The 144,179-nt window shown below is 36.6% G+C and overlaps 4 protein-coding genes, 1 long non-coding RNA gene, 1 other non-coding gene and 1 pseudogene across 12 annotated transcripts in view; 5 read left to right on the top strand and 2 right to left on the bottom strand.

The window, feature by feature from the left end:
• Positions 1 to 14,500: 14,500 nt before the first annotated feature.
• Positions 14,501 to 50,593, top strand: LOC109109164 (testis-expressed protein 2-like). Of its 5 annotated transcripts, none has more exons than XM_019122301.2 (12): positions 14,501 to 14,697; positions 36,065 to 37,634; positions 41,782 to 41,982; positions 42,430 to 42,748; positions 43,079 to 43,287; positions 43,855 to 43,998; positions 44,086 to 44,185; positions 45,740 to 45,860; positions 46,509 to 46,619; positions 46,796 to 47,005; positions 47,374 to 47,494; positions 48,177 to 50,593. In XM_019122301.2, the coding sequence occupies exons 2-12, from the start codon at positions 36,090 to 36,092 to the stop codon at positions 48,309 to 48,311; spliced, it is 3,216 nt and encodes a 1,071-aa protein (XP_018977846.1). In that variant the 5' UTR covers positions 14,501 to 14,697; positions 36,065 to 36,089; the 3' UTR covers positions 48,312 to 50,593. The 5 variants fall into 5 exon arrangements, with proteins under 5 accessions (XP_018977846.1, XP_018977899.1, XP_018977860.1 ...); XM_019122354.2 differs by having other exon boundaries at positions 46,515 to 46,619; XM_019122315.2 differs by lacking the exon at positions 14,501 to 14,697 and adding an exon at positions 14,779 to 14,963.
• A 260-nt stretch (positions 50,594 to 50,853) lies between these two features.
• On the bottom strand, positions 50,854 to 50,987 carry LOC122136938. The gene has a single exon (XR_006154424.1). It is a non-coding gene; the product is annotated as a small nucleolar RNA SNORA50 (small nucleolar RNA).
• A 41-nt stretch (positions 50,988 to 51,028) lies between these two features.
• LOC109109208 lies at positions 51,029 to 52,091 on the bottom strand. Its single transcript, XR_002021039.2, has 2 exons — positions 51,390 to 52,091; positions 51,029 to 51,196 (listed from the first exon to the last, which is right to left on the bottom strand). It is a non-coding gene; the product is annotated as an uncharacterized LOC109109208 (long non-coding RNA).
• Positions 52,092 to 54,323: 2,232 nt separating this feature from the next.
• On the top strand, positions 54,324 to 85,467 carry LOC109113237 (serine/threonine-protein kinase/endoribonuclease IRE1-like). The gene is made up of 22 exons (XM_042720946.1): positions 54,324 to 54,570; positions 61,275 to 61,395; positions 64,086 to 64,119; positions 64,428 to 64,500; positions 64,709 to 64,781; positions 66,099 to 66,221; positions 67,292 to 67,393; positions 67,474 to 67,735; positions 68,606 to 68,684; positions 70,847 to 71,012; positions 72,270 to 72,385; positions 74,255 to 74,443; positions 75,235 to 75,493; positions 75,601 to 75,691; positions 76,349 to 76,538; positions 79,664 to 79,763; positions 79,898 to 80,097; positions 80,968 to 81,115; positions 81,219 to 81,346; positions 81,830 to 81,953; positions 82,137 to 82,204; positions 83,522 to 85,467. The coding sequence occupies exons 1-22, from the start codon at positions 54,490 to 54,492 to the stop codon at positions 83,912 to 83,914; spliced, it is 3,120 nt and encodes a 1,039-aa protein (XP_042576880.1). The 5' UTR covers positions 54,324 to 54,489; the 3' UTR covers positions 83,915 to 85,467.
• A 1,830-nt stretch (positions 85,468 to 87,297) lies between these two features.
• On the top strand, positions 87,298 to 100,282 carry LOC109047367 (annotated as a pseudogene).
• An 11,919-nt stretch (positions 100,283 to 112,201) lies between these two features.
• LOC109047313 (transcription factor MafG) lies at positions 112,202 to 127,760 on the top strand. Of its 3 annotated transcripts, none has more exons than XM_019065021.2 (3): positions 112,202 to 112,340; positions 122,584 to 122,657; positions 123,352 to 127,760. In XM_019065021.2, exons 2-3 carry the CDS (start codon positions 122,622 to 122,624, stop codon positions 123,802 to 123,804), a joined length of 489 nt encoding a protein of 162 aa, XP_018920566.1. In that variant the 5' UTR covers positions 112,202 to 112,340; positions 122,584 to 122,621; the 3' UTR covers positions 123,805 to 127,760. The 3 variants fall into 3 exon arrangements, with proteins under 3 accessions (XP_018920566.1, XP_018920572.2, XP_042576881.1); XM_019065027.2 differs by lacking the exon at positions 112,202 to 112,340 and adding an exon at positions 112,424 to 112,700; XM_042720947.1 differs by lacking the exon at positions 112,202 to 112,340 and adding an exon at positions 112,677 to 112,804.
• A 10,401-nt stretch (positions 127,761 to 138,161) lies between these two features.
• LOC109109214 (ethanolamine-phosphate cytidylyltransferase-like) overlaps positions 138,162 to 144,179 on the top strand; it is a 19,759-nt gene continuing 13,741 nt past the window's right edge. The window contains exon 1 of the mRNA XM_042720948.1: positions 138,162 to 138,443. Coding sequence (XP_042576882.1) covers positions 138,346 to 138,443 — 98 coding nt within the window. The 5' untranslated portion in view covers positions 138,162 to 138,345. The remainder of the gene's footprint in view (positions 138,444 to 144,179) is intronic.

The raw sequence follows: 144,179 nt of genomic DNA on the forward strand, positions 1-144,179 counted from the left end.
TTTGTAAAAAATTGTATCACAATATATTTATAACTTGGTTCAAACCTTTAATTTTGAAATGTTAATCAAAAATATTTATTTTTGCATAGACAAAAAACATTCATACAAAGTAATTCTTCATTATTATTTAATCTAATAGCTTGCACTTTTAAAGAATTACATTAACTGAAAGCAAAGATATGAAGTTTAGAAGAGAATCTGTTTTTTTTTTTTTCCCAGTGCACCATTGTTAATATATTTTCTAAAGACACAAGCCAAAATGTTACTTAGTGTAGGTCAATATAATTTAACAACTTAACAACAAATCATTAATTTAACCATAAACAAAAGCCATATTAGTTATAGTATGAATGAAGACTTTTTACTTAAAATAAAAATATTTTGTAAATTTTAATTCTGTTTACTTAACTATAAAAAGAAGACAGGAATATTCTCTTCAAAATACCTTAATATTTACTGTGATGTCTTTTTAAAATATGTATCAGCTTTTCTCTTATAGACTAAAAAAAATGAATGAATGAATGAATGAAAAAAAAGCTGACAAAATTAATAAAACACACAATAATTTCTGCAGTCAGTAAAGCTAGTCAGCATGTGTTCTGCACTCTGGCCTCAAATGAAAACACTATTTAAAAAAAATAAAAAAAATGTTTATTTTAGTTCATTCTATATGGGAATTGTTATTTGCTTTAGCAAAATAACCATTATTTTTGATTAGACTTAATTTTGATCTTTTCCTCCCATCTCACTGCTTCTGAAGACTTGAAATAAATCTGATTTAAAGTTATATGGAGTACTGTGCTTTTTTGCCCCTTTATGCTTTTTTAATTCTGTGGCAAAGAACTGCTGGACATCGCTAAACATCTCCTTTTGTTTTGCACCAAGTCATACTGGTTTGACCACTGTACAACACAGATTATTTCCTCATATACTAGTACAGTGAGAGCAAGATGGCCTGCATCTGTTTCTCTTTCTCCTGAGAGAAATGACTGTAGATCCGCCTTCTACTCTGCTTTTTGTTGTCAGAAATGAAGTACCTTCACACCAGCTCCCCTGTATCTGCTTTGATCACTTCTGCAGTGAAATTCCAGCAACGGATGAAAGAGAAACGTTATAGAGGAGAAAGAAAGGAGGTAAATCGAGTGAGTTAGAGGAGAGTGATCATTGTGAAAGTTGTCTGAGGGAGTTCACAGGCAGTGCCGTAATGTGCGGCTCTTTTGCAGTAATTAGGATCAGCATACATTATTTACATTGTTTGTGTCTGTGTCTTCTCGCATCACCTTAATGGCTCTTCAAACCCCTACGTGTGTGTGAAGGAGACAGGCAGCTACACAAATCAGCAAAAGCAACAATCAGTGTCAGGCTTAATTTGAGCCCACACAGGTGATTGTCTCTTGTGACATCAGTCTGAAAGTGACAACAACAAACACTGTCTTTTTCTATGATACTGCGTCGGTGAGACACTAAGTGAGGGATAATTTACAGTCAGACAGTCACTGTCACAAAATAAAGCTTGGGGTTTGCTTCCTTCCATTATATCTTGTTCACAGTTGTGCTTTCTGTGTTTTTTTACCTGACCTGACTGCAGAGGATGAAGCTGTGTCATATTTATACTCTTCAAATTGTACAAATTCAGGTACCTTCTGATTAGTTATGGGCAGGAAAATACTGAGGCAAATCACTACCTACCTCACAATCAACCAGTTGTAAGCACTCCTACTGGATTCCCAGGACAAAAATAAAACATATTGTTGAATAGAATATGAATGAAATTATAATTTATTGTAGTTTAAAATATGTATTGATAAATCAAATCAAATCACATTATTAAATGCAATTAGGTGAACACAAGAGTGATTTGACCTACTTAAGTAGGACATAAATACCTTTTTATATGTAATTTCATAAATACTTCCATTATGTTTCAAATATGTTAAATATGTACTGGCCAATGTACTGACAAGCATTTATGGTAAACTAAAATATAGCTAGAATAAACAATTTCTCTTGAAACTTCTGTATCATAAGTTGCAATTTAGTACAATTAAAACATACTAATTTTAAATGTAATATCAAGTAACACTCCAGATAAAATTATAATCAAGTACTTTACTTGTGCTGTGGTATGATAGTCATCACATCAAAATAAGTGTAGTTCTTTAGTATTATTTAAATAATTGATTTAAAATGTACTTTACAGTAAAAACCTTTAATTTGACATTATTACAAAGTGCACTTTTAAAAGTACTTAATTGTTTTAAAGAAATATTTGCATACATAATTTGCATACAGTTTCTTAAAAATATAATTATAAGATTTGAAGTACACTACAAGTGCTTACTGTGTTACTGTTAATAATGTTTTTATTTACTGTGGTTGCCAAAGGACATACTGTATAGATGAGAAGAGAACATTTCTGAAGAATCTAACTTCTAAAAAATGAATATGCTTGTGTTGTCATTTAAGGAAGATTTTGAATAAATAAATATACACTTACATACCCTTATACTTATAAAAGGGAGTACTAGATAGACAGAAGCCAGCTGTGATGTAATTTAGCTCCTACTCCTATTAGTTACCTTTGGTTTTGTTACTGTAAACCATATAAGCATGAAGATTGTTTTAGAACTGAAGACACTGGATAGGGATGAGGGGAAGAGGTCAGAAACATTATAGTATGAGAGAAAGCTAGAAAGAGAGATTTAAAGGGAGGCCAGGATTTGAGGCCCCCGTGAAGGACAGCTAATCCTGCGCAGGTGTGCTTGCTTGTATGTTACTTTAAGAAGAAAGAGCAAGCATGCGTGTGTGTGTGTGTGTGTTCATGTTTGAATGTGAGCATGTGCTGAACACATCTGTTTATTATTCCTGTGTGCTCTGTATGTGAAGAACACCTCTTGCTAAGCGTCTGTTGTCAGTCAGCTCTCTCAGGGTCCACTGAAGACAGCAAAAGAATCAACATGTCAGTCACTTACAGAACATACCACACTCGAACACAGGTTTCCGATTCACGTGCATTTTTTATTTAAAAGAGAACTGCATGAGAGGGAGAGAGCTTATTTATAAAACCCATCATTTAGTCTTCTCCTAGGTCAGACTCAAAACCAGATACATCTTAAGGCTAATATAAATGCAAACAGGGTAGGGGCATTGAATGCTCAGCAGTAGGTAATTTGATAACAATTTATTTTAAGGACCAATCCTCACTATTAACAAGTTGCTATTTGGCATGCATTTTACTATCATTTTGGCTGTTTTTAGTACTTAAAAAACACATTGACTTGGAGCATTACAATAATACAGCCATGATTATATAAATGCATGAATAACAGTGTCCATGAACGGAGAGCTTCAGTTCTAGCTTTGCAATTAACCTTAAAGTATAAATATTATTTTTGTTTCTCAAAGTTCAGCTCGTGATCAAAAACTCTTTTTGTGTTAACCGGTAGGTTACTCGTTAACGATTTGTTCATTACATCTGTCACCTGACAATGATAGGAAAGACAGATTTGATCTTTGAATTTTGCTAAGCATAATGGACTAATAGTTAAGTTAAAATATTCTATTTTTATTATTTTAATTCTTCAAACACATCCACATATGTCATCTTTAATCATATTCTGAATTAGGAAAGTGTTATAATACAGCCAAATGTAAATTATGAGAAACATGAGGGGGGCAAGCTCACTGAGTATGGATAGTATGCAAATTAGGTTGTAACCATCGAGTGAAATCATGGGAACATTGGTTAAAGTGAATTTCAGTGTAACTCTCAGAGAATTGTTGTAGGCAGGTTTAAAATAGAACACAGAACATGTTCTCAAATTCCTTTCAAGGTACCACATCAGTTGCGCAGATGAACATTATAATTTGGCTTTAACTAGTTCTCTTTTCATCCTAATGCTTTCATCTGATAGTCTGAAGGAAAACAGTCCGTTGTGTGGGCTCTGCAGGAGAGATGAGTTTTAGACTGAAATCTCAATACTCCTCAGGCAGAGTAATGAGATGCTGGTCAAAAAAGTCTTTCAGCTTGTGCCCCCTGTGGGTTCCTTTGAGATCCTCAGGGGTGCCAGTGCGCCGCGACCTAAGTTTTAATGAATCAATCACACTTGTTGATTGGACGCTGGAATTGATCACCTGATCTAGAGTTGTCAATCAAGAGTTGTTTCAAAGACCCCCTGGCAACTTGTTGACCCCCTGGGCTGTATACACTTTCCATTTGCTTCACTTTCTTTCCATCTACAACCTTCATATACCATCTTTTCTTCTCCCACTTGCTTTCTTTTGGTCTCTGTGTGAATAATGATGTAAAGCTGTAAGACGTCAGATACAAAAACATCTCTCATCTGGTTGTAAGATCATAATTAAGTCTTCAAAGGAAGAGATAGCTTTGAATGCGATTACCTTACACTAATATAAGGTATATATTCAAACATTATCTCCACCTCTTCTTTAATCCAATGCTTTTCATCCTAGGATTGTATCACAATGTGACTGTGTTTGTTTTGTCATAATAATTTTATTTGACTGTGCAACTAAGAACATTCTGACCAGAGCATAAAGGGGGCAAAAGAGTGAAATCCTAAAAAACATTCTGTCTGATTCAAACTTTAAGAAACTTTATTCTGCATTGCAAAAGTATTACAATATGGTTCTAATCCAAAATCTATTGTACTGCCAACATGGGCATTAAACTATATAGCATTGCATACTAGGCTCACTCTCAGCATGAAGACTGTTCCAAAATGTAAAAAATGGCAAATTTCTACGAAAGCATCACATGCATCATAGAGAAAGGAATCCCTTAATGCAGACATCACACATTGCAAAAATTCATTTCCGGGAGATGGCAAAATTGAAGCGGCCTCTGGAGGCTCCAGCACTGGAGCTGATTTTGGAATGAATTCTGGAGGCTCATGGACAAAGGGAGTAACATCCATGGCTGTGGCAATGAGAGCTGGCTGCTCAGGAATGGCCTCTGTGGACATAACAGTGAGAGCGGGGGCCCTAGGACAACCAGAGTTGAGACCACTGGATTCCGAAGCACCGGGCCAGGAAAAGGAATAAGAGCTTGCCTTCTTCTCTTCTTCCAAGTGCAAGATGATGTGTTGGGGCTAAGCAAAGACTAGGAGGTGGAACTGACTATTTCAAAATTTGTTCACACTTTATTTTAAGGTCCAATTCTCACTATTATCAAAGCAGAATCTTTTGTGTCAAAAAAAATAAAAATAACAATCTAATTTATGGCTTATTAATAGTTAGGAAGGAAGCTATTGGGTATAGGGATGTAGAATATGGTCATGTAGAATACTTATAAACAGCCTAATATGTGAATATGTGCTTGTAAAGTACTAATAAACAGCCAATATGTTAATAATAGGCATGCTAATAAGCAGCTAGTTAATAGTAAGAATTGGTCCCTATTCCCAAACCTTTTATATTAAGAAACCATCTCTCTGTACTGTGGGATTTAGCAGTGCCTCCATAGAGTCTCCTATATATTTTTGGAAGGCCTGCATGCCCCAAGCTTCGATGGTCACGGAGCTTGTCTCGCCATTGACCACACCTGCCATGACTGACCCAGACCCAGCTTTCCCAAGACAAATGGTCCCAAGTCTAGGGGTCTCAGTGGTACCTAGTTTAGTGGTCCCAGAGGTTCTTCCTCTGTTGGCGGTGGCTCCTATGATGGCTACTGCCATTTTGTGTACAGGCTGCACACGCTAACTTGCCTGAGGCAGCCGTGTCCACTACAGCTCCCCCTGAGGCAGCAGTGACCACTATTAACTCTCTACCAAGACCAGGAAAGCCACACCAGAGTCCACTCCTGCTGCAGAGCCACCACATCTGTCTGCTCATGCTGTCACAGCCATGGAGGCTCCCTGTGGCTTACTGTGTATTTAAGACCTGGTTTCTCTGTGTTTCATTGTCAGTTGTTAGATGTGTTTCTGTTCCCCTGGATTCTGCTTCTCTATAATCTGTTTATGTTTGGTTTTCTTTTATTAAATTGTTTCATTTAGATCCTTGTTTCCTCCTGCTTACCTTGATCTACATGTAACATAGATTAACAATCAAAGTGTAGAAACATCTCAAAGATGATTAAAAAAAACTGAAAAGTACCATAGAACTGCAATGCAATTATTTACTTTTTCAGTTTAATAAAGTTATCACAAACCTTATTTTCTGTAATTATAGGTTATGGACTGTGAATTTTTGTGAAAATAAATAATTGTGAAAAAATTCTAAGGCACTATGTGTATCTCTGAGTATATCAATATCTCTTTCTCTCTCACTACACATGTATTATTGTCGCATTTTGTATTTTTTATTGTAAAATTATTATTTTTTTTTCAATCTTTGTTGCTCTCTCTCTCTTTCTTTTGTACTAGATTTTTACTAAAATAGTGGATGAGAAAAGAGAAGGTTTGTTAGTGAATAGCTGCACTGTGCTGGGTCGCTCATTTCACGTGGAGGAGCCATGCTGAGCATGCAGCTTTCTCCTGAAGCTGAACCAGTCAAACTCAGACCACTCCCTCTCTAAAGACCTCTGGGGGTGTGGGAGGGAGCGTTGTAACCCAGAAATCCCTTCACTCTCCATTTGTTCCATGGGAACTTGCAATGTGCAATCTAATCCCACTTCGGTGGGAGAGCAGCCATTGAAATCATCTTTTACATACTCCACTCCACAAGTGGCTTTTGGCTGCTTCAGTGACTTTGAGTCTGGTCTACTGCACACTGACTGACTCCTGCGTGTGGTAATCAACATGGGAGAATGGAAGTAGTGTCTGAATGTACACAAAACTACAGGGGCTATCATGTTGTTTGAGCTAGTAGTCCTAGGCAGCCAGACTTTTGAATTTCAGTATAAAGTCTAATCCTCACGCTATTCTGGCCTAGAACCACACACAATAAACAAATGTTTTATTGGCATGTTTCAACTAGTTTAAACTGATATGGCCATGGACAGCAGTTAAAATTATGCTAAATGCAAATAATACTTCTAACCATAGATTAATTCATAGTTAAGGTCAGTGCTCAAAGTTAGATTATATATATATATATATATATATATATATATATATATATATATATATATATATTCTTACTCTCATAAACTAGCCTGAATGCTTGAAAATTTAAATCTTGGTATCAGACCCTAGTAACATTACACAGATCCATCTGGGAAGACATTTTTGTGAATTCAATACATTAAAGTTCTAAGTTATTGAAATGCCAGTCTGTAAGTCACGTCCAAAGCAAGATGCAACCCATAGTAACTCATTAAGACAACAATGTCTCAGTATAACTGCAGATAAAAGTAAATACCAAATAATAACTTTCAATTGATTTGTTACTAAAACGTGTGTCAAACACAGAAGACTTCTCTTTACAGACTTCTCTTCCTTTTAATGGTGGTTGGCAAACCTACCGAAAAGTGCAGTTTAAAAAATGCTCAATCAGCTCCAATGCTGATCCTTGATATCAGCTTGGGAGATTCCTAGTTTGTATACAGGCAAAGATGCAAAAAAAAAATTAAAAAATAAAAAAAAAAAATAACCTCAAAATTAAAATATACCTAGATGTATCAATTAACAAATCCAAAAAAAAAAACTCCTTTTGTTCTGCTGCCTTAGTTCTCTTTACCATGTACTCTTGTTTTGCCCTTTGTCTAGTCCTCATTTTGTTAATTGTGTTCACCTGTTCCTTGAATGCTTTCCACCATATTTGTTGCATTTCCTTTGTTCTTGTGTTTGCTGGACTGTTTGGTGCCATAGGCATATCGTACATGCGTTTGTGCAGTGCTCATTGTGCTGTATACGTGTTTTGTGCTCTTTGCCTGGCACTATAGCTCCTGTATATTGATCTTACCCAAGTCTTACCTTGTCCAGTCAAGTCTTGTCCATTCTTGCCCTGCCTTGTCTTTTGTCTTTCTTCGGCCTTACTGACAACTGACCTTCCTGTTGTCTACCTTCTTTGCAAATTCTCCATATTGTTTGCTATATTGTTTACCAGTCTGGATCAGTTCCCTCTGACCTTCTACCTGGCTTTGACTTTGTCATTGTGTTTGGCTGTGCCCTGCATCACCAAGAGTGGAGGTGAGGAGTTTTGCTTCTAACTTTTTTTTTTATCATAGCTGAGGTGCTTAGGTTGAACAAGTTTGTTAAACTATGGACTTGATGAGCCCCATGGTTGGAGTGCAAAGAAAGCTCTGAAGCAAATATTCTTTAATGAGTTTTCCCAGTGCATCACACTCTGGAGAGAGTTGTCAGTTCCTCAACAACAAGAGCCCATCAGCCCTTTGTCAAACATCAGTCTCTCTAACCATGTCTTGACTCCCTGTCATGGGCAAGGAGACTGTCCCTGTCATTCCTGTCATGGCCAAGGAGGCCACCCCAGTCTGCCCAGCCACAGTTCAGGAGGCCAAGTCATTAGAGATTTCTCAGCTGACAGCGCCCCCCATCTTGACCAGGGAGACTGTTCCTCAGATCTCTGCCTCCAAGGCCATTTCCTCAGAATATATGGTAAATGCTACTCTCCCAAAGACAGCGGCAACCATCCACCCACTCCATCCCCCTGTGGCAGCTGTCAATCCTCTCCCATTTATACCAGTGCCCCTTGGTCTGGTCATGTCAGTGTTTCTTTGTGTAGCACATGGCTTTTCTCTGATAGGGCTGGCTATGTGCTCCTTTTTGTAACTGTGTTTACCTGTCCATTGTGTGCTTTCCTCTGTATTTATGGTGTAGGCCTTGTTCTAAAATGCATTTGTGCTGTGCTGTTTGTGTTGAGTGTTTTGTGCCTCTTTGCCTACTACTTAAGCTTCTACATCTTGAACTAAAGCCGGCCATACACTTTGCGATTTTGCAATGTTTTTGCATAATACCAACTCTCGCTATACAAGTAAACTGCATGCAATATATGTGCCTGGAACTGTGTAGCTTCCATAGCTTCCATTCATACCACACACCATGTTGCCGTGGTTTAATTTCTCTTTTCGCAATGTTCAGTGCAGGAAAAATCTTGAGGTTTAGGGCAGTTGGTCCATAGCTCTGCTTCAATATCTATTGGGTAATGACCCCTTTCCCAACCTGCAATCAGATGGTGGGATTACTTTCTGACATGTCAGAACCAAAACCAAAACCTGCGTGCCTGACTCCTGGGAAAGCCTGGGAAAAAAAATTTGCTTGCTATTTGTTGACGAAAGCTGTTGCTGTTTTTGTGTGTACAGTAGTATGCAGTTAATGGTGTGCCGTCTGAAGCAGAGACCGTATTAGCAAGTGTCTACTATATCCTCCCTCTATTTCTTTCTTTTTCAGCTGGGGTCCAAGACAAGACATGGGAAAGTGTCATCTCTTTCTGAAAACACCAAAGTGCCTGTCAAGACATCAGCTCATTAGATAAAACAGCAGACAGAAGCTCGTGATGTGTGGCACAGTGTTGTTGACTAGCATCCAAACTGCTTAAACTTCAAGCTGGTCTGTTTTGGTTGTTCTTGGTGGGATACTGTTGAGTGAGGGTGGTCCTTGACTGAAGACCCCACACTCTGACAGCATACTCTATTTGACCTCTGCAATGCACACAGCAATGCTCACACACTGTGAGCTTTCCAGTGTGCTTGTCAGTTGAACCCACAGCTGAAACAAAGAAAGATGCAAACTCCAGACAACCACAAACAGACGCTTCACTCTCACCTCTCTTTCTCACAATCACTCTCCTTTTCGCAGCCTCACATCCACCCACCTTCAATATAAAACTAATTGAATAAATACAGAAATTGTATCTATGGATGCCTTTTACACCACTCAGAGATAACTTATAGCATAAAACCAACTAAAATGAAACAATTTATTGTTATACTACTAAATATGTTTCAGTCAACGTGCCCCATCTTCTTCCCTCACAGCTCTTGCATTATGAAGTAATATCAGACTGTTTTGATGGTCTGCGGCCAGGATCCAAAATGAACTTTGTTCTGGAGAGTTCTGGAGAAAATTGTAGACATCATAAAAAGTATTGATGGTGAAGCTTCTAACAAATCCATCTAAAAGTTGATAGAAGATGTGTAGTGTCACATAGCCAGACTCCTGACTAAAGTCACATTGGAGCAAGCAGATGTTTTCTTTAGTAGAGGGTTTGAATGTCTTTTATTTCAATAGTGCATGTTGCGTGCATCAGACTTTTGTTTTTGTAATTTAATTTAAACCACTTGCATACTTGATATCCTGAGATAATATTTGATGCACAATGCACACATGTCTTCATTTGAGTCTGTCTCATGGTTTATGTGGCCTCCAAGGTTTGCAATATGCCAATTATTTTAACCATGTATTATGTAGCAGTAACCAGCCAAGTGGCAAGTCTTTCAATATAATAAAGTGGTCAAAGCTGAATTTATTTGAATTTGTCTTTGGGAAGTGTTTATTTTGGGTGAGCCATCTGAGGTTGGGAAGAATGAATCCTCCAGACTATTATTGTTTACTATGGGTGAATAAAACTACTTAGAAAACTAGATTTCATTATCTCAGTTCATTTAGAACTGACAGCATAAAGCTTTCATCGCTAGAAAAACATAGTGTTATACATGCTGCACGTTTTCATTTCCATCTGGAAAACATGAGGAAGAGGCAGAGAAAGAGAGTTAGTGAGAACGTGACCTCATCGGCTAGCAGTTCCTTTTCATATTCATCCTTGCTGTGCACATCAAAGACTTTCAAAGGCAACCAAGAAAAATATTCCTTCACAGCGCACCTGATCTGAGCAGGAAAGATTTGGATTATGATATGCAAATGGGGCTTTGTTATCTGAGCTGACATTCATTATGAAAGCAAGCTTTCTCTCGCGCTGACTTTGTCTCTCTCTTTGCACGTCGGCCACCCCTGTGCTCTTATTTAAGATCAAAAGGTTACAAACAACAAAGCGAGGCCTTGTTGAAAAACCTTGAGCTCTGAAGCGTTCAGCCCCTTGTGTGTGTTTTGCAGGGCTGGCAGTGTTGAGCATTCAGCTGACGACCCGGCCATAAAGGAAACATCAACATACTAAGATTTGCATCCTAAATGCTGTTTTCAAATGTCATTAAGTTGGTAGGGCTTTAGTGGAGATTTTTACAACTCATGTTAGAATGCAAATTCAAAAGTAAAAAATAAGAAATATTTGATCTTATTAAGACCACTATGATTGTTTGCCATGTGAATTTATTTTCATGACACATTTAAACTATGTATATTTGGCTTCTGATTCTTATTACCACACAAACATATTTTTATGATTATTATTTAAATTTGTAATATGTCTAAGTATGTCTTAGTTATAACATCATGGTAAAATTTGTGGTATACATTTAATATACAGTTAGGTTCCATATATAGTTGGACACTGACACAATTTTCCTAATTTTGGCTCTGTATGCCATCAGAATAGAATAAAAATAAAGCAGTTAAGATTAAATTGAAGTGCAGACTTTAAGCTTTAATTCAAGGGGATGAACAAAAATATAACATAAAAAGCTTAGAAATTACAACCATTTTTTATACAAAGTCCCCCCATTTTCAGGGGCTCAAATGTTATTGGACAAATAAATATAATCATAAATAAAATGTTCATTTTTAATATTTTGTTGAAAATGCAGGCAATGACTGCCTTAAGTCTGGAACCCATGTACATCACCAAAGACTGGGTTTCCTCCCTTGTGATGCTTTACCAGGCCTTCGCTGCAGCTGACCTCAGTTGTTGTTAATTTGTGGGTCTTTCTGCCTTTAGTTTTGTCTTCAGCGAGTGAAATGCATGCTCAATCGGGTTGAGATCAGGATACTGACTTGGTTATTGTAGAATATTCCACTTTTTTACCTTCAAAAACTCCTGGGTTACCTTTGCTGTATGTTTTGGGTCATCATACATTTGTACTATGAAACACTGCCCAATCAGCTTTGTTGCATTTGACTGAATCTGACAGTATATCCCTGTACACTTCAGAATTTTTCCAGCTGCTTCTGTCTTCTGTCACATCAAACTAAACACTAGCCATGCATGCTCATGCTATCATACTGCTCCACCATGTTTACATATATCACATCTCATATACAGTAGAAAGAGGCCTTTTATGTGTCCTGTATACACATACAAATTTGGTTGAGTTGAAAGCAGGTAAACAGAGGTGGGTTTTTACTTTTGAGTTATTAATTCACAAAGCCGTTTGTTCTGCGTAGTGTGACTGAGGTGTGCAGTTTATTAACTTCATAAAAGGGCTGCTATTAGGGCGAGAGGAAGGCGACCAGTAGTTCCTCCTTTCAGCACAGCAGCAAGGAGTCTTTGCGGCTTTGATCTCCATCACGGCTAAATGTCTTCTGTGAGACAGAGAGCTGCTGGGAACAGAACCACATCAATTATTAACTCTCTTTCTCTCCTTCCATGCGAGCAAATGACAGCAGGTTTGTTTGCTCTCTCAGTTTTTTTCCCTCCTCTGATCCTTAATGAAAACTCCTATACCATCTATAATAGAGTTCACCTGTCACAGGACTGGAAGAGATGTAGTGAAATATGAAATCTAAACATAATGGATGTAGCTGAAGAGTGAAATTCTGTTTAGAGTAAATATAAAAAGTAAATCAATTATCTGTAAAGTAAATCTGTAAGTAAATTAAGGTATCTTTCACTACAAATAATGTGTATTTTAAATGTAGTTAGTAAGCTAATTAATTTAAAAAAAAATTCCAGTACAAAAATACTGAACACTTAAATGACTGTGAGAAATTAGAAGGTAATGTTAAATATATATATATATATATATATATATATATAACAGATTTACAAAAAACTTTTTATGACGAACAAAAATGTGCTCTTTTTGAGGCTGTAGTTTGAAATAAACATCTGAATTAGGCAATATGCAGTAAGTTCTGTGTAGCATTAACTTGTATGTGCCACATCCTTTGACTGAAGATTGACTACATGTTAATGATTTACATTTACATGAACTCTTTTATTGTTAGGTTAAGTTTATCATTTTGATCTTTACTGTGTTCCTTTCAAGAATTTTGTATCCGTATCAAAAGCATTTCACTGTATCATATTATCAGTGGGCACTAGATGGAGCTACTTTATTTCAAACCTCCCTGAGGGCATTTGATCAACTCCAAAAAATCACTCTTTCACAGAAGCAAACTGATGGATACATGAAAAACTCATCCCATCTTAATCTTATCATTTTAACCTTTAAAATAATAAATGTATGCCTATATGTTGTGATGTGTTCAGCAGATTTTAATAAAATATAATCTTAACAATCCCAATTCTCCAAATACTGCATTCATGAATTGTGTCATTGGCACAAGTATTCAGTCCCTGTGATGCAGACATTTTTTTAGGAGCAATGAAATGTGGATCAGTTAATCAGAAGGCAAAATCTTAGCGTCCAAACATTTAAATTTAAATATTTATCTATTTAAAATAAATAGATTTGTGAGAGTTTTAAAAGACAACATATAATATAATATAATATAATATAATATAATATAATATAAATAATATAATATAATATAATATAATATAATATAATATAATATAATATAAAATAATATAATATAATATAGGCAATATATTGGGGAGTAGTTATATCTAATGGTATTACTTAATTTAATTACAAAATAAATGTAACTGTAATCAGAAAAAAACTGTAATTAAATTACAGTTACCTATGAAAATTTTAAAGATAACAAAGGGGGTTACGTCTGAATATTTCCACACACACCCACAGATTAAAATATGAGGAACCAATGTTTTTGGCTTTTAGGACACAGAATAGGGCACATGCTTGTTTGGTTACTATTTTATTTTCTATTTGGGTATATGTGTATGCTTTAATTTTTATTTATTTTTTTTTAAAGGTTTTTAAGAAGCTGTTAGGTGCCAGTGTTTCCTGTCACAGATATGAAAAGATTTGATTTAAAAAACAGTATCATAGCTATTAAATTATTTCTTGTAATGATTTTAAATCTGTATTCATCCTCAGAACGAGCTCAAAGTGAAAAGAGGTGCTAAAGTCTGATTTTGAGGTGGCTGTGTTTTGACAGTTAACCCTGCCATGTTTCAAAATGATTATCAGTTGAAGACATTTGTTAGAAATGTTTAGAAAAGTAATCAAATGTAATCATTTAAATTACTTTAATAAAGTAATTGAAATAGTTTTGTACTTATTACATTTTAAATAGGGTAACTTGTTATCTTGTAATAGGGTAACTTGTATTACATTTCCAACGTAACCTTCCCAACACTGATATAATATAATATAATATAATATAATATAATATAATATAATATAATATAATATAATATAATATAATATAATATAATATAATACAATATAATAAATACAGAATTAATCCAGAAGGGGTCGCTTTTGTGCTGCAGGTTCGTCCAGCTCACCAAAACAAACACACGCCCTTGCAGCAGACATTTTAATCCATCCAAGAGCGAGTGAACTTAGAAGTGAATCATCATCTCTCTCGGATCGGGGTTTGATTGCTGCAGTCTGACGCGTCTGTATATTGGTTATTTTCGCTCTGCTTCCCTGATGTGCTGCTGTCACTGGATTATAAACACAGACATGATCACATCTACGGACGGGATCGATTGTGGACGCACACGTGAATATATAACGTGCTGGATGAGATTCTGCGTGTAGTTTCGGCGAGATAATGAAGATGTGTAATGGTAAGATTGCGCTCACGCCCATTATCATCATCATCGTCATCATCATCATATCTGTGTGTCGTTGCTATAAACCGCATCACTGTCTCAAGACAGACGAGTATCATAGCAACCGCAAATCTTCTGTCAGTGATGTCCGGAGTCTTTCATCATCCGTGGACGCTTTATAATGTATTTTAATTCCTGGTGCTGTGTCATGAGATTGAGATGCTGTTGATAGTTGACTGACAGCTGTTAAATGAGTTACGAAGAGGTGATGGCATCAGAAGGTAATATCATGGTATTGGATGATTGTCATATTCATTTATTACATGCCACTTAAAAACACTAGGAAGAACAGTAGGTACCCTGCTGTTACCATGTTATTTGTGCTTAAACCGTGGTATTATTAGCATGTTACATGTCTACAATGTTTGATCATCATGGTACCATGTTCCAAGCCACGATACTACTTTTTTTTTTTGTTGTTGTTGTTTTTTGGATTTCGTTTAGATCCATTATTTGTTTAATACTGCCATTTTCATCAAGAAACATATATTGCATTTTAGATGATTAGATTATGGAGTGACCTGTATGGTAACTATACTTGCCGTAGTAACCATAGTTTTCAAATTACCATAGAATCCACAGTGATTGTTACAGTAAAATTGGGTTAACTTGCTCTTAGCCACCTGTTATCATCAAAAACAGCAGTGAAATTAATGACAGAGAGTGTTTGTGAGTTTTTTACATAATATCCGAAGCAATACGCAGATTTCTCACAATCTTTTAGCATAAGGCCTAAGTGATTGATACATTGTGTCTGTTTTGTGTGTGTAGACCTTAGAGAATGTGTTTGCGTCAGTTGTGTTGGATACATTTTCTAGGATTGTAATTCTTAGTGCTCTAAAAATAGTAAAGATCTTGTTTGCATTGCAAACACAGATACAAGGCCAGGGTGATTGGTGATATACTAAATACCTGCTTTCTATGTTTCAAACAATGCAAAGCATTCAATGCCAAGATACGCTTAGTTAAGTTTTAGATAATTTATATGCGTTGATTTTTCTATATGTCATATTCAGCTACTGTTGTTGATTTTGCCATTGCTGATGGAGTATCAAGAACCGTTTTGAACTATAAAATATGTAGCATGAGGTGTGTTTGTGTGGAGACATGATATTGTCTGTGATCTTCAGTAACGATGATATAAACTGTAATGTAGTGTTGTGTGTCTGTGCCTGCTTCTGAAGTGTGATCCATGATGCCATGCTAAGACACTTAATTATATAATAAGAGACTAAATGTGGTCGTGGTCTCAACGTAAGTGCTAAAATTGTGTTTCTGGATTTGTATTGATTCCAGTCATCTTTAGGGAGTTGATCCACTAACTTGCTCTTGTCTTCACATTCATGATATTCAGCTCTGAAGTGCTTTCACACGATACATGAGTGTCAGACAGATTTGTGTTTCACTCTCATCATTCATACATGGTCTCTTAACCTGGCGATCACAGAAGCAACATAATTTTTATGAGAAGTACAGCGAATAAGAAAAATCTGTGGTGACGGCAGTCTCAGTCTCCACTGGGCTAGAGTAAAATAATAACGGGATTACAAAATATATTGCAAGATATGTATACTGCCTTGAAAAATAACTCCCACTCGACCATTAGCTGTTCACTCTTCCCCCTCACACAAGGGCATGCTCTTCTCATAAAAGGTGAAGGGTTGCCAGACATAACTAAAAACCAACCTGATTTAATGAACAAAGGCTACATTCACACGGTCAGTTTTTGGGATTGACAACCACATTTTCTTTACAGGTGTGAGTCTCAAAATGCCCCGTTCACACAGCAGCTTACAGTTGTGTTTAGAATACTGTCTGTATGAACGTGCAACAAGGGTCAAGCCCGTATTCCTTACCAGTTACCATAGCGACAGTGACCAAAGTAAAATCAAAGATGGTGACGTGCATAAAACTGAAAGTTTTATCACTTTATGACATGACAAGAGTCCAATCGAGCTGCAAGTTCTTTCGTCAAATCTTCATTAACCCACAGCCGCTTCTAAATTTGGGTGGAAAGCAGAGGATTTGAATCGCGCACAGAACACAAAACTGACGGGATCTAAAACGTTCAGATGACATGTTGTCCAGTCCTGTTCTTTCACACAGCGCGTGTTCTGAGAATGCGGTTGTGAGTCCTGAAAATTTACGGGTGTGAGTTCGGTTAAAGAATGCGGTTGTCACGCCCGTAAATACCTGAACAGTGTGTGAACGTAACCGTATTAAGGACCCAAAAACAGAACTGACAACCGTATTCAGCTGCTGTGTGAACATGGCCAAACTGACCCCAGTTATTTTGTTTTGTGTTAGAGGAAATGTTTTCAAAACATGTGAAACAACATAATAAGCAGCAGCCAAACAAAAATATATCAGACTACATTGGCACTACAGTTTCAAATGATAAAGGGGCACTAAGTTTTAAACTTTTTAAATCTTCTATGTGCTTTGTTTGATTTTGATAAAATTCTGCTCTGTGTTTGGTCATGTGGCCTGATCACAAAGATGTGGCTATTGTGGGTCACATTCATAGCGCCACCAGCTGGCAACAGGAAGTGTGGCACTTTAAAAAGACTGAGATAATCCTCTTGGATTTACCTGCTTAAATTGCATGTGCCCAGTGTGCACTGTTTTCCTGGAGAGAGCTGGGTAGCAATCGCTGCTTGCACCAATAATGTTTTTTTGGAAGTTTACAGTCCATAGTTACTGTGTATTTTTAACTCTATGGAAAGGAGCATTGTGACAGTTCTGTTAAAATGTACACATGGTATAAATGTTTACAGATTTTTTATTTTTGTTGAACTGCTTTTTTTTAAATGAGCATATGTTACTGATAGAGTAGATGGCATACTGCTGATTTTACTGTGTACACGTTTGAGGTTTTGTGTGTTGAAAACAGAAGCTCATGAATTGCCTCAGTTGTGTTCCTGTTCCTGTTCATTTTAGTTTGCCTTTGTCTTATTACAGTGACAGAGTGATTTATGACAAAATTGCTGTAATGGAGAAACTAATGAGGACGTGATCTAACACAGGAAACTGAGGACAGAGAGCGACTCTGTGATATAAAGCATATCAATATTTGAATGCTCTTCATGTGTGTGAAAGAGAGTGAGCCTTGTGTGTGTTAATGCGGTGTTCAGTTAAAGAAAATCCCAGGTCACATGTAGTGATAAAATAACACTCAATATAGTGCATTGCATTCAAGTCTGAGGGGAAAGACATTCTGTAAGATATGTAAGCAGAAATGTGAAGCTCATATTTTTGCTTATATTCATTTTTCTGTGTGTATTTTGAGCTGTCTAAATTAAAGGCTTTAGTGGTAGAACTAGTGCTCTAGGTGGAGGCTGTTTGTTCTGTGTAAACAGTGATTCACGGATACTGTAGTCACGTCATGTTTCTTTCTGGAAACACTTACATTATCAGAGCATGAGTGAGCAAAACTAACCAGCTGGTCATTACATGAGTTGAAATACTGGATATAACTGTAGATAACAGGGTTTATGTGTGATATTATCACATTAAAATTATGTTAACAGGTGTTATGCTTAAGTGTTAGGGTTATACTTTTAACACAGTGTTATAATTGCGTATTTGTTTATTTACCATCCATTGTAAGTGTTTTTCCATAAACACGATTCTTGGTTCATGTGGCTGTACATGAATCAGGCTCCTTTTAACTAACTGTTAAGGAGTGTTTAAACAAATTTTATAGCAGGTTAGCATGGGATCAGTCTGTGGTTAATTCCTCTTAACCCATGGCCTCATGGGGTTCATCAGGTCTCTAGACATGTACACTTAATGAGCTCATTATATAGAGCAGAGCCTGTGGGACACTGAACTAAATCATCTCTGTATCCATAGTTACTGCTGCTTTTTCCCATCCTCAATTCATAAATAACAAATATTCATTGTCATTCAGATCAGAGAGTTGTTTTTAGTTTTGCAGTATATTTGCACAGTTCTTGTTTAAGTCAAGACATGAATGAAGCTGAACAGTATTATCATGCATCATTATGAAATAAAGTCAAGAAAAAGTCATAAAAATTTGTCAAGTGTGTTAAACTAATTCAAAGATTCTTTTCCTAGTAATACATATATACACAAGAAGTAGTAAAATCAAAATTGATATTCTTTTCTGTATAAATAAATATTCCAGGCCTTTTATTGTGCATATTAGTCTAGAGAAAATGAAATATATTTGTCATATAATCTTTCATCAGAATATAATAATATTCTCTGCCTCTGAAACAACTTTTCTGTTCTGGAACTGTAGACACAGTGTTAGCATACTTTCAGCTGTTGCTTAATCAGGCAAACTGACTTTTTTGAGGTCAAACGTACTTTCCAGTCAATGTCACATGACCTTTTCCCATAATATGTAGACACTGTTTAGCCTATTTTAAGGAGCATTTTCCTCTTGTAACATTATTTTCATGACAACTATTTTTTTCATAAAACTTTTCAGTACTATTACTAAACTCACTTTCATTGTCATTAGAGCATTTACAAGTAAATGATGTGTGAAAATCTTTGGTGTGTGGTCCAGTCATCGCAGCTGTACAAATAACAATAAGCTTAAATACACTTAACACAATACAATATACAGAGGAACAATATATAATACAATAAAAACAAACCAAACTGACAGCAGAATCAAACAGTATACTATACTGTTAGTATATATATACATACATACATATATATATATATATATATATATATATATATATATATATATATATATATATATATATGATATGCATTGGTCAAAGATGAAAAGGAGTTTTCAAGCATCAAAACAATAAAAGTTTAATTAATATGTTGTTTCATTTTTACATGAATTTATATGCTATGCTGAATGATGATGGAACATTATTTCACCTATTTTAGCTTACTTTGTATGTATATAAAAATCACATTTATTGTAAATTTAATGTGATGCGGTCATCAAAATGGGACGTCTTCATAATACACATTATACAAAGACAATTCAACAAAGAACTTAAAAACTTAAAAAAACGAAATAACTCATCAGTATGCAAAAAATACAAAGATACAAGTGAACTAATAAAAAAATATAAATAAATAAATGAATAAATAAATACCACAGCCAACCTAATAGGACTTAAAATATGCTTCATTAAGGTTTTGTCAATTATATAATTCATATTGTTATATAATTCAGTTACTATCGGTAACTTTTCCTGTCTTGACCGAAACCTTCACTGTGTTCATGGCTTTTACCTTACTGAGGGAAGCGGTGGGGGTTTGGCTTTATGGACTAAACTCATTTGCCTTTAGGCCAGAGGACCGGTAGTGTTTGCAGATTTGAGACTGAAAATTTGAGTATATACTGTGCGGTGTCCTCAAAAATGCAAAGTATGTGGTTTTGTCTATAGCACATTGTTTTTGGGTACTTACTTTTGGGTAAGGTGTATATGTGTTTTTGTGCCTATTGTGTGTATGTATTTCTGACACTGTGAAGCAGAGCAGGTGTGTTTTATTACATAATACAATCAGTTATATCAGAGCTAAAGTGGGCAGAAAGCGCTGCTGCACCTGGCCTGCCGCTCTGCATCTGTCTCGCTCTCTGTTTCTGTTCTGCTCTGCTCAGAATAGTCATCTGATTATGTTCACACTTCAAATCCATTTACAGGCCTTTAGATCCCTGCATTTTGTGTTTGTCTGTGTCATATTTTGTGTGATTTCATAGCAGTGATGTGTCTTTGTGCTAGTTCTGATAGCAGAGCAGTTAACCTCTAGCCAAACTCTGCTGATACAAGCCCTTATTTTAGACATTTCTGAGAACCTAACCCAACCCCACCCAAGCAATGACAAATATTCCAAGTCTTCCAAAGACAAACTATGGTTTTGTGTGAGGAACAGACCCAAAGTGATTATTGTTCCATCTGCTGTAATGCTCAAATCACAATCACATTAGGTTTGTTGGACTTTGCCTGGATTTAAGCGATTGGTCAGATTTGCTGCTTGGAAACACAAGAATGTCTGAGTTATGTGGTAAACAGTCTCGTTGGCAGTAACAATGAACATAAAAATGTTTGGAAATGGCCTTTCTGAATGGGCTTGTTGGGGCATTGCACAGCTAATGAGGCTAAAGTCAATGTCGTTGTATTCACACAGACCAGAGTAATGTCGTCATACCCAAAACCGTGTGACCCAGCCTGAACCTTAAACACTCACTCTCTGTATAATTCATAACTGTGCCTTTATTATGCACAATACAGTAAGATGATTGTTCTCCTGTTCTGTTGTTGCAGGAGAATCCAAAGTATAAGCTGTAAAGGCACCACACCTTTTCTGGAAAGGGGGCAGAGGCAGTAGCTCATTTGCATTTAAAGAGACAAACATCAAAATAGCTTGTTTTTTACTTATCTGCAGCCACATCTTTGGTTGTCAATTTATCCACGTGAATTGTAAATCTAAATACTTTTTTGTTTACCCATCTTTATTTGTTTATTAGTAGCATGTTATGAAACTATTGAAAAGGTTCCGTAAGTGCTTTTTCTCACATGTTCTTGAACAAGTCCGCTAAAATGGTTAAAAGTAGTTGTTTCTTTGAAATTGTTTTTGATGTAACCAGCTCTCAAAGTAACACGTACCTCTGTTGGGTAATTTTATAATAATTGTGCTACTCGATCATGCTGATATCTTGCGGACCAAAAACTGAAATCCAATCTCTTTCCAGGAATATTGGATCCAGTTTCCTTAACAAAAACACATCTGAACATACCCATTTTGTCCGGTATCCAAAACGTACAGCAGATTTTTGTCTGTTCCCTAAAACCAGTTAGCAAAACTACATTTTGTCTGGTTCCAAAAACGAAAAGTCTTCAGCCTGAGAGGTTTAAAACAAGCCGTGAAAAAGCAGGAAGCAGTTGACAAAGTCCTAATAAAAAATGAACAGTGTTGAGTAATCTTAGTTGCATATGTTTCAGTGATTACTTCATCCCTACTTTGTCAGGATTTTTTTTTTCTCTACTGGACTTCGTCCTGTAGTCAGTCTAAGCAGCACAAATCAGTCAGTATACTTGCTAATTCATGACATATCAAATACTGTTTCCAGGTCCAAGCATCTAGTCAATTTAAAGTCAGATTGCACTCTTTATACCTGTCTATGAGCACTATTTATTTAGAGCACACTTTTGTGTATACCTTTAAGCTATGCTTATCTAGATTAGAAAAAGTTTAGGATCATATATTTTTTGAGGAATACTAGCACACACTATTAGAACCAATTGTTGTTTGCTTTTTGGGATGTTTTTTGATTTGCTTTTGATATCAGACTTAACCGGCTAAACATATGGATAAATATGTTTATGTCTTTTATATTTTAGGTGTTTTATGTGTTGTCTGTGTTACATGTATGAAGCAGGTTATGTTAGCCACCTGTCAGTTTTTCTATATTTACATTATTATTTATATCAGGTTACTCTAGTTCTCGCTTTCATTTCTCCTTCAGTATCACTTCTGTTATCCAGGAAATTCAAATACTTTTTAAAGTTTTCTCTTCAGATCAATCTTAAGAAAAAAGTTAAGAACATTCTAAAGAAATGTTTTGAGGAATAAAAATGTTTCTTCCCTTCATTCTGAAGTTAGCAAATAAAAAGAAAATAGTAGTAAGAGGAATTTTATTCTTATGTTTTGTGAATCTGGCCTCCTTCGGCGGTCAGACGTGTGATTTACGGATTGATTGAGCTTGAGTTTACATTATGAAGATTGCTTTCAAAATCCCTCACACTTTCATCCTAGGAAACACCAAGAGAAAAAAGGGGCTGGGAGTTTGTGATTAAAATCAGGGTGTTCCCTCTGTAGGGCATAGAAAATTAATAAGACCCCAGTCTATTTCTAGGATAACAATGATATAATAATAATGATAGTGATAACATGATAATTACCTCAGTCACATGTCATCACCGTTCTAGCAAAAATTAGTGCCATTATATAGGTTCTGAACATCTACAGCTACTTGGTTTGAGTCTTTGAGGATGTGGTCTTGACTATTCATTTAGTTCTAACTGGATAGCAAGAAAATCACATCAGTCCCATCAATCCAACAAAATACCTTTTGTGCCAGAAACAAGAAATCTACAAACAATACCCGAAAATATTCAAAAACACTTTAACATAAGGAAAAATTTCTCAGTAACACTTTAGTTTAGGGACAAATTCTCACTATTAACAAGTTGATATTAACATATTGGCTTTTTATTAGTACTTATAAAGCACATATTCTGCATGATCATATATAATTCAACATACACACAAAGCAAACAACATCACCAACCATACCATCATTTTTTTTTCCTCATCTCAAGAAATATCTGCGTCCACACGAAACCACAAAACTGACAAAAAAACGATGTAGTATACATGCCAGACCAGCATATGGCACTGTAATTCTGCCACAGAGATACACTAAAAACGGAGAAAAAGACTTGGACTATGCGCATAAACCTTGGGACATGGAAAAATACATTTATTAATCTGTGTTAATGTTAGTTAATAAAAAGACAATCGTTCAGTGTTTTTTCATGTTTTTGTTGCTGTTACGTGACGTAGCGGTGTCTGACTAGGGCAAGACGTGGGCTGATGACGTCATCATTTCAGAAAATATACGGAGTCACTGTCCAGACGAAAACGCAAGGGCAGCGTTTTAATACATATCCACCCACTTACCCACCCTTCAAAAAAAAACTATCTCACTCACCCAAAAAAAACACCGGATCTGTGTGGACGAAATGTCTTTACGAAACAAAATGTATGCATATACAGGGCCTTAGTTTCCTTAATCCTACCACATACCTAAACTTAACAACTACCATACTAACTATTAATAAGAAGCAAGTAAGAGTTTATTGAGGCAAAAGTCACAGTTAATAGTTAATTAATAGTAAAAAATTTGTCCCCAAACTAAAGTGTGTCATTTTTATCATATTTAAGTCAGTCTTGGTTCACATTATAGCTGTGTGTCCTGTTTCACATTTCCAAAGAGGCGATATTTCACCTGTTAAAACTGCTGTGTGTTCATAATGTTTGGATAACATTTTAACCGTATCTACTCTGTTTTCCACACATGGTTTCATTCCATTTCATCCTTGGGTTTCTTCCTGTCAGTGTTGGCATATGTTGGCATGACAACGATCCACCTCATAGATGGCAGATGCATGTCAGGAGCTGAATCTTTTTGTTCAGGAGAAATGGTGCACTCTTTATTACCTGTGATAATAGTGCGATTGTTTCGTCTCACTGCTTGTCTGATGGAGGACATGCTGTTTTCATTTCCTGAACAGGTGGCTTTATGTGGGTTCACAGGAAATGAATAAGTGATAAGCAGAAAATATTGAAATCAGTAACAGTAATATTAGATTCCCAAACACCCGAGTGCCTGAGTGCCATGGCAGCTGATTTAGCTTATTTGCTTTCATTGTCAAAATTATTCATTGTCATCTTATTTACTCATTTATTATATTTTTTAAATGCTGTATATAGAATTATATGCTGTCTTTAAATGTGTTTGGATCTGATAATGTTATTTGCTTTTATGTGTTCCAATTACTCGATAAACAATGATAACAATATAATTTTCTGCTTATGTGCTTCTCCCCAAATGATGTCTGAAGATCATTTTGTCATTGTGTTTGTTTTAAAAGGGTCATGAACTGAGAAAAATAAAATTCCCTTGATCTTTATTTAACACGTAAGAGGTCAATGTACTATAAAAAACATCCTGTAAGTTTCAGAACTCAAAACTTTCTTGTTAGTCTAAAAACAGCTTATATTGAAGCCAGTCTGCCAAAGCGACAGCTTTTGGACAGGGCTGGTCCGAATACCATTTTTTGAGCTTCGAAGCTTCGGTAGTAATCAACACCGAAAATTCAAAGCTTCGGAGGGAAGGTGCTGAACAAATTCTTCTCTCTTACACCGTGTTTACACCGGACGCAAGCGGCACGACATAATAAAATAGAAACTATCATGCTGTCTACACTGGATGCGGCGCAGCGTGGTGCGACAAATTCCCGACAGTAAACTGCTGCTATGTTCTATTAATGACGTACTGACACAAATTTCAAATGATTTTCAATGGTCGCTTTGTTGCGTTCAGTGTAGACAGACTTAAGCTGTTGCAGCGCAGCGCGACACAACAACTGTCGCGTCCGGTGTAGACACGGTGTAATAAAGGCAGGAATCTCTGTGTGTCTGTCTTTTTGCATTTTTATTATATTGAGAACCGTTCATCCAATTGACTTCATGCCAAAACAAAAATACAAACAAGGCACAATTCCGCGCAGGCAGGATCCAACATTAAAGGGATGCTCCACCCCAAAATTAAAATTTTGTCATTAATCACTTACCCCCATGTTGTTCCAAAGCGTTCCTTTCCGTACCACGTCCCCACATCACACACAGGCCTAATACTACCCGCTTCCTAACAGTCTCCAATACCTAACATCCATCCCAAAAGTTAATTCAACTCATAAAAACTGTATGTTGCTCAAAATCAAAATATATTGTGACCAGCGGGGAAAAAAAATAAAAAGATTTACCCAGTCATGTAAAAATAACACATTGCAAAGCTGTAACAACAATACTATGATAATTTTGCTTAAGATTATCATACCGTCAAAATCTCATACCGGCCCATTCCTACTTGAGACTGTCCCATAGACTGCCAAGTAAAATACACTGTCAAGATCCATAAAAGTATGAAAAGCATCGTCAGAATAGTCCATCTACCCTCCGGGTTCAACCGTAACGTTATAAATCGACGACAAAACTTTTTGTACGTGGATAAAAAAAAGAACGACTTTATTCAACAAATTGTCTCCTCTGTGTCAATCCACATCAACGTACTGTAGGTTGACAAATTTTTGCTGAATCTGAGCAGTAGGCAGGCAGCTTACACTCTTATAAGTCAGCCGCGCCACAAGGTTGTGCCGTTTTCTTTCAAATCAAACCGTAAATATATATACGTAGAAAACGTATGCTTGTGTCATGGCTGACACAGAAGAGCGTATGCTGCCTGTGTACAGCTCAGAGTTGCCAAGATGGTCTATGCTGATGTGGAGTGACACAGAGGAGAAAAATTGTTGGGTGAAGTTGTTATTTTTGTTTTATTCGCGTACAAAAAGTATTGTCGTCACTTCATAACGTTATGGTTGAACCACTGATGGCAGATGGACTATTCTGATGATGCTTTTCATACTTTTCTGGACCTTGACAGTGTAACTTACTTGGCAGTCTATGGGACAGTCACAAGCCTCCCAGTTTTCATCCAAAATATATTACATTATGTTCTGAAGATGAACAAAGCTTTTACGGGTTTGGAACGACATGGGGGTAAGTGATTAATGACAAAATTTTCATTTTGGGGTAGAGTATCCCTTTAATGTCGCAACAAGTGTGAGTAACAGTTTTTAATTCATGGTCACTATTGCTTTGTCTGTCAATATAGATTGTTTGATGCATATTAAGTTATTAATGTGGTTTTGACCTAAATCACAGCACTATTTAGCCAATCATAGCAGTGGGCGTTTACGTAAATATAAAGGCAGTTCATGACCCCTTTAAGGGATCCATGCACTAGTTGAATGAATACATAAATAGCTAAGAATAGATTTTTGCAACAGATAACAGTCAGCCATTGATGTTCTGGTTAGCAAGTGCACATAGATTTATTAAGACAATTTAAAGCCAAAAAAACTTTTTTTTGTTTCTTTCTTTCTTTCTTTCTTTCGTATTCATTATGCATCTTTTTTTCTCTAGAACTCTGTTTCTTCTGTTCTGTGGCATCTTGCTGATATATATTCCGTTCACATATTGTATGAACAGTGTGTGTTCTGTATTAAGATGTATCTATTTTTGATCTGCTCTGTTTGGAGATTGAACGCTCCCTGCAGATCTCAGATATTTTCAGCCCCTTCACAAGCACCTCCTGTGACCTGTGGGCTGAATATGGCCATCTCCCACTGTGCTGCATCCTGTTCTTCACTCTGCAGTGTACAGACTACATTAGTGCTTCCTGACTGCTCCATTAGACAGTCTGAGGAACCCCCTCACACACAGTAACAGTGGGAAGCTCTACCGGGCCGGTGGGCTCCCATGAGGAGTCTCATCGTGCACTGCACGCACCAGTAATTTCATTTATTATGGCATCGTGTCCTGACCAGACTGATAAGAATTTCACAGCAGAATATTTACTGGAGGTGCTGAAATAGTATGGTGTGACTGAAGCTTCTCTAGCCAATGGATTAAAGTCAGCTTTATCTACAATTTACTGTTTTTAGTACACTTTCCTAGTGTAATTGTGCAAAATTGTTTGCTGTTTGCCATACTTTCCTGAGCAGGCTCATAGTTAATAAAAAGTTAAATATATGTTTAGGCTGTTATGGATAATGTCAACTTTCAATATCTTAAATTGAATGGCAATATTTTAATAAAGATTTCAACAATAACAGCAAATAATGATAGTTATGAAGTGAAATGTTACCAGTGTGATACGTGGAGAAGCTCTGGAGGATGAACTTGACCATTAACCTCCAATTTCCTGTCAGAAATCCTCCTCTCAAGTGGTTGGCAGTATGCTCTGCAAACTCACATTCAGCACTGACTCCATTCTAATATGCACTTACCACCATCCAGTCAGATCCTGATAAATAAAATCAAGTTCAGCCCTACATTATTTCATTGCTGAATATCTTGTTTCACATAGAAATGCATCACAGATGTTAAATGGATTGAGTTGAATGCTGTATATCATGTTGCCTTTAAGTGCATGAATCTCAGATTTCTTTGGGTGGAGTTGTTTTTTTGTTTTTACAGTTCTGAACTTTAAAGACAATATCCAATTAGGAGCCATTCTCTTTTCTTCTGGAATAGAATATTCTCTAATCTGTCATTCCAAGTCATGCGGACACAGAATTTTCTCCTTATTCCGATCATTTTCTATCCTTGAACTGTTTTTGCCTTACGTTGTTTTGCCGTGTTAGATCTAATTTAATCAGTGTTATCTAATTAAGCGAAATTACTCCATTCATCTGATATTATGCAAAATTTAGATAATCTCTTTAATTTTAGAGGAGTTGAAAGATAGGCCCAACACTCGACTGTCTGTAGTAAGAAAGAGTCAATTTATATTTTTTATGCAAAAATCTGCTCACCATCTGTATTTGTCATTTAATTGACTTCATGTACTTATTTGGGTAATGACGACAGTCCAATTCAGGGACCAATTCTCATTATTAACTAGTTGCTTATTAGCATGCATATTATTACCATATTGGCTGTTTATTAGTACTTATAAAGCACATATTCTGCATGACCAGATTCTACATCTCTAATCCTACGCAACATCTAAACTTAACTACCTTATTGATAAGCAGCAGATTAGGAGTTTATTGAGACAAAAGTCATCATTAATGGTTTTTTAATAGCTAGAACCTAAAATTAAAATAAAGTTACACCAAATCTAAATATAAGAGTTTTAACTACTCTGCCATATGTATGTCTCTGAATATTCAGCATATAATAAATATATTATATATATATATCAGCTTATTTTAATCAGTGGTGTATAAGATTGTTTATAAATAGTATTATACATTAGAAGCTTGTATTTAAATGTATCCTGTAATTTAGAAAAAAAAAAGAGTGTGGATAGATAAAACAGCAGTCCATGCTTAGCTCATGAAATTAAATGTAACAAATCACGTAAAAAATTTGCATCCGAAAATGAAACAGCATTTTATCAAACTTAGAATTGCTGAGATAGTGATCAAACTACTTTTTCATTTCCTGAATCTATGTTCCAACATAGAAGTATCCTTTTTATTTTATTCTCAGAAAATGAAGTAGTAAAATCATCCAGTAGTGTCAGTTTTTTGCTGCATCCAGTAAAGTTCTGCTCCATCATGTCAGTGTTTATAATGGTGAGTCTTTCTTGTGTCTGGCTGCACTGTTCTGATGTTTCCTGAGATTGGCACTGGACGTTCACATTAATTGAATGCGAGTGCTGAATCTATGCCAGTACTGCAAATCAGCACTGTAATGCTGTGATAGAGTCTTCTCTCTCTCTCTCTCTCTCTCTCTCTCTCTCTCTCTCTCTCTCTCTCTCTCTCTCTCTCTCTGTGCGTGTGTGTGTGTGTGTATGTCTAGCTCTCTCTCAGTGAATTGTCTACAAGACAAGATCTTTTTTCACATCATTCTTTCATTCATGTCAAGCAAATGAAAGAATCCTTCACTAAACACTGTTGTTTTAAAATGTGCTTTGCCATCTGTCAGTAAATTGTACTTTTAAATCTGGAAAACTTTTAAAAAATGTAAAACTAAAATGGATCCCGCTTTGACTTTGATTGACTGTGCAAAGTTCAAAGCCGTTGCAAAGACAAACACACACCTTTCACCTCATTACATCAGTATTATGGCAGCACTGTCCATGTGTTGCTTGGCGAGAAACTAACCTATCAGAAACCTGTAAGATTAATGCTGCAAAACAATTTTCATTTTTTTCAATCAGTTTTAAAACCAGGTTACATAAAACAGCTCAAAACTTCTTAAAATGAACAGCATAGTTTACTGAAAAGACAAAAGCATTATATGGCATAAATGCCAAGAAAAAGAAAATCTAGCATTTTGCACCATAATTAGCATTTTTTTTTTTTTTTATGATTAAGAAAATGTTTTTTGCTGTGTGTATATATAGCACATACCTAAAGCCATACACATTGTAGTGCACACTATAAATTATGTTATTCATAATATTACATAAAACATGATTAAATCGAAAACAGACTCTTTAATACTGTTTTATACACGACTCGGGCTTAAAGGCCAAAGTACAAGTTTGTCCTTGTTTGCTCCGTCTTGTGAACAGTGCATGTGACATACTTTTCGTCATAAGCACAGTCAGCTGACCACATGGACTTTGAGTGTTTTGAGTGCTCAGAAGGTCTACTAGGTAGTGTGCACAACAAACACGTCCATTGAAGCTCACAGTCAATGGAGTATACAGTACTTTGAATGGCTTGCACACTCAACTGTGCGCTAGACGGAGCGGAGTGAGAAATGAAGTATAACCAGACCTTAAATGCTCAATTTTAAGTAAGTTTCATTAACTGCACTAGTGTCATTTCCTCATGTACCCACAGCTACACATTAACTACACAACAGCTTTGACAAACTAAGTGTAAATCATGTGATTTTAATTTTTTCCAATTCAATAAATTTCACTACTACAATATTTAGTAGAATGTATTCAGTAGTAATCAGTGTGTAATTTCACTGACATTCTGTTCTTTTATTGCCCACCCTACGTATATGTTAAAATAATCAGAATTCCTTTACAAATACAGTAAGTTAGTAAGATATTATTCATGAACTGTAGGGGATATTTTTACCAACTGTGATCCTAATGGGATACAATTTTGGTTCAAAATGTTTACTTTGTCAGTTGTTAAAAGCAGTGTTTTGTGTTTTTTGTACAGTATACTAATACAATTTTCTCAGGAAATTCAAACAAAACCTTTTGGCTCTCTTTGATGACAATTTTCTCAGGAACTCGCCGAATAAATACTTAATATACTAATGGACTAATAGATCAGATGCAACAGAACGACTAATAATACTACACACCAGATTAAAAGAAAAAAAATAATATTTTTAATAATTACATTTACCTCAGCCAAGTAATAATTAACAACAGATCCCTAATTCACTATAATAAAAAAGTCATCGGTGTCCACAGCTCGTTAGTTCACTAGAGGAATTAAGTCTAGACAAGAATTTTTGTCGAAAAATTTGACTATATACTCATTATATTTTACTTTACCTCTTAGTGATGTCTTAATTATTTAATATATGTTTAAATAAATCTGTTATGAAACAAGTTATGACAGCCACATGTGTAAGTTAATATATTTCAACAATAAATAGAAATGTTATAATTTAGAAGTTAATAAACTGCATCATGTGCAATTTACATTTTTTAAGTGTTGATTATTATATTATACTATTATACTGAACAAAACTATAAACGCAACACTTTTGTTTTTGCCCACATTTTTCATGAGCTGAACTCAAAGATCTAAGACTTTTTCTATGTACACAAAAGGCCTATTTCTCTCAAATATTGTTCACAAATCTGTCTAAATCTTGGTTAGTGAGGACTTCTCTTTTACCGAGAAAATCCATCCACCTCACAGGTGTGGCATATCAAGATGCTGATTAGACAGCATGATTATTGCACAGGTGTGCCTTAGGCTGGCCACAATAAAAGGCCACTCTAAAATGTGCAAAAGGGGCAAAAACAAAAGTGTTGCATTTATAATTTTGTTCAGTGTATATATACTGTATACACACATATATATATATATATATATATATATATATATATATATATATATATATATATATATATATATATATTTAGTGCTGTCATATGATTAATCGCGATTAATCGCATCCAAAATAAAAGTTTTTGTTTACATACTATATGTATGTGTACTGTGTATATTTATTATGTATATATAAATACATACACATACAGTAAATATTTTGAAAATATTTACATGTATATACATTTATATATTTATATTCTTATATTTTATATTATATATAAATATATTTAATATATAAACATAACATATTTTTCTTAAATGTATACATGCATGTGTTTGTAATTATATATACATAATAAATATACACAGCATACACGCATATAGTATGTAAACAAAAACTTTTATTTTGGATGTGATTAATCGTGATTAATCATTTGACAGCACTAATATATATATATATATATATATATAACCTTATATATATATATATATATATATATATATATATATACCTTATAGTAATGTAAAAGGGCTCCCCATAGTTTAGAGCATAAGCTGAGGCATAACCATGATCATATTTTATGCATGTTTTGCACAGCTTGTCAGTGAACAACGGATTAAATATCACATGCGATTTATCATGCAGCCCTTACCACAACCCACTAAACTTAAAACCCTACTCTTTAGACCCAGTTTATCAACTGAGGTATGTATAATTTGATATCAACAACTGGCATTTCATATTAAATTTTTTTTTTTTTTTGTAAATTAATTATTGGATGAGCATTGAGTGTCTTTCAGAAACATTCTGTGCGCTTCTAACTGTAAAATGTGATTTTAAATAAAAAGGCAATTTTGTTAAAAACCATATTTTTGATTATATATCACTAATATTTTATTAAATAGGGATGTCCTTTGATTTATTCAAAGCAAGGCCAAAAGGCACCAAATTGTTGGAAGGACTTGTAAAGAGCCTACATGGAGTTCATTTGAAATCATAAAAATTATAGCGCTGCTTCTGGCTGTGTGCCCTAGTTGAGCACTCTGTCTCTCAGTTGAGGAAACACATTCGATGTGATGTCTCATCTCTTTGCTGCCGTTGTTTTAGTGATTTACCCTTGACTGCTTTGATCAGCTTTAAATTCAGCATTCTCTTTTGCTCCCTTTCTTTTCTTGTTGTGAGAAACTTCAAACAGCTCTCGTCCCAGCAGTCACTGCCTTCAAAGACTGCCTTTATTATATATTCTTAAGGCAGATTTAGTCAGCTCAGAGAGATCATTGCTATATGTAGAAAAACAGGTTAAATTGCCAAATGTAATCAGTGGAAATATGGGATGATTAATTACTGAGGTTCTTAGATGTTGGGAGATAGACTAAATAATTCTGAAGCATTTCTTGTGTGTGGCCATCCGTGATAGCAGGACATGGTTTGGTTTAGAAGCTGCGTTAGTTATCTTAAATAAGCATTAAGCTCTCCTCCCTGTGGACCGAAGACCAGCTGTCCTTTGGGAAAACTGTTAACAGCAATTTGCCTGTCACTGTTGACTTAACAATAATCTTCTTCCCTCTTGTAGAGAGTAGAAAAGCAGAGTTTGTCTGATGCATGAATCATATGAAATGATTGAAAAAATAAAGAGTAGGATGTTCACAATGCTAAAAAGAGTTAATAGATAATACCCTGTAGTGCACAAATAATAGAAACTGTCCTTACCAGTATAAATTGATGAACATACCATACACAGTACCTGAAACAGAAAACTTTTAAAATAATGTTCTCTCTGCACTTCGGGCTCCCACACACACATTTTTCATGTCAAGGGGGAGGCTGTGACCTCAAAATTAAAGAATGATGTAAACATAACACCAGCAGGGCACTTTATTAAAGGGACAATTCACCCAAAAATTTAAATTCATCCTTATTTACTCAGCCTCAAGTTGTTCCAAACCTTTATGAGGCCCTGTTTTCACTTTGTTTCAGAAACGATCTCCATCCACATTACGCAACCGAAAATGCATGTCACATGACCATTCACGCAGGTACAGCAATGAGAATGATGTTATTGTTTATACAGTCAAGGACACACAGAGCGTATGTGGGCAGCCATGCCATCATTTTCAAAAGTATACGCTTTGGTCTGTTTATACTGAAAGGCAACCCTGGAGTTTTCAAACTAAAAAGTGGTCTGCAGCGTTTCTGAAAATCTCAGTTTTTGACGGTCAAAAACGTCAGAGTAGTGTAAACGACAGGCGTTACCGTAGCAAAAGTAATACGTTTTAAAACTAAAACGCACTAGTGTAAACATAGCCTCAGTTTCTTTCTTCAGTTGAACACAGAAGCTCTGTTTGGTGTAGCGGTCATAGCATTTTTCTTTTATATATATAAAATCAGCTTCAAGAACCAGAACTATCCATTTTATAAATGCATTTTTTTATACAGTCAGATAAGAATGTAAAAAATAAATTAATAAAGAAACTTTACTCTAAACTCTCTAAACTATCAACATGTTTAGAGTGTTTTCCCCCTTAAATGTATTTATATGGTCAGGCATTCAAACATAAATATTTTATTAACTGTACCAAAATATCTAAATACTTTATTATCTTTATGAAATAAGTTTTATCTTTATTCCTGATATCTTTATTATTTATCTGTATAATATCTTTATTTTGTTAAATTCCTTTATCTTTAAAATAACAAATATACATGAAATACACACATATTTTTATAATTTATTTTTCATCATCATCATTTTTCCAAATCCTTCAAAAGCAAACTTTAAATCTTTCTAAAACATGTTTTAGACCTAAAATTTTAACATAATAAACCTATTATTTACCATTCCACTCAAAAAAGTAATATTTTCTGTAGGCTATACTTTAAACATAAATTGAATATAAGTTGTTCATTTGTGCTACTAAAAGGAACAATTTACATATGACTGTTTAGTTGATGGTTTGAATTTCTTAATAAACAGAATAAACAATTCTGAGACAGAACAGCCCTTACATGTCACAACATTCATTTATTTTAATCAGGCTTTAGAATTACTAGTAATTTTGGTTACTTACATGTTGTGGCATTATGGTAGTGTCCATATTTCACAACTAAGAATGGTCTAACAAGGAAGTTTGGAGTTCTGAAACTTACAGTATTATTGCACAGTGACTCTTATGTGTCAATAGAGCAAGGAAAATTTTGTTTCTCAATTCATGACCACTTCAAGTGGTTTCAGATGTGTGCTGTCACGTTTGGTTTGGTTAAGTTTTGTTCTTGTTTTGACTCATGTCTTTTATTATGTCATGTCTTTTAGTTTGAAGCTTATTCATGTTCACATACCAGTCTTGTTCATTGTTTCCTGTCCCTCAAGTTTCCCTTTCCTCCCTTGATTGTGCTCAGGTGTTCCTTGTTTGTGTCATTAGTTCTATTGTGTGTGAATAGCCTACATGTTTCCTTTTGTCTGGTGTCTAGATTTGGCTTTTATGTAACCTTCTTCTTTGGTGAGTGTCTTGTTTTTGGATTTGTCAAGTTAAAGTCAAGTTTAGTTTGTGTCTAGACTTTGCTTTATTTGTTTTTGTATTTGTATATCTTTTAAAACTAAACTAAAATAAAATAAAATAAAGCACTTGAATTCTTAACTTTGACTCACCACAAAGTGGATTGTGCACAAACTGGTTACACTGGTACTTTTGCAGGTAAACTAGCTTGACTTGTGTAGGAATGATAGGTAACCAGCTGAAGCCAGAACAAATGTGTGAAAATTTTCCTTGTATTGGTTACCAGTAATAGTTTTAAATGATCTTTTAAATAGATAGTCCACCTAAAAATACATTCTGTCATCATTTTCTTATACCTCAGATGTATATGACTTTCTTTCTTCAGAGGAGCACAAAGATTTTTAGAAAGGAAAAAAAAAAAAATTATATATTATATAAATAATAATATTCCAAATAAATGTGTTCCCAAATACTGATGCTCCTAAAAGCACACACTTTGTTTATGATGTAAACCATATGATGCCAGTCAATGAATGTATGTATTTTGAAGCAAAACAAGAACTGTCATTTTTGGGTAAACTATCCCTTTATGTTTGTAAACAGCAGCTGTATTTTGTCAGTCCTCAGACCATTTACGGGGGAAATTTGTACACTTAAAATTCATCAATCTGGTTCACTTTAAGAAATCAAGAGCTCCATTCCCTTTTCAGTAACCATTTTGAACATGGTTTTAAAAAAAAATCTTAGCACTTGTACCTGGACCTTAAATTGGAAGCAAACCTCTCTTTAGCTTATAGTGTCTTAGTCCACATTACAGTCACACTGTTATATTCAGGAAGAAAATAAAGACAGAAATGTGTTCCCTTGAAGTCACCCTTGTTAACCTGAGCATTAAGTCCTGTAGACCTGTAAGTTTCTGTGGCAACAGGTCAACAGTCTTTTCTTATTGTGAAATGCTGTAAACCTCTGTCCACAAAAATGTTAGAAACTATGCAAATATGAAAGTAAAGTGAATGGTAAACGTTGCATTTCCAGATGCAGGCTGAACTCACAGCACGTGTAGAGATGAAAGTTTCCTGTATTAACTGAGGCACTAAGAACACTGCATCATGAGCTGCATGTGTGTAAATAAAAACGTTGCTTAGCTTCACTCAGAAACGTTTCAGCGCAACAAACTGTTTAATTCTAAAATTAAATTGAAGATTGCCTTTTGTGTTTTGATAATTGCACTAAGCCATATTTACTTCCATTGACAAATGATTGCCAAAGCAATGACACAAAACACAATGTTAGCGATCTTTTATGTTATTATGAGAATTGTTTTCGGTTCATTGTGAAACTCAGGTGGGCCACCACAGTCTAGGAAACTAATGGGAAACAGTGACCTAAACTAGCTTGTTTTTTTTTTCTCAGTATGGGGATGATGAACTGATATGACGAGTGTGTATTATATCTAACCTTTCTCTTCTCTGCACCCACAGGCTCTGAGCTCTTTTGAGTGGTGCCATGACCAGTCAGGGTGGTGGCCATGCAGACACACCTAGCCCCTCTTCTTCATCCTCTTCCTCCTCTCGGGCCTCAGCAGCACGTAAGCTGCAGGTGCAACGCTCACTGTCCCGAGATACCATCACCATACACTTTTCTGCCAAGGGAAATGAAGAAGAGGAGGAGGAAGAGGAGCTCTACGGGCTAGCTCTTTCCCCTTCTGGCCTTGAATCTGAAGATCAGACCGTTGTCACAGCTCAGGAGGCCAGCGAGGAGCTTCTCTCTGAAGGACTGGAAGCAGACATGGTCACAGGACTGTCATCCCAGACCCAAAGTTCTGCCCTGGCTATACAGCACCCCTCCATCAGCTTGGGTTGCACATCCACTTCTAGTCTAGCTAGCTTCTCATGGCCCTCTGAACAGAAGTCGACTGCCCTGGTACCTTCCACCCATTCAGCTTCCTCCAACTCATCCCCAGCCAAGGCCTCTGGCCTTCCCTCAAAGCCATTTCTCAGCATAGTCAAGTCCCTTTCCACTGAGGTGGAATCCCGTGAGGTCGCTCCCCAGCCAATAAGGCACCGGCATTTGATGAAGACACTGGTTAAGTCTTTGTCTACAGACACGGCTCGATCTGAGCAAGAGGCTTCATCGACTCATCGGCCCCTAGAATCCCGGCTCAATCTGCACCTCTTCAAACCTTTCACCCAGTCTCGCACTCCTGCTGCCAGTGGAGACTCCAAAACTGCTCCCTCATCCCCCCTCACCTCACCCGATAGCCGCTCCTTCTTCAAAGTTCAGGAGATGGAGGCACGTATTGAAGACACAAAGCGCCGTCTGTCAGAGGTCATGTCTGAGCCCCTTCAGCTGCTCAGCAAAATCATTGGCGAGGAACCTGGTGGCGTCAGCGCAAACACTTCCATGTCCACAACTGCAGGAGTCTCTTACCGTTCCAGAAACCTTTCCTCTAGCGCCTCTGAACTCTCCAACCTGTCTGCCCTCAATGGCCACTCAGAAAGCAACAATAACTACTGCATCAAGGAAGAGGAAGACATGGAGGGTGAAAGTCCTCTTGAGGGGCCAACTGTTGAGCTGCCTTTGCACAAGTCACCTTCTCTGGGATTGGACAGGTGTTTTATGTCAACGCTTGCTCGTCAAGAAGACGAAGAGTTTTGCGAGCTCCACACCGAAGACTTTGAGCTCTGTACTGACACAGAGTTAGATGGAGAAGGGCCTCGTTCATCCCAGGTCCGACGAGGGAGCACAGGGGGATGCAGCGAGGAACCAACTGAAGGAGGGGAAGAGGAGGAGGAGGCAGATGAGCCTCCAGGAGTACCCCACAATGCACTGATTCTTCTTATATCTATAGTTTATGGTTGCTTTGTGTTGCCACTTCCTACATATGTGTGTTGGGTGTTGACTGGAGTGGTGGCCGGTTTCATGCTAGCAATTCTGGTGGTGTGGCTGTCCGCAAGAGGCAGATCTTCATGTGTCCGTCATGCCAGCTGGAGCAGAAGAGAGAAATGGAACAGGGTTCCTGTGGATATCAAAGAACCAACCATTTACAAGGTGGGTTCCAACGCTGCTGTCAAAGGCAATTCTTGTGCAGTGGTTAAGGGTGTAGTTTTGAAAAACTAGAAGTTATACAAAATATTTGTATTTATTCGCTATTCATTTCACCATGTTTTTTTTTTTGTGGTGATAATTGATCATGCCAGTTATATAGGTACCTTGCTTGGAAAATATGTCCTCATTGCCTCAATTCTGCAAATGCTAAATTACCTAAAACAACAACAAATGCTGAATAATCGCAATGAAAAGTAAAAGAGAATTAAGTCAATTTTCATAGTATGCCCATCTACTCACAAATTGTTCAAAATTGCTTTTAAAATTGACACAAAATTACTCACCATTCCAGATTTAATTCAGACAGGTTTTATGACAAATCATGTTTTAGCAGTAGGGACCTTCAGTAGGCTCTTATGTTGATAAAAACCAACATGTCTGGCTAATAAAATGTATTTGTTGTTGCTGCTTTCGCCTTCTATGTTGAAATATTGAAAAAAAAAAATTGCATTGACATGTTCAGCAGTTAACCGTTCGCAAAGACAGTTACTCCTTAGTTATTGTTGCTATCCCCAACAAACAATTCTGCTCGCACACTACACTCAAGTGTAAAGCCTCCTTTCCACTATCTCCAAAGAAACGACAAGCGACAGACCGGAAGTCAGTCATTTCGAATGGCTCAACCCTCCGCAGGTTTTTGTATTTAGTTGTATTGAAAAAGTTTAAATTCGGTCGATCTTTTTAAACCCTTTTTAACATGGATTTTTATGGAGATCGGCTGTCAGGCCAAATGGCGGATGGCAGCATCAGCACATAATAGGCAATCTGACCAATTCTGATTGGTCAGATCACCTGTTAATCAAGCTCCCTGCAAATGGTCAATTTGTCTGAACTTGCGACTAATCCATATTTAGCCAACTGTATCTGTTCTTACAGTCTTGTCATGGATGTGATAATTGCTGTGTGTATATATCATCAAGGGTAACACAAGTACATTGCAGTATTGTGAAAGGTTTGCAAGCTAAAGCATCTGGGCAATTCACAAAACATTCTATCTTACTGCTAAGAGTTCTCCTAAATAGCAGTAAAAGTTTTCTTTTAAAACTTAATCACAAAGCTGATATGGGAGTCTCTGTCAGGGATTCATTTATAGAAGTATAGTAGAGTGCAATATTATGTTGCCATATTCAAGTAGACGTTTAAAAATAAAAATGTTAATTGCCACATTCAAATAAAGATTAAAAAATGCAGGCTAAGTGTCACTAATTAAACAATATAATATAGGTATATGTTCAGCTAATTGTCAGCCTGTATGCTTCTCGTAAAAAAAAATAGTGAATATGCATATAAACAGCCTTTTAATTAACAGAGTAGAATAATCATGGCTGATAGTAAGACAAACAAACAAAAAAGAAAACCAAACTGGATGAACAGATGTTACTTCTTGCCCAATTGGTTAATGAAAACAAGCATATAATCAAAGGGAAATTTGGAGTTGGGATAACCTCCAAAACCAAAGGCAATACCTTTTTAAAAGCTCATTATCATAAAATGTTTCTAAAATCTTTACATTCCGAGGCAGATTGCCGACAACCACCATTTTAGGATAGTTTGTGGCTTGGTCTTAGTGACTTAGGAGTCCTCTTCACTACTCCTAACGTTTCACAGATTTAGTAGCTCATTTTAGAGCTAAAGCGCTTTGTGAAGTACTCTTAAAGCAAAAAAAAAAAATTAGGAGTCCTAAATTTAGGACTGACACTGAGTTATGAGCTTCTTTTAGCCTTAAGATATTTTGTAAATATGGCCCCAGATCTCTATAGTCTAGTGTCTCCTTATTAATCCAGTAAGCATTGACCCTGATGCTTCTCTTCTCTTCTCTTCTCTTCTCTTCTCTTCTCTTCTCTTCTCTTCTCTTCTCTCTCTTCTCTTCTACTCTCTTCTCTTCTCTTCTCTTCTCTTCTCTTTCTTCTCTTTCTCTTCTTCTCTTTCTCTTCTCTTCTCTTCTCTTCTCTCTCTCTTCTCTTCTCTTCTCTCTCTTCTCCTTCTCTTCTCTCTCTTCTCTTCTCTCTTTCTCTTCTCTTCTCTTCTCTTCTCTTCTCTTCTCTTCTCTTCTCTTCTCTTCTCTTCTCTTCTCTTCCTTGCACTGTAAAAGTCTGTTGTTGTTGACACTTACTTCATTTTGCTAAACCTAGCTATTATGGTGTGGGTGGACTGCTTCCTGAATTGACAATTGATTAAAGTCATACTAGGGTGAAGAGTGTTAACCAGAGTCTTGAAAGGAGGTTGTTCCACTGCTGAGAATGGCTGAAGGCCTTCACAAAAAAGCTGATGACCAACTTATCTAGTGTGGCCTTGTTTGGCTTCTCCTGATAATGAAATGGTGGATGTTGTTGATGTCATGTTTCAATGCAGGACAAGAGAGCGTTAATGTGAAATTAATATAAACTAAGGTGTCTCCAGGTGACATTTCAACCTTCCGATAATACTGTTTCTGGGTCCAAGCCTCCACTGTATTTCAAGCTACAATATTGTCTCAACAGCCATTTATGAGCACATTATAGCACACCTTTAAGCTAAGCTTTCATAAACTCACTGTAACATTACCATCTTCAGGCTCACATTCTCCCACACAACAATATTTTCATGATTTAGTGAAGATGAACAGTTTGAAAATAAAGGATAGGATAATGATTTTCCAATAGTACTACAGCACACAGTGTGTATATTATTATCATTTATAGTTTGCTTGTTTGGACACAGTGATGTTATGTCAGAATGAACTACTTGATAGCAGCCAGGAATGCTTTAGGGTCATTATCATCATCGTCACCACTTAGTCTGTTGGTCTCTGCTTATATAGCCATTTATCTAAACTTAACTGAAGCAAAGAGTCACCAGATTATGTTTTTTGGTAAAGCTGTTATCCTTATCATTGGCAAGGTCCTTGATTGATTTAAAATCTTACAAATTAAGAGGTTTAGAACATTCAGGGATGTTTTTAATAAAAGTACCACACATTAATTATACTGGTGAATTTTTTTTTTTCCAAGTTTAAGAGCGATAACAGTTAAAATCCAATCAATTTTAAAAAAGCACACGCTGCAGTGATATTAACACAGCACATAACTGCTGTCTGCAGCACATGCTTAGAATAAACAGAAAGTTGTCTATGGTGGATGCTGAAATAGTTATAATAATAAAACTGTTACTTCAGTTAAAATATTTCTATATTTATTATAATTTTTGTTCTTGGGGTGAATGGACTTATATCATCATTTTAGCACAAACAAATAAGTGAAAATGTAATTATTTTCATTTGCACCAGTGGTGGTATTCGCCTTATATCAGTTTAACCTGAGTGACTGAGTGGAAGAGAGTAATGTGTGGTACGTCGTCATTTTGCCTGAGCTGTGTAATATTATCAGGCCTACCTTTGTTCATCTGACTGCCCATCCTTCAGCCAACAAAAGCAGTACTGTCCTTCCTCATACTTGTTTACTTAACAGTGCTGTAATCAATTTGTTCATTTTGGCCTTGTAGTGTGTGGTGTTTTTTTTATTTTTGGCATTTTTGCCTTTTATTTTGATAGGACAGTTAGTTGACAGAAAGTGAAGTGCCAGAAAGAGGGGGGGTGGGTTCAGGAAAGGTTGCCTGAAACACAACGGAGCTAAATATGTCGGCGCGCTACCCAAGAGGCTGTCAGCACCAACTCCTTTTTGTGTTACACGTCCTGGTCAGGCAATGCTTTTCAGGGGTATTTTTCTCCATTTTGTTTTTTGGGGCCAATTACTTAATGTTTGTCGAATTTTCACTGAATTGTGGTCAAGCGGTCTACATAAACGATGTACAATCGTGATAGCAGCTATTGCCTTTTATATTGGAAAAAACAAACAACAAAAACATTTAGAATGGACTGTGTGGGGTTTTTTATGTTCAGAATAATAACTTTGAATGCATTTGTAGAAAAACTGCATTCTCCAATTGCAATGTTTCTCAGAAGGTAGAAGCTGTATTATGACGTGACATAATGGTTAAAGGTCTGGCTTGTAACCCAGCAGTGTAGATTGTGCTTGGCCTCTTATTTACTACTTATATTTCTATTTTGTGGGCCATTTGTTGCATTGTAAAATTTCTGTGCTTATGTTTTCAGGGTTGGATGAATGAGATCCACAGCTATGACCCTGAGACATATCACGCCACACTCACTCACTCCGTGTATGTGCGTCTGGAGGGCTCTGTCCTGCGACTGTCAAAACCTAACCGCAATATTCCCCGCCGGGCAACCTTCAATGAGCTCAAACCTGACGTCACCTATGTTAGCCAGAAAATCTATGATCTCACCAACAGTAAGGTGGGTGGTAGACACGATCTCTCAGTGCACAACCTGTTTTGTTGCTTTGAATTTCTGCAATTAATTTACCCCAGAGCACTTAATGTACAGGCCCTATTCAAACTGTTAGTAGAAAATTTAATTTTTTGTTAATGTAAATTAAGGTTTGAGAATGTCTCTTATTACAGAATGTTTCTTTAATTGAATTATAGAATGTGACATAGAATTTTAGTATTTAAAATGTTACTGAGAAACGGCACTATAGTAATATTTTCCATGAATAATTGTACATTGAAACTTTTTTCTTGCATATACTGTAAGCGTCTGTGATACAGCATCTCATTTGCACAGAGCAAAGTGTGAAATCTGAACTTTTTTAAAACGCTGTTCTGTGAAGCTTTTCAAAAACAAAACTTATTAAACCCTTTACATGCATACTATATGGACATTTGAGTTCTTGGATTACAGATCTACCTGGTGCCTCATAGCCTGGCCAGGAAAAGGGTGTGGAATAAGAAGTATCCCATCTGCATTGAGCTGGCCAAGCAGGATGACTTCCTGGCCAAAGTGCAGGGATATAAGTCTGACGTGGTGGAGGAGAAGACCCCTGCAGCAGGAGACAGGCCTGAGGCTATAGGCACTAGTGAGGAACCAAAGAGAGTGCACACAGAACCTGTGCTGTACCTGTTTGGGAGAACAGGAAGAGACAAAGAGGAATGGTTCAGAAGGATGCTACTTGTGTCCAAGCTGAAATCCGAAGCCAAGAAGCCCTCTGGCCTGCCTACAAGTATGGTCCTTTATTCAGATCATTAGTACTTTCATTAAGAAAAAGTATATTTGCAGTGATAGCACAATAGATACTTTTCACATTTCTGGTTTTCTCAGAAGTGGAAAAAAAATATATATGTATGTATGTATGTATATGGGGGAAAAAAACTACATTTACAGTGTGAATAACTAGACACGCATCTTTGAAGACAGTCTTTGAAAAAAAGTTCCATAGAATATCTTTTTTATTGAATGAGGACCATTGAACGGGCTAAACTTTTATTCATACATCTATTCTCTTGTTTGTTTGTTTTTTTATTATTGATTAAATAATATTATCTCCCGGCAGGCTGTCTGTCTCATAGCCGCAGCAGCAGTCGTGGCAGTCTGGATGAAGTGCTCCAGTCTCATCCCAGACAAAAAGACCTTGATGCCAGTGTCAAACAGAAAGTTCTGGAATACAACGTCTATATGGCCAAATATGTCAGCCAGTCTGCAGGCAGCACAACCACAAGCCCTGTTCAGAGTGCTGGAAGCAGCCCGGGAATCGTGAAAAAAGTACATAATATTTCACAGTGTCCGTTTTCCTAAAAGCAGTAATCTTTCATTTAAAAACAAAACATCAGCTAAACCAACTCTGCCTATCAAATACTGATACTCATACATCCAGACTTTGACTTTGTTTCCATCCACATATTTTTTTATGTGAATTTTGGGATATTGCATTAAAAATGCTGGATGGAAATGGCAATATGGGCATAAAGTCTTAATGTGCTATAAAAACTGTACACTCAGTTGAGCCAGATACATTTTTTAATCCGATAAGACAACATGCATAAACAACAACGTAAACGTTTACTGAATAATTTTGGTGTAGCAAAAGACTCATGTCACACATGTGACTCAACAGATGATGGGACTGGATAAATGTACTAGCCAGTGCATTCATAAATCTTAATCATATAAACATAACCAATATCTGAGATTGTACAAATTGATTTCATATTTCAAAATTTTATGTAACACATTACGTTGTATGGGATGTTTACCAGTAACTGTAAAGTCTGTGACATTACCTTGGTGTCTTCCAATAAAGATCTATTTCCCGTTGTGTTTGTCACACAGTTTCCAGCCAGTCGTGAGCAGGAGTCCGAGTCTGAAGCCTGGGTCAATGCACTTTTAGGTCGCATTTTCTGGGACTTTCTTGGGGAGAAATACTGGGCAGATATGGTGTCCAAAAAGATCCAGAAAAAGCTGAGTAAGATTAGGGTGAGTACAGATAGGTTTACATTTCACACCAGATTGTCTGACTGTGTATACTTTTAAAACAGTAACTTAGTGTCTTGATTATTACAGCTGCCATACTTCATGAATGAACTGACCCTCACCGAGCTGGACATGGGAATATCTATTCCTAAAATTCTCAGCTCATCCAAACCATCTGTGGATCACAGAGGTAAAGCCTGCTCTGTAATCCTGATTTATGCTTACTATTGCTAATAAAGGAAAAATGATTAGCCCGAAAGGGGAAATATTTATAAATAATTATTATTAAATAAAGATAAGAATTACTTGGTCTCAGACATCAGGTATGCATAATTAATCAGCATGATTAGGGGCTTGAATTTATGAGCATACACTACAAACAACAACATGTGTGCATACAAACCAGACTTTACCTAAACCAAACACTTAACCTACAGTATACCAAAGTACAGGTTATAGAGTTTAAATTAATACAAATTATAAAATAATTATATAGGAAAATTGCACACAATAAATTATAGGATTAAAAGGGTGTTTCCGTGTTCTCTAAAATAATTTTGGGTCTTAAACAGTCTTATCTTGCTGGTGTGTCTTTGCTGCTAATTTCAGTTTAGGTAGTTCCACAGACACTCTGGCACCTAGTTTACTTGTTGGATGTGGGATATTGTGGATACGTAAGGAATAATTGACAATGATCCATTAAATTATTAAAAAATAAAGCACAATTCTGCACATCAAGACATTGTTCAGATTATGTATTTCTAACCTTTATAATTTTTTGTCCTTAAAATGTTCTTGTGCTTTGGACTAATTTCTTTGATCTTATCTCAAGCCTCCGTTGCTAATTCCAAAATGTCATTTTGGAGCTAGTAGTGGAGGCTTGAGCCATTAATAATTCAGTTATTAATGCAGTCTAATGTGGTTACTCCATAGTTCATATGAAAATTCAGTCATATATTACTCACTCTGGTGTTGTGGTGGTATCTGTACATACTCAAATCATTTACTGTGGACTCTCCTGCAAAACCATTAGATGTGCCTCGGCCACAGTCAAGCTATATCTGCACTGTACTGATGGAGCAGCACTCCTACAGTGAGTCTGTGTGATTTGGTAAATGACCAGACTCCTGCCAGCTAGTTAAACTTCTCGTTCGTCATCGAGGAAGCAGCCTGCTGAGCTCAGAGCATCAGTGCGTCTCTGAGCCAATAAGAGTGGAGTGAACTCAAGTACTGACCTTTCACTCACTCAGGAGGAAGTGTGCGTCATGACAGCATGGCTTTTAAGATTGCCGGGGGTTCACTAACGACTCCTGAATGAATTTAATCAGTGTAAACCCATGCTGGGTGCAGAATTCCAGACCGCTTGATTTGATGAAGAGTTTTGAAATCAGAGAAATATGAAGGAAAGAAGTGCTTTGCAGGTTTTCAGGGGACAAGCAACTGGTGGCCTGTTGTGTCAATAGTAGAGAATCAAAGCAATCATGTATTTTTGGCTAGTGAAGCTTGATGGTGAAATGATAAAAAAAAGTATCAATATAATTTAGATATATTTGTTTCATAATGTTCAAAATCCGGGAAATGATTATTCTCCAGGAAGAGTTTTCTGTTTTACTAGTGGGACACCGCAAATAACACATTTTTTGTTGTTCTGTAAATGCACTGACATTGTGACATCCATTTGGAGGTGTGACCAAATACATTTTGGGACCGCTGTATAAACTACTGTTTGAATTTCCATTTGTAGGCCTTTGGTTTGACTTGGAGATCTCATACAACGGTTCCTTTCTTATGACTCTTGAAACCAAGATGAACCTGACCAGATTGGGAAAGGAGGGGGAAGGACTTGGAGAACAGGGAAAAGAAGGGTAAGAGTGACATTTCAGAAGACAGAAGTTCCTCATCGCTTGTTCTAAATATCTGGGCTTCTGCCTTTTTGTGTTTATTTGATGGGCTATTTTTTTCTGTTGGATGTAATTATCATTTACAAAATTGTGTTTTTTTTTTTGTTTTTTTTTTACTGTTTCCTCTGGACTGATTTCTTTTTGGATGTGAATTCTTAATGGTGAGTTGAATCAGGGCTTTTCTGAAATCTCTCAATGTATTGCACATTGCAGCTGCTTAGAATTTAGCTCCATGCATTAAACTATAACAGTAAACACTTCACCACTGAAACACCACCACATCCCTGCATGTGCTTGCAGAAGTTCTGTTCCAAGCCCTTGAATGAGCGTCACATTGCATTCTGGGATTGCGACCACAATTTATACCTGTGGTTCTGTCTCTGTGTGTGAAACACGCAAACAATATCTACAAGTGTTACAGCTCACTGGGATTCAGAACAGACCTTTCATCTTTGTTTTTCAAGAAGTGCTTTTTTGATTGTGTATCAGCTGTGGAGTTTGTCGAATTTAGTATTGGTGTGTTGCAGCTTTGCAAATCCCCTTGCTTTCAGAAAGCCAGTTATCATAGAAATATACTGCCTAAGCCTTTGTTTGTCTATGTTCATGGACCAGAACCAGACCACGCACTTACTTCCTGGCCGACAGTGATGAAGAGTCATCGAGTGCAGGATCTTCTGATGAGGAAGATACCGTGGAAGTGCCTGAAATTCCAGGAGTGGAAGGGTGAGATTAAGGAACTTGCCATTTGCTTCTGTGTTTAATTTAGGATATTGTTACCAGTTTAACAGCTTGGACACAGAATCTCTCTATGGGTTAAAGATGGCTGCACACCAGGGGATAAAGGTACTCTTGCAGAACATGCTGTATAATAACTGGCTCGTGGTCTCTTTTCTTCACAGTTATGTTGGGGGACACCGACCCAGCAAAATCATGCGCTTTGTGGACAAGATTGCCAAGTCTAAGTATTTCCAGAAAGCCACGGAAACAGAGTTCATTAAGAAGAAGATAGAGGAGGTGTCCAATACGCCGCTGCTCCTGACAGTGGAGGTTCAAGAGTGTCGAGGAACACTAGCTGTCAATATTCCACCACCTCCAACAGACAGGATATGGTATAGCAATTCCTTCAATATCCTCTTCACATTACCATTGCACAGAAGTAAAGTCTGATAGTATCTCTGGGCATCCTACAAGTTGCTAGCATGCCATCTGCTGGTCATTATTCAGTACACATCAAGATATTTTATGCCACTATCTGTACAACTAAGATTTGATTTTAAAATGCATTTAAAAATGTAATTGCATGCTTGAAACACATGAAGTCATATTTTTGTGTGTCTTTTTGCAATTTTTCTGTAAATTAGACACCCTGCAAATATATACATTTTTAGAACTCAAAAGTAAAACATGTTCCTGAAATTAAAGTGTTCAGAGTAAAGACTTGAATATGGACACATGTGGATGTTTCTGTTTATTTCAGGTATGGTTTCAGAAGTCCTCCTCATCTGGAACTGAAAGCTCGGCCTAAACTGGGTGAAAGAAAGGTTACTTTTGCTCATGTGACCGACTGGATAGAAAATAAACTCAATCAGGAGTTTCAGGTAAGCATATGTGAACTTGACATGAACACTAAAATGTTTTTCCATGGATTTAATTATGAATGCAAAAATAATTGCATTATAAGATCATTAATGCATTTTTGATTTCATTATTTTAATGCACATTTATTTTCATAAAATATTTCTGTAGTTCTTGCAATTTCAGGAGGATTTTAAAGAATTTGGTTGACTATATTACAAATGATAGAATTGTAAAGTTCATAATTTTAATATCAGACTACATTAATAAGCCTTCTCAAAAGTGCGATAGGATAGGAAGGATTGCCATTCATTAGTACAGGGGCCTCGAGGTTCACTTTCCTGCTGAGTTTAGCTCCACCTAATCAAACACCCCTAAAAAAACTAATCAAGGTCTTTAAATTTTAGTTTGATCAAGGTTAGAGCTAAACTCTGGGGGGAAAAGTAAGGGCCAAAACTGAGTTTCCCTGCTCTAGTGGACTTCTCTCAGTAATTAAAAACTGCAAACTCATTCCCAGTTTGGAGTCAAATATTTTATGTATACATACATAAGGAGCTCACAGATGAGATCTCTGAATGTATCAATTGAATAACAATCATGCAAGCACCTTCGGGTACATTTGTTTGCGGTTATTAGACAATGCTTTTATTTTTGTTTTCCTACTTCCTCTTCTTGACCCTCTAACGCTTCCATTACCTTACGCAGAAAATATTTGTAATGCCAAATATGGATGACGTCTGGCTGCCTATCATGCACTCTGCCATGGACACGCGTTCCAATGCCAATGCCTTGAAGAATGAAGAAACCTTGGACCCTGAGGAGTCCCTTGAGGACATGTGAAGATTACTTAATGTATCAAACAAAAGATAAACACTTCAGTCCCATGAGGGCAGGACTATACCTGAGTTAAAAATTACAGGTGCCATTATTGCCCATTGAAAAGAGCTGTGAAAAATCAGAACACATCAGTAACTATAAAAGAAAGGATGATATTGCTTGCTTGCTTGCTTTTGATTTGTTTGGGACAGTATGAATGCACATGCTGCTGGCCCTTAAACAGGATAAACAGGTTTTGGTGACATACTAAAATGCACACAGGTGATGTTGAACAACTCGTAAAGAAACAGTATAGGATATAGAAGACTAGGTAAAGTGTATACACTACCTCTGTTTGATGCACGCTGACTTACCAAACGTCCTAGCGTCGCATGACAGAACCTAAACTCTTTCCTTCAAAAGCCTAACATCTGGTCAGCAGATATGAATAACAACCGGAGGGCTTTTACTGGACTTTTGGTATGACAGGGTGCCTGCAAACCACCAGGAGAGTTCAATATTTGGGGCCGTGCATCCTTGGGATGTATAGAACGTGCTAAAAACACCCGTAATGGATAAATCTGGTCATTTTAACAGAAAATCGAAGCCAAAAGGGGGCATTTCTGAGATTTGCACCCATTTATGATTTTTCTCATGATTGTCATATGCTTCTAGCAGCAAATAATTTATTAGACACAACAGACCTACTAGTTACCACCATTATCCTCTTCCATTCACCGCTGCCTGAGCCCTCTTTGTGGCGTCCGATTATGCAATTATAGATCAATTTCACTGTGCTCAAGAGGGACACCAGCCAATAACCTCTCATCCCTAAGCCATCCCTACTCAAGTGGACCATTCTAGAGGATAGGGTTCTATGTGAGATCTCTCCAATCATTGCCCCTCTGCAATGGCCATAGATCAGTGGTTCTCAAATGGTGAGTCGCAGGTCTATTCTCAGAGAAAAGCAGGGATTAAGGTGCAAAGTTAAGACAGCATGATAAATAGGCCAATCTTTTAAAAGAGAGGGGAAAGACTTTTCATATCTTTGTATAGTTTGAGTTTGTCATCTAATCAGCCCTGCCGTGTTCTGGTACAAATTCATCTCACAGAACTCAAACGAATCTGTCTTGTTTGTAGAGCAACCTGAAAGGGCAAATTCGCTGTGGGTTGTAATTTCTGCTGGTTTTTAGAAAGGTGTTTTATGATCGTACAAGTAAAAAAAGATCTGTGATTAACAGTACTTAAGAGGCTTTCAAATTTTTACATAAATTACACTCAAATGTGAATTTTAAGCCAATGTGTTTTTCATAAATGTATCCAGAACCTAATTTTTTTCTCTTCTGGGTTTTTGAACTGAATATTGAACAGACTGATGCTAATGGACTGAATGTGTGGCCTGCCCTCGCCTTTAAAAACCATTAACAAAACTGCACAAGGTGTATAAAACAAACCTGACTACATATGATCTATATATTTGCGCCGAATACAATGTTTCTTATACAGCCTGTTTTGTAAATAACTTTGTATATTTTGGGGTAGTTCATGGTAATAATAATATATTTCAGTGTTTGATTTGAAGGGTATTTTTGTTTACTTTTTGAATTGTGTTGGGATGTCCCATCTTGAAACTGGGTCCTGAAGCAAAATCAGTTGAGAACCACTGGGCTATACCTCACATTGCATTTCAAATCAAGGCTCAAAATAAGTGCTATTCTATTTCCAACGCAAATTAACTCATGTCTTGTGTACATGTGAAGAAGCTTGTTGAATGTACAAAACAGTTCATCATTTTGTCTGCCTAGTTTGGCATAGTTTGTCAAGTGTTGCTATTTTTGTTGCTGTCGGGTAGACATTTTTTTTTTATTATTTAATATGCTTACAGGCCATTGGTGTATTAAATCATGTAGGTAGTTTCTGTTGAATAACAGTGGCAAGTGAACTTTACCATCTAAAATATCATGAGTTTTGACATTTATCCATTATCAGATACTTAACAGGTATTGAAAGGTCTGAAAAAAGTGTTTAATATCCAACGCCACAAATTCTGTATCTTTGTGAATTATGGCTTTTTCCACCTCCATTTTGCATTCAAGTCTAAGTATCAATACTACATGTAATTTGATTTCGGTGTGTTTATTTTGTATCAATGTTTATGCTTCAATATTGCCATTCTCAATTGATATTTTGTGTGTGCTCTGCCAAGTGCTGTTTCCTTTGCGCAATATTTCATTTGAATATTGTGTTCTGCCATATTGACAACATGATTGTGTGTAGAAATTGATAAACTGCTTTTGCAAAAATAATTCCAGAGGCATTTTTTCAAAGCTTTTGTTGAATGGTTTTAATGTTTTTTTTTTTTTTTTTTCAGTTATAACAAGCCCTTGTTTGACCCATTTGAGCCACGAAGGGGCTCCACAGGTTCAAAGACAGTGCTTGAATATAACATTGCAACAAATGAAATATACCATTATGGGCCCCTTACTCAGATCCACTATTACCCTCTAGTTCAGTGCCCCTTTATGTAGTAGAACAATCGTGGAAAATAATGCATATACATACAAATAGTTGTCGACTGCTTTTAAAAGAGCAACCTGGGGGGAAATCCAAGAGGCTCCAGTTATAACAAGCTTTTAATGTTGCACTGTTGCTTGACCCACTGAGTCATGAAGGGACTCCACAGGTTCAAATACAGTGCTTACATATTTTTACATAACACAGCAACAAATGACACACGCAAAGACGTTTATTTTGTTTATTGTTTACAGACACAAACAGGATTGATCATTTTTGTTACATTCACATAAAATATCACAGTACAGTATAAAGTTATACAAGTACATCTGTAATACACACAGCCATTACAATGAACATACAAACCTCCGCCTCTTCCAATTCACCTTCTCTCCCTGTTGCAAAAGAAAACAACATCTTAAAATCTAAGTTTGAAGCTGGAATTAATGTTTAAGGTGAAATTCGCCAGTCTTGTCAGTTATTTTGACTTGACATCACTGATGTTCAGCAGTCTAACGCAGTAAACACATCATTCAAGACCACACAAAGATAAAATGTATGATGCTGTGAAGTAAGGCCTTGTCTTACCTAAAGTCACTGGCCACAAAGTCCACTACAACAGCAAATAAGCCTAAAAGAGGGACAAAAACAATGTCACTGATGTATTATAATTTAATAAACATGAGGATTTATGAAAAACTCTTGAATATAATTTCACGGTGAATGAGGTAAGCCATGCCGCATACGTGCACAGGAGGACACCACGTGCTCACGTTTCTTTAGTAAGTTAGAGTAAAATACATACATACGAAATATACAAAACGTAAACTTACAATAACGTTCCAGTTCTTTTAAATAAATAAATACAATCAAAAGTCAAATTTAATAATACATACACTTTTGTCAGCAGATAGGTTACATTTACCTGAATTAGTCGACAACAAGAGTTCACTTGTCCGTCAGATTTAATGATGAACAAGTTTTTCCTCAATTTTATCACTCTCGGGCTTACCATTCTAAACTGCTGATGGAGAAGTGAGACGAAAAACAAGTAATCTGACCTTCTGTCCCTCCGTCGTACGAAATGAACTGAACTAATCTCCAGACTAGTTCAGAGAGCTGTTCTTTATATGGGGAGACACCAACCTCCGCGCTCCGCTTGGCTCACGTGTGCCTTGGTAACCAATCACAGCATAGCCCTGACGTCATTGAATTGCTGTCAGAGCTGCATTGGCTGAAAGACAATCAGTCACTCAACACAGTGCGGTCAATGGAGGAAAAATGTGGTTCCAAATACTACAGTAATAAGAGAAAACAATAATAATAATAATAATAATAATAATAATAATAATAATAATAATAATAATAAAAGATGTTTATACAATACAAATACATTTACCTACAAACATGTTGTTGTGCCATGGGCTTGGCACAACACGTGTGTTGTCACGATGTGCAATAGTAGGCTGTGTACAGAAGGATGTGCTGCTGTACTACTGGGGCCACTCACAGGATTGTCTGATTGTCCTCATCCCACCCCATACTACTCTAACAAAAGTTTCCTTGATAAATTGTCCTTATTTTAAATGAATAATAATAATAAAAAAAATATAAATATAATAATAATAAATGACTAAACGTAAATGTATCAGTATCCACCTTCGATATGGAAGTTAAGCTATTTTCTTTGATTCCTGATTCAATGGCATCCATAAAAAAAAAAGATATAAAAAAAACAAACAAAAATAATAAACCAAAAAATGCAAAAAAACATAATCTTCAAAATTCAACAATAATAAAATAATGATAATAAAATAAAAAAAAATATGATAACAAATACCAATTTGAAATTTCAAGCAGCATAATGTTTCGTACAGCAAAATATCTGGAAGTACCACTGGCGTACCTGCTCTTACAATAAAAATGAGACTGATACTGAGATGCTTACTTTAAAAATATGCAACTGGGGATATATATTTGCATATTTTTAAAGTAATATATATTTATTTATTTATTATCTGTATTTATTAATACACAACACAAGCATTTTATTATTTAAAACATTTTAAAGCAGAGTTTATTTATTTATCTTGAACAATGCCAAAAAGTGTAAAGTACAAAAAGAAAGACTAATAGCAAAAGGCTATATTGACAACTTCATATGTAAGAACTGTACTTATTTATTATCACTATCCAGGGGTGTAGATTACGCGGGGGACGGTTTTCAAGAGCTGGTGTGAAAACATATAGATTTAAACTCAAAGAGACAGGATAGTCTGCGCATGACCTGATATTTTATTCGGACCCAGTCACCCAGAATAAGGCGAGATGAACATCGAGGAGCGCTAAACACTCATGCAGTGTGTGTTTCATTCATACTCGAATCACTAACCCTCACTATCGCAAAAACTCTAACCAACAAAATGGACTACTATCACTACTGCCATTACTGTAATTGACAAATTCTACAAAATTCTTACCGTTTCTATTGTTAAATTTTTTGGGACAGATTGTATGAGTGGCTGAAGACAAAATAATAATAATAATAATAATAATAATAATAATAATAATAATAATGTCTGCCTCTGACTATTACATTGTTAAATTTGGTGTCTTCGTGCAAAACAAAGAGATTGATTTTCTGGGCAATAATGTGTTTATTGTAGCCAAGTTTTATATAGCCTACATAAATGTAGATTTGTTAAAGTTTCTCCTTGTTTTAAGGCATTTAAAAATTATTTTAGAATTTTATTTAAATCCATAAAACAATTAAAGTGCCCCTGTTGTGGATTTTTGAACGTCAACATGAAACATTAGCATATTGCCCGCCCACTTGTTGGTCTTTTCTGCTTGGTCTGACTGAAAATGCAAATTCATTCTTTGCCACCAGGTTCCGCTTTTGGAGCGTAAAAATAGCGGTTTCCCCGGTAACGCTGTAAACAAACCAGCACTGCGCTCACAAACGCTGCTTTATCAGGCATTACAGGCTCATGATGAAATGAAAATGAGACCAATCCTCTAATCACCACAGATTAGAGTCACACAAAGGAGGGGTTTGGAAAAATGTTTTGTTGCGCGAATCGTTTGGGAGTCTTTGAGCAAGTAAGGTAAAAATAAATGCCTATTAAAAGACAATGAATGTGTTTTTGTTGTTGTTGTGGTGGTTGTTTTTTACCTTGCGTGCATGTCAACCTGTTGTTGGGGACTCCCAAAACCAAAATATGAACCTTTCATTACCCATAATAGGGGCACTTTAAAAACGAAGAGTACCTTAAAAATCCCTAAACTTCTGGTAGTATACAAAGACTGACCTATATAAAATGTATTTTTTATTTTGTGTTGTATTTTGCTTTTGATATTATTTTAACTTTATTTTATTCTATTTTTATTATCATTGAAATTTATTATATGCTGCTTGGATTTACTGTTAATGGGTTTAACAATGGAAAGATGACAATGCCAGTTTGTTATTTGAAGGTTAAATAAATTCACGTTTCCGTTCCAAGATGAACGTTTCCGTTCCCCGCCTCCAGCGTGTTGAGCGCATGCGCAGGAGCACTAGAGGAAGAGAGCTGATGAACACATTGAGCCCGTCTGTTTAGTAGTACATAGTACAATGAGAAAGTAAACCACCGTTGGGCGAACGTATCTGCCGTGTATTCTCAGGTCTGCGTGTTTATATGTGTGAATGATGGCGTGGGGAGTGTGCAGCCGGGCTCTGGTGTGGATTATAACTGCGATCATGTGCTGGAGTCACAGCAGCTTGATGGTGAGTTACTGATCGATTACCCTGCTTCTGATCTCTGATCATTACAACGCAGGTTACCACATTTATCCTGGAGTCAAAGAAGCCTTGTGATGAGTCCAAACACTGCTGATCGATTACCGTCCTTCTGATCTCTAAACATTTTGACCTGTGGCCTTGTATCATCTTTTTGTTATTAGTCTAGTTTGTGTGCCATTAAATAGGTGTGAGGCTGATCTGTGTTGACCTGCTATCTGATCTGAGTGTATGGACAATAAAGACTTCAGAAATACAGCATATATGATCCTGAAGCTCTGATCAGTGTATGATTAATAGTGTCAGAGTTGTATTAAAGTTATGTCTCGATCGCCCTGTTAGATGTGGGTTTGACCTATAGTGTTGTACTATTATGTAGTTCTATTCTGTCATTTGCTGTACTTTCCTGTACTCTACTGTAGTGTATTGTCCTTTGTGTGTGTGTGTCAATTAACTAGAGTATCTTTGTCTACAGTGTCAAGAACAGGATTAGATCTCAGCCAGTATAAGCCTTTCAAGACAAACCCTTTCCAAAACATACTTATTAAATATCACTAGATTTACAGCAGTGTAGCCTAGTCACAGACCTGGTGTAGTGATGCTTCAACTCAATCTGATAACTTTTACTAAGATCCATAGACATCGGCAAGATGCTGTAGAGTAGCTGATACAGATCTGGGCTGGAAAATGAAAGTGGAAGGTTCAATCCCTAGCAGAGTCGATTCATGAAGTTTTACTGTTGCACCTTTGATCGAGATACTCCAGGAGAACAGAATATAAATACAAGTCATCTTCTATATAGCCTACATTATCAGTTAAAAGTCATATCTATGCACATTTCCCAAGATATTAAGTTTTTGGCAATAAATGAAAATGAGGCTGTGTGGAATAGATACATTTTAATGGACTGTGCTGCTGTTTTACAACATGTCAGTTGTTCAGCTGACAAAACGTGTTCCCAAAAACACTTTTCATACACAAAATCCTCATTAAAATGGGTTTGAAAGCTGAGTTGTGAAAATGACTTTCACAGCCTTGTTTTCATCTGCATTAATTCAATATGGCATGTTCCTTGAATAAAGTCTGTTGACTTATTAATGCTCCATATTGCTCTTATATCTGTCTGGACTTGTAACACACAGGAAGTGAGTGACTCATGATCGTAGCAGACCTCTGAGAGAGAGCACATGGTCGCTGGCCACTGCCAGACTCGGTGCAGTGTGTGTAGAGGGCTATGTTCATCTCTTATCACGGGTGTATGTGAGCAACTTGTGTGGAAAGAGCCATGGTAGGCCAATGTGGAGGGCACCCAGCTCTTGTGTTATTGACATAATGTCGCTGAACACAAATTCATTATTATTAAGTATGTGTATGTATTTTTTTTTGTTTGTAGTGATTCTCTGCTGTCTAAAGTGAAAGTCTGTCCTGTTAGAAATGCAACTATCAACTAAACGTATTTCCAGCATTAAACCGAAAGACCAAGTTATTAAACCTTGTTACCAGTTATGTTCTTAAAAAATGTGCCAATAAAAATATAAACATAAATTAAAAAAAAAAAATTAATTGCACAGACACATTTATCCATAGTGACTTGCAAATGTGAGTAATTGAAGTAAATGCAATTAATTTAAGGGAAAGAACAAAATAATTAGTGCTAAAAGTCCTTAAGTGTAAAAGTATGTTATATTTTTTTTTCTCTTTTTTTTTTTTTTTTTTTTTTTTTTTTTGCAGCTTAAAACATATTAATCATATATTATATTCCTTGGTTTTTATTGTCACTGCTGCCAGCAGATGTTACAGAATAATCAGTAATGACATGTTGTCATTTATTTAGTTGTTGCAACCCTAGTGTACGTAAATATGTTTTTTGGTAGCCCTATGTTACCAAAAGATGTGAATGTACTTTTATGTTATAGAGTTTTGTACCTTAAGAGCAGGTTACATCTCATAAATATCTATGACTCAGTGAATAAACATTGCTTTCGTGTGTGAGACTGTGTTCTCAACCTAGCCTTCCTTAAATTAAAGTTTTAATTGCAGAACTTTCAAGGTATGTTTAGCAGTATGGCAGTAGTCTTTAATGGTTGCACATCGCAGTTGTCTATTAAAATAGTTTCTCATATTTCCCTTTTCTTGTGTGCAGTAGGAGAATGAGGATGTGGAAATCTAAGACTGGGTGGACCCGCTAATCACATGTTTTACAAAGCTTCCAGCATCAGGCACTAGTTTATACATCTGTGGAAAAAATGGCATGAGGGGAGCTGAACGTAATAAGACTCCCAATCTTTCCCGGAAATGTTTTGCACTACACTAGCTAGCTAGAGTATGTAGTATTATGCAACAGGGTGATGCAATGTCTACCTTGTTTTTTAAGTTTTATAACAGCTGCTTGTTTTTGAGTATTTTACTATTCATTAAATAAATGAGTGCTTTTAGTTAACTTTTGTTATGCCATAATTTTAAATTAGTCTTAGTTAGATTTTCAGTGCCTTCACATTTGAGTCCTCTTTGAAAGAGCTAAGCTCAGTGGATCAAAAAATAAACCAAGTATTAAACATCTCATTACAGTCTCTGTTCTTAAAATTGTATTCATGTTTTGGAAAGGAAAAAAAGCTTTTCAGCATATAAAAATTTGGTACTTACACTGTGACAGTATTTTTATGGATCAGTGGAATTTATGAGTGTCCATGGTAAAGAAAAATCTAGTTCAAGTTTAGTTTAAAAACTATATAAACACCTCATATTATGAATTGATTTATTTATTTGAATAACACATACCATTATCAACTAGTTTGCAATTATTGCAATTTTTTATTTTTTTTTGGTGTAAAAATGAACAAAAACAGTATTTTCTTTAACCTTGAATACTTATATACAGTTGCACCACATACTTTGTTAGTTTAATAAGATTTTGTCAGACAAAAGTTTTCAAAAAAAAAAAGAGGATTTTCTCAGGAGTTGTATCACCCTGGCTTTTTATAGTAAAATTAAGTAGGACAAAAGATGAGCATGCCATTAACCCTTATGTTCCTAACAGCATCACACAAATGTGAATGACCCTGCAGAGTAAAGCAAATTGTACTCTGTTCACCTCTTTCATGGGGGGGGGGCACAACATATACCGGGGGGGGGGGGGGGGGGGGGGGGGTGGGGTGAGGGGGGAGTGAGGGGGGGGGGGGGGGCACAACATATACCTAAATCAATCTCTTAGGCCCCTTAAGCGTGGTGAGAGCGCCGCGGCTGTGGTTCCAGCAGATGTTCTGGATGTTTTCTGTTCTCTCCTGAAACCAAGAGCGTGCTGCTACATTTCAATGGTGATCGGGTCCATGTGAGGCAGTGTGAGATCTCGCAGGTGTGTAATGTTTGCACTGACTCAGTGACGCTAACCGTCAGATTAAAACAGCTAAACCTGCAAAAACATAACGGATTATCACTTCAGCATGTGTTCCAGAAGAATATGTATTGTCTTTATTTATTTATTTTTTAAAGTCTCTTTGTTGAATGAACCTTCAACCAAACTAGAGTCAGACCAGTTTCTGTAGGTGAGCCGGGTTGGGTGTCTTTGAGAAAAGCGCGGTGAATTAATGTGGCTGAACAGCAGTCTGTCTAGACTTCAGATTTATATTTCAGACATGGTCTGGCGATTTTCTCCATTTTTCTATTCAGAACACCAGTGTGTAAAAAGATGGACGAGCAGAATGAAAATGCAAAATCACTCTCTGACACGAAAGTGGGTGGGACTTATGGAAATCAAGAAGCAGCAAAACTTTTCATTTCTGACACCCATTTTGTACAAAGAAGATACAAAGTCAAATTGTAGTCAAAGGGGTCATATGATGTTGCTAAAAAGAACATTATTTTGTGTATTTGGTGTAATGCAATGTGTTTATATGGTTTAATGTTCAAAAAACACAAATTATTATCAACGTACTGTACATTATTGTTGCTCCTCTATGCCCCTCCTTTCTGAAACGCGTCGATTTTTACAAAGCTCATCGTTCTAAAAGTGAGGTGTGCGCTGATTGGCCAGCTATCCAGTGTGTTGTGATTGGCCGAATTCCTCAAGCGTGTGACAGCAATGTTACGCCCCTTACCATACTTTGATGCTGTGTGTCCCAGTGCGATGAGACAAAAACAATAAAACCCATCACAAACAAGGCATTTGTTGCATCCAGTGGGGACATAATTACTGATTATAATGACTTATACTGTCTTTTTACGCGTTAACCGTTTTGGAACTTAACCACTGATTTCTAGTTGTGTCCTCTTTTGGAAGGCCAAAGTAGTTTCACTTTCACTACAAAACACAGCGTCTCCATGACATGGTGGCGGCAGCAACAGCGAGAATAAAAGTTACACCTTCTTTCTTTGCGTGAACATTTGGGTGACTTTATGCAAATCTTCCCACATCGTGAGGTAGATGTGTGGGCATGTTAGAATGAGCCATTTTAAGTTTTATAAAGAATATCTCTTTGGATTTGAGACTTTAGTCTTTGCAACTTTATGGATCTTCTTTATGTACCAAGAGCTTGTAACACTCCAAAGAGAAAGGAAAAATAGAAATTGCATCATATGACCCCTTTAAATATTTCAAACAGCCTGTTACATTTTTTGTCTGTACTGTGGTGATTATTAAACGGCACCAAATACACAAGTACAGACTTCTTCCTCTGGATTCTTCCCATTGTTTCTTAGGAAAATGTGTAAAATGTATATAGAAAATTTATATAGATTCACATAGCAGTGATCTGGGTAAATCTGATTGGCTGACCAGTTTTCTTCGCAGTGTGATGGAAAAGAGATTAGAACACTGTTCTAAAAATTAAAAAAAAAATGAATAAAAACATCAAAAATGTTGCCATAACTGCATGCAAATGTTTGTGTTGGCCTGAACTAGGGATATGCCGGTATCAAATTTTCCTGTTGCGATTAATTGATAATGCTTTTGTCACGGTATACGGTATTATCACGGTATTGAAATTTAGTTTAAAAAAAAGTGGTCATAATACAGTATAACAGGTTAAATAACTTTTTTCTTATAACAAAAATAACTGAACATTTAAATACAATAAAGCAATACAGAAAAAAAAATATATAAAGTTAAAAGTTTTACACATTAAAGTGCAAAAGAACTATAAAGACCAATAGGTATCACTTTACAATAAGACCTCATTAGTTAACCTTAGTTAATGCATTAACATTCAAGGCAAGGCAAGTTTATTTATATAGCACATTTTGTACACAATGGTAATTCAAAGTGCTTTACATAAAAGAAAGTAAAAAAAAATCATGAATAATAATAACCGCAAAAAAAAGCAATTTAAGAACTTTGAAAATGATTTAAAAATTGACTTAAAAAGAATTTAAGACAGTTTAGTTAGTTCATGTTAGCTCATTAAATAACACAGATGCAACTTTCAATTTTAACAATGTGTTATTAAATATTGGAATACCTCAGATTAATGAATGTTCAGAAGAATTTTTCATTGGCAGTTTGTTAACTAAAGAAGCCCTAATGTAAAGTGTGAATGAACAATAAAGAATCAAAACACTTTCAGCCAATATCTAGGGCATGTTGTAGTCCAGATTTAAAAAAAAAAGTTTGCAAATAAATATAAGCCTATTAAGTCTAAATATTTAAATATTTGGCTCTGTGATGAACACCATAGCAAATCCACAAATCTGAATGGCTATTTAAAATTATTTAAATGTGGTTTAGAAAGTAGCATCTGATTTATTTATGGGGTTTACAGAGTGAGGGCTGCATTTTAGCGCCATCTGCTGTCAGAGAGTAAATGTGCTTTCATTCAGCGCGTCTCTCACGTGTTCCCCCATGTGCTTCTCTTACATGCTTGTTTACATCAGAGCGCACGCTTCTTTCAAGCAGCATACAGCGGTGTTGTGCATTTGAGCACATTAAAATAAAAAAATTATTAAAAAACATTCCAAAATTTTGAACAAAATTAAACATATAAACACTCACCCTATCATGACACTAAGCATCTAAATCACACCTTTAAGTCATATCACTAATCAACTTAACCTCTAATTCAAATCATAATGTTCTTTCCGTGTTCCAACCCTGTGTATGACACTCCTTAATTGGACCTCCAAGTCAGTTTGTGTTTTCATGAAAAAGACAGCAGTTTTTAGTACTGGTACATTACAGGGTTTCATGAAAAAGACAGCAGTTTTTAGTACTTCCTTCTAAAAGGAATTCAGCAGAATTATGTTTTCAACCACACAGTGTTTATTTTTGGTTTCAAACACTAGTGTGTGTGTGTGTGTGTGTGTGTGTGTGTGTGTGTGTGTGTGTGTGTGTATATATATATATATATATATATATATATATATATATATACACACTGTATATACACTAATATTGCAATAATATTATAATATAATATATTGCCAGGGCTTATAATTACCAGAATGATATTTGGCAATGTGTTTTTTTTTTTTTTTTGAGACAAACACCACTGGTTTAAAGTATTGTTAGAGTATCATATCATGAGATCAGTGTACCGTTACGTCTGTCACTAGTAATAAATCCAATGTATAATGTATAAACATAATACTTTACAATATTTTTCTGGCAAGATATTAAAATTGCTCTCATAGTTTGTAAAAATATTTTGTCTCAAAATCTTGCATTGCGTGAGCGTCTCCCCAGTAAAGCTGTGTGTTTGCAGGGCTTTTGCGGCAGCAGTACGGTGTCTGTACCAGAGAGTCTGCTCTTTGTGTCCACACTGGATGGGAACTTTCACGCTGTCAGCAAGAGATCCGGAACAATCAAATGGACTTTAAAAGAAGGTACGCATGTGCTTCTTTCAAGACTAGTCAGTTGTGTATCAAAATACTCTTGGCACAGTGCAAACTGCAATGAAAATAGTGCACGCCCAGTGAGCCTTTGAAAGTGAATACCAGCACTGTTGTTTGCTGGTGTGTAATATTGTTATCAGTGGTTCTCAACTTATTTAACTTATTTACTTATTTAACTCAAACAGGTTAAGATACTGCATCTGGTCATTTTTCTGTAATTATGGCAAAGCTGCTTGTTTGCAAATGTTTTAGATTGTCAGAAACTGGTGTGGCAATATAGCAAATGAATTAACTGTGATTCACTTTGTGATTTTTATAAGCTTCAAGAACTGTTTGTTCTTCAATAAAAACTTAAACAAGTCTCCATAGATCTCAATACCCATAGTAGTACAGGAACAGGAAAAAGAGACATTCAAATTCAAACTGAAAACTGTCTAGCATTGTTTTGTTTGAAGAAATAAATATATTAAGGCCAGGGTAATGACATTTTGTCATTAATCACTTACTCCCATGTCGTTCCAAACCCGTAAAAGCTTTGTTCGTCGTCAGAACACAATTTAACCACTGATGGCAGATGGACTATTCTGATGATGTCTTTCATACTTTTTATGGACCTTGACACTGTTATTTACTTGGCAGTCAATGGGACAGTCACAAGCCTCCCGGTTTTCATCCAAAATGTCTTAAATTGTGTTCCATAGATGAACAATGCTTTTTCGGGTTTGGAATGACATGGGGGTAAGTGATTAATGACAAAATTTTCATTTTGGGGTGGGGTATCCCTTTGAGTCTGAGGGTGATTTTACTAGAGAGACACTGATTTTGTGTTATCCAGCTGTGAAATTTATTTACGTATCATGTTTTGATCTGTCGTTCATGCTCTGTTTCAGAGAGGGTGATGTCAGAGGGCTTGTGATGCATAGAAACGATCAGAGAATATGAGAGATTTGTGTTTTAAAGCTAAACACACACTGAAATAATACATTGACTGAAAACTGGACATGAGTCACTATTCTCTCTGCCATCTCTGATGTAATCAGCTTGGATTTCTCTGTGTTAGTGCAGAGTAGGCTATATTTTTGGAATGATTATTTAAATCCATTTGCTTACTACATCCTTGAACCAGGGCAGAGTCCAAAAATGTTTAAGCGGGTGGGCCTACATAAAACAAAGTGAAAGTGTAGTGTTTGAAAACTTCATGACACATTGCCAACAGTGGTTCAAGATGGCAAATAAACAACTCTGGCAAACAAACAAGAAAATGCCTATTTCCAGTCAAGTATAATGACAATACAAACATTAAATGAGTTTGGAGTTTTTAAACTAGAAACACTGAAAAATATCTAGTTGCCTTTACATGGACTCCTACAATATCTTTATGGTTGATAACTTTCTGAACTTTCACTTATCAAAAAGTACAAGAACACCTCGTAAAAGGAATTCATATTGATCGATCAGTTTAAACTAAGTCTCCTGAAGAGACACAATCACTTCATTTGAATTGTTAATTTAGGATTTTGTTCATATAAACATTGATCATCTTGACCAATACGTGCTTGCTTGACACATGGGAACCAATGAGGTTTGTTTTAACACATCAAGCTAGCACGCTAAAGCTTCTGCGTTTACTATATATGATGAGCTCTATGTGTGTATGCTGATAAGTGTTTATATATGAATAAAAGCCCAAGTGATTGTTTCCCTTCAGAATACTTGGATTATATAGATTGGTTAATATGGAACGATATCATGTCTCATATAAGTATCTTTTTGTACTTTTTGATGCAGTACATTTTAGTTGTTATCTTTTAAAGTATGAACAAAAAAGTTATAAAAACATTTAAAAATATAGATTTTTTTTCTGTGTTCTGAAAATATATATATACATTTGTGTTAATTAGCCAGCTGAAACAGTTATCATTTTGACTTATATAACATTGGTCATATTAAAAATAAGTAACCAATTTGCACACAAACAGTGTGTCATCAATGCCAGGCAGGTCTGTTCACCTCATTTCCTCTTGAGCTTTCTCCCAGAACAACACATGAATGAGGGATGGTTCCATTTAATGCATTTTAATGCATCCTCCACTTCTGCTGCAATAACATGCATCGAATGGAATCTTCCATTGTTGGCAAACTGGCCACACTGGCTTTATTTTTCAATATCCGCACGGCCACAGCAAGTTGCATTTCATTCACCTTCTATGACTCTCAAAAACCTGATGTACAGGCTGAGCCAGTCATACACGCTGTAGCTACAGGACTGCGATGGACGTTAGAGGCCGTTGCACAACACACCCACAGCAGCCTGTGCTGTGCAGTCTGACCTGATAGTCTGTGTTTAAGTGTGCTGTCGTTGTGGTCAGGCTCTCACATAATCGTCATGGATTGTAAATCTAAATTGTGTAACTTTTAAACTGCTTTTATTTCCAGCAAACTTCTTAACATGCAGACATTTGAATGAACAAAAAGTTCAACAACTGAGACAAACTGTCATAGGCGTCTTTTCCATTTCGGAGCAATAAGAACTAAATAAATTAATATCAATTAAGTTTACGTCCTAGTTTTATGCACAGTACTTTGTTTGCTTTGTGTTGTCTTCATGTTTGCTCATCCCTTCAGTTGCCTGTGATAAAGTTTATAACTCTTAACTGACACCTTTCTCATTCCCAATGCAGATCCTGTTTTGCAAGTACCAACGCATGTGTCAGAGTAAGCCTTCTTTCATTTATACTCGATCGTTTATGAAAAAAAAAACAAAAAAAACTAACCTAGATACATACCTAGCAAGAACCATCCTAACTAACGATACCATCTAAATGAAGCCACAGATAAAAACACCTAACATAAGCCTACATATTAAAGGATAAAAAAAATGTTCTGTGTGCTGCTGTTTTTGTTAGCTTGTATATAGTCACAAAAGAATTTTTTTTTGTGAGAAAAATACAAAATACAGGTTTGGAGCAACAACAGTCATGCAACATGACAATCCTGAACAAATTTTATTATTATTTTTACAGGCCTGCATTCCTCCCAGACCCCAATGATGGCAGTCTGTACTCTCTCGGAGGGAAAAATAATGAGGGTTTGACGGTGAGAGATAACTTTTTATTTCTCATGAAGGACTTCCTCATTCTCTGGAATCTAAGGATTGATATAATTTGATTTCCTAGCTTTAGAAATGTGAAATGCCATTTTGAAATGAAACATTTTTAGGTGCTTTTACCAAAAGAAAAAAGTTTCCAAGTGTAATTTTGGATGGAGTAACAAATATTATATCTAATATTTGGGGATGTTTCAGAAACTGCCGTTCACCATTCCTGAGCTGGTCCAGGCATCTCCCTGTCGCAGTTCTGACGGCATCTTATACACGGGTGAGAGACTTATTCTCATTCATTCTTTTGTAATTATTCATCTAAAGTTCCATTCATCCAAGCATCACTATTACTATGACTTATAGATAAGGTAGAGATTTAAACAATCCCATAAAAATAAATAATGAACATTGTTTTTCAGCATGATTAGAGTGAGTGTCAGGCAGCAGAGGTTGATGTTTGAGGAACTGGCCAGTTCCTAGCGGCCTCCCTGGGAGGGTGGGTGAGCGCTGTGGGATTGTTTCATGATCTCACCACAAACACCACAAGAAGATGTCTGTCTGTACCACCCTTTCTAAACTCTTAAAGGTGCCAATCACAAGGCACAACTACATCTATAATGACACCCAAGGGAAGAAGGCCAAACACTGATTAAATCAGACTGCAGACAAGCCTGAATGTTAAACAATGAAAATCCCATTTCTTAATCTCTTTAAATGAGACTTATCAAGTTTAAACATCAGCGTTTAAATTCCTCTCTGCATTGAAACTCATATGTTAATGAGTCACAGTGTAACCCACAGGAAATAACCTTTTTTCACTTGAAGCCACACTTGTTTCCAAGTGTAAACATGTGGTGTGTTTGAACCGAAGTGTTGATGCCTGTTTACACATCCTGGAGAGAACATTTACTCATGCTGCATCAGTTGTGTGGACTTTTGGTCTTTAAAATGATAAGGGGGAAATTGAAATGGGAAAACAAGAAGCACATGGGAAAACCCTGCACTGAATGTATAAATGCTCTGTCTTTAGATCTTTAGATCTTATGGAATTATTCATGTTTATTTGTGTTAAAAAAAAATTCTTAACATGATTGTATACAGTTAATTGTTGCAGAGTTTCCCAAATAGAAAAATGAACTTTGAACTAGCTGATGTCACCAAAACTTCAAATTTTTCACCCTTCTTTATTTTTTATGCACAGCCTCTGTGACATGCTGTAGATTACCATAAAAAAAAGCATTTACATAACACTATTTCAGGTATTGTATATGTTAACATGAGACTACTGTGATAAAAGGACACTATGTAAAGTGCTTTGAAAGCTTTAACAAACATACAAGCTTCACATTTCTTTTAATCTGTCCAGAATGTCTTGTCACATACACTTCCATTTAAAGTGCAGGTCTGTACACACAGTTTTTGTTTTTGCAAACTGAAGAACGAGTCAGAATTATTTTCTGTAGTAGAATGGCAGATGCTGCACAAATAGATGATATTGAATTCAACTTTCAATTGAATGCGAATTGCACATTCACAATTGTATGCTGGCCTGTGCTTGAGTACATGAAGGTTTGTTTATGTTTGTTTGTTGTAGGTAAGAAGCAAGACGTGTGGTATGTTGTGGATCTGCTGACTGGTGAGAAGAAACAAACACTGACCTCTTCCTACGCTGAGATGTTATGTCCATCTTCATCTTTGCTCTACCTCGGCCGCACTGGTAAGGGCCAATACCTGTCCCTAGTTCTGACTTTATGTGAGACCATCTATGTTTGTGTCTATATGAGCAGAAAAACCAAAGATAACTTTAAGAGTTGTAGTGCTTCTTATCAAAATTATGAATGCTGTAATACTGTTACTGAAGAGTAGGTATTTGACTGTATTAATTTTGTACAAATCACAATAATTGATAAAACTTTTATCAGAATTGTCTTTATTATCATGGTATTTAAAGCATTGAATCATAAATTTTATTGTTGTGTTTAATGAACATTTAAATCAATCCACAAATAAATTATGATTTATAGTTTGCTGAATATACAAAGTATTGAATTTCACATCACTGAACGTTTATTGGTTAAAATATAAATGAAGACTGTTATGAATAAGGGAGTAATCTTTAATTTCGCGGGATAATTAAAATAACTGACGTTTTTTTACATGGCTGTCTAAAATGCATGATTCTGGTCTATTGCAACATTTAGATATATTGAGTGTTGTCTATGGCAACACTGTATTTTTTGTTTAATTCAAAAGCAACCGGCCCATTTCAAAATTGTAAAAGGACTGTCCCAGTTTTAATGCAAGTAGAAAACTTTTTTATGAAGTGACACTCACTCAGTGTGTGTCATTCACATATAACAGAATAATGACACACATCTTAAAAACATTTAAAGCCAAAACAACTCTCACATGATCTGAATATCAGAGATATTCATTGTTGGTCTTGCTGTGAGTATATCACTGGATGTATGAGTCCAAGAAGTCAAAATATAGAATGTGCTAATGCAACCCTTGCTTATGAGCTATTTAACACTCCCCAGCTGATTGAGTGTAAAACCTACGATAAGATGCGTAAGATGAGAATGCCTAAGAGTTCAGGGGTTAAAAATGTGTCTTAGAATGAATGTGCATTACAGAATTTAATACATAATCTCCATTGTTTTACAGAGGTGGTCTCAGGTTACAAAACCGTCGATTAGATGCTTGAGAAGGCTTACGACTACAGGGGGTGAAAAGTGCATCTTAAAATGAATTTATTGCTGATCTGTTGTTTGCGTTGTTCCTCAGAATACACAATCACTATGTATGATACCAAGAGCAGAGAGCTGCGCTGGAACGCTACTTATTCTGACTACGCTTTCACCCTTCCAGACGACGATACCAAACACAGTAAGGCAGCTTTATCAGTTTAAAAACCCTTTCAATCCTCTTTTGTAGCACAACACAACATTGTTTTCTGTGTTTGACAGATATGGCCCACTTTGTGTCTAATGGTGACGGCCTAGTGGTGACAGTGGACAGTGAGTCCGGAGACGTGCAGTGGGTTCAGAATTACAACTCCCCTGTGGTGGCAATCTACATCTGGCAGCGTGAGGGCCTGCGCAAAGTCCCGCACACCAATGTTGCTGTGGAAACCTTGCGTTATCTCACTTTCATGTCAGGAGAGGTGGGCCGCATTACACAGTGGAAGTATCCATTTCCTCAAGAAAAGAAAACCAAAGATAAACTGATGTAAGCAGCCTGTTCTAATAAGACAAAGTACTAATAATGTTTGTCTGATTTTTTTATTTCCCTAAAAATAATATTATCCTTATTAACAATGTTGGTCATCATGTCACTTCCAGCATCAAGTTTCTTGCTAAAATGCCACCTCTTGATTTTCTTTTATATTTACATGGCAAAACCACTTTTTACTCTCATTTAGCACTAATATTGGACCATGTGTACATAATTGTGCCTGCATGTTGCATCTCCAATATCTAAGCCACATCCTGTCTGTGTTTTTGTAGTGTGGGGAAGAACTGATTCTAGAAATTCAAAGATGCGTAGCCTGCATTTTCAGTATAGATTAAATACATAAATGCTTTGAGTAGAGATGCAAAAATTGTGAATACAGTCCTGCACTTAAAATGGAACTGTAGGCAAGACATTCTGCAGGGTTTTAAAGAAACGTGAAGCTTATATGTTGGTTATGCCTTTCATACAACTTTATATTCTGAACTGATCAAGAACAGGATACTTACTGGTACTGGATTTGCATTAGTGTCTCAAGGTTGCAGTATCGGTATTTGTACCAGATAAAAAAAGTGGTATGTAGCCACCCCTAGCTTTGTGGCACAATGTTTAGAGCAGTTCACTTTATATATTGCAGTAACAGGGGTAAAATCAGACTCCACAAATGACTATAGATCTCATTCTGGGATTGTTGTTGTCATTATCTAAAGGACTTTCAGTATGCAGCATTATTGCCTGGGTTAAAAAAAATAGCCATTGTATAAAACTTAGCAGTTCCTTGACAAGATGTTTAAAGTCAAAGTACCGTGTGTGGCTTTGGAAAACAAAATATGAATAATTTGCTATTTCTGGCTGGTTTTCTGACAGGTCCACACTGTATGTGGGGAAACACTCCTCTGGCCTGTACGCTTCTCCCTCCCTGGTGCACGATGGAGTAACTGTTGTGGTGAGTGATGTTAAAGATCTTTAAATACGTTTCCTCATACTTTTATAGAACTACATGGTTAGATTAACTGTGGTATGTTCTAAAGTCACGCTCATAACCTGACTGAAATAACCTGAACAAAACTTAAACTGAATTAAGCTGGATGATAACATGGTGGTCTAGTGGAAAGTGTAGTCGGATGTGGAAAGTTATCAATGGCTTCAACCTTTGCGCAAAACCGATGCATCTAGGCCTCTCCAGTCACCCTTCCCCAAGTGAGTTACAGTCGCTCTGGCAAACTCACAGTTAGCCAGATTCACTGTAAAGGCCCCGATATAATTCTAACAAAGTTTGTTTTTGTTCTTCGTTTTGGGGCAAAAAGAAGTTTGAAAAGGTTGAGCGATGGTATTCTGTTTCCAAACTTTCCAACACCCCCGCGCTGCTGGAGGCAGGATGTAGATTAATGTAAACATGTGTCGCGACGCTCGCGCGTATTCCCTAAACAAAACAACGATGCAGTAAAGATGTGTAGGCAGTCTAGGTGTGAAACGGGCCCCAATTGTCAGAATATTATAGACAAAAGAATAATGATTAGCAGCAGTTCAGAGTCAAGTATCATGTTTGCAAGTATCATGAACTGATATGACGTCATTTTGAACAAAATCAGGCCGAAACAAAGTTCATTTTGAGTTTGTTTCAGCAGTTCAAAACCGCTGACCAAAGCAAACTTTCTGGGGGAGTTGTTTTGGCTCCTCAACACCTTTGAGCTTCCATTGGTACGTGGCAGTTACGCAATTAGTGGGTATGTTCTGAAACTCCACCTTCTTTGACGTGCAATTATTTATTTATTTTTTTCTGGTTAGTTTCTCATTCAACGGAGGTCTGGCAAGAGAAGAAGATATCCTTGTCACTAGAAACATGAATACACTGAGTGTTGAATAGCAGAGCTGCCACAGATATATCCGCACCTGTACGATCACTCACGGAGAGGCTTTAAAAATTCAGAGAAAGCATTTAATTCCTAGTAAGAAATTGCAACGAAGCTTGGTGTCGACTACCCGGAGTTATACAAAAAGCGACACAGAGAAACATCCGAGAGAAACAACCAAATACATGTGTTTGAAATAAATGTTACACCATACTGCTGCTGCTGTTGTTGTTCTTTTAATAAGCAGATTTAAAGCGTATACAGTAAATGAAATGCCAAACGAACATACAATAATAAACCTTTGTTTTTATCAAAAGTAAATTATGACACCACATAAAATATAAAAAGGTGTAACAATTTATCCAGTTTAATAAAATAAATGAACACTAATAAAATAAGGTAACATACTGACTCCAATATTTTTTTCCACATCATGCTACAGTTTTCAGACTATGAGAAATTCACACTTCCGATAAAGGACTGATTATGGAAATAGAATGATTCTTTTGTATTGCAAACATGATACTTGACTCTGAACTGCTGCTAATCATTATTCTTTTGTCTATAATATTCTGACTACTGGGGCCAGAGACACCTAGATTGCCTACACATCTTCATTGCATCTTTTTTTTGTTAAGGGGATAGGCACAAGCGTCGCAACATGTTTACATTAATCTACACCCTGCCTGTTGGAAAGTTCGGAAACAGTATACCATCACTCAGCCTTTTCGAACTTCTTTTTGCCCCCAAACGAAGAACGAAAATGAACTTTGTTTGAAGTATATCGGGGTCTTAAGACTGACCTCTACCAAACGCATGAGAAGAGCACGTATATGACACAAATGACCTTTCCAAGTCCCACTATAATTAATCACATCATGGAGATGCACTCGCTTCACTCACAGGCTATAAAATAAAATAAAAAAAATTTATAAGTTAATAACTTTACCTTTAAAGAATATACTTCAAATTTTACTTTTCTTTGACAGTGGCATAAATGTTAGTCTATTCTACATCATTAACCAATATCATTTTCAGTTTGTTAGGCAATGCAATGTCGTCATGCTTGAAAGTTGGAAATAAAATAGGAGTTTCCCACATCTAACTTTGTAAAAATATTTACTGTAGTTATGTAGTAGATATTTATTTTTTTTTTTTTATTTTTTTTACTACATTTTTTTAATACAGATTTTTTAAAACAGATAGAATGCTGTTGTAGTGCATGCATGCTTATGTGTGCATGTGTGTATTTCAGCCTCGTGGCAGGACGTTTCCCATGCTGGAGGGCCCCAGTAACCAGGAGTCAAGCATGGAAGATGAGCAGGAGTGTGTGATCACTCCCAGTACCACAGTGAAGTTCAGTGCAGCTCTAAAAGAGAGAAACCGCATCAACTTCATGAGGAATTCACTGCTGCTGATAGGTGCTGCTTTACTGCACACTCAAAAATACTGTTTTTGTGGGAATCATGAAAAAATTGCCCACTAGTGGAGACATTTTATAGCAGTTGTAAAATATCTTCACTCCATTTCCAGCCTGAAGACCATGGTTGGCAGGTTTTCACAACAAAACCCACCCAGTTGCTGCTCAAAAATAGCCCAATTGTGTTTCGAGGGGGGTCCCCGTTAAAAAATTGCATTCCGAATGGTAAAATACACGTTTTTTTTGGTGGGGATTCCCCAGTAAATTTCACCTTTCAGGGGCTTAATATCAGGTTTTTGCAGGCGCTTCAACCCGCGGACATGGAAAAACAAACTGCGGCAACAGTGTTAAAGCATTAGTTCACCCAAAAATGAAAATTATGTCATTAATGACTCACCCTCATGTCGGTCCAAACCCGTAAGACCTCCGTTCATCTTCGGAACACAGTTTAAGATATTTTAGATTTAGTCAGAGAGCTTTCTGTTCCTCCATTGAAAATGTATGTACGGTATACCGTCCACGTCCAGAAAGGTAATAAAAACATCTTCAAAGTAGTCCATTTGACATCAGAGGGTCTGTTAGAATTTGTTAAAGCATCGAAAATACATTTTGGTCCAAAAATAACAAAAATTACGACTTTATTCAGGATTGTCTTCTCTTCCGGGTCTGTTGTGAACGTGACTGCTGTGACTGTTGACGTACGACGCTGCTGATGTGTTCTCTGGTGCGCCCAATAACAAAGAAAACACGTCAGCAGCGGCGTACGTAAGCGGCGTCACTGCAAGTGTTGTAAATGCGCTCACAATAGACCCGGAAGAGAAGAAAATGCTCAATAAAGTCGTAATTTTTGTTATTTTTGGAGCAAAATGTATTTTCGCTGCTTCAACAAATTCTAACAGATCCTCTGATGTCACATGGACTACTTTGAAGATGTTTTTATTACCTTTCTGGACATGGACAGTATACCGTACATACATTTTCAATGGAGGAACAGAAAGCTCTCGGACTAAATCTAAAATATCTTATACTGTGTTCCTGAAGATGAACGGAGGTCTTACGGGTTTGGAGCGACATGAGGGTGAGTCATTAATGACATAATTTTCATTTTTGGCTGAACTAACCCTTTAAAGTGGCCCAATTAATTAGCACATAGCACATTGTTGTAAGTCTTGACCCACTTATTATGTGCTGTACTATGTTGCCTCATGTTTATTAAGGTGTGAACTTTTTGCTGAACAGTAATGTTTCTGTTCTGCAGGTCACCACGAGACACCGCCAGATGCTCATACTAAACTTCTGGAGAAATTTCCAGAGAGCATCCCTCGCCAACATATCAACGTCATTCCCCCTGCCACAGAGAAGCCCATTGAAGAGGTAAAAACATTATCTACACAGCAGTGCTACTGAGTGTGTTTACTTATTGTTATATAATAGGTTTAACAATTTGCAATGTGTATAACATGAAGAGGATGGTAAATAATAGCCATTTCTGAAGTCTGAACACCAAATCGATGACTCTCACAATGCATTTTGAAAGAGGAACGAGCCTTTTAGACCACCTTATTAGAGAACTATTATTATGGTTATTGATTTTATTGAAAAGAGCATGTGGTAGCATGATTTGGAAAAAGCATATGACACTTTGTGGAAATACAGTGATCGACAACAACATTTAAATCACCTGCCAGATATTCTATTAGGTCCCACTTGTATTGCCAAAACAGCTGTGATGCGTCTCAACAAGATCTCTGCACGTGTCCTGTGGTTTCTAGCACAAAAGACGTTAGCAGCATTTTAATTTCTGTAGGTTGTGAGGTGTGGCCTCCATGGATGGGATTTGTTGGTCCAGCACATCCCACAATTACTCAATCAGATTGAGAGCTGGGGAATTCTGAGGAACTCTTTGTCCTTTGTTCCTGTGACCATTCCTCAGCAATTTTTGTACTGTTGCAGGGTGCATTCTGCTGAAAGAGGCCACTGCCAAGAAGGGGTGTACATGTTCTGATGCTCATGTGCCCATTGTAGGCTCCATCAAGGTGACACCAACCTAATCTTACCCAATAATTACAACTTTCTTTAATGGCTAGCATTAAGTTTTTCAGCCATCTGAGCTACATTAGCTCTTTTTTTGTGATCAGTTATCCTTCTTTGCATCTCTTTTGGTAGGTACTAAGCACTGTATATGGGGAACACCATACAATACTTGCCATTTTGGAGATGCTCTCACCCAGTCATCTAGCAATCACTTTCTAGCAATTTTTCTGCTTTCCACACATGAAAGTAAGGAACTGGCTGTTCACTTGCTGCCTCCTATTTTCAACTGTTTGACAGGTGCCATTGTAGTAAAAATAATCAATGTTTTTCAACTGTCAGTGGTTTTAATGTTTTGTCCGATCAGTGTAAATTATTCTAAGTGACTTATTGTATTTTGTACAATAGTACAAAACAAAATTTTATTTTTAAGGACATATTAAGTACAAAACAATTTTGTACTTAATATGTCCTCCATAACTAAGTATATTAGTCTGACCCTTCTTGGCATGGAGTGTAAAAATTCATGACACATCAGTTGTCAAATCTATCATGTTTAACTCCTGAAGAATTACCTCCTTAAATGTCCTGATCTTTAATGGGGAGCATTGCTCAACTTGTCTCTACAAAATCCACCATAGGTGCACAAGAGTGTTAAAGTTGGGTAAAATACTTGTCCCCTGAAGGTTTTTTAGGATTAGGGTTAAAATTGTCCAACAACGCAGGGAATGTTGAGAGGACAGCATCTTCTGTTTAAAGTTTTAGCATTAAATCACACAATGCACACCACTGTGTGATGTAATGCATTCATGAATTCATGACAGCTTTGGTAAAGTACCCAACTGCTGTGTTGTACCCTTTGGTAAAGTACTCGGATTTTTATTGTAAGGTAAAGAACCACCAGATTTTTAATATGGAAGCACTTCCTGCATCATTCATTCAATGCATCATTCATTCATTCATTCATTCATTCATTCCTTGACTGTGGAACACAAAACGTACAAAGATGGACCCAGAAAATTTTTGCCATTTTTATAACAAGTACAGCAAAATAATTGGTAATACAGCTGTCATGCTATACAGATTTTACCTTTTTTTATAAGCTGAATTTTATTAAATGCTTGATTATCTGTATATGTAATTAAATTGCTAAAAATCTTTGTTTGTATTTGTGTTTATTGCCATATCAAAGCATGTTCTGCTTTGTTTCAGAAAGTAAATGAGAGTGGAATGGAAGACAACAGTCCTCTGCCTCCACCTGTGTCATCCCTGCAGGAGAAACCCGTCCGTGTCCCACGTGTGGAGACTCCAGTGGACTCCATGCTGAAGGACATGGCCACCATAATCTTCTGCACTTTCCTTCTGGCCGGCTGGGTGGCCTTCATCATCACCTACCCCAAGGTAAACACTCTAAATTTGTTCATTAAGGTGAGTTTTACTCTCACTATCACTCTAAGACTGAATCATTGTCCAAGCTGAATGTCTAGAATCTAGCCCTCTACAGTTAAGACAAACAGAAAAGATAATGAAAGTCAAGCAGTTAATCAGAGACTTAGAATCCCAGCTCACATGCCTTACACGTCATACAAACACAGTTTCTAGTTTTTAGATGATTAGATGAATCATGTTCATGCACTTAATCTACTAGAGTTATTTATCTTAATAAAAGTCAGAATAAAAAAAAAAGCTAACCAAAATGAAAATGACTTGTATTCACACAACATGGTGTGACTATAGTGAGTGACTTGAGTGAAGTGAGTGGGTAAAGGGAAAGAAGTGGGGGAGAAGGAAGGACAAGACAGAAAAGATCTTTACCACACCCCACGAGCATCCAACCGTTCCAACATGTCCCAGTCTGAGATGGGACATTCAGCTAATGAGCATGAGGATGCAGGTTAAGGCTGTCAGCAAAACAAGAATCACAATAATTGCCATTACTCTTTAATCTCTTTTTGAATTTGCCAATTGGTTGGCATTTAGGGAGGTTGTGTGCTTGCAAAATGCCCAACACCCATTCTACATCTATGCCTAATATGGCCTTTCTTTACTGTTCTGTCTACTAAATAGGCAAAAAGTAAGGTTATTAATTGAAAATAATGCTAAATTTATAAATCTTTGGTTGAAAAGTATCTCCTCTGTTCGGTCTCTTGGGTCAGCTCTGAGAGTATTGTGGTGTGTTGTGTTTTGATCAGAGTGTCCACAAGCAGCAGCAGTTGCAACACCAGCAGTTTCAGCAGCAGATGGAGGAAAAGCTGCAGCTCCTACAGCGGCAGCAACTCATTTTCCAGCCACCCAGTGAGCTGCCTCCTGACACTGACTTCCTAGAGGCAGCCCGTACACGCTCCGAGAGCTCCACCCACAGCAGTCCCAATATCACCCCACGAGCATCCAACCATTCCAACATGTCCCAGTCTGAGATGGGACATTCAGCTAATGAGCATGAGGATGCAGGTTAGGGCTGTCAGCAAAACGAGAATCACAATAATAACCATTACCATTTAATCTCTTTTTGAATTTGCCAATTGGTTGACTTCTGATTTCTTATCTTTTAATTTCAGAGGAAGAATCCAACATTGTCAGAATTGGAAACATCACTTTCAACCCCAGAGATGTACTTGGACATGGTGCTGAGGGAACTATTGTGTACAGGCAAGTTATATTTACATTTGCTTATAAATATGGAATACAATTTGTAAGCGATTCATCAAAAAGAGGCAAATAAACATGAGAAGTAGCTGTAATACAAAGTTTCAGGGATCGTTCAGGATAGTACAAGCTAGAATAGGAAGGAGTTAAGAAAAAGTGAAAGCATAGAGGTTTTTTTTTGTTTGTTTTTTTTTCAGTAGGATGCACTTTTGGATTTTGTTCCTCACTGTGATGGTACCACAAGCTGTTGCTCACTTACCAATCTCAGGCTTCTGGAGAGGATGTAGACTCTTAAGAGTGAGTGAAAGTAGGAGGGTGCAAAGTCTGTGGCTGTTCTGTATGGAAGCAATATCTTGATATGCAATATCTTGAATTTGATGTGAGCCGCAGCCAGTAACCAGTGGAGAGAGATAAGAGGTGTCACGTGAACTTGTTTGGGCTTGTTGAAGACCAGTTCTGCTGCTGCGTTCTCAATCATTTGTAGAGGTTTGATTGTGCATGATGGAAGTCCTACCAGAAGAGCATTGCAGTAGTCCAGCCTAAAAGTGACAGTCACAAAGACCTGGAAAAGAAGTTGTGCTACTGTTAGAAATGGCCTAATCTTCCAGAGAATGACCATTGTCATCTGAGTCATTTTTTCTGATTTCTGTGTATTTTCAGGGGTCAGTTTGATAACCGTCCAGTGGCTGTGAAGAGGATTCTCCCAGAATGCTTCAGCTTTGCCGACCGTGAGGTTCAACTGCTGCGCGAGTCAGACGAGCATCCAAATGTGATTCGTTACTTCTGCACTGAGAGAGACCGTCAGTTTCAGTACATTGCCATAGAGCTGTGTAGCTCCACACTGCAAGAGGTATAACAAACACCACAACATGACATGTCATTGGTGTTTCAGGTTAAAAACCCAAATTGAATATTGCAATAATTTATTTAAATATGCATTTTAGGATTTATTTAAAATGTCAAACCACAAGAACAAAAACTTTTCCTTTCACTGACCATTTTTCATGTTCCCCCAGGATATAGTTATGTTTGTAAATCTCGTGATACAGGAAGGGAAGGGGGCTAGCAATACTTTATATAAAGAAATTGAAAGTATCTCAGTTAACTTTGTCTACATATTCTTCTTTTGAGTCAATTGCCATAAAAATCAGTGGTGCGATTCCAACCATCCTCATAACTTTGTACCACCCTCCCAAGAGCAATAATGCCTTCTTAACTGAATTATCTGAACTCTTGACTTATCCATGTTCCATATCTTCAAATGTTATCCTTCTGGGTGATTTTAACATTCATACAGATAATGTCAATAATGTATTTACAAGCAAATTTTTATCATGTTTGGATTGCTTTGGTATACAACAATTTAATACACTGCCCACTCATACTAAGGGGCATACTCTTGATCTTGTTTGCTGCTCTGGTATAACACCTTTTGATTGTACTGTTTCTGATCTATCCATATCAGATCACTTTCTGGTGTCAATTTGTGCCAAACTGGCTATTTTTAAGGTAAACCTGTGGCACCCGATTACATTTCGGAATATTAAGAACATTGATTTGCCTACTTTTGCTGATGAACTTGCCATCTTTCCCAGTAAATCTGATTTCACTACTGTTGATGAACTGGTAAAATATTACGATGATGGACTGAACATGATTTTAGATGAATTCGCACCTGTGAAAACTCGAACTGTTTCATTTGTACATTCAGCTCCTTGGTTTACACCTGAACTGCGTGAACTTAAAACTAAAGGCTGTAGGTTAGAATGGCTGTACGTCAGGTCTGGCCTTACTTTTCATAAAGAAATGTATGATGAACATATTCAAAATTATAAAAATGCACTGACTAAAACTAAATCCGATTACTACTACAATGTAATTGGAGTTAGCAATGGGAACTCTAGGTCTCTTTTCTTGGTGGTAAACAATATTCTGAAACCACCTGATTCTTTGCCATCTGATATGTATTTCACTGACTTATGTGATTGCTTTTTGACTTTTTTTTTTTTACATCTAAGGTTGAAAATGTACATCGGCAATTACTTACTGGTACTCTTCACAATGACTCCTGTCAGTCTATCACTCACACACCTCCCCACTCTGTTTTCTCTAACTTTATTATTTTATTCTATTTCAGAGATAGTGGGTCTGATAGATAAATCTAAATCTTCGACTTGTCAGTTAGACCCTCTACCAAGTCCTTTAGTAAAAGCTTGTTTACCAGCCCTTTTGCCGTTGATTACTAAAATTGTTCATGATTCACTTGTTTCTGGTTTTGAATTTCCATCTCTTAAATCTGCTATTATTACACCCATACTTAAGAAACCAGGGTGATCCATTTGAATTTGAACATTTTCGTCCAATTTCAAATTTACCATTTATCTCTAAGGTAGTTGAAAAGTGTATTGCAATTCAAATTCATGAACATCTGTCCAATAATAACTTGTATGAACAATTCCAATCTGGTTTTCGTCCCCACCACAGCAATGAGACCGCTTTTGTCAGAATAACCAATGATCTACTGTTGGCAGCTGACTCTGGGCTTTTAACTATACTTGTCCTTCTTGACTTGAGCGCTGCCTTTGATACTGTCTCACATAACATACTTCTTGACAGGTTAGTTTCCATTGGTATTACTGGCACTGCTCTGTCTTGGTTTAGGTCATATCTGTCTGGACGCAGTCAGCATATTCAATTAAAAGGTTTTAGTTCAAGAATATCTATAGTCACCACTGGTGTTCCCCAGGGTTCTGTTTTGGGCCCGCTTCTTTTCATTATATATATGCTCCCTCTTGGTGATATTTTAAGGAAATATGGTATTAATTTTCACTATTATGCGGATGACACCCAACTTGACCTGTCTGCCAAACCCACCGCTTCTTTTCCTCCGCCATCTTTGTCAGGCTGTTTAGCTGAAATTAAAGACTGGCTTTCAGCAAACTTCTGTGTATAAATCTAATTGTTTCTCTTTACACATTGACAATACTGCAATCTGTCCTTCCTCTCAGGTTAAAAGTTTGGGTGTCATTATGGATAGCACACTATATTTTAAAGCTCAGATTAATAATATCACATGGATTGCATACTTCCATTTGCGCAATATTAATCGTCTCCGTCCATTTCTTTCAAATAATAATACTGCAGTTCTCATTCACGCACTAGTCACCTCACGTATAGACTACTGCAATGCTCTTCTCACGGGTATTTCCCTCCAAATTGCTGCATAAGCTTCAATTGGTTCAGAATTCTGCAGCTCGTGTATATATACTGATACTGATCACATTTCTCCGGTTCTCCAGCAATTGCACTGGCTTCCAGTAAAAATAGAGTTGAATTCAAAATCTTGCTACTTACTTAAAAGGCACTTCATAATCTTGCACCACAATACCTTACTCAACTTCTCCAGGTTTACACTCCTTCACGTGCACTTAGATCTTCATCTTCAATTTCTCTTGTGGTACCTCGGATTCGACTTACTACTATGGGTGCCAGATCTTTTAGTTATTTTGCCCCCCGCCTTTGAAACTCTCTTCCCCTCGATGTTCGCAATAGTGAGTGCTTGTTGACTTTTAAAACGCATCTTAAGACATATCTTTTTATACAGGCTTGTTTGTTGTTTGTCTTATGCATATATATATATATTGCTTGTAAGGTGACCTTGGGTGTTCTGAAAGGCGCCATGCCATGAAATAAAGTGCATTATTATTATTATTATTATTATTTTTATTATTATTATTATTATTTATCACATAAGGAATTTATCAATGTAACCCTAATAATTTACTTGAACTGAAATGGACAACATCTGATGATCATGTTATCCAGCATGATTTGAGAATGTTCCCAAGCAAGCATCTTGTAATTTAACAGATAGTAGAAAGAAATTCTGTACTGTATAATATAAAATTATAATGTAGTTTAATTTTAATAATGCTTTATTTATTTACTTATTTATATTTTATTGTTTACTTTTAGTATGTGGAACGAAAGGATTTTGACCGCCACGGTTTGGAGCCAGTGACACTGCTAGAGCAAACCATGTCTGGACTGGCTCATTTACATTCACTTAATATAGGTAACCATTATTCGCAACATCAGTAATATAGTCTGCATTTTAGGTGAATTAATCAATATTCATGAAGTGCTGTTTTTTTTTTTTTTTAATCTGTTTGATGCAAGTTTTTGTAACACTCTTTCATGGGTTGATAGTTCACAGAGATCTGAAGCCACACAACATCCTGGTGTCGATGCCGAACACACATGGGCGTGTGAAGGCCATGATCTCAGACTTCGGCCTATGCAAGAAGCTGGCAGTGGGCAGACACAGCTTCAGCAGGAAGTCTGGAGTCCCAGGCACTGAGGGCTGGATTGCTCCAGAAGTGCTCAGTGAGGATGCAAAGCATAACCCTGTAAGAGCTCAGAAAACAGACTGTGTTTTAAATATTATAAATATTATAGTGATTATAATATATACAGATTATAAATGTTGATAGTTCAGATAGTTATTAAAAATCATGGTAAAGTGTTACCAATAATTTAATTTGACCAAATTCTCAATAATTCAGCATTCCAAATTCTGTTTGAAATAGCACAATTAGAACATATATGTTTATGTCATGAATTTTTCATTCCTAAAGCAAGTCTTGTATATGAAACTACTCTCTTACGCTAGCAATAGCATGTCTTGCTCTCTTTGTCTATTCATTTGAAACTTTTGTAACAGTACATGAAGAATGTGTTTTAAGTTATATAACATTAATGCAGTCAACAACCCAGGAACTTATAGGTAATTATAGACAATGAGTTGAAACGTTATCTTTAGCAGTACCCATTGCAAATGATCAGCTACACTCTACTCCTGCACAGCAAAACATGAAGAGAACATTTGTTGAGCTTTATATAACTTAAAACCAACAGGGAGAAATATTTAACAAGGACGGGACAGGGTGATCAGGGGTCTTGTTTTGTCCTAAAAGGATTTTTTTTTTTTTCCTGCAGTAATGACATTGAACATAACTGACTGAATTTTTACATAGCTACTTACCAAATAAATAGATAGATAAACATTAAATATTGATTGCCATTTATGTGAGAAAAAAAATGGAAGTGCACAAGTCACAAGTGAGACATGAAACAGTTACACAGTTTAGCTGTCATTATACAGAAATACATGACTACAGAATCCTGCGTTGGCCATCAGTATTCCAGAAAGCCATGTCAGAAGCACTAAGAGTTTTGTCAATGGCTAGACAATCACAGTTTCACCTCTGATGTTTCAGACCTGCATGGTGGACATCTTCTCTGCAGGCTGTGTGTTTTACTATGTGGTATCTGAAGGCCACCACCCCTTTGGAAAGTCCTTGCAGCGGCAAGCAAACATCCTGCTGGGTGCCTACTCGTTGGAATACTTAGACGCTAACAGACATGGTAGGACAGAAAGACATCTTTATGCATTCAGAAACACCAGAGCTCATTTTGGGTCAGTTTGTCAAATTTTGTATCATGTATGTGATAATTTGTGCTGTTGCAGAAGATATTGTGGCCCGAAACTTGATCGAGCAGATGTTGAGTATGGAACCAGAGAAGAGACCCTCAGCAGACAGAGTGCTAAAGCATCCCTTCTTCTGGAGTCTGGAAAAACAGCTGCAGTTCTTCCAGGTTACTTAGTCAGTCCTTCTTTATTTAATCAGGTTTGAATGCATCTACTGCAAACAGTATCCTGCCCAAGAAGACAGCAGAAGGCACATCAACAAAAACTGCATTTACACTTGGCATTAACATGCGAGCAGCGCGAGCCGATCAAACAGATCGGATCATCAGTCAATCAGAACATGCCGCGTTAATTTATTTTTTCTTTTAGTAGCATAAAAAACAACTGATATTTAAACTGTGATTAAATTATATACAGATATAGACACACACCCCTTAAAACAGTGTTTTCAAACCAGAGGGACAAAATCATGTTATAAAAATGGCCATTTATTTCTAAAGTATGACAATTTTATGTAAACAGTTTATGTTTATTAAGTTTTTCTGAGAAACTCCGCTAAAGCTGAAAGAAAAATAACAGGAGGTTCTTCTAGAATGCCTAATAAATGGCAGATTTTTCTTTTTCTTTTTTTCTTTTTTTTGCACTGACAGGATGTGAGTGATAGAATTGAGAAGGAGCCGTTAGATGGACCAATCGTGAGACAGCTGGAGAGAGGAGGACGGGTGGTTGTCAAAGGTGATTGGAGGGAACATATCACAGTGCCTCTACAGACAGGTAAACACTACTGCAGTTTTGCTTACTGCTGGCCTTTTTTCTACCCATTTTTATTTCTAAGAGTTTGTAATTAGATAAGGTGCATGCTGTTCTGTCATGATTATCTAGTTTTATTCTTGTTTGAATCTTTAATGTGAAACGTTTGCTTTGCAACCCATTCAAATTTAAATTGTTGCTCTTCAGATCTTCGCAAATTTCGTTCATACAAAGGCGGATCGGTCAGAGATCTTTTACGTGCCATGAGAAACAAGGTATGTTTGCTAAAGAAAATCAGTTTATTGATACTCGGCACAAATATCTAGTATTTACAGCAGATAATATGCACAATATTAATGGAAAAGTAGCATAAGAGAGTTGAAGGAACCAGTGATGGGTCATAAACGATCCATTCATTGCGTCTGTAATGTGACAAATGAACGAAAGACTCGGAAGGTAAAGTAATATATGTTCCCTGTAAATTATCTTTGGCTGTATTATAATGATTTCATAATTCAGAATATGCTAAAGATTGCATAGGTGGATGTGTTCAGGGAATTTGGCTTTTAAAATGATAACATTTAAAACCACTTAAATAAACTAAATGACTTGTTTAAAGATTTGTTCATTTTGATGAACGAGATTGAACGAGAGAGTCAGTAAAATGATCTGAACTTCTCATCCCTACACTAAGTTCCTTTTTGTAATAAATGAAATGTAGTTGTTTTGTTAGTTATTTCTATTTGTCATGTTTTACATTTTTGATGTCAGCTTGTACATGTAGAGCAAGCTGAATTCTGATGATAAAAAAAATCTAAAATACTGTTAAACAAGCAGTTGCAATAATTGATTTGTATATTTAAATACAAAACAAAAACAGAAGTTTTAGTCCATCTCGAAAATATAACATTTCACATGATTAAACTCCTGTTTCTCTTAAAGGGATAGTTCACCCAAAAATGAAAATTCTGTCATTAATTACTCACCCTCATGTTGTTCCAAACCTGTAAGACCTCCGTTCATCTTAGGAACATAAATTAAGATATTTTTGATGGAATCTGACAGCTCTCTGACCCTCCATAGACAGCAAGGGTACTACCACGATCAAGGTCCAGAAACATAGCGAGGACACCGGTAAAATAATCAGTGTGACATCACGGGTTCAACCGTAATTTTACAAAGCTACGAGAATACTTTTTGTACACAAAAGGAAAAAAAAGACCTTATTCTATTCAACAATTCGTCTCCTCCTCATCACCCAAGCACCATTTTGGAGAGTATCCACTGAACGTAAACAGCGTATGCTGTTCTGTGTCAGCTGCACCACGTTGTATGTTGTTTTTGTTAAGATCAAAGCGTAAACGACGTAAACAGGACCTTGAATGTGTAAGCACACTTGCTGTATATGGGATGTCAGAGAGCTTGCAGATTCCATCAAAAATATCTTAATTCGTGTTCCAAAGGTGAACAGAGGTCTTACGGGTTTGAAACTACATTAGGGTGAGTAATTAATGACAGAATTTTCATTTTTGGGTGAACTAACCCTTTAAGCACAAATTGTCTCATATTTATTTCAACGTTGTTTCCTATAGAAACACCACTACCGAGAGTTACCCGATGAAGTTCAGGAAACACTTGGATCCATTCCAGATGAATTTGTCCTGTACTTTACCTCCCGTTTCCCTCTTCTTCTGCTGCACACACATCTGGCCATGCGTTTCTGTGCTTTGGAGCGACCTTTCCTGCCTTATTACCACGCTTCTGAACTGCTCACACACCACACAGTAGCACAATGTGCGCCACAGACTCCCCCAACACAGCATTGCAGTCCATCAGTGCCCTCAGGCCTGTCGTCGTCCAGTCAGATATCAGCAGCTCCACATGAACTGTCTGAAATGGCAGTCTTACCTGAGATCACCACAGAGCACATACAGACAGACCCGGTGCCACCCACACTGTCCACACAAGAGACTGGAGCTCCATAATGCCAAGTAGATGGGCCCTTGATGGATGGACCCTTTTCGGATACATTCCAGGGATAAGCCATCTCTCTGTGTGGAAGCAGTCTGGGCCTGTAGTGTCCAGGCTGTCTAACCACAGGCCGCCATCCCATCTTTAGTGCCTTACGATGCCCATTTTAGACAACAGCTCTTGTCTGAGTTATTTATAGACTCCTGGAGAAGATGATTTGGAGGATGCTGAAAAAGATGGTTTGGGTTGTCAGTGGTGTGCTCACAAAACTCTGCAGTCATTCATTCCATTTGTCAAGTATAATGTGATTGGAAGGCGAGGGATTTTTGCTAAACACTTGAAGTGAACGCAAGAAATTCTACTGTGCAATGTTGAGTCGTGCTTGGTGAGAGAGAACATGCTATTGAATTTATATTTTTGTACATATTTTGATCATTGATAATCAGTTGAAGTGGCCATTGTGCCTTTTTAAATGACACTGGGCAGTGTGACTTGGTCCTGAGGAGAAGCTAATGCTTGTGGTTTTGCCTATTGTCTTTGCTGCTGAAAACTGTTAAAGGACTAGTTCAACCAAAATGAAGAGAGGAATCATTTAGTTATCCACACATGTATGGCTTCCCACGGAACAGCAGAATGTTCACCGTTCTCTTCTTTACAGTGACAATCTGCTGTGAAGCCCCAAAAACACCAAAAAGCATCATAAAGTAGTCAACTTGTGTGCAGAATAATCTAAAGAAGCATGCAAATTCAAGTTATTATTCACTGATTATCTCTCTTTGCACTGCATTTCTTAATTCTCATTCAGATATGTCCTGCAAAGACATCATACCATATTTGACATCAGTGGAGCCAAAGACCATTGGTTATAACCTATCATATGTGGAAGCACAAATCACATTTGTGAGCAAAAGCTACTGTATGGCTTCGGGAAGCTAAACCGTGCACAAGCCATATGGGCTACTTCTATGCATGCTGGTTTGAAACAAGACATAAATGATGACAGAATTTAATTTTTGGGTGAACTGTTCCTTCGAAGTCTCTAATATGGAACCAACTGTGTGACATTACCGGTATTATGCTTTCAAAAGTTCTGGATGTACTTTCATGACAAATTTAATATCCTGTATTGTGCTCATAATTTCAGTCATTCAGTCTTGCACTTTTATATTTTGGTATATTTCAGCAAAACATACAGCAGAACTGTATGAATTCATTCCCTTGGATTTTGGATAGTGTGGTTGAGTTGTAGCTTTCAGGTGATTCTTATGTAGGAAAATAATTCAGCATTTTTTTTTTTTAATGGATCCCTGATTCAGAATCTATGTTGTTAGGATATACCAGGAAAAATGTCTCTCCTAGGTCTGATGTTGGTCAGCTGTTCAGTGCATATACAGCATTGTAACGTGCATGGCATTTTGACCTGAAATATTCCAGATGGAGCTTTTATAATGTTACATGTTTTTAATGTCCAATATTTTTAAATGGCACATTTTGAGGGAAAAAATTAAAATGCAGTGATGCCTTTTTACATGTAGTGTTAATAAAAGCTGCTATTGTGCAATGCCAATTAAGTTGTTTATGAGTGCAAATAGTCAACCTTTTTGGCAAAGGCTATTTTCATTTTCACCCACCATTGCTCAAATTATTTATATATAACGTTACTTCTATTTAGTCTTTGTGAGAATAGCATCTATCACTATTTGAACTTAATATAAACACTTTTTTAATACTTGGTGCAAACAGTAACTACTAACTACCACCATATTCCTTTTTTTTTTTTTTACGTGTATACTCTAGGAAAATGCATAAGAATACATCATCACATCTCACTACTGTAAAATAGAATGTAAAACAGGTGGAATGATGATTAGATAAAGAAAAAATATAACTGAACACTGGACAAAGGCTACTTGTTTTGCCGTAAAATTTATGACTAATAAACAGGTATTAAGGGAGTTTTTTTCTTTATTTAGTCTGCTCCTTTAACATGCACCTCAAAAAGGTGTACATTTGTTTTGCTTTATTGTTAGAATGATGATTAGCACAAAACATGAGACCTGAAAAAACATGAAAAGGTTTTTAAACTGATCAGATGCAGGTGGACCACAGCGTTATTATTTTGGTGTGCTTTAATTCATAATTCATATTTTAGATGTTTTAACAGCTAAAATCGTGTTTGATGACCAATACATATTCAGTCTAATACACTGATAAAACGATTCTATGGCGTAAGTAAATACAACAGAAAAACTAATGTAATTTCTATATCCAAAAGGTAGTTTAGGCAAAAAGAAGAAAAGAAGTAAATTCTATATTGGTACTTAATTCAAGTTTGTTAAAGCATAAATATAAACTCTATACTTAATTGAAGTTTTTAGAAGTTAAATATAAATGTTATAAAATTAAGTACTATAATTTTTTGGAAATTGGTGTTCCCATCATGCATTGGTGCGTAAAGAATTAATAAGGTAGTTTTTTTTCTTCTGTTTTTCAGCTGTATTTGCACTGTTTTATCATTGTTTAGTTACATGTGATATTGTTACATTTGGAGTTCATTTTCTACTCAAAATGACTCATTCATACTCACTGATGGTAACATTCTGTGGTTCAATTTTATGTATTCTGTACCAAGTATTGAAGTCCCTGTGTTCAGGTGAAGGCCACATTACTAATCATGTAGATATAGTGTTGCTTAGTTAAATAACATACAGTTTAAAAGCATGGTTTAGTTAGGTGATATATTAAGTAAAATCAAAGTATAGCCAAGGTAGATTTAAGTAAAAATTACTTTCATTGGCCAAGCTAAAATTACTTGTTTTCTTTGTTAAATTTACTTAACTTAGGTAAGTGGATTATACTTAACGCTATATGTGAAATTATATATAATTATTGACACTTTTTTATGTAAATCCATACAAGTTAAGATTACATATACATTTTAGTGTACATATACATACAGTCATAAAATATGTTCTGGTGTGAGGAAGACAAAATCATCAATTCACTTGATATTTTTTACTTGGAGAAAAATCTTTTTGCCTTTTTTTTCTCTAAAAATAGCCAAATCTCTTTCTCTTTGTTTTCCTTATAGAAAAGATCAGGTAACGGGAACAAGGAACCAGTCTCTCCACACTGTATGGCTGTATCTAAGCTGGGCTCATGCACATTAATTCAGTTATTCAGTTAGATCATCTGTTAATATCAGCATTCATTAATATTCATGGACTAGCTTTATAATTGAGGGTTTATCTCCAACCGAGAAAATGTCTCAGCCATGTCCCCCCTTCTCTTTTTCCATCTACGTTACTGTATACAGCAAATAAAAGCAAAAATGCCAATAAAATCTATAAAGACGCATTTTTCTACCTACTAGCTACAGTAATATAATGTGGTCTGAGTTATCATAATTTTTTCGTTGTTTATATGCATCGCCTATAGGAAACTCTTACTTTCATCTCCAGGAAACCGAAAGTTAAGACCCGCCGGATATCTGCTGCAGCGAGAAGCGAGTGAGAAGCAGTCAGAGGCGCGATCTTGGTAACTGCTCATGCACACACTGCGACGCTGTATATATGGCTTGTGATACGTTTATAATCTAATAATTTTGCATGATATATTTGATTTACACTGGTATTTACACATTGTTTTACTGGTTGGTCCCTTCGAAAGATTCGTCTTTTATGGACGCAAAGGCGGTGACTGAACCCGATCAGTGCTGGAAAGACGTGTCACGGTAAATTGTTTGTTTGTTGGTTTTTAATCCGAAAATATCCTAGAATAACCCAGCTTCATATTTTGTCACTGAAGAACGGGGGGACATTTTGTCCTTAGGGAGGGAAGCATCGGGAGTATAGTCACTTCGTTTTATTGATGGGATGGCAATCCGGGGATGAAGTAACACTTTTTTTTTTTTTTTTTTTTTTTTTTTTTGAGCATCAGTGTTTGCGCTAGATCTCTCAAATGATAAACGGTAACCGCATTTGTCAACTACAAATAAAACTTACTTGGACGTGTACTACTAAAGTTTAGGCCCCAGCTATGAGGACGTCGGTAAATTTTACGTTCAAACTGAACTACAATTTGTTTGATATATTTTTCTTATCTTATTCGCAAAAGATTTTAAATATTTTCTGTTTATTGTTTATTTATTTTTCTGTTTTTATTAGTTTTAACAATATCTGGCACTTAAACTGACAGCAGGAGCGAATCTAGGACTTTAGCCCCCAGTGAGGGTATAATAACAATAATAATAATAATAATAATTGGTCATCAGGTCCCCAGTACAGCTCTGCAATCCCAGGACCTGCGGGTCCTTTCTTCTGGTCAGTGGCGCCCCCAGAAAATTTTAATAGGGGTGGCCAGATGAGGCCACAGTAAATCTTGGGGTGGCACATCAATAAATAAATAAATAAAGGGTTTGCAATATTGACAAAAAATGATATCTCTGTGATTTCTGGGATTTTATCAATAACGAAAATTAGACAATCTTTTGCTGTGTGTGTTATTGTGCTGATATCTTATTTCTAATTGTGCTGACACCTGAGGCCTTTTTTTTTTTTTACCTTACGCCATTTTTTTTTTTCTAAAAGTGTGCACCATCTTTTAAGTCAGATACTTGCATTTGGGCTGTTACCAAGCAAATGCAATCAGTATCAACAAAAGTGATCTTTGCAATGCAGAGAAAACAGAAACTGCATCTGAAGTGCCATTTAGATGTTTTTACACACTGTTTAATGGAGCTCTGAGGGACATGGAATACTTTAACCTGCAGTTACAAATTAATAAATAATGTTTTGATATTTTAAACATAAAACATTGAAAACTGATGTTTGAAATTGTTAAAAAAAAATTAAATGGTACCTTAAATGTGAAATTAAAACAGCCAGTAGGTGGCAGCGAGTCACTGTTAATAAGTGAGTCATTGCGATTGAACCGAATCATTTAAACGGTTAATTCATTCAGGAACGAAACACTATCATGTTGCTCAGAGACGCAAAACAGTGGCTGTGTTTGGAACAGAGCATGTGAGCGGAGCGGGAGCGGAGTGGTAATATTTCCTTAAGAGCGCAGAGCGCCTTTCTGAAGATTCCGCTCCGCTCGCTCAACCCAGAATGCCCTTTGGTGATTTGCTTGTTCCAGAGCGAGAATCTGTAGAGGTCGAGAATTGTAGAGCAGTTATGGAGTTCAGATATTGTTTCAACGAAGTTGCAAGCCTTATACATATATGTAAAGTAAAAATCAAAGTTAAGAATGAGCAGGGAGAAGAAACTGAGAGGGAGTGCGGGGACGCTGTTAAAGTTAGTAAAGATTCATATTGGAATCTGAAGCGGCACATTAGCAGAAAGCACGAGGATGTGCTACGCAAACATGGTGCAGCAAAAGGTGAGCTAGTTACATACCATAAAAAACGAATAAACAGGTAGGCTAAGGTTAGCTATATTCGGTTGTACGGAGCCCCGATCATAACATGCAGACAAAATCACGGCCACTAATTTAGAATAGGCTATTCTGTTTCATGCTAGGACCAGCCTACATTAAAGCGACGAATTAAGAATTATTATTTTTTTGTTTAGTCTAAATTATGGCCACGAATTAAGTATTAAATTACTTACTTAGTTTAAAAGGATTAATCTATGCTTAACAGGAAATAGATTTATTTATTATATTATCGTTTAGTTGTTTAGTTATGAAAGATAATATATTGCCATTTAGTTAGGCTATTTTAATTAGTTATGAAAGATATGAAGCATAATAAAATACAGCCCTATGTTATAAAAACGTGACCTCTCGAAAAACAATGTTAGAAATAAAGAAATGATCTACGCATATTTCATCTCGTGTGTGCGTTTGTTTTAATGAACCTGTTTTGAATGTTCTATTGCACAACAACGGCAGCTAGCCTATTTACACGTAGATAAAAGATAACGAAAATCTAATACACTTTTTCAGTTTTTGCATTTTAGGTATGTTTGCTAAGGTTAGATTAAAATATTTAATACATTTTAATTAATGCAATTAATAAAATGAAGAAGAATGTAAGAATTTCGTTTTGAAACATGATAATTGCTATTTAACAGCAACTCAGCATGAATAATTTTATACAATTATCCAAGAATATCGGTACAAACAGTAAACAATTAGGCCTACTAGAGCAATTTTATGTCGGAGCGGGATCTGAGCGAGAATTGGTTTACGGCGAGCGTGAGCGGAATATTAACGGAGCGCTTGCTTGGGCGGTAGAGCGACTGAGTGGAGCGCACGTCTATAGAGCGGAAAACGTAGCGGAGCGTCACACAGCTCCGCTTCGCTCACATGCTCTGGTTTGGAATGATTTTTGTTTTTAGAAATAGAGCGCAAAAAGTGAATATGTTGTCTAAAACGTAAAACTCTTGATATTAACTTCTTGTTTACTGAACTGTTGTATACAATGAATGTCACATTTGCAATTATGCAGACTCCTGGAGAAAAACGTCACTCTTCGTGTGATAGTAACTATATTAAATGATATATAAATTATATAGATCTAAAATGAATAGATTTAAATTAATAGTAGCCACTGCAAATCATCCTAGGGGTGGCCACAGGGGTGGCCAGAATTTATACAGTGGTGGCCGTGGCCACCCCTGGCCACCCCTTGGGGGCGCCCCTGCTTCTGGTGACTGAGCGGAGCTCCTCTTGCTGAGGCATTGAGCGATTTTTACTGCACTGAAAACCATCATGATGAATCAGTGAGTCACCTCTCCATGGAGTGGGCTTGAGTACACTGTTTTTCCCTGAGGTAAGAGTGAGGGGTGTTTCTGTGGGAAACCCTTCCTGAATGCTCTGGCTCTGAGGAGAACAGCTCTCCATGTATGATTTGGGCCTCGTTGTTTCCAGGATCTGTGGGTCTGGTTAAACGGGACCCATGCTCTCTGTGGGGGGAAGCACAGGCCTGGATTGGGTTGACAATGCTGTCTCCCTGGTAAACGGTCTTTAATCTAGCTAGCATCACTCCCCTCTCTGTAGAGGGTCATCTATGACCATGCTGCTCCCTTCAGAGTTCCCTCCTCTCCGGAGGAGTTGAATTCCCTGCTCCGTGGGCTGGCCTTTAGCAGTGCTCCCCTCATTCCAGGGGGTCGCCTATGAGTACGCTACCCTTCTTGGAGAATTCTGAGTTCTCCTCTCACTTTGAGGGCTCCCTCCCTGATATGCTGCCTTTATGGTTAGCTTGCAGGACGCTTCTGCTAGCCAGACCAGGTTTGTGACCATAATGATGAGTTGGTGACTCTTCATATGACGGATTGTTCTATGGGTGGTGCCATTTCCAGCTATGTGCGCGCTGTGTATGCTATGGAAAAACTGCTCACTCAGAGTGCCACGGTCACATAGGGTCTCTGGGCCTGTCTAGTAAACAACCTCTATGACCCCTTAGTAACGGTATCCCTGAAAACCATGCTATGGTAAGTACACACGCTAAGTCTCTGTGCACTTTCTAAAATCCACCCTGTGGTAAGGACACACATCAAGCATTTTGCGTTCTTTCTAAATCCTGTATAGTAAGGGTTAGGGCCATTACATAGTCAACGCGAGCAAGCAATGCGAGCGACGCGAACGACGCACTCCCTTTCATAGTCTAAACAGTGGACGCAAGCATCATGGGCGATGCGTGTATGCAATACACCGCTCACGCTACAGGGGGTAGTAGAGTCGGGTGATATTATTAAAGTCGGGTCGCGTGATATTCAGATCACAATGACAACTGAAGAGGAGTGCAACTGAAGAGGAGTGCATTCTATTGCTGATTTTACATCGGCGGCAACATAGGCAGCGCAGAGATAGGCGGTGGTATGTTATACGTATAAGCTCGCATAATTTCATAGTATTGCGTTCATCGGCGCGTCGTGTATCAAAAACTAGGACGACACATTTGGCTATGCACCGACGCACATTCGTCCTAAGCATAAACACCCCTAACCATGGTGACGCATATACACACATATGCATTGACTATGAAATTCCCCTAACCCGCCATGCCTCCATCCCACCTCTTTCACCAGGTCACTACCCATTCACACATTGGGCAACACCACACCAACCTACAAACTATCCCTAATGCAACTGCACCCCCCCCAGCATGCAACCCCCTTAAGCCCGATCACAATAGCTACCCATAGATCACCTTTGTGCTTGGCATGCACTCCCCTCAGCATGGTGGCGTGGGTATACCGATCCCCATAGCTCCCCCTAGAGGACGCAGTTCGAAGTTTACCTATGGCTCCGTATGTAACCATGGTTCCCTGAGAGGGGAATGAGACACTGCATCCACTAGTTCCCTGCCATGCTTCAGACACTAGCTTCAGATGAAGAAGCAGATGACATGTTCTTCCGGCACCCCTTCATACTGTGGTCACACCTGTAGTGACGTCATAGGCTGTCACCGGCCAACATGTTGTTGTTTTGAATGCATGCTTCCGACCGTCACACCATGTAGCGCCCTCCTAGTGGATGCAGTGTATTGTTCCCCTCTCAGGGAACCATGGTTACATACGTAACCTGAGACGTTCCATAACATCTGTGACACTGACCAATAGGAGCACAGAAGCGCCTTTGTACATGCTTTAAAACATGCTTAAACGAAAGAGAGACAATATAGGTCCTGCTAGGTTTAATTTTACAATGGAGGAAATGGAGCTATGGCAGCAATACTCATGCATTTATGATGAGGGACTACCTAAAGAGGTAAAATAAAAACTATTTTACCTCAGGCTTCTTTGACAGTCCATACCATCATCTTCATATGCCATCCAGATTTGTGTCCATTGTCAGGTTTTCTTTCTTTTTTGGGCTTTTCGGATGACAAGACAGGGCAGAACATGCTGTTTGCTAGCCATTGTTTATGCTCATAGCACATTCTGTCTTGTCCCCCTGTATCGATGACAGCACACACCATTAATGACAGCATGCGATGAATGGTTGGGTAGCATTGTATAGTCTGAACATGTTTCTTGTTCATGACACGACAAGATTTTATGAGTCAAAATCGCATAATCTGACACAGTGACTGTCAAAACCGAAAAAAAAAAAAAAAAAATAGTGTGGTCTGAATGGGGCTTAAGGAAAACACAAAAATTATATTATCTGTCAGAAACATTATCAGCGCTGTCAAAAACAGTAGTATTTAACACTAGTACATACAGTAGATCTGTAGAACAAGTTACAGAATTAAATGAAATATGGAAACACTAGCCATGAAGAAGTCTATACTATTTCATTCAGTAGTAAAATTTTCACAAAGTCATGCTAAAAACATTCATAAGAGCACTAGACAAACTTATCATCTATAGCAATGATTATTAATGAAAACTATAAGAGTAATGTTTTGTTGTATGATTAATAAACAACTGATAAAAATTATCTACCCCAACCTATAGTAAAATCTTAACAAATTGTGATGCAATAAATATGATATAATTTATCAGTGTTCATGCCTCTAAAACAGAGAAAACATTTTCCACAAACATGTACATTTCTGTCTCTTTTAAAGTGTTTAGTTTATACAATGAGTTGTATTTGTAGTAGTTATTATAGTACAATTCTTAACCTCACCCCAGACCTCACTAATTTTCAAACCCTGGCTACGGCCATGTACTAAACAATTACAGATTATGTGAGTTAATGTCAAATACAAAAAGTTCTGTTGTTACAACCTACCTCACAACTGGGGTGAGTGAGCTGTAACACAGGCTGGGGATAGATGTAACTATAGATCGTGGAAGTGGAGGGGCCGCCCGGGCCTAGGCCTGGGTTACCTTTAAGGTCTGGTACCTTGTATGACATACAAAAATAGGATATAGGCTCATATTATGCACAATTAATCATTAAAAGATCGCAATCTAGATTCAAACACATGCGATCTTATTCATAGATGATGATGATTAAATCACAATCACATCAGAATATCTAAACCTGCTTTCGCGCAGCTGCTGATCCAGAGATAGCAGCACTCATCATGTTCTAAGCTTTATGTTTGAAACAGCTTCACAAACAGTTTACAGTAGGCTACGTTTCAGTGCTGCAAAAATTAACGAAAGTATTGGGATAAAAGTTTATAGTCTGGATATGATGATGTGGCAGCCCAGCTGTGATAAAAATGAATTGACCTTTGGAACTCAATAGAGACTGTATGTTACATAATGCCAATAGGCACGATCAGTGACCATTAAAATGTATTTGATGTCTCATTCATTCATTCATTCAAGAGATTCATTCAAAAACTCTGGACAAAACAGGTCTTTATTAATTTCAAGCAATTATTTAAAAATAAATTCATTTAAATTAATAAATATTTTTAAATAAACTAATTTATAACATTTTAGACATTTAGACTCATTTATAACATTATCTAAAACATTTAAAAAAGTGGGAGAACCACCATGATCTTTAAAAATCAATTATCCGAAGTCATAGCTTGAAAAATAGGCTACATAATATATCTGGCATCTAACTAATACATCCGAAAAATAGTACATATATCTGCTTGAAAAATTTAGGCTACATAAAATGTAGATTAGGATGGCAATCTTAAGACTTAATGTACATTATTAAGGATTTGGTACATTATAGCTCTGTTCAGTCATAGCATAGCTAAAAACTACCTACAATACAATGATTGCAATACAATTATTTTCAAAAAAAAATCCTTTCTTTCATAAATCAAAATCTGATTCTTAAAATCAAAAAAAACTTCTTTCTTTCTTTTCTGAAAATCAGCTTTTTGGTCATAAAATCCACAGTGATGCTCACAGTCACATGCCACTTCTCCTGTAAGCTTAAAAAAACATCACCACAGCTCTTTTCTGACTTGTCAAACTGACCCCACGTTACAACACTCTCTGGTCTACCCTACCAGTTGTAAAATGTAAACACATTTCTCCTTTTCTTGAAAAAGCAAAGGTGGGTTACAGTGAAGCAATTTCAATGCATGTGAATTGGGCCAGCTGTGAATTTTCATTTTTGGGTGAACTAACCCTTTAATATTTGTGACTAACACCAGTGATTGCATATTTGGCTATGGAGTGGAGATACATTCACTGGTTTTAGACTTATCTTTTTTTCTGTTTTTCTGAGCAGTTAAACATATCTGAAAAGACATAATGAAAGGTGTCTACACATAAACACATATATATATGGGCGTGTGTTCACAGTGTGTGTGTTTGTTCACTACTCACTTGCACCAAACCTCTAAATTTTTAATAGTAGTTCTGTATCGCTGTTTCTAAAAAAAAAAAAATGAATCCCGTTGCTTTGCAGATGTGATGCATTAGCACTAAACAGTTAAATAAATTAAAGCAACTTTCTGTGTTTACACCCCTTACTGTGCATTTCTTTAATGAAATTAATCCTATTTTTCTGGACAAAAAACAGATTTTGTATTGTTGAAGGCCATAACAATGTAATTTCTCTTTTTCAAGGTCTGCAATATTATGGGTGTCTGTGTTTCAACTGTGAATTATCACTAGAAGCCAATAAACAATGGGCAAGTATAAAAATGTTTTTCAGTACAGTAATTTTTTTTAAAGTTAAATAAACTTATCTCACTTTAAACTATTTTTGGTTTGCAGAAAAGCCAGAGGATCCTCCACTGGAGACATGGACTGAGTCTATGGTGAGCAACTGGTTAACATCAATAGGAGTTAAAGAAACATACATCAAAAAACTTCACGAAGAGGAAGTAGATGGCCGGATCCTTTGTGAACTCTCAGAAGAATTTCTGGAAAAAAAGATTGGACTGAAATCTGGGCCTGCGCTTTTGATAATCAAAAAAAGAGATGAGTTAGTAAAGTCACAAAAAGCCAGGAGCAAACATTTACACAAACAAACTTCTGGAAAAAATGACCATGAAGCAAGTGCAATTAAAAGTATTGACACAAGAGCCGATATCATGGAAGAGCATAAAGAAGATTCTGTGATAACAACAAAGAGAGATTCGAAACTACGACCTTTTGATATGAAAGGTGTTGATTTTACATATGTTAAAAACAGTGTACTCCTACCAGAATCAGGGGTTGTTGATTTTATTAGTCCATGTCATGAGTATAAGTCATTTGCCATTGCTTCAGCACTGGACCACCAAAGACTACAGGCCAAGTTCGCAAAGGAAGTGCTGAAATTTGCTACAGGTTGTATGAATGTTCGTACAAATGGCACAATACATTTTGGTGTCATGGACAGTAGAGGTGACACTGGTTATGTACATGGTGAAATCATTGGTATTCCTGTTAAGGAAAAAGACATATACTGTGATGCATTAGATTACATAGAGAGGAGTTTCTCTAGCTCTGATAGCGAACTTGTACGATTATGTATTGGTGAACCTCAGTTTGTTCAAGTAGTCTGTTCAAACAGCACAGAGGAACTCTACATTGTGGAGGTTGATATTAAGCCCACATTGAGCATAGTCAAGAATAAGGTGTTCTCTGTTAGCTTGCCAAATTTCAATGAGAAGGCAAACAAAGTTCAGTTTGAGAAGAAAACTGCTTATCGCAGAGTGGGTTCTAAAACCGAACCAGTGGCAGACCTCAGTGAGTTCTACCAACGCACCAGTTTTAGGGATGCTCGGAGAGAAGAGGTAGAGAAAAGGTGTAATTTCACAGCACCAGAACTGTCCCAGAACCTGGGAAAAAAGCTCATCATGCTCATGACAGGTGGAAAGAAAATAATGGACAAGGAAAAATGGCACATACTGGTTACCAACCGATTTCAGGAGAAGGATCTGCAAAGCATTGATTTTTTGCTGAATATGAACATCTTCTGCATGTTTGACTTTGATCCAGATTCCAACGTGTCTGGGCTATGCCATGAATACAGTAAGCACCATGCAGTGAACCGGCATTTCATGCAGAACTACAAAATTCCCAGTGGCTTGAGCATCCGAGAATTTGAGAGTCATCTGCGTTTGTTTGATCAAATCAGCTGGATATTTTGCAATGGCCGGAATGATTTCAAAGGCAATGAGCCTCCCTGTGATGAGAAGACCTGGGTTAAAACAAAAAGGACCCTCCTAAAAGATTGTGTGTCACTGATTTGCAAAGATATCTTACCCAAAGGAACCTTTCATGTGATTTTCCTCCTTACCTCGCCTGTTGATACACCTTTCCTAAACACGTTCTATGAGTTCATCACAGACATGGAAGGACATGAAGACATTATCTGCCTTGCAGAATCGGAGGAGAATTACAAGAAATGGCAGCGCTTTGCTCTAGGATCCTGTGACATGGAAACAGTAAATAGTTCAAGTGTTGTTGGGATGACAATAAGTCAAATAAATGCAACCCTCCAACAGATCCAGCCTACCACTACACGGACAATGAAACGATTACCAATCCATGTTAAAGGAGATAGTTTCCTTGATACTCGAGAGGAGGAAATGAGATGTTCTTTAGAGATTCTGAGTCTAAACCACTGTGAAGAAACCAGTTCTGAATTCATTGAATCTGAAAAGGAGACAATTGAGCAGCAGTTTTACCATGGAGGAAAAGTAACTTGGATGAATCTCTGGCTTGCGGATAAAAAAATTGTCGGGGAGGTTATTCAAAGAGATGCTTACAGTGAAGTCAACAGTCTGTTGAAGGACTGTCTTTATTGGAGTTTGGATCGGGCACCCATCAGCTGCATCAACATATACCATCATCCGGGCAGCGGTGGTAGTACAGTGGCAAGGCAGATACTGTGGAATAACCGAAGAGATCTAAGGTGTGCAGTTGTAAAACCTTCATACTCAGCAACGGTTGTTTCAGAAGATGCCATCTGGCTTCGAGAATATGAAGAAAAAGATCCCCAAAAATGCCTCCCTGTACTTCTGCTGTTTGAGGACTGTGATCAAGAGTATTTAGAAGATGTCAAGCATGAACTGGAAGTGGCTGTCAATACCAAGAAAATAGCACGTGGAACTCTCTGCTTTATCCTGCTGAGTTGTAGGAGATCTCACAATCCAGAGAAAAAGTGCAAGGAATCTGTTCAACAGAATGTTTCTATTACTCATAAGCTTTCAGAGACAGAAAAAAAGCAGTTTTCCAAAAAACGACAAAGCCTTGAAGAACAGTTCAAGCCAGAATTCATTCTAACGTTTGTCCTGATGAGTGAGGAATTTGAGAGCCACAAAATTGCTGAGTATGTGAAGCAGTTTGTCAAGCATTTACTGCAAGGCATTGATCACAATTCCGTTGTTACTAAGCTTGTTCTGTATGTGGCATTGCTCAACACTTACGTGCAGAACTCATTCATCTCTCAGTCACATTGCGAAGCTTTCCTGGCTCTTTCCTGTCATTTGGATAGATTTAGACAACATGCCTTTGAGACTTCTCTTAGTGAGCAAGCTAGATTGGTCTTAATACATTTGAGAGATGAAAACACCTACATTACCTTGATCAGAATCATTCATCCAGGTTGCCAAGGAAATCCTCCACCAACTTTTGGGTGACAAGGAACCACAAAGTTATCTCGCTTTGGATCTTCTAAACAATGATGTGCTGTTTGAGCACAGGTTTGGTAAAGATCAGTACATGAAGTTCTTGCGAGATCTCTTCATGACACGCCGCAGAATCAGCAAAGGTGATGAATTGGACAGCTTTTTCTCCCCCCTAATTGAGCATGTAAGAGTGAAAGAGTGTCCAGAAAAAGCAATTGAGCTTCTCAAGGCAGCTTACAAGCGTTTTCATGAAGATGCATTTTTTGCTCAACAACTGGCTCGACTCAATTACAAACATGACAGATTTGAAGAAGCAGAACAGTGGGCAAAAACTGCAGTAGCAAAAAGGCCAAACAATTCCTACTTTCTTGATACAAAAGGTCAGGTGTACAGACAGTGGTTCATAGCTAAATTTAAAGCCATGAAGCAAACTGAGAAAACACCTGAAAGTATAGTAGATGCTTTGGAAACGGCACTAAAGGCTATTGAATGTTTTCAGGAATGTGAGAAAGCAGCAGTTGAAGACAATGACACCATTAACAATGCTGGCTTTTTTGGAGTTGTAGAAGTAGGATGCGAACTGCTGAAGCTAATTTCCTCTCTTGATGTGTTCTCAAGAAGAAATCATTCCCAATGCATTAAATACCTCCTCACAGGTTATGTGCCTGCTGAGGTAGAAATACCATGGGAAAATTTTCATGGGAAGCTGAAAAACCTACCAAAAATAATGCTGGAGGCGCTGGAATGGATTTCAGAAGACTTGAGTTACTTCCAGACTGACCTGAACACCGATGAGGAGAAGACATCTGAGACTGTTGAGAGGACCACAAAGCACCCAATGCACTGGCTGGTGAACAAGTCTTCAACTTATGGCAAATACTTCAGTGGTGTTTCTCAAAGTAAAGATCAAAACCAAGGGAAGTTAACTCCTGTCATGAAACGCATGATGATTTATCATCACGGTGGGGGAAACATCACAACCATTTTTTCCCTCGTAACAAACCAGAAAGTTTGTTTTGGTCCTAACAAACCAGAAAGTCCTGTCATGGTTCTGGAGCAAATTATTTCACTTTACCCAAGCAATCCAATGGGGACGCAAATGCCACAAGCAGACCTTGTCAACTACATAGCATCACACTTTGCTTTAAGTTGCCTCTCAACTCAGTCACCCAAGCTGGCTGCATTTAAGGATCTACAGAGTCTGAGTGAACAGTTTCCTAAAGAGAAACAGAGGTGCTTACCAAGTGCTCTTTTCTTGCTTGTCTTACTTTTCTGGCCAGAAGAGCAGGACACAGAAGTGGATAAAGAACGCAAGTATAAGACTGTGCTCTCTGCTGTTGAACACCTCCAGAGACTCTATGACAAGAAACTGAAAGACATCCCTCCAAGGAAAAAGAGGATCTACACTCATTTCTTCCTGAGCAATGGGACTGGGTTTGAAAAATTTGTCCACAAGAGTAAGTTTGAAACAATCACAAAAATGTTCTCCGTTTCAGAAAAACGTCTGAAATGGTTTAGTGGACAAGTATGGAAAATGCCAAAAATGTCTAAATTGCTGAAATGTGTCACAGGCTGGACGGAGGATGAGAAGGTATTTCTGGAGGGTCCCAAAGGAATGAAATTTCATATCCCAGTTCTGAAGACATCCTCAGTACCCCACAACAATGAGAATGTCACTTTTTACCTGGGCTTCACCCTGAAAGGACCTGTTGCATACAACATTACAGTACAAACATAGACAAATGTACGTTTAGGGTAAATTAGGCAGAGAATACATCTTTAGGTGCATATTAATTCTCATCCAATAAGAAAAACATTTAGTGCTGAGAAAATACTCAATTAAGCGTGATTGATACCTTATATATTTTGTATGTAATTTACTAAAATTTTACACCTGTCAGCTGTCAGTAAAACTTTAAATGGGAGAAATTGTTGAGATACTGGGAAATATGTGTAATTCTTTTTCTTCTTCTTCTTCTTCTTCTTCTTCTTCTTTTCTGGATTTTACCAAAAATTTATTCTGGGGAAACGTGTGGAGACATATAGTTGTCAATGGTTCTATATTTTAACAATCTTGTTATTACCCCACCACCAACGATGTTATGACCACCCTCTTGTATCTGCTTCGTTTATTATTATTAATTATTCTTCTTCTTCTTCTTCTTCTTCTCCAAAATGAATCGCATTTTTGAGGCCTAAACATGCTCGAAAAGTTGAAACTTTGCACACGCGTCAGACCTGGTGAAAATTTTCGTCTGATATAAAGGTTTCAGAAGAGGGTGTGGCAAAAATGGGGCCCTCGAGCTGTGTTTTCAACGTAATGCCACGAAAACACTATGTAAAGCATCAGTGACTCTTGGAGCAATATCCGAAACCCAACAGGAAGTCGGTTATTTTTAATTTTATGAGCAAATTTTGCATGATTTTTGTCAAAAATTTGGTATGCCTAATCTAAAGGCCTTTGCGATGTTAAATTGCGAAGATCTTGAGTTTTCGTTGAAGGGGCGTGTCCGTTACGAATTTCGATGATGCTGAAAAATAAGCTGGCTGAAGACTGAACAAGATTGACATGCCCATATTCAGTCATAGTCATAAGCGCCACCTACTGGCAACAGGAAGTGACAAAACAAACTACTCAGTGAAATTTTATGACATCAATAGGTCACTCTTTCTAAAGGCCTGTGCGATTAGTTGAAGATCTTGAGTTTTCGTTAAAGGGCGGTCCATGGCGCCATACCTGTGAATAAAAGTTGTTGTAACTCAGGCATATGTCCGATCTTGCCCAAACTTCTCATGTTTGATAAGAGTCCTGGCCTGAACACATCTGATGGCCAATATTTCCATCGAAAATCAATTATACACTTTCAAGACGGAGTGTGCCTCGAGCTACGTTTCACATACATGTACAAAAATCGGTACACACATGTAACACACCATTACAGTATGAAATTTGAATAGAACAAATGTAAAAATTTTGTCGTTTTTTGCCATTTTCAGGGGTTGTACTTAACGGCAGAGAATACTCTTTTGTGTATATCTAAAGGCCTGTGCGATTTAATTGCGAAGATCTTGAGGTTTCGAAGGGCGTGTCTTAGTGCTTTTCGAAGTTTTCGCCAGAGAAAGGAAGTCTTGCGTGACTCAGATACCAATTCCAATTGCCTCAACTTCACAATATGTGACTTTACCTGAAATATTTTACCCATATTCAGTTTATCGGTTATAGTGCTGGCAACAGGGAAGTGACATGTTTTACACTGAACAAATACTTTTTATGACACTTTATAATTTTTTTTGGTGAGGTCTAATGGGATGTTAATATTGTGAACATCTTGAGTTTTCATTAAAGGGTGTGGCTTTCGATTCGTCTTAGAAGTTCTTGTAACTCTTCCTTCTTCAAAATTCCACTATAATAATTTCGCCACCTGCTGGCAACAAGAAATGGCTTGTTTTACACTACTTAAACATGCAATGTCTTTGGAAAGAGTCGATGGCCTGAAGATATCTAAAGGCCAATATTCAGGTATAATCATAGGACGTTGGCAATAGGACACCTCATGCTTTATACTTTACCATGTTCAACACTAATATTTTAATCTCTGTGTTATAGAGCCACCAGCTGGCAGCACATTGGACATAGAAATGACTTTGACATATTCCTCTATCTTGTTATTTTAGTTTATAATTTATTGCATGAATGATAATACTTTGTATAAAAATAAAATTTTAGTTTATAATTTATTGCATGAATGATAATACTTTGTATAAAAATAAAGGCATTTGTATTTGAATATTCTGGAAGTGCTTATTTGCAAGCCTTACTGGCAGGATAGGCAGTGTTTTTCTTCAAAAATATCTCCTCACATCTTGATAGGAATAATTTAAGTTTTCAAAATTATTTTAAAAATAAAAATTAAACATCCTCTGTGGAAGACCCAGGACAATAAAGTGTTCATCCAGTCATTGCAGTCTGAATGCAATGATAGTGTGTGGCCTACCTGACCATCTTCTTATGTATTGGCATACCTTCATGCACATTGTTTGTGCAGATAGCACACATCATTGCCATTTTCCATGAGGCTATGTAGAGTTGCAGACACTTTGCTAAAGACATTGACCAGGAATGACAAGTTAAAGGTGCTGTAGTCAATTTAAGCTCAAAAGGGAAATGTATATAAATAATAACAATTAATTATGATTAATTACAATTATTTTTATGAGCTGCCAGTAGTAACTGTAGCAGAATTAAATTGTCATCAACTAATCTGTTGGTCCAGCGAACATTAAAAAAAACTTTCATACAGTATTAATGCATTAGAGCATGAAGTGAACATAAAAAACTTAAAAACACCATTAATTCACAAGACAACATAGCAAAATCGGAATCGTAAAGGGACATTGATTTGTAAGGCAGAATCAGAAACTCAAGTAGTTTGTGCACAAGAATTTTATTAACTAAACACTAACGCAAACTAGTCTAACAAAAAAACAAACAAACATATATACAATCACTCATACAGGGGAAAGGGCAAATGAGATTTGATGGATGATACTATCAGGAAAACCAGAGAATGTAGCTATGAAAAGAGTCAGTTAACCACCTGAGTAAAACCATCAGCGCCATTTATAACGGGGTCTATATTTTATATTTCCTTATAAATTCCTATATTCCTATATTTATAAATTCCTAAATTCCTATATTTATATTTTGCATTTCCTTGGCCTGGAATGAGCATCTGGATGCAAAGTCTTGATGGTTTGAAGGTTCTGTGGTGTAGGAGTCGCAATCACGTTCTTCTGGTTTTGAAGAGTGATGAATTCCGAAGATGTCCTGACTTGATGGTGATTGGGAGTTTCTTCCCAGTGGAAAGTGAAACGAACTAAGAGAGATGTCAGCTGAGATCCTAAGATCTTTGGTGAATGGAGAGTCAAGGCACGAGGCCTGGCGCAGACTTAGGGGTCCAAGAGAGTTCTAGTTCATCCTCCTCATCCCCTTAGGATCTAAAAGAACTGCAGACTGAAGGCATGTCAATGATGTGAGGCCTTTAAAGTCTGAGAAGGTTCACCCCTTTTAGGATGGGCTTGTCCAATGAGAAAGGCTGAAATTCCAAGCGGGAGGTTGGAACTAATGAAGAGTTTTACAACCCTTTGTGTGAAAGCATGGCAATTTGCAAAATGGAACTCGAGTGGGGGTTCAAGAGAAGAATCTTTAAGATTATTAGAATATTAATTTATTGCTTATGTTCCAACATATAATATACACTCTCTTTTAGATCATCAGAAGACGAATTCATAAATACTAAACATGGTAAGATTACATATACAAACCTGATTCCAAAAACACAAAATTGTGAATAAAAACAGAATGCAATGATGTGGAAGTTTCAAATTTCAATATTTTATTCAGAATACAACATAGATGACATATCAAATGTTTAAACTGAGAAAATGTATAATTTTAAGGGAAAAATAAGTTGATTTTAAATTTCATAGCATCAACACATCTCAAAAAAGTTGGGACAAGGCCATGTTTACCACTGTGTGGCATCCCCTCTTTTTTTATTCCCCTCTTCTTTTTATCTGCAAACGTCTGGGGACTGAGGAGACAAGTTGCTCAAGTTTAGGAATAGGAATGTTGTCCCATTCTTGTCTAATACAGGCTTCTAATTGCTCAGCTGTCTTAGGTCTTCTTTGTCGCATCTTCCTCTTTATGATGCGCCAAATGTTTTCTATGGGTGAAAGATCTGGACTGCAGGCTGGCCATTTCAGTACCCGGATCCTTCTTCTCCGCAGCCATGATGTTGTAATTGATGAAGTATGTGGTCTGGCATTGTCATGTTGGAAAATGCAAGGTCTTCCTTGAAAGAGACAACGTCTGGATGGGAGCATATGTTGTTCTAGAACTTGGATATACCTATCAGCATTGATGGTGCTTTTCCAGATGTGTAAGCTGCACATGCCACACGCACTCATGCAACCCCGTACCATCAGAGATGCAGGCTTCTGAACTGAGCGCTGATAACAACTTGGGTTGTCCTTGTCCTCTTTAGTCCGGGATAACATGGCATCCCAGTTTTCCAAAAAGAACTTCAAATTTTGATTCGTATGACCACAGAACAGTTTTCCACTTTGCCACAGTCCATTTTAAATGAGTCTTGGCCCAGAGAAAACGCCTGCGCTTCTGGATCATTTTCTTTTTTGACCTATAGAGTTTGGATCAGTTTCTTTTTTGACCTATAGAGTTTTAGCCGGCAACAGCGAATGGCACGGTGGATTGTGTTCACCGACAATGTTTTCTGGAAGTATTTCTGAGCCCATGTTGTGATTTCCATTACAGCATTCCTGTATGTGATGCAGTGCCGTCTAAGGCCCCGAAGATCACGGGCATCCAGTATGGTTTTCCGGCCTTGACCCTTACGCACAGAGATTGTTCCAGATTCTCAGAATCTTTGGATGATATTATGCACTGTAGATGATGATAACTTCAAACTCTTTTTCTCTGAGAAAACCTTTCTGATATTGCTCCACTATTTTTCACCACAGCATTGGGGGAATTGGTGATCCTCTGCCCATCTTGACTTCTGAGAGACACTGCCACTCTGAGAGGCTCTTTTTATACCCAATCATGTTGCCAATTGACCTAATAAATTTCAAATTGGTCCTCCAGCTGTTCCTTATATGTATATTTAACTTTTCCGGCCTCTTATTGCTACTTGTACCAACTTTTTTGGAATGTGTAGCTCTCATGAAATCCAAAATGAGCCAATATTTGGCATGACATTTCAAAATGTCTCACTTTCAATATTTGATATGTTATCTATATTCTATTGTGAATAAAATATAAGTTTATGAGATTTGTAAATTATTCCATTCCTTTTTTATTCACAATTTGTACAGTGTCCCAACTTTTTTGGAATTGGGTTTGTAAGTAAAATTACATGAACGAGTAGTTCTGTCACAAGCATGCATAAAATAGTATACAAGACAAAAAGACAATATACAAGAACAGTAACAACATAAACAATGACCAGAAGTATATGTGTATCATTCAAAGAAAGGTTTTTCTATGAATTAATTGGAGAAGAGTCCATTTTTATAGCAGTATGTTTCAGAGAGAACTTTCCACATACTCTTAGGCCATGGTCTGGCTGAGGTTCCTTGGTTGCCATGGTAACCAGGGGTCTGGAGGCATTCGCAGACATCCTGGCACCTAGTATGTTAAGAGGGGTCTGTGATCATTTGTTAATCTAATGAATAATTGATTTGTAAAATCAAATGAAAAATTGTGTATCTGATTGGTTCAAATGCTACAGTGCACTATGCAAAAAAAAAATTTAGTTACTGTTTGTAAACAAAATTTTAACTTGGCACCTTCTTGTGGGTTGGTTCGAAACTGCCAGAAGCCACGCCCCTTGTCAATGGCATCATATCAGTAACCACATATATCCATATAGCTGTTTAAACTATTTGCAATGGATGCAATAGTTCAGTTAAAGGGTTAGTTCATTCAAAAATGAAAATTAGCCCATAAATTACTCACCCTCAAGTCATAGGTGTATATGACTTTCTTCTTTCAGACGAATCCAATTGGAGTTATTTTAAAAATTGTCTTTGATCTTTCAAGCTGTTTAAAAGCACTCAGTGGCTACATTTACATGCACACCTTTTGGTTCATTTGGACTAAATTCATTACGATTGATGAATCTGATTGTAGTGTTTACATGAATGCTAAATAAAGTGATCGGGTTGATGTGTGCATTTATATGTCACAAGCTTCAAATCGGAATAGATTTTTTGACATGCGCACACTGCCCAAATAATGAAAGTGACATAGATAATATAGAGTTTCTCACTGTTTGCACATAATAACCATTCTCCTACACATTTTCTTTATTTGTTTTTAAATAAAAATTAATATTTGCCCATTTATGGATAAATATACATATAAACCGCTGTGCTGTGCTGTTCATATTTATCAAGCGAAAAAAAAAAAAGCCCCTCCCCTCACCCAAAACGGGTTGCCTGTGAATGAGTATCCAAAACAAGGTTGTCCTGCTCCACTTCACAGTTGCTGAGTGAAAGAAGAGTTTTATAAAGACAGGACACGCATTTATACAACACTTTATTCAAAAGTAAGAGCCTCTTGTTCCGTGCGTCATACCTCATTACGTTATTCACTTCATTTACAGCGATATCGTTGACTTGATTGCAAATTATTGAACAGATACCATTTAAACTGAACTGAGCCGCATGATGACATCACTGAATTCAATGATGAACTGCCTTTAACTGTCATTTTGCATTATTGACACACTGTTTTCCTAATTAATGTTGTTCAGTTGCTTTGACGCAATCTTTTTTGTTTAAAGCACTATATAAATAAAGGTGACTTGACAATTTCTGCGTCATTGCACATGTGCAGTCCTTCGAGTGTTTACATGCATGCTCAATCATATTAGAAGAGGAATAAACCACCCCCTTCAATCGGATTGAAATTTCATTTGGATCAAGCTCAATCGGATCGATTAAGGTGTTTATATGAACGGTTTTCAATCCAATTGAGCGTCAATCCGATTTCAAATGGATTGTTTGGGTGCATGTAAACGTAGCCAGTGAGTTTTGCAGTGCATCAGTCCAAAAGCTCCCTTCCATAAAATAAGTGTCTCACACAGCTCCAGGGGCCTTTGTAAGAAAAATATCCATATTCAAAACATAATAATCACTTTAATCTAGCTTGCGACAAAAGTTGTACACGGAAGCAGTTCCAGGCTGATGACGTATGAGGGCATAGCCGGAGAGTCTTGTGAAAACCAACATTTGGAGCAAAGGAAGCGAAGTTTTCTTACTTTAGCAAAGGAAAACCAGTCTCCTCTTGGCTTGTATAGAAATCCTCCAACATTGTTCTTTACAAATCCTCGTTTTGTACTTTTAATTCGTGACCGTTGACACTTATGAGCGGCACATACGCAAAGCTGACCTCATACATCATCCACCTGGAACTGCTTCTGTGTACAACAGTGAGCGCAAGCTAGATTAAAGTGATTATTACTTTTTAAATATGGTTATTTTTCTTACAGAAACGAATCGATTCGCTACAGGAGGCCTTTGTTCACCCCACAGAACTGTGTGATACACTTTTTATTAAGGATGGGCGCTTTTTATTTAACTTCTTTGGGACTGTGCAACACCCGTTGAGTGGCATTAAACAGCTTGAAAGATCAAAGACAATTTTTAATACAACTTCGACTGGATTCATCTGAAAGAAGAAAGTCATATACAACCTAGGATGACTTGAGTAATTTATGGGCTAATTTTCATTTTTGGGTAAACTAACCCTTTAAATTATTAACAGGTACAAGTGGTACTGTAGTACTTGTACTTTTTTAAAGCAGAATTTGAAGGTATAAGAGTATTTGAAAGATTATTTAAATGCCATTTGGCTATTGATAATACTATTAATACTATTTTTCTTAAAAATGATTCAGAAATAGTAAAAGTGGTTAATTGTATTAAAGAGTTTTCCTCATTATCAGGTCTTAAAATGAATATAAATAAATCATTGCTGTTTCCACTTAAAATGTAACTTAACGCAATTACACGGTGTTCCTCTATAACTATATATAACACGGTAACATATTTAAGAGTTATTATACATAAAGATGAGAATGAACACAATGTGCTCAATTTCAAGCCTATTATTAACAAAATTAAAATAAAAGGTAATATTAGGCTTTAATGGTAGGGTATTACTATCCAAAGCAGAAGGGACATCAAAATCTGTTTATGTGTCTTTAGCTTTAGATATGCCATGTAATGTGTACAAAGTGAAAAGGACAAAATATTTTTTTTATTTTTTTTATGAAGGAATAGACATTATTTAAGAAAGGAAATGTTATGTAAACAAAAAAGCAAAGGTGAATTATCTGTGCTTAGTTTTGAATCTTTAAATAACACATTCAAGGCTAACTGGTTAATTAAATTCATGAAAGAAAATGACAGCATGTGGTAAACATTTCCAAAACATGTTCTGCGTGATGTATTTTATAGATCCTCTGTTGAGACGTGATTTAAAAATCATTAAACTGCCTGTGAAATTAGCTAAATTTCACAAAGAAGCTTGATTGGCCTGAATTCTGGTGTATATGCACAACTTTTCCACAAATACATTATTTAGAATAATAAATGTATTCGATATAAAAATTGATTTCTCTCCTATAAAAGTTGGTATAAAAATTATATTGTGTTAGACAACTTTTAAATTCAAATGGTAATTTATTATTTTAATATGTGACTTCTTTTATCTTGTCTGTTTATTCATTTATGTTTGATAGGCTTTTTAAAAACTTTTTAAAGGTCCAAAGATGTTTCTTTTCTCTGGCTTTTGGTTTTTATTTTATTATAACAATTTTAATTATGTACACCACTGTTCAAAAATTTGGGATCGGTAAGATTTTTTTTTTTTTTTTTTTTAAATAACAGTTTTCTATTTTTATATACTTTAAAATGATTTATTCCTGTGGTGGTAAAGCTGAATTGTCATCAGCCATTGCTACAGTCTTCGGTTTAGATTATTTGAACACTCTGATTTATTATCAGTGTTAAAGTTGTGCTGTATAATTTTTGTTTGTTTGTTTGTTTTTTGGAAACTGTGATACTTTTTTCAGCTTTTCTGATGAGTAATAAGTTAAAAACAGCATATATTCAAAATGATAAAACTCTTCTGAAATCAGGTAAAAACCAAAGACAGGTTCATGGGTTCACAGAGGTCAACGCCTCTTAGCGGAAATTTGGGTTTCAATTATGACATGATCAAGCCTTGTTTGCTAATGGGACTTTGGGAGTTTATTTAAATCTTTAAACGGAATGCATGAAATTCAACCATGCACTGTTTGCCCACATTAAAGGTGGGGTATGTATTTTTTCAACATGGTAAAACTGTGGGTCTTTACATGTTCTAAAGAAATGCAGCAAAAACTGACATCTTAACATGGCTAGAATGTGCTTGTCGTGCAAAAGGAAGGTGTTCAAAATTGAACACCTTCAACACAGACAAACAGTGTGAGTTGACACGGTAAAATTTCACATGTTCACAAGTTTAAAGACTTTTGGCCCCATCTGCCTTCACCAACTCACTGGTTTAAAACAAGTGTGCTTCACACATCATGAGAAGTTAAGCCAAAAACACTGCCATTTCGTGGCTGGCTGCAGTATAGGTCATAAACCCCACCCTCTCCATCATTTTAGATAGTTCATCATGCTGATGTATGCTCATTCCAAACGAATCGCTGATGGCCTGAAACAAGATATAAAAAACAATAAAAATGGGGTGTGGTGTCATGATTGTGTGCTTGAGACTGGGTTCTGTGGGTTTTAGGCGGGATTTTGATACTGCAGCTCCGCCTCAGGATCCCTACTGCACAGAATTAGGCTCCAAATGACATCAGTGGTGCAAGATGACAGAGGCAATACTTATATGATTTGGCTGGTGTTGTAGTACTTAAAACCAGTCTTGGTTTCAAGACCAGTCTTAAGACCTTTTTTTTGAAGCACTTGGTCTTTTTTCTGTTTCAACCACATTTGTACTCGGTCTTACCTCTCAGACTAAGAGGACTCTGGATGTTTTTTCAAGACTGGTCAGTTTACGGTCATATGGACAATGCTATTATTTTTAAAGTGTTTATTGATTCAATATAAGGCCATTTTCATGCAGTAAATGTGGTGTTGGCCTTGACTCTGTCTCGTCATGCCTTGGTCTTAGTCTCGTTTTGGTCTTGGTCTCAGCTGAGTCTTGGTTCAGGTGGTCTTAACTACAACTATAGTCTTGGCCTCACTTTTCTATAGTAGAAGGAAGCCAATAATCACCTTCCACATTTACTGGCACTCCATGAATTAAAACAAAAAAAGCCGCAAACACTACCAATCTTCACCAATCACATTTACAAAAGTGTCCATCTCTCTGATGAGGTATTTAGATTTTTTTTAAATTGTGTTTATCATTTATAAATCACATTTTTATTTATATGAAATTTTATCTATGGCTACACTAATAGTTAGATGACTGGCTGTCATATATAATCGAGTTTAGCCATATTCAGTTCAGTATTCATAAAAACCCTTAACGCACACTAAATCCACACTGCTTCTTAGCGGTATTTAAAGCTGTCCCATCATGCATCATGTTCTGTAAATAAAAAAAGATGAGTATGTTTATGTTGGCACAACATTTGCAACTGCTTTTATCACCACAATTACTAAACTGCATCTTCTTTAATCAAGAATGCTGTTTTACTGAACAGACATTTACATTTTTATTTTTAATGAAGTACTGAATTGAATACTGAATATCAAAATAAAGCTTTGGAAACAACAATCAATGTAACCCACTGGCCAAAGACTGCAGCCCAGAAACATCTTGCACACAGTAAAACAAGAAGAAAATTGGTAAGACATGCACAAGGCTCTGCAACTCTTTAGATGATGATTGAAAGAGGTTATTTTATCTATACATTATTTTAAAAAAAGAATATATATATATATATATATAAAATATATATATATTATATATATATATATATATATATATATATATATATGAAACACCTTTTTCTCAGAGAAAGGAGTGGATTGGATTGGATAATGATGTGAAGCCACTGGCAAACTACCAGGAACAATGTTAATTTCAATTTAAGAGTCCCACTTGATATGAAGACAACCGCTTGTGTGTGCGTGTGCGTGTGCGTGTGCGTGTGCGCGTGTGTGTGTGTGTGGTGTGTAATTGCACAAACAGTGCAGAGGATTTGAGATTTTTTAAGAACACAAAAGGGAGTTATGTCAACTACACCTTTGATAAAATATTTGTTTTGCGTACCCAATTGAACCAATGTGTTTTACAATGAGTAAGCTCATTTAAAATGTCATTTTTGACAAACACTGATTGTATTTCTTTTTTGTCACATTTAAGTGGCGTGGCACTTTAAAATAAATAAAGCCTCTACGAAATGGGACGTAAATAGCCTTAAATAAGCAACTTTAATTTTCAATAAAAAATTAATTAATTAATCAACCTTTATTTATACATTATATTTTATAATTAATAAAATTAATAAAAAATTAAGCTTTTTAAAAAATGTAAAAATTAAAAAAAAAATAAACCAAAAAATTAATTAATTAATTAATTAATTAATTAATTAATTAATTAATTAATTAATTAAAAATAAAAAAGGATGCCCATTTCCACCTAATGTAAAATAATATATGTAATTCGTATTGGTGTTCAACCTTTATTTATACATTATATTTTATAATTAATAAAATTAATCTTAATTTAGAAAAGATTGGTTTCTCTATATCAAATAAAATAAAGGTTTTGCTATGCTGAGATGTTACTTAAAATCATCTATATACTGTAACTAGCATAAAGGAGGAATTATGTAACAACAAAACATGACATTGGACAAAGATCTGTGTTTAGATGAGAATTTCCACCTAATGCTAAATGTTACCCTCTAACATGTACTTGTACGTACTGGTGTGGCACATACTTTTATAGGGGATACATTATAATGTAGGTTTTATGTATATGTTATATGTATTCTTAATTAAAATTATTATGTTTCCCTGCTAATTATTTGTTTCCATATAATAAACATTACGGCTTTTGGTGAATGGATATGCTACTTAGAAGAATCCATATAGCGTAAAAGAGGAAATAACTAAATCCATATAGCGTAATTAAAAAACAATAAAAATCATATATATATATATATATATATAATAAAAAAAAAAGATTAAAATTTGCATTCCAGACGGCTCCTTTAAATAAGCGGTGTCGTAGATCCTTCATGAATGAAGCCACGTGATCAAACATCATATGACGTCTGATGATTTCAGTACAAGAGAAAGCGAATCCGAGCAACAATAACACATCGGATTTCGCTCAAGTACGCTTCCTCTACACACATATACACGCTCATACAGAAAGGCATCTGTTATAACAGGTGAGTCGACTCGATTATTGTTACATCAATTGTGTGACAGTGTTGTTGTTGTGCTGAGTGTGCATGCACGCCTCCACTCACTCTCTTCACATAAATATACCTGAAGCAGCTGTATAAACGCACGTGTATTTATTATTCAAAATGCAAACGAGCTCCTGTGTATCATAAACACATTTAATAAGCGTGACTGGAGTCAGAGAAGCACAGCCTATGGGGATTCCCTGTGAGGATTAGAGGCATTATAGTGACAGCTAGGGGGATGTGCAGAAATGCGCGCGCGCGCGCACTCACATACACACACACATACATCAGCACAAAGCTGCTGTTTCATCATAAGGGCGCTGTGCGCTTCAGCATCAGGTAGGGCGCGTGTGTTTGTCGGTATCAAATGATGCTGTATTCATATATAAATGGGCGAATGGAGTCTTTTATTATCCAGTCTTTCCTTCAAAGATCTATGACAGGTAAAAAAAATCGGAGTGAAAGAGGGTTTCATTTGTTCGAACGCTATTCAGAAAAAAAGTGTATCGCTTTGTTTGTTTGAATCGGATCGTGGATGCTGCTGATTCATCATAATGCTGTTCGGTTTATGCATGCCTATAGCTCAGGAATCAGTTCCCGGATCTATTTATTTGTCCGTGTGATGAGTATCTGTATAGTAGACTATGACATTAAGAAGCAGATGACTTTTAGTGTGATCTCATTTGCGAGATGTTTGTTAATAAACGTGTGTGTTAATGAACGCTGTTTGTTAATGTGCAATGACCTGTTAGAATGCTTGAGTATCTGTCAGTTTTAATTCTGCCAAATGTAAATTCCTGATAAACTTTGATCACTGTCTTAAGACTGATCTAAGGCTCCTTTTCTGAATTTGCTTGCTCTTTATGTTACAATACGCATAAAACAGGAGCAGCAGGAGCAGGTTTTTGTTGACCACAATTCTAAGCATCAAGAGCACTTCTGAGTCTTGACTGCCATGAGCATAATGTGATCCATATTGAGCTGAAGGTTAGAGTGACACTGTAAAAGCTTTTTTAATATAGTGCATTACCCATGACTTTATACCCTGTCTGTACTTTAGTAAAAAAGCATGTTACATTTTACTTCTGATTTATTTTTACAGTATTGCAGATAAATGTTTGGACACAGCTTTTGTCTGGCATTGCACTCACTGTATGGTATTGCTATGTCCTGGTTACAAAACAAAAGCTGTTGCAAATTTTCAGCATTATTGCCATGAAAAACAAAGACAGTGTTCATTAAACACACACTGACGACATGCCAGGTTGTGTAATTAAGTTTAATACATTAATACATTTAACTTGGTGTCCAACTTTTCATTATATAGTTGAATCTTGTCTGAATGTATGGCAATGTGGTTTTATCCAGTCCATGTAATTAAGTTTAATACATTAATACATAATCTTTTAACTTAATCAACAATAGCTTGGGCAGACCTAAATCTGCCTTGCATATAAATCTTTTAACTTAATCAACAATAGCTTGGGCAGACCTAAATCTGCCTTGCATATATAAGGATGCCCTTTTGTGTCATAAACTCCATCTATTCATATGTAATTACCCCTGCCAGAGCAGGTAACAAGAACAGATGAGCACCTTCATTGAGCAGCAGGGGATTAGATAGCGGCTTTCTTTTGAAAGATGTATGGTCTATCGCATGCCTTCTGTAAATCCAGCCTCCCTTTTGCCTATGATACAGGCTTTGACTGGTGTTTCTATTTAACATGAGCTCATGAGCCACTCATTGGCTGAAACTGAGCTAGGACAGGAGTTGATGCAACCCAAAGAAAGTCTTTAATGAGTGGAGGAGGTGCTCCTCGTATCTTCCAATTCTTATGCCATCTCTGCAGAAATTACAGTCCCTGAAAGAGTCCTTAAGTACAGTGTTATCTGGATGCAGAGCTCTAACAGCACAGGACTCCAGAAAAGATCAATAGGGATTTGGGGGGTGTTGGGAGGGGTGTCGATGATGAAATTCAGTGTAAGTGAGGTCTTTTTTTTTTTTTTACTGCAGTTGTCTTTTGCCTGCTGTTGCTAGGCGTTTTTCTTTCTTTTTTTCATTCTTTGAGATGTAACACTGCAAAAATGTTTTATTTTAGTTTTATTCAAAGATGTTCATGTAGAGTAGAAATAACAAGGAGTAGGCCATCAGAGAGCTTAAATTTAACAAACAACTGTGTTTAAAGACATAAATAACTCTCACCGGATGTCACAGAATATTTTTTTTTTTTTATTCATACCACATTATAGTGCATTCTAATTTCGGCTAGTCTGGAGTAAGAATGGAAATAGTATGTAAACTGACACATTCTGATTTTGGTTCCTTAATTTCAGTTCCTTAAGTTTACTTTTTCTTTCTCCCATGTACATTGCCCTATCACAAAAGAAAAATGCAGATGATCAATAACTCATTTTTTATTTTATATATATATATATATATTATATATATATATATATATATATATATATATATATATATATATTATATATATATATATATATATATATATATATATATATATATATATATATATATATATATAATATGTAAGGCCCCCCCCCCCCCCCCATAGATGACCTCTTTTAGCTGGTCAACAGACCATTCAAACTTGTTAATTAATTGCAGTACAATGTACACATGCTCAATTTATATATATATTTTTTGATTGCTTTAGCTTGTCTCTTTTCCTACATGCAGGTCTTTTCCCAAATCCCATTTTCTAATCACATTTGTCCTCCAGGTACATTCTCTCCTCTTTATTCTAACGGCGTTCTAGTATTCAGCTTGTATGATAACTCAGATATTTAACTTAATTTTTGGCAGCTTTACTCCAAGTCCAAACGTCTCCCCTGTTATTTAAGTCTGACATGAAATGAGTTTATGAAAGCTTAATTTTCTCATTCTAGTTTTGCATTCTAAGCCTTACCCATGTTTGCGGCTACAAAATCAATACAGCATTGAAAAAGAATCTTTTTACTATGTTTCAGGGTGACTCCAAATGTCAATAATGAATCTACCTTTCATTGAGTTCACAAATTCAATCTCTTTGCCGAAGTTGGACTCCATTGTTATCACAGCTGACTGATTAGGCTTTTTCCTGAAATGCAAGCAGGGTTGACTTTGAGGGAATACTTCTCAAGATATTCTTGGCCAGCCCTACTCATCTATCGCTGCAGTTTCCCCTATCAACAGTGCTACTCTTGGGTTATTGACTGTTAATGGTGCATCATCGCTTCTTCACTGCTGAAAGAATAATTTGCATCTCTTCACGCTCTGAATAGCCTCCAGTTTATGGCTTCCCTGCCCTCTGCGCATAAATTGATGCCCGTCTTGAAGAAACACAACCTCAGCCATCAGCCGAGTCTGATTTTTAATTTGCAGTTAAATGGTGCTCGACACATGCAGCTTGTTTGATAATTGACTTGACTCTTTTGAAGGGAGAGATGATTAGATCTGCAACACCACTACTTGTTTTCTCTTCTTTTATTTCTTTTTTAGTTGTGCTCGATGAGGCATATAAAAAAGAAGTGCTGATCATGCATGAAATTAAAAATAGGGTTTCTAAGCCAGTGGCAGTCTTAATTAAGGGGCACCATGGCTTCCGAGAGGTCAGCAGGTTGGACAATATCTTGAATGTACATTAGTGTGCTGAAACCTCATGGCTTTCACTAAAATATACAAGACTTTTTCCATTATCATTCCATTGTTCTTCTCACTAGCTGTGCTCTGTGTCATGAGTGGTACAAGTGGTGGGCTTATGGGGCTTAAAGGGATAAAGAAATATATTCACTCTATATCATTCCAAAACTGACTTACTTTCTAAGTCTCAGTGTGCTTGTGTGTGTGTTTTGTATGTGTGTCTTAACAGTGCAAGTCAATGGTCACCACCAAACATTCTTCAAAATTTCCTCTTTTGTGTCCCTTGAAGAATGTAATGTGTCAAGTAATAGTCACTTTGGATAAAAGCGTCTGCTAAATGTAATGTAAATGTAATTCACAAGGAACAAAGATGAGGGTGAGATGACAGGATTTTAATTTTGGGTGAACTAGGGCCTTTAATTTTAATGCCCAAAGTGTTAAATGACTGGTTGTTTCTTTTTCAACTTAGACAATATATAAATTAATAGGTTTTAAAATATGTGGTATTTAAGATAAAACATGTTTTTGAACATTCCTTCGAACTATACCTTTGCATTTTTTAGAAGTATGACTTGAGGAGTAAGGAAATCCCTAGAGCTAGTGCATGTAGATAATATAAAATTACAAATTAAAATAATCTACAACATGACTTGAAATAATGCCTTGCTTTATCAGGCACACATGGAATCTGTGCATCACAGAAAGTCTAATTTTGTCTAACTTGAATGTGCTTTTTAATCTGCCAATAACAGTAAACTATAAGCTCTGTTTAAAACTTTTAAAAAACTTTAATTCTGTTGACCTTCCTCAAAAATCAGGACAGGAAAGTACTGTAGTGTTGACCCTTGTGCCTTTTTATTATTTGACCTACAGTAAGCCTCCCCCATAGATGACCTCTTTTAGCTGGTCAACAGACGATTCAAACTTGTTAATTAATTGCAGTACAATGTACACATGCTCAATTAATATTCTTTTTTGATTGCTTTAGATTGTCTCTTTTCCTACATGCAGGTCTGCAAGTCTGACATGAAATGAGTTTATGAAAGCTTAATTTTCTCATTCTAGTTTTGCATTCTAAGCCTTACCCATGTTTGCGGCTCCAAAATCAATACAGCATTGAAAAAGACTCTAATCTTTTTACTATGTTTGAGGGTGACTCCAAATGTCAATAATGAATCTACCTTTCATTGAGTTCACAAATTCAATCTCTTTGCCAAAGTTGGACTCCATTGTTATCACAGCTGACTGATTAGGCTTTTTTTCCTGAAATGCAAGCAGGATTGACTTTGAGGGAACACTTCTCAAGATATTCTTGGCCAGCCCTACTCATCTACTATCAACAGTGCTACTCTTGGGTTATTGACTGTTAATGGTGCATCATTGCTTCTTCACTGCTGAAAGAATAAAAGTACTGTAGATTATTTTAAGCCTGCTTATTGCTGACTTTAGAAATTAAACTGAGAAGAAAGTATTTCAATAAAAATGCATTTGTATCACTTTGCAAGTATCTCATTTAAAGGTTCATATCTTTAAATGTAAACAGCATTTGTTGGAGCCATGGTTTGTGTGGTCAGGCAACAAGAGTGTTCTGACAAAGAGTATTTTATGTTAACATCAGCATAAAATACATATCAGAAGACTCATCTTGATGAATGTTTTGTAGTTTAAATCAGACATTCTGAAAAATCCTACTCTTCTGAATGCACAAAATGTTATAAGAAGAATCAACTCTGCACCTTCAAACATAGATAAGACACTTTGCTTTTCAATGCCTTGGTGTTTAGTATGCAGGAATCAAGTATAGCTGTGATTTAGAGCCTAGAAGTTGATACATTGCTTTGTGTGCTACTATGGCTGGTTCATCTTGTTAAGGAGAACTGAAGCTATGAAACACTGCGTATTTGTGCATTTTCATTTTAATTTGGTCACACTTTAGTTTGGGAAATAAGTCTCTCTATTAACTACCACTTTTACCTCAATAAACTCCTAATTTACTGCTTATTAATGGTTAGTAAGGTAGTTGTTACAGTTAGTTTAGGTGTGGGGTCGGCTTAAGGGATCTAAAATATGGTCATGCAGAATAAGGCATTAAAAAGTATTAATAAACAGCCAGTATGCTAGTAATGTGCTAATAAGCAACTAGTTAATAGTGAGAATTTATCCCTAAACAAAAGTGTTACATTTATTATTATTTTTATTTATTTATTTAGTTATTTTTGCTGTGCTTGTTGTTATACATCTTGTTTTAGTTTTTAAATGTAACATGAAATTAGTAATTCAGACTGTTAAAGCTATGAAGTTGCAAATACAGTTACTAAGTAGCTTGCTTATTACATGCCAGTTTACAAAATACAAAATACTGCCATATTAACGAATCACAATCACATATTTCAGAGATCAGTGTAAAAACCTCAGGAGCAGTGAAATTAGTTTGTTTTCTTTTATTGGTGGGTCACATTGTGCTGTAGAGGACGGGTAAATGGGGCAGGTTGGTGTTTCTTTAGCATAGCCCATCCCAATGGCATCCATCTGTGTACTAGTCCCTGAGGCCTTGGTTAAGGAAGGCAATCATTAACACATGACACTGGGACACAAGGCCACAGTGCTTTTGTTGGCTCAGCGTTTATCATATGTATATGTACTGAAATTTATTTATCATTGCATGTATCTCTAGACCTTGCAAGTTCTAAACACCCTCTAAATTTATGAATGCCGGCAGGGTTTGAAGGTTGGAAATGATTGCTGTGGTCATTTGAGTTCAGCTACACAGCCTCCTAATTGGTGCCTTGGTTGGGGTCCTTGCTGAGATCAGGGGTTTTTACCCTTCGTTTTGCAAATAGCCCAAATGTGCTGATGACACATTTTTCACAAGGCTGTTTCCTCCATCACCCCCCATGTTCCCTCGTTATTGTTTTTTGCCCTCTCTCTTTCTCTCTCTATTACTTCACCTGCTTTCTTGTAAGTGGCTTCACTCAGCATTTTCTGTTTTCCTGTGGATCTAATGTCTGTTCTCCACAGATAATCAGCTCTGATTTGTCAGAGTTTTTCTCAGTGGTTTTAGTCAGCTATACGCTTGTTTGACATCATGTGTCTGTCACTATTTCTGGGTCTGATCGGATCCCAAAGTAAACAACAAACAGTTCTAGTATACAGTAATACTGCAGGAAAATCATCCTAACCTTTATCTTCATACCTAAATATAAGCTGACCAGACAGTTATTCCAGCCTGGAGACTGTAGTGTACACTGTGAGTTTTAAAAGCTTAGCTTAAATGTGTGCTATGAATAAATAGTGCTCATAAACAGCTGTTGAGATACCTCCTCACTTCTCCTCTTTTAAAACATTTTTTTTCTTTTTTGTGGCAAACTTGTTAATTTGTGGTAAATTTGTCAGACTGCTAGAGGTTTGCAGTTCTTCACTATTAATGATAAACAATATAACAATAACAATAAACAGTCACTATTGGCAAGTAGTTTTGTGGCAAATATCTACTGCTGGAAACAATTCCAGCTTTCTCTAGTGTCCAGCAAACCTGTAGCAACAATTTCTATACTTCTGATGTATGGTGTCCACTACAGTGGACAGATATATACATTTTAATCCATTTTAATCATCTAAAGTATGTTGTTTCATGCAAACCACCGTCCTAACCTTTGACCCTTACCTTACCTTTGACTGTCTTCTTTATATGTAATTGTTATTATTTTTATTTAAAATATCAAAATATTTGGTGAAGCAGAATATTTAGCATTATCTTCTGTTGTAAAATACATAAATTGGGGGTGGGGGGGGATACAATAGGAAATGCTTATTGTATTATTAATGTTCAAATATATATGTTAAGTCCACACACACACACACAAGCAGGTGATTTCAGCATGTTTGGCAGCCAATAGTGTGGCAGAAAGCCACCAACCCAAAAGGTGTGTGTGTGTGGTTGTACAGAGAGAGAGAGAGAGAGAGAGAGAAAGAGGCATGTCTTATAGCTGCTGCTGTCTCTGCCCATGTGACAACATCCCCACTGTGACACATCTGCTTCAGTTCTATCCCTGCATGCTCTTCTTAGAGCATCATCTCTGTTAGTCAAGTCAAGTCACCTTTATTTATATAGTGCTTTTAACAATACGGATTGTGTCAAAGCAACTGTACAGCATTAATTAGGAAAATAGTGTGTCATAATGCAAAATGACAATAGTAATTACTCAGTTAAAGGCAGTTCATCATTGAATTCAGTGATGTCATTATCCAGCTCAGTTTAGTTTAAATAGTATCTGTGCAATCAAGTCGACGATATCCCTGGAAATGAAGTGTCCCCAGCAGCAAGGAACCAAAACTCCATCAGTGACAGAATGGAGAAAAAACCCTGGGAGAAACCAGGCTCAGTCAGGGGGCCAGTTCTCCTCTGACCAGACGAAATCAGCAGTTCAATTCCAGGCTGCAGCAAAGTCACATTATGCAGAGGACCGAACTGGTTCCTGTGGTCTTGTCCCGGTGGCCGTCTGAGGCAAGGTCTTTACTGGGGAACTGTCTCTGTTGCTCATCTAGTTGTACTGGTCTCCGCTGACATTCAGGGCTGTAGAGGTCCTTTCTAGGTGCTGGTCCACCATCTGGTCTGGATACGTACTGGATCCGGGTGACTGCAGTGACTATCTGATCTGGATACAGACTGGATCTGGTGGCTACGGTGACCTTGGAGTAAGAGAGAAACAGACTAATATTAGTGTAGATGCCATTCTTCTAACGATGTAGCAAGTACATCGGGTGTAATAGGAAGTCTGTTTCTGTTGTCTGTTATGATAATAAGGTCTTTGGCCAGGTAAGATATTGTTTTTCCCACATTTATGCAGCACTGCTAATCATCTAGCCTATTTTTTTAGCTTAATGATATACAGTATGTTGTGAATGACCCTAACTTTATTAAAGCGTTATCCAAGCATTTTGATTAAAATAAAACCAGCACTATAATGGGTTTGTCTTTCCAGGATCTGATATTGAGGTCTAAATAGAATTGTAAATCACCGTAAACAATTGATACTTGGTTAAATTTTCTGTTTATTGTTGGTTTGGTGCTTCTGAAATGCTTTTGGTTGTTTGCAGTAATCACTTTTCATAGTTATACCTTGGTTGTTACAGCCCTGTCATTTTATGTTTTGTTCTATCTCTGTGCCGTTTTGCTGTGTCCTGATTGGTGCAGCCACATCCAGTGGTACTTAAAAAAAAGTAGTTGATGTGTTCTGGGCAAAACGTTAGCAAAGAGAGTTTGATTGTGTAGTGCAGCAGAGTTTGTCTGTAAAGAGACTTGCTTAGCGAGATTTGTTTATAGAGCGTGTTTGTAAATGCAGATTGTTTGTTTGGATTGGGATTGTGTTTGTTGTCTGTGCTTGGTGCATTTGATGTTTTCTGACTCTGATTTTGAATTGCCCTCTATAAACTCTTGTCTTTGTAAATACGTTTGCTAAATTGTTTAACACTTGTGAAGTAATGGGTCTGAAGGCAGTTTTGTTTATTCTAAACTTTCTTGATCTTCATTTATGGTAAGTCAGGTAAGTGAACTTTTTTCTTAGTTATATAGTTTTTTTTTAAATAAATAAATAAACACTATATATTTTTATTTTGGCCTAGTCATCTTCTGAAGTTGATCTCCTATTTTTTAATAAAAGCACTATTGTTTTTTAAACTTGCTGCCTTTCATGCTACATCCTTTACATCCTTTTGGCATAAAAGAGTGCAGCAGAAAACAGAACTGCAGTTAATAATGTTGCCCTGAACTGATATGTACTATTTGTGTTTCTTGCCTCAGAAAGCACTAAGAAAGAGAAGGCATCACTATATATTTTTTTTTATCATACTTAAGATTAGAGATTTGATATGAATGATACCTTAAATTATGCTGCTTGTTGAGGAGAGATGTTGTCACCTTGGAATTATAAGCTCTATCTGCATTCCTAGTGGTTTTGAGATATTGAGCTTCAAAGTTTTTGCATTCCATATACTCTATAGATCGAACATTTTTGTTTTTCAGATACAAAGCCCCAAAATGTACACAACTTAAAAAAAATCATATAATGTAAAGTCACAGAATAGGAATTTGTTAATAACTCTATTTTGACAAAAATGTCAGCTAAAACCTTATAATACCAAAGTGACGATGTGCTGTAGATGTTCTTTCAAGGCCTAATTGTTGTCACTTGGTGAATGATGAAATAGGTTTAAAAAATCCCATTATGGAAGCCTTTCATTGAGGGAGGAGCCTTTGTCATATGTAGAGAGCAGAATAGAGTCACTGAGTAACCACCCAGTTCACCCTATACTCAAAGTAACAAATGTAAAAACCACTTGTTTTTTTTTTTTGCTATGACTCTATTTTGCAATCTGTTGCATTTGACAGTTTTCAACCAGGAAATTCTATTCTATTTCATTCTATTTCAACAAAGAGAAATTAACATATATTCCATCTTAGAAATGTATTGCATGAATTAAATTGAATTTTGGAATAGATATTAATGATCAAATCATGTGTGTCCACCCTCTGTACTGAGAAACAATTGTCTGAACTTTGAGAATTCTCTATTGTATTCACAGACCTTTCGAGTGGGGCAGTGGAGAGTGGGTCTCGTGGTATGACTACTACAAACAAGGGCAACAAAGCACTAAAGGTAAGTTCAGGTGATATTTCCGGTAAAAATGCTTCTTAATTCAAATCAGCAGAAGAAGAGTATTAAACCACACAATAAATCACACTGCAATTACACTTATGGAAGCCCGTTTCTGCAACTGAATAAAAAATAAAGAAAGGTAATTTCTCACAATTCTTCTTTTTTTCCACAGAATTGCATGATAAATATGTACAGTTGCAAGTTATAAAGTCAGAACTGTGAGATATAGACTACAAATTGTAAGATTTTTTTTTCTTAGAATTTTACTTTTTAACTCTTTTATATCTCATAATTCAGAGAAAAACAATTGAGTTGTGAGACGTAAACCCACAATTAGGAGGAAAAAAAGTCAGAATTGTGAGATAAATGTCCTTTTTTAATTTATTTTTATTCAGTGGTGGAAACAGGCACATTTCCTATTGGTAACAGCAAATGCATACGCTACCATGAACTAAAAAATTAGATATATGTTATACAGCACTGAGAAAGTTAACATACTGATATGCTTTTTAACCTTAAGATTACTATTATTCTTACCCTTCCTTTTCTCACTTAGAGAGAGAACTTTACTGTACATGTGCTGGATAAGGCTCATCACTGCAGTTTATTAAAGATCATTTCAGTTGCCCTCAGTCTCCCCTGGCCTCCTTTCACTCACTTCTCTCTTGATCTTGTCCCATGTGGGTCCCTGCAGGTGAAGCGAGAGCCAGGTGAAAATGGCACAAGTCTTACAGATGACGAGCTGGTGTCTATGTCTGTGCGGGAGCTGAACCAGCACTTACGTGGTCTGTCGAAAGATGAGATCCTGCAGTTGAAACAGCGGCGGCGCACGCTCAAAAACCGTGGCTATGCTGCCAGCTGCCGCGTCAAACGTGTCACACAAAAGGAGGAGCTGGAGAAACAGAAGGCGGAGCTTCAGCAGGAGGTGGAGAAACTCGCCTCGGAAAATGCTAGCATGAAGGTGGAGCTTGATGTGCTGCGCTCCAAATATGAGGCTCTCCAGAGTTTTGCCAGAACTGTGGCCCGCAGCCCTGTTGCCACTGCCAGGGGCCCCATCACATCTGTCATAGGGCCCCTCATACCAGGAAAAGTGGCCGCCACCAGTGTCATCACGATTGTGAAGTCCAAAACAGAAGCACGGTCATAATGCACAAACGGGGAACATTTGTAAGTATATTGGTCAGCGTATTTATCAGGCACAGGGTTACTTATGTTATATGCCGTGATAAAATTCAGCAAGATGATCTGCTTTGTGACCATAAAAAATCTAAACAGACAACACTAAAGTCCCTCTGATGTCATTTACAACCCTTGTTGTTAATGAACGACAATTGTTATCAGCGTATCATTTATCGGAATATTTCACACTTGAGGTTCCACAAACATTATTAGAAAAATATGCCATATATACTGAAAAAAATTATACTACATATTTTTAAGGTAAGGGGTGGCAAACAATTTATTTTAGTTACATTTTGAAAAAAATTATTTTGAAAGTTAGTCATCTAAATGTGTTTATTTAAATGTAGCTAAGATAAATTGATTGCAACAACTTATCTTCAAATTTCTTTTTAGAAAATTCAATTAATCTTTTTTTTTTTCAGTGTAGTCACCGTCATGTTATACCAAACCAGAATAACTTGGTCCATGGAACACAAAATTTGTTTTTGTGCTGCTTTTTTCCACACAGTAGAAAATATATACTTACTAGCGAGTGTCACAAAAGTTTTTAAAATGCACCATAAATGTATCATGAAAACAGTCACATTGTAACATTTAAACCTCTTGTGATTAAAAACAAAACAACTGATGCCATTTGTCATCACTTAGGGTTACAAGTAACAACAGTAGATTACTTCTTAAAGTAGCTATTAAAGTAACACATTGCTTTTAAATTTACAAAAAAATATCTGAGTTTTTCAAATAAGTAACGCAAGTTACTTTGTTTTTCCATTTATTCATTATCACCTCTTCTATCCTCATGTTGAGTGAAAGGGCCTTTACAGTTGCCAAAAATATAACTTTTGGGTTTTTTGTTATTAAAAAAACAAATAAGCAAGCCAGGTTACAAAAAGTAACGTAATGGATTAATTCCTATAAAAAGTAACGCTATATTGCAATGCACTACTTTTAAAAATTAACTTTCCGCAACACCATTTGTTATGGACATCAAACCTAAAGCAGTGCATCTTATGACACAAAATATAAATACATGCATGTGCTAATGGAAGAGAAGGAGAGATTGTTAATGAATAAATTGAATTGGAGTGTGTTACTTATGGAAATATTTTTATCCTTTTTGGGGCTTGACAGACATGGCCACTGTATGCTTTTGGAATGACATGAACCCTCATGTCAATCCAAAAACATTAATTTTCTCATTTTGGGTTAACTGTTCCCTTTCGCGCCAACTTGAGTTACCTGTGCTTGATATTGTCCACTGACTGATATACAGATGGGGAAAAGTAAATTTATTCACTATTCTATCAGAAATGGCGGTGTTCCCTTAAGACATATGGATCTTGTAATTCACAAAGCTAGCAAAAATTCTTTTCATCTATCAGTTTTCTTTCCTGTTAAGTTCAATTCCATTAGTGGAATGATGTTTACAAGTTATATTCTGAGGAATATGACCAGGAGAGGCAATAAACTACTGTATTTATGCATGGGAGAGCAGAGGCTCTGTTGAGCTGTCTGGCAGGTGATGTTCATCTTTTGCAGACATGAGAAAGCCTTTTCTTAAAGATATCGTAGAGAGAGGAGGCATTTACTTGTTTTTAGAAAAGTTGGTAAACCGTGTTGGTAAAACTGATCATTCTAGCTTTGTTCGGCGTCGTAGAGCTGTAGTTTTGTTGTTCTGTGCTTTGTGTGGATGGGCTGGTCTCAGTTAATTTTCCCGAAGCAACCCAACACAAGCTTTATTGTTGAATTGTTAGCAAATGCTCTCTGATGTCTTACTCCAGCTACTTTGTTGTTTTTCTTTCCTGAATAAGAGAAAAAAAAAGTTTAATTTAATTTATTTATATGAACAAAAAATAGTTTGATATCAATTTTGCAATTGTACCAAAAGTGGCTTATTATTGAAGTCTGATTGCTTTTCTAGTAAGTAGGCGCGTGCAGTGGGGTAGCGCGTGGCGTGCTGTGTATGTGGTCAGGTGGCAGTGTTGTTCACTCTGTAAGTGTCCAGCTGTATGTATTAAATGAATATTATAAAGTAATATTGATGGTGTACAGAAGCCAGTTGTTCATATGGCTCCTTCCATATCTCTGTAATGAAGATGTCTTGCACTCAGAACATCTGGGTTTTGTTGAATGATATAATTTCCAGCTTTACTGCAGCTAACTATAACAAACCCAATGTGTAGCTTCATAATGGTGCATAGCCAGTCTGCAGTTCTCTTCCAGCACAGGTGGTTGGGAAAAACACAGTTTATCCTTAATGTTTGAGGGCAACAAAAATAGCAAGACCTGAATTTAAAGTTGAGGTTCTGTTCCAAAACCTAGTGAACTGTCCATTTTAAGGCATCATATATGCTCTCCCAACATGAAGACTGTTGAAAGCGACACCAAATAAGGAAGTATGGCATGGCATAGAACGAGTGACAAACTCGCTGAAAAAGAAATGCATCTATCTGTTCTCCAAACCACTATATAATAAACAGCCAATTCTTCGTGAGTAAAATAAGACAAGTAAAGAAATAAGTAGAATGCGACTTGATTTGAAAATCAATGTCAGCTGAACAGGAAAGGTGGATGATGTTATTACATTTACATTTATTTATTTGTATAGTGCTTTTCACAATACAAATCGTTGCAAAGCAACTTTACAGAAAATTACGTTTCTACTATATATTTAGTAGTAGCTTATCAGTGGTGACTGTCAGTTAATGTACATATGGCAGAAATGTACGGACAAATTAAGACGTAATTAAACAGACGATGAATAGTATTAACAGCAATTATTATATGATGCAATCAAACAATATGATGCAATCAAACTCATTTTTAAAAGGTTTGTATATAAATTAACAAAAGTTGAGTTTTTTTATCCAACACTTGTTTGTGGTATTTATTTATTGTTCATTAGACGTATTGTTGGTTAAACTTAGCAACTTTCTAACATCAAACTCTATTGAAATCAACTGTGAGTTCAGTGTTTTGACCTATATAGAATATTTTGGATCAGTCACTTACAGTACGAGGCTCTTTTTTAGTTCTGATGCTGCTTACCGTATGTCTACAGACAGCAACGCAGTCCCTCACTAGGGTTTGGAACAGAGCTATAATATTTAAAAAGTTAATTGACTGTCAACCCTGTCATCTTGCTCATGTTCTATATCTGATGGACAGATGTTGTCTTTGGATTCAGAGCAGAACTACATACAGTGCAAAGATGTTTGAAATAAGCTTCATGAGACTCCTCTGTGAGAGATGATCAGGGTAAGTGAAATGCACTAATGAAATGGGCTTATTTTAATATGCTATTCCCTGTTGTTATCTCAGGACATACAGTATGTTTAGTGTAATATAAAAATAAAAAGCACCAGAAGTACTTCATCTTGTCACCCTGATTGAAAATCAGCTGAATCAGTGAAGTGAACAGAATATACATAAAGTAATGCATATGACTTTTTCGCTCTATATTCCAAGTCGTATAAGGCTAAACAATAAAATGTAATTTATTCTTTGCAAATCATCCCCTTAAACATCAGTTCTAATAAAATGTGTTCACTCTTATACGAAATATTATGCACAATATAACGTTTATCATTCTTATTAAATTAAATGTGTAATAAGCAGGATAATGTACAGAGGCAAAATGAACCCTTCAGGGTGATAAAAGGTCTAATCCTGATCACCTAGTGGGGCTTATTTTACAGCCGAAACACATTGCTAAGTAATGAAGACAGCTTTCGTTTATGGATGAACTATTCCTTTAAGGAGAAATTAACACATTAAAACTGATTCACTGTGACAAGAATGCACTGCCCTCTTACCTCAACTCCACCTCACATTGTAGATTCAAGGCCAGATTCTGAAAACCTTTCTACCCGCCATCAGAAAGAGGTTTTGCAACAGTAAAATATGCATCCCACGTTATCACCCCATCTTGTTTTCTAGTTTTGAAAAGCACCTTTTTTAAAGCTCACATCACACATAATGCACTCAACTCATACTTGTTTCGCACAGCACTTCTCTGTGGTGTTTAATGTAGTTCTTGGATAAGTGCCACACTGTACCCTTATGTGCACATAAATTATTGATATTCTTGACCAATGATGTTTGTGGTAGTTTGTATTTTAGCACTATTGTAAAAGGACTGATGAGCAGAAAGATATTTAAGTGAGATACAGTCACCGCTGCAAAGCTAAATGTTTGTTTATTAGCTCTGTTCCAACACTAGTTAGCATCCTAGTGCATCATAAGCACATTCCTGACTCAAAGGCAGTTCCAGCAATCTGCTTTCTAAGAAAACCTGTTTTGGCCCAATTCTTAGCCTTTGTTGCATGCAGTATGTCCAATTCCAAAATTATCTTCTTTCAAAAAATTCCTCGAAAATGGTAAACATACTTCATACTTTTGTTTCATTCAGTATAGAAAGTATAGATAAACATAATTCAATTAATTAAAAAATGTGGATGCTTGGCAACATTCTTATGTCAGAATCAGTTGTAACTACAGACTGTGAGAAGCACTATCTGTGTCACTGTATGTCATTTCAGTTCCATTTCAGTTAACATGCCTATGTAGCTCACTAAGTTTGGGGACAGAGCTATTGTCATTGCTAAATTAACTGTATTGTGACTATATTCATTTAATGGCAGGCTATGCAACAGGCCTTTCATTGTTTTTATGGGTCTTGAATCATTAATGAATCCTATCAAAAGCAGAGATTTTTTTTTTCTTTCAGTCAGCACATTAATGCCAATGTTATCAAGCTTTAGGCGGATAATTCATCACTTTCTTTGTTTGCTGAGCAAGTGACTGCAAAGGGTTTTATATTTGGCACTAAGAGTAGTTCTTTGTCTCATATTCGTGGCTCAATAAAATAAAGATATCAAATGTGAGTTTAGGATTGGTGAACATTGATAGAATATGTTTTGGTTATTTTTATCAATGGGTTGTAATAAGATATATTGCAGTGCTTTGTATGAAACACCGTAACAAAATGGGTGAATTGTAACTATTTATTGATTAAATTGTTGTACTTTTTTGCAATTTAGATGCAACACTGTATTCATATTTAATGAGTGTGGATTTGAACCATGCAGTTAACCATTTTTTTCAGATGTGGCTAAGTTATTGATTTACTGTTGTACAGCTTCTTTTATTTTGTATATGACTAATAAAAATGTTTTGAGAAAGATCCAGAACTTGAGGGACTCAAATACTTTTTTTGAATATATACAGTATAATCATAGTTTCTCTCAAATTGTCATTTGAGAAATTTGTTACCCAGTTTGAGAGATATGATTATTATATAATTTAATATATTTTTGGTTATGTTCCATGGCATCGTTATTGACCCAGTTCGATTCATGTAAAAATAAACCAGTGGAGAAGGCTTATTGCTGTTCATTTTGGTTTTAGGAGACTGCTATCATTTAGATGGCACAATTTCTCTCTCTGTGATCCAAAAAAAGATGTCAGTCGACCTAGTTTAAGCAACCTCTGAGAACATATTTTTGCCTTGACGTGAGTAAAACACTGGAGTCATGAGCGATGTTGAGGTGTGCCTGTCCTAAATTTGGGTCAGTAGCATACAAGGCAATTTTTTTCCTCTGTTTAGAAATGTTCGCTGGCCTAAACGCTTCTTTTATTAGCACTTTTCTCTCAGCTTTTAAACTGTGGGCCTAAAAACAGAATTTCAATAAAACTGGCTCATGCAATTGTCCAAATTAATATGGTTTGATTACATGCATGTCAAAGCAGCTACATAACAACACTTGAAATGTATTATTAATATTATTATTATTTGTAATTTGATTATTTTTATATTCAAAAATAACTAAAACTGATATTACCATAGCATTACTGTAATAAATATCAAGGGGCATCTTGTCACTCCCAATATTCAAAATAGTTATTTGTCAATAGAGTAATCATTTATCATTGAGAGACCACTGAAATAGTGGTCCCTTCATTAAATTGGCAATTATTGTAGCTAATATAATGGTAATTATTGTAAAATATCTATTATCTAGTGGTTGACCTGTCCATGGAACATCAAGAGCTCCTCAGAGACATGCTCCCCTCCAGAGGAAAGCCCAGACTGCCCCCAGGATGTGAGTAATTTGGCACATGGAGGGGAGAGGTGAGCGGATGGGTGATGTAGGACAGCATTCGTCATTCTTACCCACTTCTGCAGCAGGTGCTTGCCCCAGATCTCTCAGCCTGGAGCCAGTGGCACAATTAATGGGGCCCATGCACCATCATAATCGAGACATTCACTCTTCCACATCTTTTATATCTAACAACATAACATCCTGAGAGAGAAATATAGCATGTCTTTGGCTGTGTTAGGAATAGAATACTTGCTCCCTATTTAAATGAGATTCTTTACAAATAGTATGTGAAAGGGATCATTTAATGCAACAATAATTGTTGCAAATGACAGTGTGCTACATTGTCACACGATGTTCAGTCCAGGCCAAATAATAAAAGAGATGTTTATTAATTTTATTTACGCTCATGTATTTGCTGTTGGATTGACAAAGCCTTGTCTGAAAATTTAAAAAGGCATTTAAAAGTCAGACCATATTAGACTATTTCGGTGCTAATAGACCTTTAAAAAACACTTTGAATGCTTAGCATTGTTAACGTGTTGCTGGCATGTTGTTGTTTTGTTAGCCTGCTTTGGGTCATTCTGTAATTTAGGGTACAGTTCATGTCCACTGATGATAATTATTTATTTGCCCTTACGTCCCTTAAATTACCATTTTTGGAGTGTCTGCTTTTTGAAGTGAGTGGATCTAGTGGTCAAAATAATGAGTAAAAAAAGTTAAATAGTGCATCCTAGTTTATGTACTTATGCACTATTATTTGCCATTTTTATTATAAATAGTGCAAGTAGTGTGCTCACACACACACAAAAAAAATAAAATACAAAAAAAACAAAGCATACTTTAAATACCCAGATAATGCACTTAATTAACCAAAAATAAATAAATAAAATAAAATGTTGAACTGTCACAGCTTTAATTACATGGTGAAGGAGGAAGGGCTATTACACTCTGGTTATGAATTACAAAATAAACTTATAAAATTCATACAGGTATATATTTAAACATTTCTGTACTTCTGTACTATGCACAATGACAAGCAGAATCTAATCTAATCTAAACCTGTAGACTGGATACACTCAATGTCAATGGTCTGTCAAAAAATATAAAATAATAAAAAATAAATCTGGTTATATGAAAGTATGCATGGATAAATTAAATGCAGGCAGAAAAAAGAGAACATTACCAGATTCAAAAGTGTGAAGAGATCACAAATGAGATGGTTGGTGCACAGATTTATTATTTTTTTCAATGCATTTTATTTGTAAATTCATTCCAAACCTCTCCACAAAAACTGCAAAGCTCAGGGAACTGCTGAATCAAAAAGGCGTTTAAAAATTGAGCAAGAATATAAATGCTCAAGTAAACACTGAGAACAGAACCAGTCCTTACCCTTCCTTGATTCAACCTAGAACATCAAAATCTCCTTGGATTTGTCAAAATAAATTAGGCCCAGTTTTACTCCAAGTAAATGCTAATGGACAGTAACTTACAGCCTATACCTCCAGGAAAGGACAAATTTTGAGTGCAGATATGCTCTAATGGAAAAGAGTGGCTTGGCTTTTGGATTTGAGGGTTTCATGACTATGTGTGTTGCCTACCATTGTTCACAGCAGATCAAAAAAAATTATGAGAAGTCTGCAACAATATGTTTTGAATTAGTGTGCAGGGAAATACAGATAGTGATAGTAAAATCTCATTCACCATAAACATGTATATCCCCACAACTGAGTTCCACTGTGGTTTAATCAGAAATTCAAGCAGATAGCTGAGGAGTTTTGCCAGCTGTAATTGAAAACCCTTGTTCACAAATCTACAATGTTAGAGCTGAGCTCAGTGTGGCATATGTCGTTCTTTTGAGATTAGACAGAATAGAAGTGCTGACAAAAGACATACTTTCCAGGATTCATGAAGGGCAACTTAGGATGAAGAAATGTAAAAAAATAAATAAATAAATAAAAGATCCAGGGATTCAATCTGTTGGACTGGAATCAATTCTAACACTGAGAGAATGGTAAACACTTCTGAAGATTTTCTGAAACATCAAAACGATTGTAGGCAAGATCACTACAGACCTTAGTATTCAAGTCAGAAAGTGGGTACTGATCTGTTTCCTGTCCATGGAAAATAATACCTGTTGGTAGTGGTTGTTTATTACTTTTCCAGAAATAGCCCTGCTGCTCGTCGCACATGTACATGAAATCCATATTTGACATATTTGTCCTCATCATGCTCTGAAAAGGAGGGCAAATTGTAAAGAAGTTACTCAAGAAGTCACCAGAAGGCAAATCAGATCCATATCTAGCTCTTCTGTGTTATCGAGCAACACCTCTGAAACATTTCCTGCAGAGCTCTTAATGAGTTGTAAGATAAGAACACTTCCTTACAGAATTGACAAAAAACAAGGTATGATAAAAAGCACAACAATAAGGCAGAAACAGAAAGCTCTTTAACCCTCTGAGGTCTAAGGGGGTTTTGGGGGCCTGGAGAAGTTTTAACATCCCCTGACTTTTGTGCTTTTTTCAGTTGCATATAAATAGATACATGGCTAAAGTCTAATAACACTATAATCAGTACAAACTGGGCTACAATAATATGTAAATAGCATGTATGTACATGATTTTGTTTTTGAGAAAACAACGTTTATGTGTGGTTAGTAAAAAACTACAATTTTGAAGTCACTGAAATAAGGTCATAAAACACATACAGAACATTTGTTCACAAGACTGTCAAACCTGGAGCTTGTAGCCCAGAATTTTTGTTTCAAAATGATGTGAAATCATCTTGTTTACTCACTCACAGAAAACAATAGATTAATTTAAAATTTCTAAGACACTTTTTGTTTCAAAAGGGCATATGCGAGTAGGCATCAACTATCATGAATTTTTGTGTGATTTACACCTGAGAAGACAAAGACCCACATAATGAGCTGCATAATGAGCCATTCAGTCAGGTATGTGACCGAGAGGGAAGAGTTACAAGAAAGAATGTGAGGACAAAATAAATGTATATATTTTTATGTCTGTAGTTTATTTAGAATATATTTAATTATCCCCCAAAATAACTTGAGATTCACTTGCGAGTGCAGTTAAACAGTTTAGTAGGAACAATCAAAGCAGACTTTCAAAGCTGAATTTTTAGCATCATTACTCCAGTCACACAATCTTTCAGAAATCATTCTAATATTCTGATTTGCTACTAAAAAAACATTTATTATTATTATTATTATTATTATTATTAATAATAATTTTTTATTAATTGAAAGAACAGCATTGTTTCTAACATGATTATTGTATTTATCATCATTTGTGTGCTAAATAAAAGTTTTATATAGTAAAAATATTTCACAATATTACTGCTTTAGCAAATGCAACTTTCTGTATTTTGGATCAAATAAATGCAGGCTTATGTGTCATGTTGAAATATAAAAATGAACATCACATACCTGGCATTTCCAAAATGTATATTGTTTATGTGCTCTGAAGGACATACTTTTTTGAAGAGACTTTGAAGAAATGGGAGTGTGTGCCTCGCTTGGTCTTAGCTGTGTTCCAGGTTCCTGAGTGGGCTGCTTATTTGCATTGGCTCCCTTTGCAACTGGTTATTATTTATCCGAAATTAAAAAAAAAAGTAAGCATGCTGTTTACACAAATAAACTGCATTATTAACATTATTGTGAGGGTCACTGATACTATTAGTAATTTATAGGAAAAAAAAGAACACAATTACCCCATAGCACATTTATTGTCAGTGATATTTACAGCTAACTTTTTTTTGTTTTGTTTTTTTACCTCAGACGATTGCAAACACAAACAGACAAAGGGCAACGTATGACAAGCAAACCAAAAGGCTGAAACAATTATCAAAGAATGATACTGTGAGATTTGGAGATTGAAACTGCTGGGACAAGAAAGCTGTTGTCTTGGAAGAAGTAAATCCAAGATCATACCTTGTCAGAACAGAAAACTGATAGGTTTTCAGGAGAAATAGCAATAGTCCCAAATAGTTTACCTAAGGGGATCAGAGGTGAACAGGGTCACTAAAGCACACATTAATGGCTTAAAAAAATAAAATTTGCTACATGCCACTTTATACAGCTTACGTTATGTGCTTATGAAACAAACACTACAAACCCGTTTAATGGTCATAGGTTGAATGCTATAGGCTGCATTAATTTGAGAAATGTTGGTCTTAGAAGAAGAATAAAAAGAGGAAAATTTAAAATACTGAAATTGGCATACACTTTACATTGCATACACACGTTATATAGCCTACAACAGCTATAGTGATAACAGAAGAATAATAGTAGCGTTTTATTTCAAACGCATTGTGTCCATATTCTTTTCTTGCTGTTCATTTGGGGTGAAATGTCCCCTGTTTAACTTTCTTATGGACCTGTTCTTATGGTCTTTAGTATAGAAACTCAGAAACTCAAAAAAAAATTATTATTATTTTTTTTTTTTTTGAGAAAATGAGGAGAGAAATGGTTGACAAATGCTCTCCTGGTGCAGTAATGGAGCGCCATCTGCTGGATAAGAACTATGTCTTACTGCATCATACAGGTGCATCTCAATGCATTAGAATGTCGTGGAAAAGTTTATTTATTTCAGTAATTCAACTCAAATTGTGAAACTCAATGCACACAGACTGAAGTGGTTTAAGTCTTTGGTTCTTTTAATCGTGATGATCTTGGCTCACATTTAACAAAAACCCACCAATTCACAAACAAATTAAAATACAATATGGTGACATGCCAATCAGCGTATCAACTCAAAACACTTGCAAAGGTTTCCTGAGCCTTCAAAATGGTCTCTCAGCTTGGTTCACAAGGCTACACAATCATGGGGAAGACTGCTGATCTGATAGTTGTCCAGAAGACAATCATTGACACCCCCTTCACAAGGAGGGTAAGGCACAAACATTCATTGCCAAAGAAGCTGGCTGTTCCCAGAGTACTGTATCCAAGCATGCAAACAGAAAGTTGAGTGGAAGGAAAATGTGTGGAAGAAAAAGATGCACAACCAACCGAGAGAGCCTTATGAGGATTGTCAAGCAAAATACATTCAAGAATTTGAGTGAATTTCACAAGGAAAGGACTGAGGCTGGAGTCAAGGCATCGAGAGCCACCACACACAGACGTGTCAAGGAATTTGGCTACAGTTGTCGTATTCCTCTTGTTAAGCCACTCCTGAACCACGGACAACATCAGAGACGTCTTACTGGGGCTAAGGAGAAGAAGAACTGGACTGTTGCCCAGTGGTCCAAAGTCATCTTTTCAGATGAGAGCAAGTTTTGTATTTTATTTGGAAACCAAGGTCCTAGAGTGTGGAGGAAGGGTGGAGAAGCTCATAGCCCAAGTTGCTTGAAGTCAAGTGTTAAGAAAACAAAATCCACTACAACCTGTGGTGCAATATCATCTGCTGGTGTTGGTCCATTGTGTTTTTTTGAAAACCAAAGTCACTGCACCCGTTTACCAAGAAATTTTGGAGCACTTCATGCTTCCTTCTGCTGACCAGCTTTTTGAAGATGCCGATTTCTTTTTCCAGCAGGATTTGGCACCTGCCCACACTGCCAAAAGCACCAAACGTTGGTTAAATGACCATGGTGTTGTTGTGCTTGAATGGCCAGCAAACTCACCAGACCTGAACCCCATAGAGAATCTATGGGGTATTGTCAAGAGGAAAATGAGAAACAAGAGACCAAAAAATGCAGATGAGCTGAAGGCCACTGTCAAAGAAACCTGGGCTTCCATACCACCTTAGCAGTGTCACAAACTGATCACCTCCATGCCACACCGAATTGAGGCAGTAATTAAAGCAAAAGGATCCCCTGCCAAGTATTGAGTACATGTACAGTAAATGAACATCCTTTCCAGAAGGCCAACAATTCACAAAAATTTTTTTTTTTTTTTTAATTGGTATTATGAAGTATTCTAATTTGTTGCGATAGTGAATTGGTGGGTTTTTGTTAAATGTAAGCCAAAATCATCCCAATTAAAAGAACCAAAGACTTAAACTACTTCAGTCTGTGTGCACTGCATTTATTTAATACACAAGTTTCACAATTTAAGTTAAATTACAGAAATAAATGAACTTTTCCACGACATTCTAATTTATTGGGATGCACCTGTAAATCTCCAGAGGGGCGCTAAAATCTTCTAATAAATTTGACTTTGCTGATAAAGGGGTGGTTCATCCAAACAATTATTTTTTAATTCTGTTATTATTGTGAAAGTGTCAATCTGTTTATTTTCTTGTTTTGGGGAAAAATAGACATCAAGTTCTTCATGCCAAAGACAAAAGGGACTATCCAGACTTTTATCAGAGGCAGGTGCAAACCCATTTCATCTGTCATGGTATGAAATACATCAGGGCCCATGGCATGGGTGACTTGCATATGTGTGTAGGTACCAGTGAGGCTGAGGCATATAGTGGGATTGTACAGAGACACACTGCAATCAAAATGACGTCTTTTCCTGAGAAGTCCAAGATGATTAGAGTGAGACTGCCGGGTCTCATTCTGCATGTGCTACAGCAGCATGATTTCAAAGACACAGAGTGGATTCCTATTGAAAATGTGTGGTGAGTCATGAAGAGGAGAATAAGACAACGATGACCAAGGACTGTTGAGCAAGTGAAGTCTTGTTTCAAGCAAGACTGGGCAAAAGTTCCACTTGTAAAACTGCAGCAATTAGTCTCAGTTCAGAAACTATTAAAAAGTCTAATTACAAGGAAAGGGGATGTAACTTAGTTGTAAACATGTCTCTTGTCCCAACTTTTTTGCAGTGTGCTGCAGCCATCAATACCATCAATGTCAACATCATCATCATCATCATCATAATTGTTGTTGTTGTGTTTTCACTGATCAACTTTGAATTAAGTAAATATAAACAATAAATAATAAAACAAATTGAAATGATAACAACAACAACAAAAATATATAATCATTGTGGTCCACACACATGTGGAAAATTAAGTGATACATCTGAAATGTATATTTTTCAACTATAATGAGGTTTTTACTGCAGAGTCCTTTGATCTTCACTGATAGTTAGGTTACAGCATCAAATACTGATGCACAGAAATGTTTATCCTAAGGGATTTTTTTATTTTTGATGTATTTCTACAGTAACTATATGTGGCCTTTTAGCGATTAAAACTATGCATCTGTGTGAACATTTGTGTCTAAACTCTAATGTGCCATGTTTTGTAGAACTGGAACTAGGTTTACACTTTAAAAATAAAATATCAACTTAAAAAGATACACAGATTCTGTGTTTTGTACTGTACCTTGAAAACACAAAACTGCTTTTGGTATGCAAAAACAAGCAGATATTGGTCGCATTTTTCTTGTGTGTTAAATTAGCCTGCAAAAATATTTATAATACTTATAATTAAATAGTAATACTGAAATTGAATAATTGAATAATTCTTAAAATTCAATATCTTTTTTTGGGCTGTGGGTGTTTCTGACCTGGTGTCAGGTTTTAAGAAAATGTGCTATCTGTATGATTACATAGATACCTGCAGTTTAGCCCATAAGTGTTTTATTATTCACACCTCAACACTAAATATGTGTATATAGAAATATTATTATTATTATTATCTCAAAAGAGAAATAAAGTTGCCTCTCCGTTTTAAAAGGAAACCAATAGGCTATAATAGATCTTGACTGGCAATTTCAGAAATTATTTTTAGTATTATTGGGATATATAAAAGTGAACTGAACACATAGGCTAATAATCTATATGTTACTGATTTCTTTGTAAACTAATTCTATAAATCTATATCGTCAGTGCATCATAGCTATCCTGGTTCCATGCATTTATTTGTTACAGGTTATCAACACTTAATCACACCTGTCACATGACATGAGAGCTGTGATTATGTAACAGTAATGTCTGCTGCTCGTCACCGCTCATCGTACGAGTCCGTACCATATGACGCCACTTCCCGGGAAACGAATACAGATCTTACTATGGCAAAGGCGCGGGCTATGGACGTTAACCTGGCCTGCGTTTTCCAAAAACATTGTGCTGACGTTGCTTAAAACCTTCGTGAGGCTTAAAGCACGCGAACTAATATTCATGAGCCACGCCATGACTAGTATGAATCGTTCATTCCCGAACACCCCTTACCTTTCAGCAAATGAATTAATCCCACGGACCAAACGTCATCTTACATCACTAATATTCATGAGTTAGCCTTCACAATAGTATGATTCGTAATTTCGTTGGCCGGCAGAGGAGGCGTTGTTCCACATTAGAACGTCACCTTCATTTAATGCAGAAGCCGGCTATCCTGGAAAAGGACAGAGGTTTCCCAGTCCTATAACACGCACTGAATAACACTGAATATCAGAGATTTGACTTTGCGCTGAAGTGCTTGTAAATAGGGCTGTATAAAATGATGAAGAACGGACATCATGTGAGCAGCGCTCCGGCCGCCGCAGCCTGCAGTCCGGAGAAGAGGAGGCGTACTGTCCGCGTCTGGTGCGATGGATGGTGAGTGCACTCTGGAATGCATTTTCACCGCATTGGCATTAAAAAAAAAACCTTCCCCCCGATTAAAGCTCTGCTTACATTTAATTAAGATAATATGACGAGCTATAGACTTGACAGCCACAACAATGCACCACATCTAATGTAAAGTCTTTATATCATCGAATGCTCAAGAATTTTGATTGCTTCCATTACTATTACTACCACTGTTACTAAAAATAAATAAGAATATTTAATCATACTAGTCTATATTATATTACTTATATGAATATGAGCATGTCTACAGTTGCATATTTGTGTTAAATAACACAAAAACCATAATAATGTTTATGCTTAAAATATATATATATATATATTTGCTTACATTTTTTAAGTACAAGACATACAGAGTTCACAAATTCTAATGTAACTAAATGCTGCACACTGAAAAAACACACCGTCCACCTTCAGAATCCTGTCTGTTATTTCACACTAGCACATGATTCACTGAGCAGGGATGACTTACTTTAACAAAAGTATGGAGTGCTAACAGGCTTGCTACTTTATCTACTTTAATGAGTTGGGTTTATCAGCCTTGACATATGAGTTGACAGACATTTCTCTCTAAAAGCAGGCTTTGTCTGATTAAGTATCAGAGTTTGTGAATTCATTTGACTGAAAAAAAATGTTTGGTGATTCATGTGCATGATGAACAGGATTATAGAGCCTTTCTCTTTCAGAATTCCAGCCATTTCTGTCCGCCTGTGTGATGGTGTTATTTTGAAATGTTGCAGAATGTTTGGGATGCCAGAATATTAGACAGTGGAGTGAACTACCAAAGAGAAGCATTGTAAACAGTGCGCTCAGTGACTCCCCTCGACCCTGCCAGCCCACAACTGCCTGTCCTTCACATAAAACCCTCTACTGCATAACAAGAGAATGTCACAGTCAGCCTGTGCCTCAGCTCAAGATGCTACTGGCTGCGCTACCATTTTTCTTTTGTAGGTTCACTTGATGCTGCATCAGTAACTAATGCTATGTGAGCCCCCTCCAGGTGTGACAACTGTCTGAAGCATGTATAGAATCACAGCAGCTTATTCATTGGCTGATGACACTCATAGTAAATGCACTGAGTGTTTGGGCTTTGGTTATGCTCAAGCTGCACTGAATGGCTCATTAAACTGCACACAGTGTGGTAAGTTTAAATTGAAAGTCCATCACTTGAAACTTACCTTCTTTTCAAAAAAAAGGAAGATTGTCTGTCCCTAGTTGCTTGGGTTCTGTGGTTGCTGAGGCACCACATGTCTCAGGGTCCTGGGGATCCAATGTTGAGCTTGAGGCTTTGGAGAGTGACCTTTTCTTTCTCTGGACTGAGACCTGTTTGTGTTTTTCACACTTGGTCCTTTTCAGGGGTCTGATCACGGTTCGCTAGATTTTTGGTGTGTATGTGAACACTCCAAATGATCTCAGACCCCTTTAATGTGAACAAAGCCACAAGTTGGTTGGGAGGTGGTTTGAGTATAGTTAACATTTAGATATTGTTATGGTTTGCTATAAATGTGTGTTGTGAACACAAACCGCTCTGGGCATATTTGATTTTTTTTTTTTTTGTTTTTAATTTCTTTTAATTTGGTCATCAGATAATTTCAAGATGCATTCTCTCCAATACTTAACATATGTTCAATAGTTTATGGAGTGAATGGAGCGAATACCTGTTACAGTAGTTCTCATAATGCCTTAATGCACCGTTTAATTTACATTATTGGATATGCACTTTGTTTATTTCAAAACAAGCAGAAACAATCAATAGAACACTGAATTGTAATGTTCTATTTGGATGTGTGATATAGAGGAAGAATATGGATGCAGTATTGCTGTCATGATTATGTCTTGTTTAGTTTCATTTTTGTTCATATGTCTTGGTTTCATTATTACTCTTTCATTTTAACTCTTTTCATTTTCACTCTTGACCTCAACATGGTTCCTGACACAGCACATATCTCTCCACATGTCACTTTTCGACGTAACCTACACTCACTCTCACCCTCCTGGTGATCTGCTATGGTTTCATCTTGGCTTCCTTCCCCTGAACAGTTATCATCTCCTGATGTTAACAGTGCTACTGATACTTTCAGCTCCACTCTTACATCTTGTTTAGACACTGTCTGCCCCTTGTCTTCCAGGTCAGCTCATACTACCTCTTCTGCCCCTTGGCTATCTGATGTTCTCCGTAAGCATTGTTCTAAGCTCAGAGCTGCAGAAAGAGCAAATCACAAAATCCAACTGACCTTAATGTATATCGATCACTCCTCTCTTCATTCTCTGCTAACGTCTCCACTGCTAAAGGACATACTATCACAACAAAATTAACAATTCGCCTAACTCTCACATGCTCTTTAAACTATTTTCCTCCCTTCTTTGTCCTCCTCCTCCCCCTTCTTCATCAACTCTAACAGCTGACAACTTTGCCGCATTCTCCATTAATAAAATTACAAATCTCAGTGCACAATTTGCCACACCACAAACTGTCAAAGACGTCTTACCAGTAAACACACTTGTTTCATCCTTCTCTCCACTCTCTGAGGCAGAAGTCTCTAAACTCATCCTTTCCAATCATCCTACTACTTGTCCTCTTGATCCTATTCCATCTCATCTCCTTCAAGTCATTTCTCCTGCCGTTGTACCTGCACTCACTCATATGGGGAACACATCCCTTCAGACTGGAGTTTTTCCCTCAACATTTAAACAGGCTCGTATAACCCCACTTCTTAAGAAACCCACTTTTAACACAACTCTTTTAGAGAACTACAGACCGGTTTCCCTTCTACCTGTCATTGCAAAAACATTTGAACGAGTTGTGTTCAAACAAGTTTCTGCCTTTCTCACACAGAACAACCTCCTGGACAGCAACCAATCTGGCTCCAGAAGTGGACATAGTCGACCGAGACTGCCTTGCTCTCAGTTGTTGAAGCCCTAAGACTGGCAAGAGCATCTTCCAAATTTTCTATACTTGTCTTGCTGAATCTGTCTACTGCTTTTGATATGGTGAACCACCAGATTCACCTGTCAACCCTATTGGAAAATGCCATCTCAGGAACCGCACGCCAGTGGTTTGAGTTTTACCTCAGATAACAATACAGATTGAGTCAAAGCAACTGTACAGCATTAATTAGGAAAATAGTGTGTCAATAATGCAAAATGACAATAATAAACACTCATTTTTCAGTTAAAGGCAGTTCAACATTGAATTCAGTGATGTCATCATCCAGCTCAGTTCAGTTTAAATAGTATCTGTGCAATCAAGTCGACGATATCGTTGGAAATGAAGTGTCCTCAACTAAGCAAGCCAGAGGTGACCAGAACCAAAACTCCATCGGTGACAGAATGGAGAAAAAACCTTGGGAGAAGGTTGGAAGTCTCAGTCGGGGGGCCAGTTCTCCTCTGGCCAGATGAAACCAGCAGTTCAATTCGTCAGATAGGTCCTTCAAGGTATCTTGGAAAGGTGAGGTGTCCAAGTTGCAACATCTAGCTACTGAGCCTCAGGGCTCAGTTCTTGGACCATTTCTCTTCTCTGTCTACATGGCCTCACTAGGTTTTGTTATTCAGAAACATGGCTTTTCATATCATTGCAGTGCTGATGACACTCAACTCTACCTCTCATTCCATCCTGATGATCCAACGGTAGCTGCTCGCATCTCAGCATGTCTAACAGACATTTCTTGTTGGATGATGGACCATCACCTTCAACTCAACCTGGCTAAAAAAGAACTGCTTGTGGTTTCAACAAACACATCCCTTTATCAAAATTTCACCATCAAGTTAGGCTCATCAACCATAACTCCTTCAAAATGGCTAGAAACCTTGGCATCGTGATTGATGATAAGCTGAATTTCTCAGACCACATTGCTAAAACTGATTCCTGCAGATTTGCTTTATACAACATTAGGAAGATCAGGACCTTTCTTTCAAAACATGCAACACAACTCCTTGTTCAAGCTCTTGTTCTATCCAGGCTGGACTATAGCAATGCTCTATTGGCAGGTCTTCCAGCCACTTCTATCAAACCTCTACAATTAATCCACAAATGCCGCAGCAAGATTAATCTTTAATGAGCCGAAAATAACACATCACACCTGTGTTCAAATTTGCGCTGGCTACCAGTAGCTGCTCGCAAAAAATTCAAGGCATTAATGTTTGCCTACAAAACCACCACTGGCTCTGCACCGCTTTACCTAAATTCATTACTTCAGAGTTATGTGCCCTATAGAAGCTTGCATTCTGCAAGTGAACAACACATTATTGTGCCAACTCAAAGAGGCATAAAATCACTTTCACTGACTTTTTCAGTAACTGTTACCTCCTGTTGGAATGACCTGCCCAACTCAATCTGAGCAGCTGAGTCCTTAGCCATCTTCAAGAAACAACTAAAAACACATCTGTTCCATCTTTATTTGACCCTCTAACTCTAGCACTTTCTATTCTATTTTAATTATACTTTATCTATTTATCCTCTTTTTTATTTAAAAAACACTAGCTTTCTATTTTTTCTATTCTAGGCGTAGGCATAGGCGTAGATGTGAAACACAGTCTAATAAGTAGAAAAACCTAATAGCCACAGCCATATCAAACTACAGCTCAAGACTGGTTGCCCACTGAAGCTAAGCAGATTTAAACCTGGATGGGAGACCTCCTGGGAAAACTAGGTTGCTGTTGGAAGAGGTGTTAGTGAGGCCAGCGGGGTGGTCTGTGTGGGTCCTAATGCCCCAGTGTAGTGATGGGTACACTATACTGTCAAAAAGCACCATCTTTCGGATGAGACGTTAAACCGAGGTCCTGACTCTCTGTGGTTACTAAAAATCCCATGTCACTTCTCATAAAGAGTAGGGGTGTAGCCCTGTTGTCCTGGCCAAATTGCCACCATTGGCCCTTGTCAGTCATGGCCTCTTAATAATCACCATCCACTTGATTGGCTCTATGACTCTCTCCTCTCCACCTGTAGCTGGTGTGTGGTAAGCACACTGGCACTGTTGTACTGTGGCTGCCATCGCATCATCCAGGCACACTGGTGGTGGTTGAAGAGAGACCCCCCACATGATTGTAAATCTCTTTGGGTGTACAGCAATATACAATAAAGCACTATATAAATGCATCATTCATTCATTCAAAAATGTATTTATTGTTGGTTTCCTGTCGTAGCTGTGTACCTTCCAGCAAAAACCGTGAATAACACATAATTACTGGATTACTATAAGGGTAGGTCTAAACCTTGGGTAGGTGTAGATTAATTCACCATAATTTGACAGGTAGCATTTTTTTTTGTCAAATTGTATTATCTACTGGTTTAATTGGAGGTAACAATATCAGACAGGGTATCACAAATCAACATACTGTTCCCCTTTTCTGGTCCTTTATCTACCTTACGTCTGATGTCTCACGTCTGTCTGGCTGCAAAGCCCCCTCCCACCATCCACAGTTGTACTGTTGTTAACGGCGTGAAGATGTGCCTTGTGGGAGAACGGGTGTATTGTCAGAATTATGTCTTCTTTAGTTGTGTTTTTGTGTCTTGCTTCATGCTTACTCTTTCATTTAGTCTTAGTGTGTCCTTTTTAGTTACTTATAATGTTCACTTTTTTATCACCAAGTTCCCCTGTTATCCCTGTGTATATATAGTCCATGCTCTGTTCCGTCTTTGTGCTACGTGGTGTATAGTCTCTGTGCAGATTCCTAGTGTTTATTAGAATATCTGTATTTGGCAATTAT

The sequence above is a fragment of the Cyprinus carpio genome, chromosome B3 (genome assembly GCF_018340385.1).
Source record: "Cyprinus carpio isolate SPL01 chromosome B3, ASM1834038v1, whole genome shotgun sequence".
Lineage (NCBI taxonomy): Eukaryota > Metazoa > Chordata > Actinopteri > Cypriniformes > Cyprinidae > Cyprinus > Cyprinus carpio.

Bases quoted from the DNA above. Each gene is read 5' to 3' on its own strand.
- LOC109047313 (XM_019065027.2), top strand. From the start codon at position 112,610: ATGCGCGCGCGCGCGCACTCACATACACACACACATACATCAGCACAA. The intron at 112,701-122,583 runs GTAGGGCGCGTG...TTGTATTCACAG, and splicing joins GCTGTGCGCTTCAGCATCAG to ACCTTTCGAGTGGGGCAGTG. The intron at 122,658-123,351 runs GTAAGTTCAGGT...GGGTCCCTGCAG, and splicing joins AGGGCAACAAAGCACTAAAG to GTGAAGCGAGAGCCAGGTGA.
- LOC109113237 (XM_042720946.1), top strand. From the start codon at position 54,490: ATGATGGCGTGGGGAGTGTGCAGCCGGGCTCTGGTGTGGATTATAACT. The intron at 68,685-70,846 runs GTGAGTGATGTT...TGTGTATTTCAG, and splicing joins ACGATGGAGTAACTGTTGTG to CCTCGTGGCAGGACGTTTCC. The intron at 79,764-79,897 runs GTAACCATTATT...ATGGGTTGATAG, and splicing joins TTTACATTCACTTAATATAG to TTCACAGAGATCTGAAGCCA.
- LOC109109164 (XM_019122301.2), top strand. From the start codon at position 36,090: ATGACCAGTCAGGGTGGTGGCCATGCAGACACACCTAGCCCCTCTTCT. The intron at 42,749-43,078 runs GTATGGTCCTTT...ATCTCCCGGCAG, and splicing joins GCCCTCTGGCCTGCCTACAA to GCTGTCTGTCTCATAGCCGC. The intron at 43,999-44,085 runs GTGAGTACAGAT...TGATTATTACAG, and splicing joins AAAAGCTGAGTAAGATTAGG to CTGCCATACTTCATGAATGA.